Raw genomic sequence first — 144,179 nt, forward strand, 5'->3', positions numbered from 1 at the left:
AACTGAATAGCGGGGAGATTTTGCAAATGTTGCCAAAGAGCAAGAGAAAGTGAGAGCAGGAATAGAGAGAAATGGGGAAAAATAAAAGAATCAAAAGGACAAAAAGGCAGAGCAGAGAAAGAAACGTAGAGGATATAGCTCAACTTAAATTTAAAGTTTGAAGAAAACTGTGCAAGGCATGCACAGCACAGCCCATGCAGACAACATCCACATGGTCCAATATTCCCATTTAATATACATAAAAACCTAACAGCTGTAAGTTAGGAGGGAACATCCTGAGAGTCACTCAAGTTCTTCCACCTAGAAATATCCTCGCCTCTGCCTCCCAAGTCACAGCAAAGCCCCATCCTTGTTTTCACAGATGTCGTGCAGAACGTAGCACAGTTATTATTCCAGACAGGTACTATTTTGTTGCCTCAAGCCTTCTGGTTTGTACCTGCCATCTACCTTTCAATTTCCCAAAGGCATGCTGCATTGTCATCCTGCAGCTGCTTACACGGTGGTTAAACATTTCTTTTCTACAATGCAAATATCCAGCCAAAGGCTTCCTTATTAATGTTTTTAGAGAGTAGAGTGAGTCTCCAGGGATAAGAGGAGGAATGCTGATGCATCACATTGCTGGCTCTTCCTTCTGCCCAGTAATGCATATGGCCAGCTATGCAATAGTACACATGAGAAAATATTTCCTTCCTGACCCTTCTTGAGGTAGCAATCATTCTGTGCCCTGAAGCAAAATATTTCCTTTTACTTATGTATTTTCTAATTTCTCCCTTACTCATCACTGAAAACCAGCTAGATTTTCTGAAATATCTAGCACCTTATTTTCCACTGAAATATTAAATTACCATGTAGTTAAGAACAGTTTTCCAGCACACTGAGGAATCAAGCTGATCGAGCTGTAGATGTCCCTGTTCACTGAAGGGAAGTTGAACCAGATGACCTTTAAAGGCTCTTTCAAACTCAAACAATTCTGTGAAACACAATACGGTTTTTTCAATATCATTACAATGACTTGTAGAATGGAGATGTTTTTAGATATGCCAATTTGGCCATGAGGACCAGATGACAATATATAAACATTTACATTGAGATATAGGAAACCACAGATGGCATACCATATCTGGATTTCCAAGGTAATACACACACATCATCAGGAAAGGGTATTTGGATGTTCAGGAGCCAATCCCAGTCATTGTTGATTATGCCATGGTCCTGATCAAAGGGCTGGAGCATCACTCTTAGGAAGAAAAGTGGAGTCGGGCTTGTTTAGCTCGGAGAATAGAAGGCTCATGGGAGACCAGTACTTGAAGAGAGCATATAAGCAGGAGCGGAACCAAATTTTTACATGGTCTGGAAGAGATAGGACAGGGGGGAAAGGCTTTAAACTAAAAAATGGGAAAATTGGGTTAGATGTTAGGCAGAAAATTACTCAGGTGGTGGTGGTAAGGCGCTGACACAGGCTGCCCAGAGAAGCTGTGCATTCCCCACCCCTAGAGGCGTCAGGGTCAGGTTGGTTGGAGCCCTGGGCAGCTTGTCAGGCGGGTGGTAAACCTGCCCACAGCAGGGGGTTTGGAAAACTCAGTGTTCTTTAAGGTCCCATCAGACCTAAGCCATTCTACGATTCTACAATTCTCTCCCATCTCACCTCTCCACACACTTACTTGAAGATCCATACATTCCCAGTTTCTCTGTTGTCCTTAAAGATCTATTACAGATTTGGAAATGGCGCTGGCTTCTTGAAAAGAAGCAGCTAACAGACGGCATGAGAGGAGCCATGGGTCTCTGTTAGAGCTTAATTTTCAGCAGCAAGCTTTGGCTCTTTCTCCAACCAGGAGCTACAGGCATAATCCCACAGAGCGGAGCTCAGCCCGGCAGCAGCACAGACACTTGGCGAGAGCCACGCGCAGCTCAGACTCGCTCACATCGAAGCAGTGACCTGTCGAGAAGCAAAAGGCTGTTTGTTACAAAGCCTGTGTTTTGTGCCAATTATGAGGCAGTTACACTGAAAAATGTCGCTTTGATGTGAATCTCTTCAGGTAGTGAATGTTAAACACCGCACGCTGCTGGGTAGGTGTATGATTTTGCAGGATCGGAGCCCGCATCCAGGAGTAATTAGCAAGACTGTGCCAATCTCCAGCCCGTGCACTGAACTGCTGGGTCCGACGCAACGGCTCCACAGTGGGGTATCGTAATTAGCAGAGATGCAACACAGTGAATAATTGGAAAGACCAGGAAATGCCAATGAAGTTTATATAAGGAAAAAAAAATTCCTTAGATCTAGACAATCTCTCGTCACCATGAAGCTTCAGGCTCCTCTTTCGAGGGGGTGTGACGGAGCGCCGCTGTTAAAAGCAGCAATTTTCTCTTCGCTGGGACGAAGCTGAGGGGGGACTGAGCTTCTCCGCGGGGAGCGGAGCCGGAGGAGCCCAGCCGCACTCACAGCCCCGGGAGGCCGGGACAGACCCCGCCCCGCGCCGCGCCCGCAGGCCCCACCTCTGCTTTCGCTTTTCCTTTCGCTTCCGCCTGCCGGAGCTCAGCGCTAAGGCAAGCCCCGCTGCCGGTTCCCTGCCCCTCGGGTCCTTCAGGCTTCGCTCCCCTCCGCCCCTCTCCCTCCCGCCTCGCACCTCAGGGCGCTGGAAGCGGTCCGGCCATTCGCGTGGCTGCACAGCCGTTTCCTCGCGGGGGGCACGGGGCGTCGTTTGCAATCGGCGGCGCCGATTTCCTCCACCTGCACGGGTGGGACCGCTCCGCTGGGGCAGCTTCTCCTGCTGCCTGTGGCCTGCACGCTTTCCGTCCTCACTGTGTCACAACTGCGTTTCATTTCCAGGAAGCGCTTGTTCTTTCCTAAGGCCTGTACGCTGTTGAGACAGACAAAACAGAAGTTAAAAATTGAGATTCCATCCTTGGAAGATGGTAGAGTTTCTTTCAAGCCTATTTGCATGTATCACCTTTCTTCCCAACATGCTTCTTTCCAGATCATGAAAAATTTTCTGGCAACTAATTGTAAGATCTTAAATCATAAAATGATTTTCACTTCTGTTCTTACGTGCCGTGTTCAGAGCGGTGTTAGACAAGAGACTTTTAGGCATTCACCACAGGGCACAACAGTGATGGCCAGGCATGTACTGCATCACCAGAAATCTATAGGCGCACTTAGTTGGTGAAGGACCACACGGCATAACAAACTGGCAGTCCTACGTGCCCAGTTAGTGGTTTTGGTTAGGAAGTACTGAAATAACAGCGCTCACTGAGGGATGCTTACATTCTTGTACTTTTACTTGTAGATGTCAGGAGATCAGCATGCAGGCCGTTCCTCTGAAGAGAAAAGTAATGGAGACCAAGATGATATAGTCGATGCAAAGCCAGACAGAAGTAGCAGACTCTCACTTTTTGCCAAGTAAGTTACTACTTTCATTTCCATTTTTCTTTTTGCCAGCTATGATACTGCCTTTCTAATGGGATTGCAGTGTTCAGTTTGCCATGCCCAAGTGCCAAAGAGTGTCTGCTAGGCAGCCTATGCTGTATAAAGTCTGACATATTTAATCTGTACCCTACTGCTGAACAGCCTTCACACTGCTCTGACTTACAGAGACCTGTAATATCTCCCATCAGCTTACTTGGTAGTCGAGAGACCACTAAGTTCATTTCGCATCAGATGTAGCCCCTCATCTTAAACATTGCCCTTTTGTGGAGCTGGGAATTAAATATGCCATTAATTATCTATTTTACTGCATTCAGCTCTGCTAATCTCCTACATCATTGGAACCCCCTGCTGACTATTTAAGTTAGTTTAAAGCCTGGATGTGCCATCTAGACTGTAGCACAAAGAAGCCTCACTGAGTCTAGAGATGTAACCTATTACAGTATAAATTAAAAGCCTTTCATTTTAGCCCAGTAGACTCACCGAAGCATAATTTTACTTTCATTAAATGTACAGGCAGCAGGAATTATCTACTGTTTTACAGACAAGGAGCACATAAATGTGACCAAAAATGCAAAAGCTAAAAAAAAAAAAAAAAAAAAAGTGCAAAATTAACAAATGCTGTTGAATATCAGGAAATACTAATTAATGTGGTAAACATATTGTATTTATTACAGGAGTTTATTACAAATACTTGTATTTACAGAGGCTTAATTTTTTATTGTTCTTGGACATATCCACATTCAAATGAACAATATAATTCAAAGTACGTGAGGAATGTCATTTTATTTTTGTAGCATATTATATGAACATGATGGGTGTAACAAATCTGAGATGCAAGAGAAGTGAAGTTGCTTTCTTCTTAGATGACTTTTGATGTGCTGTTAAGCAAATCACTGAAGTTTTCTCTCATTTTCTCATTCCTCAAATGCATTTTAAGATGTATACACGTTAATTTCCACAAATGCACATTATACCAAATAGACAATTTAATGTTTGTTCCTAAAACTTCAAGTATTTTCCCAAGTTTTCTTTTAAAATTTCTAAAATGCGTGTTTTAAAGTATGACATCTTCTTTAGAAGAAGCGATATGCTAATATTGTTACTCAATTATGCAACTCAAAGTTAATCATTCCCAAAGGAAAAGCAAGAATCAGCACTTCTATCGCTTTTCTTTTTCATAAGAAATTTTCCAAGTAATTTGGCTATTCATCAGCTTGAGACATTCATCTTTTGGGAAATCCTTGAAGATACAAATTTGAAACATCTTTTGCTAGAAGTAAAAAGGAACTCATAAAATAAATGCCGAAGAAAAAAATATAAGAAGTTTGAGATGTTTCAGTATGGATTTTGTAGTAAAAAATTGAGTCTGGAATTATCTATCAGTGCTGCTTGGCAAAAGCGACGTTGGCCTGAAGAGGAATGAGCTGTTCTACAGAGAGGGTCTTAAAAATCCAAGTGCTCTGATAAGGTCATTGTCTTATAGATACTCTCTGGCCTGCAGGAACACAGAAAAGGAATGTGAGAGGATAAAGGAAGATGGTTTAATGACCAAAAAGAGCGGCAGTCACAAAGGAGAAAGTGAATAAAGAATGATTGATTGCTCATTGGCCTCACAAAAAAATTATAAGAGACATCCAATGAAAAGTTTGTAGAGTAAGATTAAAACAATCACTAAGATATATTTTTTCCATGGTACAGAGCAGAGTCATAAAATTTAAGCCACAAGATTCTCATCTAGATTCTTCTGAACTCATCTGAAATAGCAGCGTATGCACGTGTGGAAGAAAAATCTAGTGGAAATATTAATGTTAAAATCTTTGATATGAGATGCCCCTAAATCAGATTTCTGCAAGAATATATTCTGGACCAAATTTCTTTAGTTTGTTCTCTTAAAACTCATTAGTGGTCAATAACAGATACTGGGCTCAGTTTGCTTTTGACTGGATCCTGACCAGCTGTGATTTGATTGCCAAGGCTCCATTTTGGCAATGTAAACTTAGTATTTGTTTAAAAAAAAAAAAAAGTGTCTAGAAAGCTTTAGATTGACTACATTTTTTTGTTTTGCTGATCCAATTTCTACCACCTGTGCAGTACTTTCATGGAGAGTGGCTCTGGGCAGCCTGTTTTGGTGGTTGGACACCCTGCACATAGCAGGGGGATTGAAATCAGATGATCATTCTGGTCCTTTTCAACCCAGGCCATTTTATGATTCTATGGAAGTCAGCATACAGTTTCACTTATATAAAAAAATCAAAATGTATTTAAATATAAGCTTAAAAAAAAAGATAAGCTCAATGGGAAAACAAGTATTTTCTACTGTTAAACAACATGAATTGTAATGAGAAAGGAAACAGAACAGCAAGAAACTAAAATCAGAGCTATGCAGACAGAGCAACTACTTCCAGTACCTTCACAGATATCTGTCTCTGGACAGAAATGTAGATAGCCATCGCAGTAAACAGATAGGTGAGAATCTTCAACATTTCTCTAATAAGACCACGACCGTGGCTCACCAAGCAGGAAGCAGAGCTCAGAGCAAGCCACAGACAGGGCAGACTCTTCTGTGTGCACCACAGTTTGGGGGAATTCTCTTCTGCGTATCTCCTTTTCTTGGAAAGAGTGCTACAACTTCAATAATGGCAGAAAAGTGTTTGGGATCGTTAGGCGGTTGTTGGTATTTGTAGCCACTAGATGGCAGAAAGGCTTTACTTTTGTTTACCACAAAATTTGCAGAAGACTAACTTTGTGAGACCCGCAGTTGACCAAAAAAATTCCGTTTCAGAAGGCAGACACAGCAAGATGCACTACAGCAACCTTGAGCAAAACAAGATTTTAAAAGACATGATAGCAAATATTGAGTTAGGAATTGGGACACGTTTTTAATTTTTTTTTAAATGATAATTAAAAGCAAACAGAACTTTTCCCATATAAACTTTTCTGTGCTGTATGAGCTCACATCACCATCTTGGAGACCTTAGAAATAACCTCGCTTCTCCAAAAGATTATTTAGTTTCTTTATTTGGAATCTTCAGCTAGATAACTCTGTTAGGAGGATTGAGGAAACATAGCAGCCAAACCTATTTGAGCATCCAGGTAGCATAATTTAGCATGGAATAGAATTCAGGTCCCATTGTTAACTAGAGCTAGAATTTCTCTTACTTCTAATGTGTTTTGTCATTTGTTTGTTTAAAGCTGCATCTAAAAATTCCCAAGGTTTGGTAGACCAGCACTCACACGTTCAATAATCAGGACTGTGAACTTCAGTGAGGAGAAGGTAGTTGTTAGTAGTATACAGATACCAGTTTTATACTTGTTAATTTCGTAGAACCCTTTGTCCTTTGGTTACTTTTATTCACTGCAGCCCTGCTGTCTGATTTACAGTCCAAATTTCCCTTATTTGGAAAGGGAAGATGTTGTTTAAATATATATTTAAGAATTACAAACGCCTGTTTACCACTGAAACTGTGTGATTCAGTAGTTTCTTTAGAGTAAAACACATGAAATGTATTGTAACAAAATCTCCATGAGTCTGGTGGGGTACACCCATGTGTGCTCCCTAAGAGTCCTTCAGCTGTTTAAGACAGTAAAAGTTATTTATTTCTACTAAATCAGGCCACCATAAAGTTTGGGACTACATTCTAATTAATTTGGAAGCTTTCTATAAACATCAGTGCATATCTTACTGCAACAGTTCAAGAGTTACGATGCCTACCAATAAAACAGCCAAAGTTTGTAAACCCATGTAACAATCAGAAAGAGCAACACAGTGGAATGGTGATACAGGAGATGTAACAGCAAAGGCACTAGTGCAACAGAAAGGCATTACAAAGGAAAAGAAGCGCTCACCCATCTCTGAAGATCCAGGCTTACAGAAAAAACTCTACAAGAGGAGGATCTCCAACCAGAGATCCCACCCCAGCAGTAGTCAGCCCTTAAATGAGGTCTAAGAGAAGTGCAGTCAGGCTTCACCCTGTGCTCCCAGGGCTGACTCTGTCCTTTCCACAGGTGATCAATCAGTGGTTCAAGCCCTGACTCAACAGTTACCATACAACTAGTGTTTAGATTCAAAAGATACATAGGAATGTTGTCTTGTTTGTTTTTCATTCATATGGTGTTAATTTAGGCTACAGGACACAAAAATAAGGAAGCACAATGTTACTTAAGCTGTTTTAACTTCATGAGCTCTATCTCAGTATAGTCACATTTCTCAACATAAATAATCTTGTCCTTCAAAGAATAAATACTCGTTTTTGAGATTCAACTTCAGCTGAACCTCAGCTATGGAGCTCCAAAGGAGTGGAAAATTGTCTTTGTTTCAGTCTTGCCTTTTTGTTGTTCTTCCATTTTTTCAGGAGGTATTTTTACCCAGTTTTGATTATCAACAGTTTCTTTATATTTGGTTCATTGGAAGTTTTGCAGTTAGTACTTGACAAAGAACAGTTTCACATAGTTTATATTTTTTGCATCTCAAAGCTGTGTATCTTTTCCAGAGTTGTCCATTTTATATTTTTGGGCCTTTTGGAAACAGTGGACTTGAATGAACTGCTTAGAAAAATTACTGCTAACATCATATGTTTAAGAAGTAACTGTATTTGCTTCTACACCAGCTGTTTCTGCCTTGTAATTAATATGTTCACATTCAGATGATGCTTTGGGTGATATTTCCTCTTTTCAACATAACTTTTTGCACTTCTAAATTCTAAAATGCAGTTCTGTTATAGGTTTTCCAGACACAGAATATTACAAACCTTTCAAAAACAAATACTGCTTATCTCTTTTATCCTTACATTGTGTATAATAAGTAAGTTACTTACTGAGTAACAGCCGAACAATCATCCGAATTCACGCTCTGAGCTGAAACCAAACTGAGCTCCTGGTTTAGCCACAGGTTTCCTTTCTATTTCTAAGCAAATCACTGAATGCATTTTTTAATCCTATAAGTGAGTGATGATCTTTCCTTTTACTATCCTCACTCTGAAGTTCAGTGCAATTTCATTTTAATTTGTTTGGGGTTCTGCTTTTCCCAAGCTAAATACCAACATATGTCCTCCAAAGTGATGAACATATAGTTTCAGAAGTAATGGGTTCTACCAACTCTTGTCTGCTAATGTTAATTCCTACGAATACAGTGAAAGAGCTTTTAACAGACGTGATACAACAGAGGTGTTCCTTTTCGTTACTCATTCTTAAGCTGGAGGCTCATTTTCAGTTATGTTATGATCATTTTTGTTAGATCTAGCTCTCAATTTCTACCGAACACCACAGGCATACAAACAGTTATAATGCTGCACAGTGCTTGTACTTTCCCTTGGACGGTTACTGAATGTACCATGTAGGAAATGCCCAATATCTTGAAATAGCACCTGAAGTATAAGAAGTAACTAATTCAGTTAGCATTCGCTTCCAGTCTCTTTGGAGACTTCCTCAGGTGAAGCACAGCAAACACTGGATTGTTCCTGAACTCTATCTGGAGCAATTGCAACAGTGATCAAGTAGCCTAATTCCTTTTTATTGCAGTAATTTATTTCCTTCACTGTAATGAACTCTATGCTGTCAGCACTCAAAATGTGGAGGAAAGCTATAATATGTTTTAATATTTAACCTTTTAAAGGAACCACAATAAATTAAGCTGTATTTTTGAATAATCCAAAACTGCATAAGAGTAAATATGTGGGAAATAGTTCTGTGAATTAGAATACAAAAGAGGTCTTGTAAACTATCTATGTTGATGTTCATCATTTCCTTAGAAGCATTCATTGTGCAAATATTGTACTGATGGTTGGTTCCGGTTCTGCAAGAAGGTGTGGAGTTGTATTAAAAAGTAAAGCTTGCTGTGTCACCTCCATCTCAAGATCTGCTCTATTTTCCTACACTCTTATCTAGGAACAGTGACAGGATCAGAGTGTGTTTTCCACTTGTCAGCAAAGGTGGATCAGGCCTGCATGACCTCTGTTTGCAGGACGATAGCTGTGAGGGTTTGAATAGCCCCATAGAAAAGTCCAGTGTGACCCACTGCTGACACATGCAGATCTTTGGGCCTGAGCACAGGGCATCCTGTTTCATGCTCCAATCTAGCCCCGAGCATGGTGGGCTCCTAGCATTATCAAGAGGATTAGACTTGCTCTTGAGCACAAGTTGAAGTCAGATGCAGTGTGGAGTGCCATTTGATGATGAGCCAAGGTACTGTGGAAAGTTATTTACCTCCTTCCTTCCCTGCCACCTGTTTGGGAACCTCGTGAATGAGCACCCTAAGGGAGTTTAGTTGTGAATTATAATTCTTCTGGCATTTTGCAATTGGTAATCCTAGATAGAATGTTCTCCTAGATATGTTATTCAGGGGTTTTGCTTTGTTTTGAGTCATCTTCCAAGCAGCCTGTGTAGAAATATATATACCTGCTAACTGTTCATAGTAACTATGACAGATAAAAGAGGCTTTTTATTTTTCTTTTACTGCATACTTGTGAGTTGCCTGTGTACATTATTTAGGATATGATCATGCAACATTTCAGTTTCCAGAACACCCTTGGAAGGTGTATGTGCTCAGGTTTTCCAGAGATGAGCAGAAAGCCTTTCAGCAAGCAACATTGTTTTTGGAAAAATTCTACCTGTTGAATGGTATTTGAATATTATTCCTCCATACCATGCAGGAAATTAATCAGGAAGCTGAATTACAAATTGATCATTAAGAATCTAGAATTTACTCAGTTTTGGTCAACTGCAGGTGTCACACCACAGAATTGTCATGCAGGCTGTCAATCATCCACACAGTTTTAGGTGCCCAAAGATAAGGATGACAGTACCTCATTCTTTTTTTCCTTCTTTTTTCAACTGTTGAGAAATGTGGGCAGTATTAGACATAATAAACTGTGCTGAAACATTTTCATGAAGTGGAACTGGCTTAGCACCAGCGTGCTCCATCTTGTTCATGTATATGTAATGAATAAAATTGCAGCTCTGATTTTGATTTCGTTGTGTTAAGGCCATCAGTCACAGAATTAGAAGGATGGTGGGATATTTGGCACTAAGGGACATGATTTACTTCTGGGACTCAGTAGGTCAGATTGATGGTTGGCCTTGATGACCTTGAAGGACTTTTCCAACCTAGTTGATTCTATGACTCTATGATAAGTTTAGATATATTTTAGAAATCCAAGAATACCTGTAGTGTACAAAGGATGCCACAAGTTCTAGCCTGAAGCTTCTTCTTTCAAACAGCTCAACTCCTTTTCTTCACACTTAGTTTCTAGATGTTCTGAACTGGGTTTCTCTGCTTTCCAAGTTCCTAGAAAGATTTCCTCTTCTCTTAATAGGAGAAGAACCTGAAACTAAAATGGCACCAAAAAGCTACTAGGTTAGTTCAGGTTTTGAAAAATATCTGAGAGATTTAAAATGTGTTTTATTTCATTTTTCTAAAGTTGAAAGGTAATTTCCTTGGAACAAAGGTAAAATATATGGAATATAACATTAGGAGCTGGGAGGCACTGTCTGTAAGCAAAGAATTCATAAGTACATCCAACAGAGTGAACATTTACAGTAAGTAAAATCAGTTCAGCAGATCCCTCAAAGTGAGGCCAGCGTTTGAAACACTGCAACGTTGCAACATTTTATTTAGGCACATAAGATCTTTGAAAAAAGAGTTTTAAATCTAAGAGATGTTCTGCAGATTAACCAGAAGCTGCAGGTTTGTAGAAACTTCTGAACGAGATTTTCTGGTTTGTTTTGCAAGTGATCAAACGAGAAGCGTGCTCGCACACAGGTGAGTCAGCTACTGCAGTGAGCACGCTGGTCACACATTGATTTTGCTCGCCTCTGCAACTGTTGCTCTTGTGGAGCTTTGTGGTAGGTGAGGCCCTGCTGTGGATGAAGCGAATAGACTTTAGATTGCGGTTTACGGGATGTGGAACACAGTCTTTCCTATATTTCAGGGGAGTAATTGCAACCACATAAGCCATGTTAGATTCACTGTTAAGGTCCTGGCAGACTTTTGGGCTGTACTTTGAGGACTGCCATACTCTATGAACTGCAATCGTGTATTTTGCAGTTGACGTGAAACTGTTAATGCCTACATGTAATTATTCAGGGAAGCTAATGATCAGTATTTGCTTCTGGACTGAAATCCTCTGTATACCTCCATCGTGCACAGTAGGAATGCATTTGTTCTGAGCATTGTTTTCCACCAGGGACATGTACATGCCAGTACACTGCTTCACCTACTCTGGGTAAATTTGCAAGACTGTGCAAATATGTGGCTGCTAAACATAGAATCACAGAATCATAGAATGGTTTGGGTTGGAAGGGACCTTTAAGATCACGAATTTCCAACCCCCCCTGCTGTAGGCAGGGACACCTCCCACTAGACCAGGTTGCTCACAGACCCATCCAGCCTGGCCTTCAATGCTTCCAGGGAATGGGCATTCACAACTTCCCTGGGCAGCCTGTTCCAGTGTCTCACCATCCTCACAGGAAAGAATCTCTGCCCAGTATCTACTCTAAACCTACCCTCTACCAGTTCAAAACCATTTCCCCTTGTCCTGTCGCTATACATCTTAGTAAATGTTGCTTATGGCTCCTGTTCTGCTGTTGGAAGTGATATAACATGCTACAAGAAACTTAGAAAATGCCAGGGATTCGATTTGAAAAATGGAAACATTTTGTGGACTTTTTGCAAAATCTGTAACAGCACTGCTACGTATTTTGTAGTAGGAACCAAAGCAAGACTTTTGATATGACTGAAGGTATGAACCCAGACTCACCATGGGCAAACATGTCAATGAAAGCTTAGTTTGTTCCCAGCCCTATTAGTATCTCTGTAAGTCCAAGCAAATAATTCCATTGTTGACTTAACTCGTTTCTTTCAAGGAAAGAACTATTGCTACAACAATCTTGATTGCGTATTTATAGTTAGAAGGAGGATGTGGGGCACATTTTTTTGGTAAGAAACAAGAGATACTTTCTCTGTTAATTCCTCACATCAGATTCATTCAAAAAAAAAATCTTTTCCTCCGGTGATTTTAAATGATCTTTGTTCAGTCAGCTGGCAGTCTTGCTGAAAAGACATCCTCAAGAAGTCATAGAATCATACAATCATAGAATCACTAAGGTTGGAAAAGACCTAAAAGATCACCCAGTCCAACCGTTCACCTATTCCCAATAGCTCCTACTAAACCATGTCCCTCAACACAACATCCAGCCTTTCCTTGAACACCCCCAGGCTCGGTGATTCCACCACCTCCCTGGGCAGTCCATTCCAGTGCCTGACCACCCTTTCTGAAAGTAATACTTCCTCATGTCCAGCCTGAATCTCCCCTGCTGTAGCTTGAAACCATTCCCCCTGGTCCTATCACTAATGACACGAGAGAAGAGGCCGACCCCCAGCTCACCACAACCTCCCTTCAGGAAGTTATAGAGAGCAATGAGGTCTCCCCTGAGCCTCCTCTTCTCCAGGCTGAACATTCCCAGCTCCTTCAGCCTCTCCTCATATGGCCTGTGTTCCAGACCCCTCACCAGCTTTGTTGCCCTTCTTTGAACACGTTCCAGGGCCTCAATATCTTTCTTGCAGTGAGGGGCCCAAAACTGAACACAGTACTCGAGGTGCGGCCTCACTAGTGCTGAATATAGGGGAACAATCACCTCTCTGCTCCTGCTTGCAACACTGTTTCTGATGCAAGCCAGGATGCCATTGGCCTTCTTGGCCACCTGGGCACACTGTTGGCTCATGTTCAGCCGAGCATCAATCAATACCCCCAGGTCCATTTCCTCTACGCAGTCCTCCAGCCACACCGCCCCAAGCCTGTAGCGTCGCCTGGGGTTGTTGTGGCCGAAGTGCAGGACCTGGCATTTGGCCTTGTTGAAACTCATCCCATTGGCTCCAGCCCAGCTCTCCAGCCTGTCCAGATCCCTCTGTAGGGCCTCGCTACCCCCAGGCAGATCCACACTTCCAGGTTCATTCAAAAAAAAAATCTTTTCCTCCGGTGATTTTAAATGATCTTTGTTCAGTCAGCTGGCAGTCTTGCTGAAAAGACATCCTCAAGAAGTCATGAACTAATTACCAGCTTCAAATAAAGATGGAAGCTAAATATTTAGTATGGCTCTGATCTTGAGAAGGGTTACGAGCAGGTTTTCTTTTACTGTCTGACTAGTCCTATTGCTTTCAGTTTGTGTAAGCATGCTGGGCCATTTCCTGTCATTTTACCACTTCCTAAAAATGACTGTTCTGGCTTAGGAACTTTGGCAGAGTGTATATGAAGAAGAAAGCACCGATCAGACTTCATGTATCATTGATAAATATGAGCGTTAGACTCCAGTGCTATCTATTTGATCAGTTTCACCATAATTTAAAATTTCTTTAAGGCAGGAAACAGGGCTATTAGAGGCACTAGGAGCCTAGGACTTTTTTGTGTGTTTAAAAGTTACTTTTCTGTATTGTGTTGTTTAGATTTGCTATTGTTTTTGAAATTGTTAGGTAGGTTTTCATTCAGTTTGTGTAGTCTCCTTGCTATAGTAAACAATATAGGTGAAATGATGGATATCATTCAGATGCTTTTAGGTGAACTTCTACTTTTTAGGTGCTGTGTGTCTGAAAAATAGATGGAAATCACATATGCTACTGTAGTACTCAGGAGAAAAAGTCTGAGAGCCTACAGTGTGTGGCAGGCAGATTGGAAACAGAATGGAGTTCTGTCACAAGCCAATGTCACCAGCTGTGGCTCCTATTAGTATTTAAAGTGGATTTCACTTTGCATTCCAGCATGTAGCATTGTTAGTATATGACCCAGAATCACATAATCAGGCACAGTGCAATACAGTGTTAGTATTTGGACTAGCATTTATGGCTAATGCTTAGTCTTTGTCCCATATAATTTATGCTTTTTGGTTATTAACAGTAAAAGAATAATCATTTTATAAGAGATGCTTCAAATGGAGACACAATCATCTTGTCCAGAAATGTTGCAGTTCTGCCAACTTGATGCAGTAACAATGGGAAAAGTCAACAGGATAATCTATTATTTGCATGCAGCTCTAAATCTACTTGACATTTTACCTAAACAAATCTGACAAAGAACAAAGAGTCTGCCTTAAAGAACTTAAGACCTAAAAAGCTCTGGTCAGGTTTAACAAGTGTCTTGTGCTTGTTATTACCAATAGATTTCAAGAGAAAAATAAATTCAAAGAGGGGAGTGTGTACAGTAATTAGAGGTGTACTAAGTATGGTGAAATTAGACTGGATGAAAGTATTAAAGCTGCACAGAAGTATTAAAGCTGACAGTTTGGAGAGAAGGTTGTATAGGAGCAAGGCAAACCCACGAACATTCATCAGAAAGCAACAGACATGAGTAGACCACTGATTATTGAGACTAGAGTGAAAACAAAAGAATTAAATGCAGAACTTTGATTTGTCTAATTCATGCATTCTGTTTCTTGGTAACTTCCTCAGAAGGTAAAAATGATGAGGGGGCATCTAAGTGGTTAGCAGTAGAATAAAGAGCACTGAAGTTTTATGATATCTTCTGTCCCACAACATGCAGTGCATGAAAGTTCTGCAGGTATTTGATGGGTTACCTGAGAAGATCGGTACTGTGGACTTCATCAGTCTGCCACTGCCATAATCTTCTTGCCTGGACTCAAAAGCTGACTACCCTATAATAACAAGAATCAAGCTCTTCTCCAATGCCAAAAGGTCTGGGGATTTCAGAAGCAATCCTGAGACAACGCGTTCTGTAAAAGACAGCATGTTTTATAAGACAAATTTTCTTTTTATAGAAACCCGCTAACAAGGTATTAAAAAGCAATATACAACTACCCATCATCCTAATGGAGAATGTAAAGGAACTACAGGGAAAACAAACAGGAACCTCCTCCTATCCTATGAGAAGGAAGTGATTATCTTGAAATTTGTTTTATCCTTCTAATCCTCTGTCTGTTTGCCTATTTAAGTGACTGTTCTTTTCTGAAGAGCCTTGTTTCTGCCCTGGGTGTTTCTAGGTGTCACTGAATCGCTTGCTTTTAAGGCAGGGACACTCACATTTCCAGGAAAAAAACTGTTGTCTGTCAGTTTCTATCAGTCTCTTTTTAAATCACTTTTAATTTTCAGGTTCAGTAAATGGATTGGTGTAATAGTTTCTACCCTAGATATTGCCTCTTTTTCATGTCTTCCTTTAATCCACTCCTCTCTCTTGAGACTTTTACCTGTGTCATGCTGCTACTGTTCCAAGGGGAGTCCATATATTACAGCAGACAGGCATTTTAAAAAATGTTTTATGTTTACTAGCTTTTACACCTTGCACAAAGACGGACTTCATGGTTGGCATTAATTATGGAATGGAATGGAAGCTGAAGACCTCCACAGAAATATTGTGCTTTGATTGAAGTTAATTAGAAGTTAAGACATGACGAGAGACTGGAAGCTCTCCTGTTAAAGGATGCTATGTCATAATTCTCCATGGTAGCAAAGATAGTGCAGAGTGATGCTAGAAGAAGGGAAGCCAAAGGAGAGGAAATTGGGACTGCTCAGAGACACTGTTTTCAACAGAACTGTAAAGATTTCATTTTCTTGAAAATAATCTTTACGTATACTTAATAGTTAACAGGGGTGCTTTTATCCTTTAATTCTGATACCTTCACATATGGAAATCATGATTTACCAAAGCATAACAGAAAAAAGTTTGGTGTGATAACTGTCATTTCTTTAGGCAGTCAAGATCTGAGTTCCTACCAGTGCAAATGAAGGTATCTCCATTAACACTGACAGGATTTTAGTCAGTCATAATGATGAGAAATTTGGCCTTTGCTATTTAAAAGTTCAGTAACACAATGATAAATGCTATGGGAAACTTTCGTTTTGTATTTGAAATGTGAGAAGTTGATAATGATGTTTTTCCCAGGGTTGACGCTGAGTGTAGACTTGATGAAGTCACATTCCTAGGCATGCTGCTGTCAGGCCTAAGCCCTAGATTTAGAAACACTGCAAGAATAACTAGGAAAATGTGCAAGTTACTTGAGGGTGCCAGAGTGGACTTTTGATTTTTCTGAACTCTCAGCTGAAAGAAGAGAACGCGAAATATGTGAGAGCAGTGATAGAAGAATGTTTCTGTCTGAGGGAAAAGATCAGAGTAGTGGAGTGAGGAATTGAGGCACGGCTGTAGTTAAAAACTAAAAGCAGAGGAAACAGTTGTAAAATTCAAGTTTCTGTTTAGTCTGGGCAAGTTTGAATCCAGAAAGAGGGAAATTAAAGACGTTGGATATCAGAGAAGCAGAAAGAAATAAAACTAAGAGCAGATAGTTGACAACAGTTTATAAAAGCACATAATTAACCCGTGGAAATGCTCTCAGAAAATACTGTGATTAGAAAGCTTAGAGAACAACAGTGGTAAACATTTATGTTAATGTGTCCAGTTCAAAGCTTAAAAATCAAAATTTGTCTAGAAAGCTTTATGCTTTCAGTCATAAGACAGCCTGTCACTGACAAGGAATTTCCCTTTAGGACTGATTAGTACATATTTATAACATTATTAGTCATTATTACAAGGTATGATTTAACTTGTTTAAACTGAAGAGTGGAACCTTAAACAATCAGCTTAAGCCACTCAGGCAATTCCCAAATTGCCCTATTTTGGCGTAGCAAACAGAATCAAAAAAAAAAAAAAACAACAAAAAAAAGAATTCTCCTTGGATTGCAGTGTGGGATAAGTGTACAGCACAACCTTTGCTTTCTTATTCATTCAATTTGGACAGATACCAAAAGATTTCTGGAACTATTTTGTTGTCTGCCAGTAAAGGAACAACAGGCGTAACCCCACAAGATACGCTGTGGTTGCTTATGATCTGATTATCCTGTTAAGCTTGGAAGCAATCATTAGAACAAAAGCATAGTATCCTTTGTGAAAGAATGGGGAAATTAAACGATGGATTCATGCGGACTGTTACTCTGGCAAGACTTGTCTGTGACCTTTGATGTTGAACAGCATAGAGCTTCTGGCATGCTTTTGGGAATACCAGCAGTAGCTATATCTCTTAAAGTCCTGAGAATTTCTGCATGAATGAGTGCAAACTATTGAACTCGGAAGTTAAGTGGTTTCAGAGAAGTTGTGTGGCTGCTTTACTGTGCCACTTAACCCCAGCTTCTATTTTCAGAGAAGTTCTTTGTTGGGTAATGTGACCGCATGACTTCTTGTCTCAAATTAGATCGTTTCTAGCATTGGACAGTGTAAATATGATATTGCACCACATAGGTAGATCTATTCCAAGTGTTCAAAACTGTATGGATTGAACATCAACAGAAATTTGTGTAGAATACCCCTGAAAATATCTTAGTATATGTAACAGCCACTGCTAGTCGTACAGCATATTCAGGAAGTCAGTGAAGCTAGATAAATTTGTATAAACTTGAATAGGGCATGGGCTGAGGAAATTAGTCTCTTCATTGGCCTGAGTGCTTACTTCTTGTTTTGAATGTTCTTTTTCTCTTTTCTTTTTTCCAAAGAGTTGTCTTGTGATGTTGGACTAAGGGGAATTTTAGGCTAAAATAAGAATCCATGATCTCTTTGAAACCCAAATGTAACATTAACATCATGCAGCTGTGGATAATTCTTTAAAATGGTTAAAATCTTTTCTTGAGGCTAAGCATATTTAATTATTGCTCTCAGAGCCCTCAAGAAGCAGTATGTAGGGAGAATACCAATATTTGGGTTTGACAGAATAAAACCCTGTACTTTAAGAGTATCAAAGACAATCCTCAAGAAGGTAGAATTCAAAATCTTGTTTCACAGTTTCTAAAATAATTCTAAGAGAGGAGATGACAGTCAGATGATGAGTGAAAAAAGAGTGTAGAGAAAGCCTGCAAGATGCAACTATTTAATGTGGTCACTTATAACAGAGCATGAGGACACTCAAAGATAAGAAGAAACTGTTTTAAAATTGAATTGCCATGGCATTTGAACATAATGAATCATCTGGAGATGTTTTATTATGGTTTCCAGTTAGTCTTGCCCTTAAGTAATAAAAAATAGGACACTTGGAGACTCCAACAATTGCTAGAGACAACAATTGTTAAATCAGGAAGATAAGAAAGTACATTTCCTAAACATTTAATCAATCCACAGCAATCTCATCTCTCAAGACTATTAGTGAAGCAAATAGCTTGGGTAATTTTCTGGAAATATGTCAAAGTGAAAATACTGAAAGTACTTAATTGACATTATGGGACAAATCTAATTTTGTTTAAAAGAAATGGTATAGTACAGTTGGTTGTGCTGACAAAATAGGTTTGTTTTCCACTCAGACTGCAGCAGTAAGTACTACTGGAAGCAAGATGCTGATACTTTCTTCTGCCCTTTCCCAAGTATTGTCTCTAAGCAGGCCTGCTCCAAAGCTTGCTTATATTTCTAATGTTTCATCAGAGCCTTTGAAGGCTTTCCCTGGCTTCAGTTCTGCTTGTAGAGATCACATCAACATCAGAAGTCACTTGGCTGGACAAAAAAGTCCACCTCAAAAAGCAAGCATTACTGAGTTCCTCATGCTTGTATTTCAGGTGTGCGTGCAGGTTGCCATGGATTCAGTCTATAATATTTAATTTAGAATAAATTGGTGGGTAGAGTCCATGCTGTCTCTCAGCATCTTTTTCTAATTCAGTCTAAGACTCCATCGTATATCAGAAAGATCAGTGTACAGTTATATTAGTGGAGAATGTTTACAGGATAAATCGTATGTCTTCTCATCATCCTTGGAATAGTTATTAAGGAAGATCTGTCCTGGTTTACATGAATCACTTATAGTAAAATTAAAATAGCTCTTACATCCAGAACCATAGTTTGCAAAAGACTGCTGCCAGCCTGGTATTTGGTCAAGATCTGCATGTCTGCAATTCACTCAGGGGTGATTTTACCATCATCTGTATCCAAATACTGAATGGAAATCATGAGACTCAAGCAATGAGTTAATATCTCTACATCTCTGTGTGAAATATGAAGGAAGAGAAACATAAGAGAAATAAAAACATCAGGTAGTGCTGCCCCAGTGGCATGGCTTAAGATAAATAAGCACCTTGCTTGTGACTGGTCATTAACAGTTTTTTCATTTGATTCACACAGGAAAAAGAAGAATGGAGAAGAAGAACAGCCAAAGTCCTCTCTCAGTAACCAGTACCGAATTGTTACACCCACATTCCAGTATAATATGAACTACAAGAAAGTTGGCAAATGTGTCATTATAAACAACAAAAATTTTGAAGACAAAACAGGTAACATTCTTTGTCCTGCTTGAGAAGGGAGGACGAACCACATGACCTTCAGAGGTCCTTTCCAACCTGAGCCATTTTTGATTCTGTGATTCCATGACACTTATTACAGATTTTAGAATTTTCATATTTTCATTAATCAATAAACCTGTTATTTTTAGGGCATGGAATTGTAATGACCATATTCACTTTAAGTAGCTGTTCATACTATTTGTTCCTGTTCTTTAAAACTTACATTAGAGTAGTTCTTTGCGGCTCCTTTGCAGTAGGTGGTTCAAAAAGCACGTCAGCTTGTTCTGCCAACTTCCAACTAAACTTCTGCCCTAGAATTTAAGGCTGTACTGTTAAAACCTGAACTTTGGTATCTGCGGCCCATGTCATCACTTCTCTGTCTCTGAGCTGCTCCTAATAGCTATAGCTGCACTACAAAAGCTAATAGCCATAGCTGTGCTCTGTTCACAATCTGGTGTCGGCTGCACTTTCCAGATTGCGTGCAGTTTTGAAACAGATATTTGTGAAATAGCCAACTTTGTAGGCTTTTTTTTTCTCTACAAGTTAGGCAAACAAATTAAATGAAGTGCTTATTCCAAAGAATTTACGTCAATTTCCTTTAGGGGGTATCATGGGGAATCTTTTTTAACTATTGAAGAGCTTTGTGCATATGTTACTCTGCATAACCAAAAGGAGATAGAATTCTCCACAGAGGTCCCATGTTGCAAGATGCTGGAGATAAACCAGCATTTTTCAGCATAAAATACATGTTCACATTGGACCTTGCATTATTTTGCATTGAAACAAGACTCATAGTTTGTTCTGAATGCCAAGGATGTTGTTAGAGGATTGTTTTAAATTCATGTCACCATGACATTGTATATAAATTAAGAACATAAAGTTGCTTTTGGACATACAAATTATTTTAAATTGTGTAATGTGCAATCAACTGTACTATTTCTTTTCTGGTAGGAATGGGTACACGCAATGGCACTGACAAAGATGCTGGAGATCTCTCTAAGAGTTTCAGAAGCTTAGGTTTTGATGTTCACACATACAATGACCGAAGCTGTGAGGATATGAAAACACTACTGAAACAAGGTAAAAATTTAGAATTATAGAGTAATTTATTGTGTAAAGGACCTCTGGAGGTCACCTAAGTAATGCTCTGCACAGAGCAGGTCAGATTAGAGCAGAGTGCTTAGGCCCCACAAAGTGGAATTTTCTCTACAGAAAGATTTGATTTCTGAACAGATTAGCCTTAATTCTCCAGCTCCTCCAGTGTAAATTCAGAAATGCATAGTTTTGTTGTCATAGTAGATGACAAATCTACTAAAATAATTCCATATAGTTAAGAGTTCAGCCTGTTGAATCAAGTGGGCTGAACTCTATGTTCATTTATTCAAGTTATTCATCACATTCTTAAAAATTGGGCTGTGTTATCTTTACCTTCTCCTTTTTATGACTTCCAGTAGAGGCCCACTCTTCATTTAGTCTCAGAAAGACGTGTTTGATAAATATAATTTGTCGTTTAAAACGTTGCCTCCTTTTGGCTAACAAGTATTTGATTTGTAGCTGCTGAAGAGAATCACAGTGATGCTGCTTGTTTTGCCTGTATCCTTCTAAGCCATGGGGAAGAAGGTCTCATTTATGGCACTGATGGACCCATGGCTATCAAACACCTGACTGCACTCTTCAGAGGAGACAAATGTAAAAGCCTGATAGGCAAACCCAAATTGTTTTTCATTCAGGTAAATATTATATCCTTCTGCTGCAGTGGGGAAAACCTATTATGTCACTTGTCTTCTCGTGAAATGCTCTGAAAGTTATCTTGCTGAATTTGGTAGAGGTCTTGAGGAAAAAAACAGTGTGGAGAGAAGTCAAATACAGGTGACTTTTATCTTGTTTGCTTTCAAAAAGTGATTTACATGCAGGATTCTTAGATGTAAAGAACATATCGAAATATTCCTCATCCACTTTTTTGCACATGGATTCCTTTTGTGCTGGGTAATACATGAACTTCAGACCATAGAGATAACCTCCATCTTGTGCAGACAGTGCTGAGAAGAGTATGTGATTATCAATAGAAATAATTCTGTCCAAGTATGTTTGGATAAAGGCTGCATCTCCAAATTACTGCATTCTGCTAAATTCTTCAGTATCCCTGAGTAGCCTTGTTTTCTACTTTCTTGCCTCTTATACATACAAAGTACTGCCAAAACCTACATCCATTTAAAAATGTTAAAATAAAACAACATTATAAAATACCTCATTTCTCCTTACTGGTCAAGTTCTCTTCATCTTCACTGCTGTTTCAGGCATGCCGAGGCTCTGAGTTTGATGAAGGTATACAAACTGACTCTGGACCTGCAAATGACACTCTGGAAACAGATGCCAATCCTAGATACAAAATCCCAGTAGAAGCAGATTTTCTGTTTGCATATTCCACTGTGCCAGGTAAAAAAATAAAAAAAATTAAAAAAAAAATGGAGAGGGGTGGGGAGGGAATTTAGAGGCAAGAAGCCTAAAAATGTATCCTATCTTCAGTTGCCAATCAACATTTTTTATCTATAATAGTTACTCCAATAAAACGTGTTATTTTTACAGAACTGGCTTTTTCTCTGCCCTTATGCATCACAGCTTCAGTAACGATGGACAGAATGCTAAGACATGGTGTTTGGTTTGACCAGTGTGTTCCATTTACTACTTTTACAATGAGCTGAAACAGGAGGAAGCCCAAATCTGGCAGGTGACAAAGCACAGGCATTACAGATGGCAGAGGAAGGCAATACCAACCTTAGATAGGCTAGTTTAGTAACTATGTTGAATTTGCATGCAAGAAGAGGATGGGCTATAGCATGAACCTTTGCAAAAATATGCTTTATGAAAACATAGAGAATTGTACCTTAATATGCTGAAGGTTGGAGAGGTAATACACATTATTTTCCTTGTCTGTGAAACAAGATTTGTGACAGGAGTAATAAGAATTGAAGTTTTTGTGTGCAGTTACTGCTTATCCAGAATCTTTCACACAAACTGGTACATTTCTCTCTGATGTTCCACTCTTCAGCACAAAATCTTAAGAAGGCAGAGGGAAACAAGCACGCTTTTTTATCTCTTTTCTGTAAGGTTATTATTCTTGGAGGAATCCTGGAAGAGGCTCTTGGTTTGTGCAGTCTCTGTGCTCTGTGCTAAATGAACATGGAAAACAACTTGAGATCATGCAGATCCTCACACGGGTCAACTATGTGGTTGCCACGAATTTTGAATCACAGTCTGATGATCCACGCTTCAGTGAGAAGAAGCAGATTCCTTGCGTAGTCTCTATGCTTACTAAGGAACTTTACTTCTGAAAGCACATTTAATACAGCCAGTGATGTGAGATCGGGATAAATTTGGGGGTGAAGATTTGATTATAAATTGCAGTAACACAATTTTTAATAACAGAACTGTAATGACTCTAGATTTACATATTGTATAAGCTGGGGTACATGACAAATGGACAATAGGCAATATTTTAAAGACCACCTACATGCTGTGAATCAATCCTGTAGCTGATTTCTGATTTGTATTAGAATCGTAGGCTCCATGATTCTATTACAAATAGTTTTGATTTCTCTTAGTGTAGCTGTCTGAGAGTCAGTTACCTGACTCCAAAAAACAGATTGTAAAATCTGTAAAAAAACATATAAATGAAGCTCCATCTTTTCTTTCACTGCAATCTCATGGAATTGTAACTTCCTTGGAAATTTCCAAAGACCATCATACAATAAATATATGTCCAGAGATGAAACTGATTTTGTAGCTATTCAAAAGGGTGCTTCTTAGTCTAATAAATTTATTTCCATTTTAGAACACTCTTAAAGAGTAATGGATGCACTGTGCTTAATATGGATGTCGATTTAGTTATCATTCTAGCATAAGGTTAATTTTATTTGCAGATAATCCAGCTGAATGGTATGGAAATGTATCAAATAGAAAGATTTTCATTTTGGTTTTTCTAAAAGTAGGCAAACTAATTAGATAATACCTTAATAAAATACCATTATGAAGATTTTTGCAGATGACAATTAACTGAGAGAACAGCCTGACACAGTAGTCGTGCAGTTTCTCTGCTTGCAGAAATAAGAACACCTGCATGATGATTCATAAGTTTTGAACCCAGAAAAAGTTGATGTCTAGACTTTGTTATAAAACATTACGATTTAATGTTGAAACAACAGAATTATGTATTTCAGTAAGAAACGCACGTTTAGATTTAACTTCTATCTGTGAGGAATTTCACCAAGACCAGAAATACTTGAATCAGAAACCAGAAGTGCCTTTTTAGTTAATATACTGTCTTGATTTTGTACTTTGGAGTTATGTCAATGATGCTTATATTTCTAATTTTTATATTCTTTTTAAATATGATAGCTCAAAAAAGTAATTTTAATGGTTTGATTAGACTGATAAATGATAGGTTATTCACCCTTTTCCTAGTTATGGACTCTTACTTTTTTTAAATCTAAGAAAACAGGTGCATACCGAGTTATCTCTTTATTGAGTATATTTTCTTACAGGAAATGTAGCATAGCGAGGCATATCTTTTTCATAAGTCAAATTTACAATTGTTTGAATTAAATAAATTATTGTTTTGTGAAAGTCTTGAGCATAATATCAATAAAGACCTGTTTTTTTAATTTCCTATGAACATCTGCCTGTTGGTCATTTGATCTGGTGAAGTGAAAACCAACCAAAATATATCCCACAATTTTTCTCAGTCTTGAATGTTGCTCTTCTGCATCTTTATCAAGATGAGGTTTCCTGTGTCGGTTGGAAAGTAGTTTGGAAGTATAAGCTGGCATTTGATTGTTTGGGTTAAGTAGGACGGATCCTTTCATAGAGTAAACCAGAATTATTGAAAAGATTTTAATGGAAATCTCCTGATTTGCCAGCCCTTAATCTTGCCCAGTGCATAAAGTGTTTGTATACATTACACTGTACGGTGCTCTAGTGCTTCATATGAAAATGTTCTTATCAGTTCCTGCAAACAGCTCTATCTTAAACTGTTTTCTAGCACTGGAGAAATACCAGAAATGTTTTACCATGAGAAATGTACCAATTCAACATTTTCACTACTCTTACACTTTTACACAGCTCTTACACTTCACTGCACTTCACTGGTAGATTTTTACTAAGCTGGTTCTGCTAACAACGATATCCTGACACCAAAACCACCCTTTCATTGAGGGACGTTGTGGTTCTGAAGCCACAAAGCATTGGGAACAATAAGGGAGCAAGCATGGGTTCTGAAGCAGAGCACTTGAGGTTTATGAAATAATGCTAAGAAATGTAACAGTATAACAGTTAAGGAGCAGACTTCTTGTGCAGTTTATTCATAAAGGTTGTTTGAGAACAATCTTTAATCATTTAAAAAACTACTGCCAATCTGTCTTTGCTCAGAAGCACTGCAAAAATGTAGACTTTACCAACTTCTGTCAAGTGAAGCAAAAGGCCATCAGTGCCATTCAAAATTGCTTGCAATTAAGGTGGATCATTAAATACCTCTGTCCCGTTGCCAGGGTTTGTGTGCATCTCACCACTCTGTAGCTGCCTCACCAACAGTCCCTGATTCAGCTTGTGGCTGGTGAGGTTCCCAGTGAGTGGTGACGAGGAATAGAAGCAACTAGCATTGGTTAGTTTACTCTAGCAGTAGGAAAAGCTTCTTGCCCCATTTGACGTGATGTCTTAAAAAAAGGATGGACAGAGTGGGTCTCTACAGATCTTGTTGTACATTTACTCTTATGGACAGTAAATGCAGACAACTTGGGAATTTCCAACTAACAGGTGAAGCAGTAGCTGTCTCTCTAAGAAGAAAGGCAAAACACTAATGTTATCTGAAGCTCTCTAATGCGTCAAGCAAATAGGTATTATCAGGTTTTCAGAGATCTCTCCTGGTAGACCAAAGGTTTCCTGGAAAAAAATATGATAACATAGTGTAATAATAATATGATAGAACAAAGGAGCACAGCAATTCTATATGCTGATTTACAAAGAAGGGAAGAAATAAAGGCAGAATCTTAAGCAACCTCCAGGCTTGTCCAGTATATGAAGTATACAAAGATCAGACATAAAATACATGAAGATGCTGCCAGAGAGGAAAGCAACTTGGAAAGATAACTTTGAGAGAAAAACATAATTCCCTTGTATAGGGGCCCATGTCTCTGCTAGATGGAGCATTACTTTAGATCATGTCTAAGAAGCATTAATATTATTTAGCCTGCAGGAACATGTTCCCAGTAAGGAAGCCTGACCCTGTGACTGGAGCAATGCCATTTTAGTTTATTTCCCACTCAAAAATCTTTTTTGTCTAAAAGCATTTCTGATATTAGCAGGAATAGCTGAACAGCTGAAAATCATTATCATTAATGATATGCTGGATGTCTCTGGAGAGAATGCAGAAAGTCACCTATAACCAGGACAGACATTGACCCTGCAATAAAAGTACAGTTAGGACATAGGTAGGGTAAGAAAGCCCATTCCACTTCATGTTTGTTTTTTTTTATTTAGTAATCTAAGCTTGGTAACACTTTATGGCACTGCATGATCTTTTTATGGTTCTTAATGTTACTTTCTCTCCCAGTCACGAGTGAGTACAATCTCCCAGGCACAGCTCCAGGGAAAAGAAAGGGGCTATTTAGAAACCAGTTTAAAAAAATAAAAGGTACCTCCTCCAGGCTTTTTTCCTCCTGGGAGACATTCATGGCTGCCACAAACAGGTATTTTTTTAGTTGTTTGTAAGCGAATATTAATCTGGGTTTCCCCTTTCAGAACAGTCTTTAATTTGCTTCTCCAGGCAGAAACTGGAATTTCCTTGTGGGTCATATTTCAGGGTGTTTGTGTTCATACACCAGCTATAAGTCAGCAGTCAGTTCAGGGAGGACACTTCATCTTTTGCTGCAGAAAACAATACAGGAAATCTGGAAATGTTTGATGGTGCATTTCTCTAAGACCTTCTACGCTAGAAAGACATTCACCTGTAAGTATGAACACACTTTGTTTTCCTTATCTTGGCATTATATTTTTGAAGATTTATAATAGTGCACTTCTTACTCGTTTGCAGCACTTTATTTGCATTCTGACTGAAGTACCTTGTTGCTTTTCCAAAAGGTTGAAATCACCAGATCTTTGAATGTCAGGTATACAAAAAACTGATGGGGCATAATCACAGAATTGGCACTGTTTGTTCTGAATTAAACATAATGTGCTTAATAAGTTGCTTCCATTGAAGTGAAAAAATGATTAAACACAACTTCTTTTCCAAAATGCGGTGAGGCAGCAGTGATAAAAGCTTGCTGTAATCTCATCTTTCCACCTGGAAATGTTGACTTTTACTGAGACCTAGATGAGACTTTCATCCTGTTACAAGCTGTTGAAGGCTGCTTTGAGAGGTGCATCACTTGCAGTCAGAGTGACTTTGTCAGTCACACTGGCAGGAATATTACTGTGGCTTTCACTGCAACCCCAGATGTGTCCCTCTACTACTGACATTAAACATCTGACTTTTTGTGCAGCCGTTTTCAGTTTTGGAAATAATTTTTATCTTTTTTTTTTTTTTTTTTGTAAGCAATAGATGGAAAACCTAGGCATTAAATTTTGTAACAGTCTGTCTCAGCTGTTGTACAACCAACTGAAGAGTTGTACAAAGAGCTCTCCAAAAGAAGCAAAACTGTACTAATTTCCCTAAAAACAGCGTAAGCAGAAATGCTCCACAGAGTTCTACAGCAATGGTTGTTCCCTTTTACAGCAGGGTATTGCCTGAAAGCCCACAGTCTGAATCATGTCAAAGTAACTAAAGCCACATTTTACCTTCTGAAAGATGCACACCGCTGTGTTCTTGCACTTTCAGGGCACACAGAGCTTATCTTGCTGCCAAGGCAGTATCAGAAACAGGTGCGATGCAATGTTCCTAGGGTACAGCTGGGGAGGCTACTGCAATGAAAGGGGCAAAATGCAGTTCTGTTGGCAGGTCTCTTCACATCCTGAGCAAATCATCCCTCTAAATCGTGTAAGTTAATCAATTTTGTAGTGCATCATTTTATATTTATGATTTAAGAATAAAATACAACACTATAGCATATAACTTATAATCTTATATGATTTTATTATCGATAGTAATATATTTAAGTGAGTAACAACTATAGTCGTATCCGTAGTTTCTTAGGGAATTTTTCTGTTTAATCTCCTATAGTTTAACCATCACTATGAAAACAAACATTTCTGAGATATTTGTTATTTTCTCAGGCAACCATGCGCACAGTGAAATGTTGCTCAGCAAGAAAGAGTGAAAGGAATTAGCTTGAAGGTTTTTACTTCCCTGTCTCAGTAAAAAACTAATCAGGATGGCTTCAAGAACTGCAAATAACTCTGAAGGTACAAATTTTCATTTACTAAGATTTGTTAGCGGTAAGATTGAATCAGGTTGCAAAACATTCTTTTCAATATTTGATACTATTCTCTCTTGCCTCCAGCTGCCAAGTATTTTGTTTTAAATAGTGAAAACAGTGTATTGTGTAATTCTACTCCTCCGCTCCCTCTCTTACAGAATCTGTCCTAAATGCAGCATTTTCTGTTACAACAGAATCTTTCTTGTACCTGAAACAGATTGGACTGACATTTCTAAAAACATCAAAATCCATAAAAATTGACTGGGAACTGGAAGATGTGTCAGTAGCTCTATGACACTGACTATGAAGTCTTACCTCCCCTGAAGTCAGTAGTAAATGGGATCTCAGAACCAAGTGTTTCTCTCCACAGAGTTGGATGTTGATGTATTACAGTCTTTCCCAGAACTTGCACTAGACTGTTGGAGGTTGACTGCCCTTTCTTCAGTCACTGGATTCTTTAAAAGCATTAACATCTCCTAGTGGGCTTATGGCTTAAAAAATGGAATGAGATTGGTACTCCTTTCACCGGGTGTTAGTAAACTGAGCTGTTGATCAGAAATCCACCAGTGGTGAGAAAACCTGATTGTATGTAGGGTTGTGAACAAATATATTCATGTATTTTTAACCCTAAGCTTTTAGCTTATATTTACCCTGTGAGACTTCTTCCAGTTGCTGCATTGTGATCTGCAGTGTAAGATGATCTATCATTTGAGGTGTTTGCCTGTCCGTATTGAATGTCATCTACAGATTTCATTAGGGTGCCATTTACTGCCTTTCAGTTCACTAATGAGGAAGCTAAGTAAGACCAGACCCCAGAAGTTAAATAAGAACTTTAAATAAGACAGAGCTTCATGATATCTTCTGAGCCACCTCTCTCAACACAGTACATTACCTCTATCATTTGCTGACAGCTTTGGCCAGTTGTCAGCAGTAACAATGACATCAAGGATACGTGTTCAAAGGAGGGCAACAAAGCTGGTGAGGGGTCTGGAACACAGGCCCTATGAGGAGAGGCTGAAGGAGCTGGGAATGTTCAGCCTGGAGAAGAGGAGGCTCAGGGGAGACCTCATTGCTCTCTATAACTTCCTGAAGGGAGGTTGTAGTGAGCTGGGGGTCGGCCTCTTCTCTCGTGTCATTAGTGATAGGACCAGAGGGAATGGCTTCAAGCTACGGCAGGGGAGATTCAGGCTGGACATGAGGAAGTATTACTTTCAGAAAGGGTGGTCAGGCACTGGAATGGACTGCCCAGGGAGGTGGTGGAATCACCGAGCCTGGGGGTGTTCAAGGAAAGGCTGGATGTTGTGTTGAGGGACATGGTTTAGTGGGAGCTATTGGGAATAGGTGAACGGTTGGACTGGGTGATCTTTTAGGTCTTTTCCAACCTTAGTGATTCTATGATTCTATGATTCTAAGGAAGCAGGGCCTGGTCCTGTATTTTATAGCTTTGATTTGTGTTTCTCTTCTCTAATTGAATGTGCTTTATGGTCATTTAAGCTCAGAAACCAAGTGCTTAGCAACAATTTTCATTTCAAGGAGCTTCTTTTAAGAGATTAATCGGCAACTAATAGAGTAATGGTGCCGTTCATTTCTCGTTGATTAGTAGAAGCTCAAAACCCATTTTGCCCTGAAGGTGGAGTTTTCAAGCATGGTTTCTTCATCAAGTCACCACCGCATCATCTTATCAACTCCAAGGTACATGAACACAAATCAGTCATATTCCAGCAATCTCCCACCAAACGTCAGATACTTCTGCTATCCTAGGTTTTAACAAGAGACAAATGACTTCCTCTTTGGCAGAATTCGTGGAAAAGGCGCTTTTTCATCCTGTCCAAATCCAACAAGGGCGATTACATCCTGAAGTACCTAAAAGGAATGTCCATGAAAGGCTCCATAGCTGTTGATCAGTATGTAACTGAAATATATCATTTTTTAATTTAAATATTCTATTACCCATCTTAAATGACTACTAATTGCACAGGCACTTGTTCCTGATTGAGGTTCTTGACCAAATCCTACTGAAGACAATGAAAGAGTCCTTTGGGATCTTGTAGGCCTAAAGTACAACTTACAGTGTATGATTTACAGAGTTAAAATCGTAAATATTTTGATGAAATTTTATACATTCATTTGAGCAATTGTGGTGACACACCTACAAAGCAGACAGGTTGGTTCCATGATCCCAAAGGCTGTATTCCTACAGCAGATGATATTTTCTGTGAAGATAATGCTTTGCACACTTACACAAAAATAAGCATGGACTATGCCAGTTGTAACTGTGCAGACACACAAACTTTCTCACCTTACAGATGGCAGGGTACCTCTCACCCTGCAAAGAATAGTATGTTTGCATGCTGTATAATTGAATAATGTTTCATGTGGTTGTCTTAACAGGATCATAAGTGTAGAAATAGGCATAAGTAATTCTGAAACAATGGTGATGGTGAGGAAGATGTTCAGATGCTTTCCAGAAGAGGTGATATCCATCACTACTGAAAACAGATGTTACTACCTCATTGGGAAAAGCAGGTAGGTAGGCTGAGAGATGTGTGAATGCAGTGTGATATTGCAGATGAGCTAATGTAGCTCTAAGCTGCTGCCCTAAGGCATGATCCCACTACTTTGCAGCTCTGGCCAGCAGCTCCCACCTCTTCCTGTGTCTGAGCAACCCGGGCCAAAGTGGCTCAGATGAATGATCTGAAGGAAAGTTGCTCTCTTCTATTGCATTTTTCCCATGCCTGGGTTAATTTCCTGCAGTTGCAGACAGCTGAACCAGCTGGGAGAAGGCTGATCTCAAAAGGAGTAGCTGGGGGCATACCTACAAGCTGCTCTGCTCACTGCAATCCAGCCTGCAGCAGGGCAGTAATTGCTACAGCCTAGGTGGTCGGCTCAGTGAGGCAGGACATTTGGCACAGTGCTTCTCCACTGCAGCTTCCCACTTTTCGCTTTCCCAGCTACAGGCATAGTGGGGTTTTTCTGCCCTAGGGCAGAAGAGCACCTGATGTGTGAATTGCTGATAAGCACAGAAGCAAAACACATACCTGTGTGCCACTTGAGCGTTCCACTCCACGCCTTCGCCCAGGGCACTGCTATCACAGCCAGGCTCTATAGGAAGTGATGTAGAATTAATCCAATGAAACCCACTTGAAGCGCTGAACAGAACACATACTTTCAAGAGTTTCTCACCCTGCTTGCATTCCTGAGCCCTATTTTCAAGAGTCAGCAGAGCAGCACCACACATGGAGAATGAAGCAGAAAGCACTATTGCACCTCCCCTACAAAGCCTTGCCATACCTGGGCTGGGTCTACACATCTCTGAGGCCAGGTTTTTTCATCCATCCCCTAAAGGGATGGTGCAGATTTTCCCTGTTGGTTTCAAGAAGTGTTATTTTAGGCTCATAAGAGGAAGTAGGTGAGCAAATGGGTTTTCCCTGTGTTTTACCTAGGAATAGGTGTTAACTTCTATTGTTCTAACCCACAGGCTGGAAATAGAGGACTGGGTCACAGCCATATCTTCCATCAGGGAGGCCAAAAGAGGTGGATGCTGCCCGCAGGTGACATGTTACTATACTTGATTTTAGAAGGAAAGAAATTTGTAATCTTGTTAGAAAGCCATGCAAAAGCAAGGAATTTTTTGCTTTGGCCTTGTCACCTGTCTCTTGCCTTGGTTAATCAGAAATTATTTTTCCATGTAAATCCTGTACTCCAGGCTTACACATTAAGCAGGCATTGCATAGTCTGTTTGCATGGGGATTGTTCTTACACCAAAAGCATCTCTTTGAAGACTAAGACACATGGAAATTAGGAAGTGATTGACACTGTGCTACAATGAATTGTACCTTTGATGTGTCAGGATGAAAATGTGTGTGTAATTCTTACTGTGTGCTTTTTGGATCTATTTACATGCTGTTTTACAAAGTGATACACATCTAGTCTGACAGCGCTGCGAAACAGCTGGAGACCCTGCCAGCTCAAGCTCCAGCCCTTCAGGTGTCTGTCTAACCTTGCTGTTATCATTTCTCTAGAACCAAGATCTTGCAAATTCAGAAGTCAAAAGCCGGTCCTTCTCTATGCCACTGTTCTCGAATTCTACAGATATGACCGGTTCCCCGAGAAGGCAAAGCTACCTGAAGGTAAATGGATTACCCATCTCTAATAATGAGTTTGCTGCGAGGGGTGGCTGTGAAATTTGATTTATATAGTTGGTAGTTTTGATCAAAAGTTCTTCAGAGCTCATGCAGTGAGTGCCCACGTGGTCTGTATTGCTCTGTACTGGGGTTCCCAAGCAGGAACAGGATGTTAACATCATCAGAGAGCCCCCACAAATGTGTAACATGCCAAACAGTACTGGCATGTTGGTTTATAAGTCTGTCTGTAAGTAAAGACAGATAAAGAAGGGTCAGGAGCTGCTAGCCACACCCTTGCTGCTCTGTGCTTGTGCTGTTCTTTGTCTCTCGGAGCTCTAAACTCTAGTGGGGAAGTTCAACCCATTGCTGCCCACTGCAGCCCGCACTTCTTGCTGTCTGTGCCTTTCAGATATTCCCTCTCAGTATTTAAATAGAAAGTCTTAGTCCTTTGGTGGCAGAATGAATAGCTGCCAAAGAGGCGTTGGTTTCTGTACTCACAAAGTCATGCTCAAATAGCCTTGATGGAGGAAGCTGAATGCATGTGAAGCATCTCCAGTGTATCTTTAGGAGTCAACTTTTTTTTTTCTCTATACAGGATGATGGTGCCTCAGAAGATAAGAACAGGCCAAATTCAGATCCTGGCCCTCATCAGGCTCAGAGCAACTCGCCACAAGGAGTTCTACCAAGACTGGTGAGCACAATAAATAAAGCTGCTCTTGACTTGCTTAGCCTGGAGAAGTGACTACTGGCTCTCATGTCACCTGACTATCTATAGCCATAGATTATTCACCTATTTCCCAGCACACTGACCTGCTTTTTATTATATGGACTTCTTAAACGTAGCTAGTCAGTTGCCTCATTTAGCACTGAAAGTAACCTTCTGAGAACGTACTTTAAATACCCTTTATTTACCTTTTCTTGGGGGCAGTTCCTCAGAGTTTCCAAGCAGAGATTGCACCTTGAGACAGCTCTCCCGAGGTTGATAAAAGACTATTCTGAAGCAGCAGTGCTTGAGGATTTGTCCCTGCTGTCATATTTCTCAGCTGTGCCACACTCTTTTGGGCTTCCTTCTGCAGCCTCTGCAAGCAGCAGTTGAATCAGAGTAATCGAGCTACAAAACAAAATCAGACTGAAGTACACCTTAAAGCTGACATTGTATCATTATAAATATGGCTTCCAGTAATTGAGCTTCCATATCTGACAGGAATTATTTAAAAAGATAGAATGATGAGTGCTACCATGGATTATTAACAAAGCATTCTGACCTCTGTTCCCTGAACAAAAAGATCTGCAGCAGTTTCAGATACTTGTCAGCCACCCTCTACCCTGGGTTACTGCCTTTACAGCAGCTGACAGAACTGACAGCACAAGCACACCAGTTTGCAGTTAGGCAGTTGAATATAAATCTATCTTTATTGGCAGTTCATGCATTGGACTATGATCTGGAGGAGCTGAGGTACAGGGAAAGAATCTGTTCTGCTCTCACAGCTAACAGGACAGCGAATCACATGCTGCAATCACCATTTATTTGTACAGGCTGGCAGCAAGTATGATATAATACACTTTGATTTAGTGGACTGAAGTGAAAATAGCTGAAATTACATTGCAATGCCAAGAGTTGTTATAATAGTTCAGCTGAGGCACTGTAATTTGTGAAAGTGCAATCACTCAGCTTTGAGTCTGAGCTCTGAAATGAATTGTGTTAGCCCTTAGTTTGACTTGAGCTACCACTGCTCTTGGATGCACACCAAGGCTCTCCTTCTGCTTCTTTCCTATACGTGTCATTTCTGTCTTATTCATTAATCCTTTATACTCACAGTGACTCTGAGAGCACTATTGTATGTAGCTGGCCAGAGTAGGACAGGCTGACAAGGAGCATTCAAAGATAAGGAATTTGGATTTTCTTGTTCTCTTTAGCCTGAAGCAGAGGGAGTATCAGGAAGCTTATATTATTTCAGCATGTGTCATAATAAATAACCTTGCCATACAGCTAACAAGGAGCAAAAATGTTTCTGCATTTGATAAAAATATTACACTTGACTCATAAGTTTAACATCCGCTAACATCTCCGGATCTGTTCTCTGCTCAGTGATGTCCAGACAGCTGACTTCCAGATTAAGCCTTTGTATTTACTTCCTGTTGGAAGTATGACTCTTCATTTCTAGTGTATGATTAGTGTTGCTTTTTATTGGCAGTTCTGTCACCCAGGCCCTGATCTTGAAAACTGGTCAGAAGCCATTGTTCATGCAAACAGGCTTCTCGATGTCAGCTAAGTTTGGTCACACAGGCAGGGACCCAGCTACCCGGGAATGCTTTGAGAACCTGGTTCCTTTTCAACCCATGTTTTTGAGCTACCAAACTACATCTGACTCAGCAACTGAGTTCTAGCTATTTGCACATATCCAAATATCCAAAATATCCAATATCATCATTTAATATCCAAAATGCATCAAAATAAGGAATCCTAATTTGCATCACACTGTATGACAGGTCCTCAGACAAACTGGCCAAGAGCCTGGCACCAATACATGATGAACATGATTTTTTGAAAGAGAATTTCAGGGCAGCGTGTAACTTCTAGCCCTTTCCCCAAGGAGCCCAAAACTAGCAATTACCCAGATGATTTCCAGGTATCATTCACATTTTTTGCTGCAGCCAATTTCCCTCATAGCCCACTTTCTCTCTAACGCCAGTACACACTGTGGTTCAACACAGCCTTACTGAACTCATTTAGCTGTACAGTTGAGAATAATTTCAGACTGAAGTTAGCTAAACTTCCCTGGTTGTAAAACATTCAGAGGAACACAGATGTCATCAAATTTCTGTAGGAAAATGCAGTGATGCTGCTGTTTAACCTTTTCCACTGCCCTCGTAGTCTGTGATGATGATTTGGAGAGACAGTACACGCATTTGCCAAAAGTGGCCACTGTCAGCAATCAAAAGCTCCGTTTGGGAAGCTGATGAGTGCTGTCTACTCTGAGATTTCATAGGAGTTGGAGGATCTCAAGTCTTAATGTCACCTCCTCCTTCCCCTTTTCCCCAAGCATTAACATGCTTGATTGACCCAAAGCCCCCAGAGCATGACTAGGAAACTTGTTCATGACTTTAGATCATGACCACAGAGCTAGTCTTCATTCCCAAAGGAGTTTGGTTATGCACTTCTTGAAGGACCATTCGTTGGTTTGTTCTGACTGCTGCAGCGTGGGCTGCTTTTTATGTCATTTACACCAACAAAGAACAAAAATACATTCATCATCTTTAATTTCTATTCAATGTCAGTTTCTTCTCTTTACATCTAAGAGAGTAATTAGTTTAATTTACTTTACCTTGAAAACAGTAATATATGCTTGGCATATTTAGCAATTATTACAATGATTACCATGGAAACCAAGGATGTAAGTAGAAAGATGAAAAATGGTTGTATCACAAACATGGCATGGAGAATTGCATTGGGAGGCAGCAAAATACTAAGTACTATACTCTTCATTACAAGGAAACATAAAAATGAGTAATTTGTATTTAGAAAGGTTTGTGGAAAGATTATTTCTCCTTGACTCACCAAATAGCCGCAGACTTAATAATTGAGGTATTAATGAATATCGTTCAGGACACAAAGGATTCAGTATCAGATCTTCAGCCCCTGGACTATGAGAAAGAATAAGAAAACTCTAGAAATGAGAGTTAATAAACTTTTCATTAGTCAAGTGAAGTCCCAAATGCATTCTTTACTTGATAATATTTAAAAGCTGCTTAAAAGCGACAAATATCTCCCAATCCTCTTCCAAATTTCCCATAGATTTTTTCCTAGTGTAAAAACTTTAAGACAAATAAGAGTTTTGCCCACAAGCACATGAAAGCATGCAGAATCATACATACAGTATTCAGCCTACTTGATTTTTAAACAAAATAACAGTTTTGAACATGAAGTCAATTGCAACTGCCTAGTTACCACAAATCCATCCAGGAGAAATACTGATACTAGTGCCAATTTGTGCATGTGTTTCCTGCGGACATTCACTAGGAAATGGCAAAATCCATGTTAAACAATCCATATAAGTGAACCTGTTCAAATAAAAACATTTTTTTTGCAGGATAAAACTCTGGGAAAGACTGAGGAAAATCTGTCATCAGATTCAAACGAAGATCTCGAAAAGGAAGAAGAACCTTATTACCAAACTCCCAGCAGTCTTTTAGCAAAGGTAGTTTATTAGTTGTGAGTCCTGTTTTGTTAACAGCTCCAAGGAGACAGACACACATAAAGACCCAAAGAGGAAATGGTATGAGGAAGCAACTCATACCTTGCCACAGAAGTACGTAGATAAAGCAACTGGTAATAAAGCTTCAATGTGTACAAGAAAAATGCTGAATCCAAAGGGTCTTTCTGCTAAAAAGTGGCATTTTCACAAAACATACTGCTGATTTTGTTGACATTCCTCAAACTGACCGCTGTAAATGACTTTTGTCAATTGTATCGACGTTCGTTTTACCAACAATGAAAACTGCACTAACTGCACATCATCTTCAGTGTTACTTCAAATCAGTAGCATCAGTGAGTGGCATAAAGCCAAGCAGTAATTTTTAAATGCCAGGAAACATTTTGATGTGTGCGTTTCAGTGTGAAAGAAGGGAGCAGGAAGAATCATACTGGTAATCTTAAATAAATACTGGCACTGAATTTGGGAGGTTCATTTCTCACGGTTTCCCATGCAGTCAGTGGTCATGAGAAGCTCGTTAGGCCAGGCAGGCTTCTGCAGATGTCACTGCCTCTCTCCAAAGCCTGTACAGATAACTGAAGGGCATGAACAACTTAATTTTATCATATGATCTAAGTGCTTTAAATGAAATAAATTATACATATATAATCTTATTGAAAGACTTTCCTAAATTAATATTACCAAACTTTAAGTGGTCATATATGAAAATATAGCTGGTTATGTTCCAACTTAAAAGATAGTATCTATTATACCAGACAGGATGAATTTCTAAGTTTCAACCACATTTCTAGCTTGCAGTTTCTGGGAAGTGAATTACTTGAGGTAAACCAAGCTGTACTAACTAATGGTCTTAAACAGCACAAACACTGAACGAAACAAGGTAATTGAGATTCTTTTTTTCTGTAGACAGAGCAAGAATATTTATTTCTTAACATTGTTATGTGTTTCTAACAGTGCAATAGTGAAATATCGGAGATTGACCCTACAGCTGAGCCTGATATCCCTGTACAAGAGAAGCCGTGTCAAAGGCAGCCAGAGAAGGAGAATGCTTATGAGTCAATGGAGTCACTGTAAGTAACACAAAAACAGAATCATAGAATCACCAAAGTTGTAAAGACCTCCAAGATCATCAAGTCCAACTGTCCTTCTACCACCAATATTTCCCTAATAAACCACGTACCTCAGTACAGTACTTAAACCTTTCCTGAACACCTCCAGGGATGGTGACTCTGCCACCTCCCCAAGCAGCCTATTCCAGTGCCTGACCATTCTTTTGGAAAATCAAGTGTTTCGACCCTTCATTGAACATCTCCATTAAAGCTTTGCATGTTACAAGTAGCATAGCTAGAGCTGTTGTTCATAGTATTTATAGCACAGTACCTAAAGGCTGCATCTTGTTTGAATGAGTTTTTTCTTCAGTCTTGGTCCAGAAAGTTCAAGGCTTGTGGAAATACCAGAGTGAAGTTCAAACTCATCACAGTGAAATTTAAGCTCACATTTCAACTCACGCATTTAGACAGGCTCTGACAAGAGGCACAGCAAGTTCTGTTGACTGATACTTAATCTAGGCCTTAAGGACATAACAGCACACCACGGCACTTAGATACCTCAGCCAAGTCCCAGCAACAATTCAGATAGGCTCCCTGCAAAGAAAACTGTATTAGCTAGTTAAAAAAGGCAGGCCTAAAACTTGTGGCATTAGCTCCTAGTTTTTCCAGTAAGATGCAATGTTAGCCCTAGGAGGTCACCTCTCAACTCCTTCCTACCATTTCCCCAAAGTATAGGTCTGATGCTGTGTACTTTGAGGGTGTAGTAGTTGGTATGTCAGAAACAAAGACCTGAACATTGCTGTTGTGGTGTCACCAGGAAACTTTACAACCAGTATGATACAGCATGCTATAAAAAGAAGTGCCTACGTCATAACTGCATGACAGTGGTGAGCCAAAAGGCTCGTCCATAGCTGCTGGCTATGTCCTGCCACCTACAGACAGCCAGGTGTTATTTCACACAGTGGGAGGCAGTCAGAAATGCAGGCCCAGAAGACAGATTATTATTACAATAAATTTGTTCACCTGCGTTTTTAAGAGTCTTTTTGGAGTAGTTCACTATACAAAGATCACAAGTCTATGACATTGGACTCAATATGCTACTAACCCATACCTTGTTCAAGGTGAATAAGAGAGGTGACTACAGGCATTACAAGCCTTATCAAATAACCCAAGTATTCAAGCCTATCTGAGTCATTGTATCCCTCAGAGGACAGCGTTACATCCCCACAAAAGGTGGTAAAGCCAAGGGCAACAATCTGTACTCATTTCTTTCTAAAAGTATGTTGTTAGCTGGAATGTTTTGGGGCTATATAAATAGTCTTTAAATACTGAAAAGGTTTATTTTAGGATTTACGGCCCATTTTTAGAAGGACAGTTTATTTTACCTAGCCGTAATTTTGCCCACTGGATATTCTACAAGAACTTGTTATTCTTTTCTTCACTGACAGCTATTTGATCCGGCAGGAGTGTCTGGAATGGCTAAACCAGTTCACTTTTTATCACCATTCCTTTTTCAGTAGGCTAACATGTAGACATGACAGCCTCCATTCTCCTCCCAGAAGTGTGGAAAACAGTGCAAGTCCGAGCAGCTTGGAGGCAGACACAGATGTAAATCTCCCACAAAGCACCACACAGCAGTCTTTCCTCAAAAGAAGGCAAAACTCATCACCACTTTCAGTGGTTCAGTTGTCTATACTGCTCAGGTAAGTGCCTCCCCCTTTTCTTGTTGCTAAGAAGACAGAAGAAGACAAAGAAGTCTTTGGGTTCCACTTAAAGGTGGTAAAAGGGTACCTGATCTCGAATGTTTTCTCTCACAGTCAAGTTACAGATAAGACACAACTGCAAGAATTGGATATTTTGGTCCCCCTGGCAGATATTAACAGTTACCTAAAACTTACTGAAGCAGCAGGACAAATATGGTAAGTCCTGGATCTTGTGCAATGGTGACTGCCAAGTGTGAATGAGTGACAGTGTAGGGGTAGAAGCATACACATCCATATGCAGAGTTCTGCAGCATAAAGGTCCAGTCAGGAGAGCAACAGATCTCTGATCCTCGCAATTGTACCATAAATAAAACATAACAGCAAGTTTTAATTTCAGTCTCTTGAAATGCCTTGGAAAATTTTTTTTGGTCAAATATGCAGCACATACACAGACCTGCACCAAGTCTAGCCCCATTTTCAGGCTGGAATCCCCAGCTCTCTCTGGTGATGCTGCTAGCATCGGTCTCGCTACCAAGATCAAGAAGATGTAAAGTCATGCAGTCCATGTGTCATTTCCAGAGGGCGGAGCCATAAATGCAACCCTGTTTTCTGTTAACAGTAACTGGTAATTATAAATGCCTTATGACTCATTTGTTGTCTGTCCTCCATATATGTTAGTGTCTCACAGTGGACTGGTCCTTGCCGACTGGGATGCTTATTTAACCACGGAGACTGCATAGTGGCTGTGAATGGTCTGCACCCACAGAACATGGAGGAGGCTTCCTTGTTCATCAGCAGGTCCACACAAAAGGAGGTACACTTGGCTAACTTCAAAGTGACAGTTAAATGAATTGCACCAAATGAGAAAACAAGATGCTTCTTGCCTCTCAAATGGCTTTATTCAAACCAGTTCATCCTGTTTTGACTGTGGTATGAATAAACTGTACCAAACAGTCCCTCAGTATCACTCAGGGTAGCACTTCTTAGTCCTGTGCTACCTGGGGAATGGCAAGATCTGCATCACTGTGTTTGAGGTCTTGATCTGAAAGAGTCTGCATAACCCAAAATTTAAATTAAAGTTACCTGGTATTTTTTGGCTAAGGCTTGTGAACTGAAAACTTTGGCAAGCGAATCACCTAGATTCCCACCTCCAGTTTCTTATCAAGCAGTATACAAACTCACTGTCTGGTGCTTAACCACTTTTTTTTTGTTGTTGTTTGTAAGATTTCTAAGTGATACCTTAACACTGCAGTAATCTGTTACATGTAGATATCTATGTTTCTCTGAGATTTCAGATTTTCAGTATTTCAATACTGAAGTTCTTTGAACCATACAGGAATATCTTCATATTTAGTTTTGCTGAGAAACTTGAGGTCTACAAATGTTGTTGCCACCTAAAGAAAACTAAGCCAGTTTCAACAAGAAAAAAAAAACTATTAATCTCTCTAACCAGAATATTTTTTACTTAGTTACAACACAAGTCAGATGGCGGCACAAATATTTATCATTAGTAACAATCTATAAAGCAGCATCTCCTACCTTTTCTTTTTAAGGTGAAACTTACTGTATGTAGGATTCCACATTCAGATACCTTCCATGCTAAAGGCTGTTCATGTTCCTGAAAAAAGACGTCAATGATGAAGTAAGTGCCAAAGTTCAAGGCAAAGGATCAGGGAGAAGAATGGAAAATGTAGCATACAGAGATATTCTGTACGATAGACAGAAAAGATTCCATTTTATGTCTTAGTAGCTTGTTTTGGTGGAACGAATGGTTGTGTTTTTCCTCTGTATCTATTTCTGTTACACGAGCAAGGCTGAAGATAAATCATTTGTATAACCTTTGAAATCTATATTCCTTGTAATGCAGTAGGAAGTACAGTTTCATGTCTCTGCTTGCCTCTTTACAGCATTATATTGACTTACCTCTATCTCTTGAATCAGCTAGGAGTGTGGGAACAAAGTGAGTTTGGAACACCTTACTCTCAGCTTCAGAAAAGCAAAGGCAAACCGAGAATTGCGGTCTTGGAAGGCTGGTGGAGAGCTGTGTAGTGATTCAGGGGAGCTCCTCTGGTGTTATATCCCTCACGTTAAAACCACAAAAATGCATAGAGAAACAGAGTATATTCTACATGGATATGTGCACATTGGCATATATACGTGTATGTGTGTATTTACATACATAAATATATACAGTTAATACACATGGCAACGAACCACATAACCATTTTTGAGTATAGATCATTCTGTTTTGCCAGATAAACCAACGTAGCAATTGGGTTTAGCAGGCCTAGTTTTGCTGTTACTAACATACTGATGTAAGCTTTCATCAAGGTGAATTTGGCCGAATGAAGACATTTGTTTGGTTTCCAGCTAAGTTAGTCCAAATCAAGAAACTACACTTACTAAAATCAGAGTTGCTGCCACTTAACTCCACTTAACTCCAGTAGCAAATTTGACAAAGGTGATTTCTATACTGACATTAAAATCCAATCTGAAGTTTCATTTAAAAAAAAAAAAACACTTTATAAAAATATATTTAGCTTGAGATGCAAACAGCATCAGTAACTCGAAAGAAACAAAAATATTTGTATAACCAATTCAGACTCTGTTCCTATTCAAAATATTAATTTTCACAGAGTGTTTCCACAGCCCATCTCTGCTTTTGGGATAAGTGTGATATGTCGATTCCTTACGTTGGGAAAGGATCATGTTTTACTATTTGTTTCAGTTTTGTTCAAAGGCATAATTGTGCTGAATTCTGCATAAAGACAGAAGGAAATCTGGAATAACAGAGACTGAGAATGGAAGAAAAATAATTCCTTAGGAGCCCTGCTCCAAAGTTGCTACATTGGTTCCTTTGCTCCAGGCTGTTTTCCTGGGCCTAACAACTCCTCTTCTGCCCTAAGGAGTCCCTGCAGGGTGGGGTGGCCAGGGCATTACCACAAAGGGCTGCTTCCAGCTCCGTAACCATGTGCCTGTAGGCCAGAATCCTGAAATCACAGCTCATAGAGGTCAAAGTATCCACTGATGACTCTTACTGAACCTTCCCTGCCAGAGGTTTGCAGAAACTCTTCTTCTGAACGATAGAAAACTTGAAGCCCTCCTGTCTTGTTCCAAGACTTGTATCTCTGTGTGATTAGGATTTTTCTTGCTCTTTTCAATGGGAAAGGGGAATGCTTTATTTTCCACCACGCATTTTCTTTCAACTTTTTTTTTTTTTTTTTTAAACATTTCCCAAAAACATTCACATGACACTGATCAGCAAAACAAATACTTCCTTTTCCAGTCAGGAGCGAACAAAGAGGTGAGACAGCCTTAAAGCAACTTCCTGAAACTCTGTGGGAATCATGTCTAAGAAGAGATAAACAAAGAGGAGCTCCAAACCATATATGGTGGTGAGAAGAAAGAAGCCACCACCCTGGAACTCGCATGTAACATTGCTGCTGAAGCAGACTTTGAGTGACACACACAGCACCTCTCAGCATGGGAGAACGTTACTTTTGAAGAAGAATGGGCTATCAGTAGAGATATCAAACACAAAAGGGTTCCAGAATATTTCAGAAAACCTGAGAGTTATTTCTGTACTTCTATAAGCAGTTACTGAAGTGTTACATCAATTGATTATCAATTGATGATCATCAAGTGATGATCATCAATTATGTCAATTTGCACAACACTAAATGCAAATGATGAGTGTTTACACAATGTCTGATTCACGACACTTGCTAGACATGTGATATGAAAGTTAGATCCGTACAGTAAATTCTGCTAGGATGTCTGAAGCTGTCTGTGCATGTGTAATTAATAAATACGTCACCACTTTACAACACATACTGCATTCCCTAACTACCTCACTTTTCCCAATACGGTCCCTCCTCATCCACCAAAGACAATCTATAATTTCCCAGTAACTTCTAGATAGGCCACAAAACAAGTCATGTTAAAAACAAAACAAGCAAACAAACAAACTACCCTTCAAAAACAAGAACAACCTTCTGTAACATTTTTCCACAGTCTGAAAATTTTACCCTTCTCCAAATGATCAAATTCTGCTAATTCGCCTCTAGAAGCAATAACAAAGAGAAATACCTACATGCACAGCATCACCCAGCACTCATATTTAATTCCAGCAGACCTGAACAGACTGTCTTTAAGTCCATGCCAGCTGACGTGGATCTGCTAACCTTTTCAATCACCTGTAGCATATTATAGGTGCTATGTTAGACACCTAAAGAAGCAGGTATTGTCATGACTTCTTGCTGCAGTGTGATCTGTGCTGTTAAAAATGGCCTCAGCTTCTGGTCTGTGGAGGGTTCCTGGCACAGATGATTAAACGGTCATGAGCTGAAATTCAGTAAACATACAGACGAGCACATCTTTGTAAAGCACAGCCAGAAGGCTGCAAATCCTGAAGACATCTTGTACCATTGGCAACAAAAAGTTACAGGCATGGAAGAAGAGCTGCAATACCTGCAAGTTTGAATTGCTCTGTGCCTTCAAATTAAGCATGTAAGAGACAAAAACCAACAGCCTGCATCACAGGCTCCATGATCGATGTTTAGTGATTAACATGCTCCTCACCAGCTGTATTTTATTCCCGTGTATTTAGGCTCTTTCCCTGACTGTTAGTTCATGGCACGTTCCCATGCTGCACTCATTTATTACTGGCTGCTAATTTCCTCCTGAATTCCCAAATATGAATCATGCTCTTTCTGCATCTCTAGTACTTTCTCCAGTAGAAAAGTGGCAACCGTCCAGGAGAAAAGCGAGTCTTGGAGAGAAATTAACAGGAAGAGAAGTCTCAAAACTGATGCGATTAAGTTTGGTTGAGTTTTTTTTTTGTTGTTGTTTTTTGTTGTTTTTTTTTTAAAAAAGCCCATTATATAGAAAGCACAAGACACCACAAACCACACAGCCCCAGCATTTCCTCTGGAAGGCAACATGACTGAGAACCAGGGATGGGGCCTGATATACTGATCAGACAGCACGAGAACAGCAGCAGAATGGGTCCAGACAGGAAGGAGTTCTGTGCTACCTGCCTGCATCCATCGCAACCTGATATACAGACAAGCTCTCTCAGTGCACTGCCCAGCCACAGCAATGGTGTGATTTTCAGTCCCCTTGACCTGGAGTACCAAGCCAGGCATGTTTGGCGGGGCTGTGCTTTCAGCAAGTAGAAGCAATAAAGGAGAACTGCAATAGAGAACAGCAGTATTACCTTGTACAGAACAAAGACTAGATTAGTGGTGATATGAACACAGCAGGCACCAGACAGTGTTTTGTTCCCAGTATTCTGGGTGACCTGTGGCAGTAGAATCATAGAACAACTTAGGATCTTACAGATCATCCAGTTCCATCCTGCCTGCTGTGGGCAGGCTTGCCACTTCACCATATTAGGCTGCCCAGCACTCCAGCCAAACTGGCACTGAGAACCTCCAAAGACTGAGCATCCATCTCCAGGGACAGAGCGTGTAGCTTCTTACAATGACAGTGGTCTCCAGTATCACATCCAGTGCTGTCAACTGCTCTCACTTCCAGAATATCTCCTGGAGACACCTCCTTGAGACTGGAGACATGCACCATGGGGAGGTGGTGGGGTGCCCACTTGATTCTAATGGAGAAGCCAACTCTAGTGCCCAACAGGAACATGAGAGAGCACAGTCATGGGTGAACAAGAGCTGATGCTCCCACAGAGAGCTCAATGCTGTTGTGTGCAGCTCATGTAGAGTTGCAGCAAGCAAACAGAAATCCTTTAGGTTGGACAACTGGCCAATACTTCATGCCCCATTAAGGGGTATGATAATATTTATAAGGGTATTTCCTCTTTGATGTTCCTTTGGTCATTAGAAGGAGAGCACAAACTGAACCCTCAGCAGGAAGCCTTAACCACAGGCCCATCAGGAAGCTGATAATGTATTCTGAGTTGTACTGAGGGCTGTTTTGGTTTGCTTTTCAGGGACAGTCACCCCTCCCCAGTATACTCCTTTCCACAGGCAACCCCTTCCCTCCTGCAGGCTGGCCAGCAGGCTGCAAGGAACTTGGAGCATCTCAGGCCATTCCTAGAAATGCCACTGGAATTTCAAATGTTCCCTTTGGTGCCTTATCATTTTCTAATTTATTGCACCATTAAAAGAAAACGAGAGGGCAGCCAATGTTGATGTGAATCTTTCAATCAGCAAAAGCACCTGAAGAGAAATTGTATCTCTGTCTGACAGCAGTGAGGATGCTCAGCAGAAGTTTTCTTGATATTGTCTGACCCTTCCCACTGAAATGACAGCAGGATCAGCTCTTCTTCAGGCACAAAGCCACTGTTGTACAGCAGGACTGCATTTACGGTGGCAAGAGCCTGGTCATGTTGCGTTTTTCATCCTGGGCTGTCCAAGTTCAAGTCTATGCCTGAAAGCTGGTTTCCTTTCTAATCTGGCAAGAGAGAATAAAGAAGTTCAGATACAAGCAGGAGTACTAAGACACGGCTAGCAGTGGTGTTAACCTCATGGTTTAAAATGTCATGTCTGTTACTGTATTGTAAACATTGCTTCAAAGCCACAGGTTCCCAGAACAGGGTTTTCTTCCCCAAAGAGCTCCGCATCTCTTCCATCAAAGCAAAACATATGCATCAGTGCAGAGCTTATATCTGCAGGGTTCCCCAGACTCTCCTTGGTTTGATTCATTTCCAGACAAAATGGGGTTGAGAATATCTGCCTCTGTGTGTGCTCCAGCTAACCAAATCTACCTGAAAATCCAAAGCATCCACGTGAGCAGAGGATGCTGCTGCCTCTTCCTACTTTCTCCACATAGCAGAAGTTCCTCTGAAAAGCAAAATCCCCCCAAACACTTGCTCCAGAAGAGAAAAACAAGTCAATCTCAGTCTCCATCTCTTGTAATCCCTGAAGAAAATTGAGAAAGGAAAAAAAAATAAAGCTTGGAAGATTTAGAACATAGGCCTTGTGTGATGGATTATGAGCAGCATGCCTTGAAACAAACCCATTTGAAAAAGCCCCTCACACATTTGCATTTCTCAGACATGCCTGTTTCAACCTGGAAACATTGGTCTGGCAAACTGCAAGAATCTTGTACATTTGCCCAGGATTTCTGGGCTCTCCAAGTTCCCAAATCCATGCAGCACTGTGATGCACCCAGCCCAGCATGCCTGTGCTGCTAAGGTGGTCTCCACAGATTTATGTCCTTCCAAGCACTGTTCCAATATCACCAGCAGCAGCCATAAAGGTGGTACAACTTTTTCACCAAAGAGGATCTCCTATTTTCAAGTTATTTCTCCTTAGAAGCCTCAGCTGATCAGTGGCACATTCCACACCAGGACACGTTTTGCCAAAATAACCCCATTTACATGCTAAATGCCCTTGAACTTCCTCCTGCCCTCTGATTTGCCTCTTTTCACTTTTATTCCATATCCAAAGCCAGTGTCATTCTTCACAGATGTCAGCTTGCTTCCAAGCAAATGTTCTTGTGCTCCTTTTTCTAGGAACAAAGGTGAATGCTGGTAGAGTAACATTTCCGAGAAATCCCCAGCAAAGGAAGGGTAGATGGGGAGAAAGCACAGATAGAGAAAGGTTGTGAAGAGTCATGAAGAGTTGCTATAAACAGCAAGATGGTAGGAAAAAATAGAATCAAAGACGGTAAAAGTGGAATTCTCTGCTGTAAATACATCTGCTATATATGGTGATTTGAAAATAATCAGCTCACAGTGATTCCCAAGCTTCAGATGGCAGTACCCGTTCTTCAAGCCCAGCTAAAGTACTGGAATAACTCAGAGTAAAACTGCATCTAGTCTCTCTGGTAGCATGATGAAACATTGCTAAATTCAACAGCTCCATACTCCTGGCACCCAGAGCACTTCCATCCATTTGTACTTGTCCTGCTGATCAGAAGAGCAAGAGGCTACAGGGAGTGCAAGATTTTGGCATTGCAGCAAGACAGGAAGATTATGGAACACAACGTACCCCTGCAGAACAGAGCCAGTAAGCAACTATCTTGTCCAGGGGCTACTGAGCAACAAGCTGTTTAGTGCTTCTACAAACTCTTTAGTGCTACTTACACAGCTCCAGTGTGCACAGGGCTGTTCCTGCCCAGCCCAGCCCCCCTGCAGGGTGTACACCTCAGCCAGCCCTGGGCCACCTCAGTGCATCTTTGCTTGTACCCATGGCTAGCAATCAGTGTCTTTTCATGGTGTGCTTCTGCACCTCTGCTTGGTTGCGGTCTTTGGTATTCTCCTGGCACGGAACCGCTTGGTCCCAGGCCTGTGGCAATGTATTGTAACCTCTAAGAAGGGTAAAGGAAATAACAGATTGAGGGATACCTGGGGGCATGACCTGAGCCTTCGTCTCAGTGAGTGGCCATCCTGCCTGGCTGGCTCTTGTGAGCCTTCTCCTGATGCTCCTTCCTAAAACAGCCTGGGCTGCAGCCAAATCTGAGCAGACAGCAGTGCTTTCTGTCCCCAGTGGGCATCAGGCTGCTTGTTAGAATAAACATCCTGGGAGCAAACTAGAAAGAACAAAAGCAGGAAACAAGAGCTGTAACATCTGTCAGCTTCCACTGAGAAGACATTCATCATTCAGTTCCGTTGCTATGAAATCCCTGAAATTTCCCTAACTGATTCAGCATCACATTTCATTGGCTGGTGCAGCGTGCAGCTCTCTCAAATATTCATCCACTTTGGCAAGCCCCACCACTATTTATTTACTGCAGATGCACCCAAAGCCCTTCGGCTGCTTTTCCTGGACTCTCTCCTCAGCCACTGAGCATCTCCAGTTGACACCAGTACTCCTCAAGAGATTAAAATGGAGAGAGCATCTGGTGTGTAAGGCCACGGGCTCTCACAGGTGCTGCCAAGGCCCTGCAGCATCAGTTTCTCCATAGTATGGCAGCTCACAGCAGGTTCCTGCACTTACTGTCACAAGGCAGAAACCCAGAAACCCTGACACGCTCCTGGAGACCTCTGTGCAGCCCCAGCAGCAGCGATAGCCCTCAGTGCACCTCCCCACAGCCCAAGGCCTTGTTTCCATCCCCAAGACATCAGCCCCAGCAGTGCTGAGGGGTGCCCTGAGGATCAGCCCTGCTGGTGCTCTCCCTGCTGGGAGGAATTGCCTGTCCCAGGAGGGATCATGAAGGAGTTGCAGGAAAACTATGAGGGAAAGCAATGGTCTCACAGGAGGGGGGCGCAGGAGCTCATCACCAGCTCTTCCCGCCAAACTCAGCCCCATCGTCACCTTTGTTTACACTTGTGATCTCATATCACCTTTTCCTCACATGCAATATTTGTGTCTTTTTTCCCCTAAGACGGTGCCTTTTCCTCTTCAATCCATGACGATCAATGCAGCACACAGAAGGAAAGGTGAGTAAAGTTACTTTCAAACAGCAATTAGGCAAACTTAAACTGTTTTAAAAATCCTTATGCGAGCACTCGCTGGGAACTGGCACAAACAAGACACTATCTGCTCTGAGATAGCACAGCACATGTAAATGTGACCGAGTGGAAAAGCCTCTTCACTGCCAAAGTATTTGTTGGAGATTCGATAATGAGGTGCCACCACACGACAGTGGGTAAAGGTTCAGATGAACAAGCGGGAACAAGAGACATGTGGAGGACGCAGGGCTCTGCCTGCTAGGGCTCAGCACGCGGTCCTCCAGGCTTCCAGCAGCTCCACAGAGCAGTTTCACCCTAACAGCACCTAAGGGCTCTGTGTGAGAGAAAGGACAGGCTTGCTGTGGCTGTTTTCATTATCACAACCGGTCTGAACCTCGCTACCTGACTCAGCACATTCAGCAAGTTGCTTTCCTTCCCTTCCCTCTCCCCTCCCGCTGCCCTGTTCAAACAGTGCTGCTTTTAGCTCATTTATCTGCTATTGGGGAGATACGTAATCAGAGCGCAGATGGGAAATACAAAGCGGCTCTTTAGAGTGGTTGGCTTTGAAAACCATTCTGGGCACTGATTGTCACGTGTTACTGCTGCCCTTTTTGCTTTGCTTTCTGCCCCAAGTCTGTCAGCAACAGACAAACTGGAAGTGCTCACAAACCCATTCTGCTTTAGTGAAATCTGTAATTTACATTGACATGTGCCACTCATTGGACGTGGTGGTGAACACAGAGCCCGATTCCCCCATCCACCACACAGGGCACCCAGGTGCAGTCTGACTGTAACAAAACACAGACCAAAAATCCTCATTGACTGACTTTAAACAACAGTATCTTCAGTTGGAGCCAACAATTTTAACCAAAGGAAAGGGTTTTTTTCTCATGTATTTACAATTCCAGTGCTGCTAATAGACTGAAAATATTCACTCTGCCATTAGGAAAAGCAGTCACTTCTTAAGTCCTAATTAATTACACCAACTCTGAAATGAGGTTTATTGTATCAGTGCCCCTCAGAGGACTTAACCAGCTGTGATCAGAGAGCCTTCCCTAAGGAACAATCTCAGAAAGGAAAGAGAAAATATCCTGCTATAAATCTTTCCACAAAATTCTTAATTAAATGGTTTTCCACATCTGCTTATGTGTCCCTTGTGGCAATCTAAGAAATCGAATCCCATTATTAACCTTCTTCCTTTACAATATGGAGAAGAACAAAAAAAAAAAAAAAAAAAAAAACCAACAACAAACCCAAACAACCAAAACCTTTCTTACAAGTTGAGATTCTGATCTTTTTTCATTCCATATGAAGGAGGCTAAATATATGATAGCATGGACAACTCCTAATAAGAATATGGATGACAAATCTACCCTGACAAAAATAGATGAAGGTAGGTAGAGGTGCAAATACAATTGAGAAAGAGGGGATAAGAACACGCAGGAGGCTGACACATGAATAGCTACAGCAAAGCAGGCAACTGAAACCAGACCCCAGCACACACAGACAAAAAAGGAATTCAGTACAAATGCCACTCTTCTTCTGCTTTTGCTCTGTGAGTCTATGGGCATCTGTTCCAAGTCAGGACATTAACTGCATCAGCCCAGCGATGCCGATGCCAGCATCTTCCAGTACACATCATTTTTGTGGTTAGATGCAGAAATTGAAGTTTGCTTTTGAAAGTAAACAAAACCCAACCTTTGCTCTGGGTGGTAGCATAGAAACTGAGACCAGAAAGCAGAGCCTTGTGGGGGGACCAGCTGCCTCACACCTAGCAGCTGCAGTGAAAGCCACTTTACTTAGGTTCTGTTAGAATCTGCGTAAAGGCTAACTAATTGCATTGCAAGCCCATAAAAATGTCAGCATGTTCACAACCCACACACTTACTCATTCTCTGCAGGGATATTCATTCTTGAAACTGCAGCTATAAAAGCAAGAGGACGTCAGAGACATGACTACAGTTTTAACATCAGCATGCCCCTCATACTTTGTGCAAAATTAGGTAGGAAAAAGACACGAGAGCTGAAAATCATGAATAATTCCATAACAATTCAACTGTTAGAAGCACGTGCCTGCCAAACAGAATCCCCAGATCTGCCCTAACTTGTACAAGGCAGTAATTCAGGCTCAGCAAAAGCAAGCACTTCAACAGATAGTTTTTAACACACCTACACCAACAAGGAGTGGAATCCTAGGAATGGGTATGCCAAATCCAGGGCAGTGAACGGTTCTTGTGATAAGGAGAGCTAGCATAATATATGATGTAAAATAAAAACTTCAGATACTTTTAATTGCCTAGGTTAAACAGAACCATTTAACGATGTCATATTTCAGTGAGCGTACTGAAACAACTGTGAATCATGGCAAGCTTTTATACTAACAGTGACCATTAAATAAATGTTTTTCTGACAAAAAAGGCACTGAAGATTTCAGATTAGCTATACTAAGGAGTTGTAGGATGGCTTTTTGTGCATGATCACACACTTTGGAATGATTTCTATTAAAACACTTAAAATGACACCAACATGCCTGTGTGCAACCACATACTTGAGTACCATAAACACCAAGCAGATAAAGAAACAGCACCGAGGGAGAAAACACAAAGTGAAACTTACCTTGGTGCTGCTGACTTACTTTTTTCTAGAATTCAAGGGACAAAGCTGTACAAACAACCCTGCCAACACAAATGCGTTGCACCACATGGAGAAGCACCACTTGTGTTCTTTGGCTCTGTGTTGAGAATTTGCACTACAAGGGCACAGGCCTAACCTCACAAAAGCAAAATACATGGAACGTTCACTGGAAGTATAGAGAGGTTTCCCAGTAGGAATGAGCAATTATCATACTGAAATAAATGCACTTACATTTTAGAAAAAACTCACATGCTTCATGTACGTTCTTTATTTTTAAAAAATCTTGACCATAATATAATTAACAATGTCTTCTATAAAATTCATTCTTGCAAGCATGTATACTGCAGAAGCTACACCAATACACTCACATAGAGTAAACTTTGGAAAAGAAGTTTTAATTAACACTAATTCCAGCTTATGAAAAAATGAGCTCCTCTGAAGCCTGAGCTGGTAGCATGAGCATAATGCTGTTTCATTTATTACAGTAACTCATTTTCCAAGAAGATTAACCTGGAGGTGGCTTCTCCCCCAGCACTGTACGTCTGGGCATCTCCATGATCTGAAGAAAATTAAGAACAGGATAAAAAGAATAAGATAAGAATAAACTGAAATAGGCATTTGCAAACAAGTGATAGGGAAATATATTAGTAGGTAAATCAGAAAACAAGGTACCCTCCCACCAGTCCATTTTTCTCAGGAGAATGGCAGTGGTATCCTTCCCAAAGAGTTCCATGTAAAAAAGAGTCACAATTTCACAGGAACTCCAAATTTCCCATTCAGCTTCTCTTCTTTGAAATACACATTTTGCCTTACTTATGTCCACTGCCCTCAATCATCCAGTCTCTAAAATGCTTTTCCATCAAGCTTCTGGCTCTCCAGTCACCAACGTTTACAGTGGGGATAATTTTCTGTGGCTTCAACCACTGAACAAAACGTTTCATTTCCAAGTAGCTGCTGTGTTCACTGTAAGGAATCCCTGAAATGAAACAAATCAGAGAGATCTGTTACTCTATCTAACTTCTTGCCAAAACACCTTTGTAAGATTTCCAGCTCAGAAATTATTATTTTTTAATTCAAACTGGAGATCTAAAGTTTACAGCTAAATGAAAACAAACATCCAGATTTTATTTCTGGAAAGTTATTTTGCATTGTTACCAAATCAATTGTCAGTGCAAACTGAACAGTCTAACATTTGATTAAATTAATGTTAAAACTTTAAAAGATTCAATTTCATGTATTGATAAGAACTGACAGGGAGAGGAAGACCCACAGTTTTCTCTCTCCAGCATGAGAGTGAGGATGGAATAAAACCTTGGCTCAGGAACTGCACTGCCACCAGCATCAGTGGGCCAAGAATTCATCCCTGGAGTTACTGCAAATATCATAGAATCATAGAATGGCCTGGGTTGAAAAGGACCACAATGATCATCTGGTTCCAACCCCCCTGCTATGTGCAGGGTCACCAACCAGCAGACCAGGCTGCCCAGAGCCACATCCAGCCTGGCCTTGAATGCCTCCAGGGATGGGGCATCCACAACCTCCTTGGGCAACCTGTTCCATTGCATCACCACCCTCTGAGTGAAAACCTTCCTATTAATAACTGATGTAAACCTCCCCTGTCTCAGTTTAAAACCATCCCCCTTGTCCTATCACTATCCACCCTTGTAAACAGTCATTCCTCCTCCTGTTTATATGCTCCCTTCAAATATTAGAAGGCCACAATGAGGTCTCCCCAGAACCTTCTCTTCTCCAACCTAAACAAGCCCAGTATATCACATGACAATCTTTATTTGCAAGAAGAGTACAGGAGCAAGAAGTACGAAAAGAAGTCTTCATTTACAGTGTTCTCATGTTCTCAACTACTTTCTCCTGGAGAGATCCATCTGTTCAGTTTCTCAGCCAGAAACCAGAAAGCACTGGTAACAATAAACAGCAGGAGTTCCCAGAAAAAAAATAAAGAGACCGTTCACACAACTAAATGCAATGAATCTTTATCACACTTATACCATAAATGGTGATCTTTCCTCTTGTCTGCGGTTTGATATCCATCACAGAAAGGCATGAATCAGAGTAGGTCCACCCAGTAGGTTTGAAAGCCAGAACTTGATCAAAATTCTCAGAAAACTTATTCAGATGATCTTGCAACCCCTATTAAAAAAAATAGGACTTATGCTGAATGCCTTTAAATTGCTCATTAGTTGAAAGACTGGAGATTTCATGATAGAGACATCAAATTAAATTCTGTTCTCATGCTTTCATAAGAGCTTTTTCTTTTAAATACCACCTGCCTTCAAATCAATAATGATGAATATTTACATTTGCAGAGCACCTCGCACGTTAAGATCTTAACTGTTTCATCTAAATAAGCACATATTAATAGCTATGTATTACAAATCAGAACACATAAGGCATCATCACTTTTTTTTTAATTAAATCTTGCTCCCAAACAATTTGTTTCCTTCTCTGGGCTGGAGGTCAGCACTCTTGCAGCTGAGTGGTGATAAAAAAAAGGCAAAAGCCTGCTTGAGTGCAAAATCATCTGGTTAGCTTAAAGTGCCGTTGACGTTTTGGTATCTGCTTGTGGCCAGAAGGGGGGTGTGAGGGAGGAGAGATGGAGATCGAGAGCCTGTGACCAAACAACAATTGCTAACTTAACCTGTCAGACACTGGTAAGTTATTAAGTAGAGAAGTGGCAAGTAAGAATCATAGAATCACCAAGGTTGGAAAAGACTTAATCCACATTTGTCAGTACTAAGTGAGCTCCGTTCTTCTCTTTTTTTCAGACTGCCTTTAAAGTAGAGCCTGCTGCTTTGCCTTTCTGTATTTTGTGGACCATTTTAAAATGCTCTTCACCCCAGAAATGAGTCACCTTTCTTAGCTAAGAAATTCCCACAGAAGTCTCAACACCAAAAGTCTACTGGCTCAAATCTCAACTGAATGTGCTTTTATATTCATCTGCTGTGAAACGTCTTAATCATAAACTGGTTTATTTGCTTTGGCTAAAAAAATACAAATAATGATCATGTGGAAAAACTAAAGCATGTGCATGCAAAAAGCATCCTTCAATTCATTTGCTGTATTTGTTTATGCAGAAATTTTCTCTGAGTTTTAAATGATCCATATCCTCAAATATCCATATCCTTGTTCTTCAGCAGGAGAAATAATGTTTTTGCAGGTAAAAATATGATTACAAATCCTTGGAAGTTGAACTGAGAGGAACAGAAGAGAACCGTATCCCCTTTTTATGTCAAATACCAAACTGGAATTTAGCAATGTTCATGGGCTGAAGCTCATCTTCATGCAGAGCTGCATGCAGAAAATCCTACTCTGCTCCTACATCACATAAAGTAAAAGACAGGCTGAAAGCAGGAACTCAGTGTCAAAACATTAATTGCTAATAAGGTAGACCCTGCAGTCATTACAGAAATCCACTTCAAAAAGCCAGCACAGAGCAAGTCCTGGAACAAATCTCAGCTTATGCTGCACAAGCACCGTATTGAGGTGAAATTACGCTTTCTGTGTATCATGTTTGGAGACATTATTAATGTTTAATTGCATTTCATTTTCAATATAATGCTGTATGTCAAAACTTCACTAACTAAATATGATCTGACAAGAGGGTAATAAGCACCAAACACTGATGGGAAGAGCCAACAGTCAAGATTAGCCAGAAGGTTAAGCAGAGAATACTTCTAGAACTTACCTTAAAATTAATTTGCATCATGGGGAGAATGTGAAGCAAAGTACCATTCCAGTTTGTACTGATGAGGGAATTAACAGCTGCTGACTCCAAACACTGCAGTGTTTTATATTTGTCACGGGACATGCTTGCCTTGGAACCCAGAACTTCAGCAATTGCTTAAGGATTGATTGAGAGAAACGAATAAAACCAAACACAAACAAATCAAATAAATAGGAGTTATTTTGTTGCTTCCTGGGAGCCATTCCTAACCATTACCCTGGGTCAAGTTTACTATTGGGAAAAAAATACCTATATTCAACAAGATAATTTTAGAATGTGAAACTGTTTCAGAAGAGAAACCTGTGGTAGCTGTTGAAAAAAAAAAATCCCACACCAAAAAGCAACTACTCCAGCTCCAATGTTTTAGTCAGAATTACACTGGAAATCACAACTAGAAAGAAAAGGAGAAGAGAAGCACAGTGACAAGTTCAAAGTCTTATTTCTTTGGTAAAATCTTACTGGTAATCACTTGAAATAAGCTGGAAACATGCAGGGTTTTGGGACATACATAGAAAACAAGCTAGAGCAACTAAATGTTGGTGAAAAAGTTTTGTACTGATGACTTCAAATATACCTAAAAGCACAAGGAGCACCAGCAGGGCAGAGCTGCCTGCTCTGGAGCATACTCTAAAGCAATCACTTTGATTCCTAATGCTGTACCTGAGTGAAGCATAGCATACAAGATTTTCATTAGGACAGAAAAGTTGTGCTTTGGTTTGGGGAATGCTGTGTAAAAATTGATTTATTTAAAACTGATAAATAGGTGTATTTAGGAAACTACATTATAGGAAGCTTGAAGGAAAAACTGTTAGCAAAATAGAAGTTGAAGAATAATAACATCCCTCTGCTACTTTGGTAAAGTGAGATTACTAAAGCAAAAATACATCATTTACGTTTTAAAATGATCAGTGGCACATTTGTCACCACAATCAATTAAACAGGTTCATTCATTTAGTATCCAAGTATTCCTTCTGCATACTTGGGAGGGAGGTGTGTGTGTGTGTGTTGTTTTTTTTTTTTTACTTACCTAAAAAAACTTTTTCTTTTCCAATGGAATAGGTGCCACAGACAACTAGAGTGCGGGGGTTTAAAGTCACCATCTCAAAGGCTGTATTGACAGCAAACTGGACAACCTCTTGTTGAGAAGGAAAGGTATATTCAGGACTACAGTACCTGGGGCATGGAAACAAGACAGATCAGATGGAAGACATCTGAGTTTACTGAGGACCTCCAAACTGCATATAAGCAATAAGAAATGAAAAAGATGCTATCCTAAAATATAATTTCAGTTTGAGATCCCTTTATCAGAAACCATGAGGTGCCAAGATAAAACTGAATAAAAGTCACCCTATGCATGCCTTCTCCCTATGTCAGTTCAGTTGCCTCTCTATTCTGTAGTTTTTCCTCTATAAATACCAAGTGCACTTTCAAGCTAGACATTTGTAGCATATTCTAATTACATCCTGATGTCTATTTTTTATCATGCACACAAAACCATAACTTAAAGCATTATTCATTCACAGAAACATATGGAACAGAAATAAAGAACTGCAGCTGGACATTAGTCATCACAGAAAAACACTTACATACACAAGTCACAGAAAGGTCTAATGAAAACCTGGAAATCTGACTTATCCATTTGGCATTCTTTCAATCTTTCAATTCCCTCCCCCTGCTTTTTCATAACAGAGCTGAACACTCATAGAAACAACCAGAAGACTTCAGTTTTAAAGCTGAACAACTCACTGCACAAATTTTAACCCCAAGAACTTCATATCACTTACAAATCATAAAGCCATTTCAATGAATGCATCTTTTCCAGTATCCACTTTTCTTCCCTCCCGTTAACAGCACAGCAGATGAACAGGACAGACGTATAGGAACTTTGGCTTTTACATAACACTAAACAGAACTAATGAGTATTAAAACAGTGAGGTTATTTATACTTGCATGCAGTTGGTTCACAAAGTAATACAAAACTGCAACTATAGGTCATACTGAAAAAAAAGTGAACTCAACTTACGTGGTATCAAGGTAAAGGGTGTGGATTTTTTGGCCAATCAAAGCAGGGTAACGTTCCATAGAAGGATCTGCCCTGAAGTCTCCTGTGTGCAGAATAGCAGCTCCACCAGGCAGGTAAAAAAGGATCATTGCTGCACCTGGACAACTGGAAAGAAAATAGAAAAAACACCCACATGTAAATAATCTACAGAGATGTGGTGCTTTGAGACAAGTAATACGCCGCCCTCCAGTAGCAAGAAAGTGCACAACAGCACTGTAAATCACACCTACTGGGCTGCCTAATGTAGCTAGAAATTCCTAGCTTATAAAGGAATTTTAAAGCTATCCTTAAGGCTATAGAGAAGACAGACTTGAATTCTCAGCTGAGAAGGAGAGAAGAAAAAACACATCAACAGTAAAGTAATCAAGTATTAACTTCCTTTTTGGTTGCTCTTTTTTCATCAGGTACAACAAAGATGCTGCCTCAGTTGCAATCTCTGAGGTTCTATTAAACTTGGAGTTCACAAGGAAACAGCATACTATGAAAGAAGCAGCATTCTCATCTCTGAGGAGCACTGCATTATTGCAGGTCCTGGACTTAATGGAGCATTTGCTTTTAAACTCTATTTGCAGGTTTTAAATATCATCCAGCATGCAGAATTCACTGCAGAATTCACTGCTTGTAAGTACAATCCTTGGCCACAGTGAATCCACTGCACCTTCTGCAGCTCCTCACCAAAGCTGTCTGAAGGGCAAGCGCTCAGACAGGAAAATCAGAGTGAGACTATTTTGGACATGAGTCATATGGAAAGGGTAAATGAAACTTCAGAAAAGGATAAAAGTGGCATGAATCAGAGCTAAAATGAGAAAACTGGTAAACTCTCCAGCAAGTTAAACTTCGTACTTAAGGTTTATATGCCTTTCAAACTGAAACAGGGGTGCAGGGAAGCAAACAGGAAAAATGAGAAGTGTCCAAATTACATAACAAGGCTTCCTTCATTCCTAGAAAGGGTTCTCAAAGGACTTCATGGAATCTTATCTCTCCAACTATAAACAAATCCTAAGATAAGTAACATTCAAACCAGCTGTGACAGTGCTGCATTTCAATATATACTTTAGGGAAAGGACTTTTCTTCAAGCACATAGCCAAATAAGGTACCAAGAGACAGAACAGCAAGAGCACAGGGCTGTAAGTCAGGAGCTACTGAACCTAAAATCCAGCATAACCACACACTGGCAGTGCATCACACTGGGTAAGAATCTCACCCTTTTACCACTGAATGCACTACAAGTTACCTGTTGTGATGTTTGTGGGTTCTCTCAGGAACCAAAGTACCAGGTTTTTCTTCAGCTGAAGATTTCACTATCTTGAGTTGTAGCTACAAAAACCTAACAGATCTGATCATCAGTTCTAGGATGTTTCCAACCAGGCACAAAAACTGAAGTACCCAGAACCTAGAAAACCATGCAAACTCTCAAGTGTAAACACTAAGGAGATATGTGTGGATAACACTGAAGTGCTCACTACAAGCAAACAAAATAAAATTAAGGAGACATCACCAAAAAAGCCTAAGATCCATTTTAAAAAATAGCTCCCCTATTCCAAAAGCTAACATAAGCAATAAGCTTAGGCTTCTGCACTCCGAAGTCACTAATGAAATGAAAATCTATGTTAGCAAGTCAAGTCAGGGTACTGAAGAATTTCTTCCCTTCTTTTTTCAGATCCATGGAAACCCCAAAATTATGAAAACACTGGGTCTGTTCAGCCAATTATCTTTAATATTCTAAACAAACAAACACTGCATAACAAATGCAATGATACCTACTGATTGGCATCAAGCAACAACACTTTGATCCCATTCACCATACATTCTGTGTCCATTGGCAGCACATTGATGTACTGCTCTTTGACTCGAAGTTTGCTCTTCACCAGATTGCCAGTTATCTGCAACAAGAAAATGAACAAAATCTTTTAAAAGACTTTATTTTTTCTTAGAAACAAAGGCTCTCAAAGCCAAACTGTCTGGCTTAGAGAGAAACTGTGAGAACGTGAAGAGACCAACAAGAAGCAACATGATCAGTATTTGTCACTGATTGTCTATCAGGAAGAGAAGTTGTCAGTGCTTGCTTAAATAACTATAGAAGTTTCCAGGTCACTGGTGCTGAGTCTCATCGTAGGGTACTGTAGTCAACTCAGCAGCTGCTGGAAGGACAACATGGGAGGCATCCATTTCAGGGGACTTCCAGAGAACCTCATAGAGAAATTTTTGATGCAGACTCTGGATGGGCTTATTAGGGAAGGTGCCCTACCATGCTAGGAGTAGAGAAGTAGAGAAGACCTGGTTGGACAAAACACAGCCAGTGGCAGTCTTGGTCACTCGGAGACCTGAAGCACAGGACATGCAGGACCAGGCTAAAACAACTGCATTTACTTAACCTCGAGAAGAGGGTGCTTACAGGGAACTTAATTTCAAACTTCCCTCCCTTGATGAGGTCAATGGAGACTATGGAGCCCATATTATTCTCCATGACACATACAAAGAAAAAAAGCTGCAGTCATGAGTTGTAAAATGTGACATTTCAATTGCATGTAAAGAAACCAGAGTGGCTTAAGCACTGCAACAAGTTGCGTGGAGACACAGCAGAACCTGTCCTCTTCTATTGTCAAAATTTGAGCAGGCAAAGGCTGGGAACAATCTGATCTAACTTTGAAGTTAGCCCTGTACTGAGCAGAAAATTGAGCTATATGATCTCTAGAAATCCACTTAAACCTAAATTAATTCCTGGTAACTAAACAAGTAAGTTTCATTAATCTTCTTTAACAGCCAAACTAAGATAAGATTTCTTCCCAGATTCCCCTATACATATTATCCACTGTTCTGAATTGCCCCAGTAATGGAATCTCTGGTCCTGTATTAATTTTCATCATGATTATAGTTGTGTATGGACTTGATATATGAATTTGATAATATCTAGTTACCTTGAAAAACCTTACCTTATTACAGTACAGTGGAAATACAAAGTTTTTTGTCAACCCACAATAGTGATCAGAGTGAAAATGAGTGAGGAAATAGGCTGTGCAGCCTTCTATTTCTCCATACTGGAAAGCATCAACTGTAAAGCCAGTTCCTAAAGCAAAAAGGCAAGAGAAACCCGTCAGTAATCACAGACAGCTCAGAACAAGTTTCTAATGAGATTTCTCTTAGACTCTTATTTAATTTCTTTCTTCCAAATTAAAAACGGAATACAGTTCCATCATGCAAAGTGTCAGGGACCACTTAGTGAGGGACTCAGTTTGCAAATGAGTCAACAGTCACACACACAAAAATAATAATAAAAAGGTTTTTTCACATTAAAACAGTTTTAGCAATGCGTCCACACGCAGCTACGTTCACAGGTCTCCCATTTGTTGGTTGCTCAGCTGCCATCCTACACAGATGGCAGCTGGTTGAGCAACTCTGTATTTAACTGGCATTTCTCAAAGTTCGTGTTTAAAATCTTAGCACAAAATAAAACAGATAACAACAGCTTAACAATTGATTTGGCCATCAACCTGCAAAATCTCAATTAGTCTGTTTAACGTTCTCCACAAAGCATGCTACTGTACTGTTACTGAGTGAGCGATCTGGGATCTTCAGATATGTCTGCTGAGATAAAATGTGAATGATTTGCTGTTCCACGTGTTTAGTGAGGCGCTGTTTGTACAGAGCTATTGCATAAAGACAGCAGCACGGAAGCCAGCCCTCCTCCCTGCACATGTCATGTTTTAATGCAGACGAAATGACAAGTGGTCCTTTTACATTGGGTCATACTTTTGGAAAACCACCCATGATCCAATTCATTTGGGGACAATCAAATATTTTTCATTGTATGTTGTTGAGCTCTTCCAGAAGAACTACAAATAGCTCTGCTATAGCTAGAAATAGCTAGAATTTGTAACTGCATTAAAAAAAAAACAAACAGTTGTCTGCCAATAAAAAGCAAAATAAAACAGAAACTCCTCAAGTGAGGATCCACACATAGCATTATCAGCACAGAAAACACACTTCAGGTAAAGTAATTAAAACAAAAAGCACTACAGATTATAGCAAAACAACTTTAAATTTCTGTTGCAGGCACAGAACTCTGCTAGTCAAATTTATTATATAGGGGAAATGCTCTCAGTTCATGGAACCCATGATAGTGGTGTAATCTCATGAAGACTTATATGTCAATCTTCAAGAAGCACTCTGGCTCTCATAGTCACCAAAGTATTTCTATTTGGCTTCCTCAAATATTTATGTATAATTAAACCCTTCGGTGGTAAACAGAATCATGAAGCTTTTAAAGTTGCTGGTGTATCATCCCATATTTAGCATAATTGCTTGAGAAGACTGAGAAATTCCTGTGTCCTGAGCTACATTTTTCTGCTTCACTTTCATGTCTTTGCTTATAAAGTTGTAGCATTTAAGAACTTCATTTGCAAAATTATTTTTCTTTTTTTTTTTAATTAGCATAAAATAAGTGTAATTGACCAACCTATTTTCAGGGGCAAAAGATACAATGTAAAAGATTAAATAGAGGAATTAAAAGTGAACATTAACAAAGGAGATATTCAAAAACACTGTAGAAAGTAAATCAGCTCGTGTTTCTTATTCTGTCAAAAATAAGCAGAAGTCTGTCCTAGCAACTGTTTTCCTGAGGCAAACATTTCACTGTGCTTTATTGAGGAGGCCTCTGTGGGCTGTTGTCCCATGGTCAGATTCTTCTGAAGATCTGCACCCAGACATGTTTTTATTGACTGCTGGAAGAAGTCATTAAAGATTACAGTTTAAATTAATATGGGGAGTGAAGAATAACAAAGCCTAAAGTTAGAGGAAAAAATGCAGCACACAAGCCCAAATTAGTTAACCACTACACAGAGCAGTAGTTATCTCTCACCTGGTATTTTCTTGTAGAAAGGACACTGTTTATTCCTTGCTCCTTCATCTGGAGTAGATGATTCTCTAAATCTTTTTCTCCACTTCCTTTGGCCACCAGAAGTTACATCTGCAAAGCCTCCATCCTTATTTGAACTTTCTTTAACTGCTTCTAGATCCTCCACAGATCCTTCAGCTTTTCTTTTTTGCTGTCTGGGCTGCTTTCCACTGGGAGCTACTGAACTGAGTATCTGCTTTCCCACACTCAAACACGCCTCTCCTTTGCTTTCCTCTTTTACTTTAGGTTTTAACCCAAAGAAAACACCAATGTCCATTTGTTTGAGTCCTTTGGCAGGACTGGATTTGGCCTTCGTACTTGCTAAGGAACGAGATGAGACCGTTTTAGAGATGGGGCTGGGAAAGCACACACCAGTTGAATCGAGGTTTTCTTCTTTCTTCACCGCTGGCTGCAAACTCTCTTGGCAAGCTCCTTTTTCAATGGCATCAGCAGTCATTTTATCCGTATCAGTTAAAACAACACTTGGGCCTCTCAAAACCTTATTTTTTTGAGACAAAGGAGATCCAGCACCTTCTGTAAGCAGCTCTGGTTGTGTATGAATAAGACCTGAATACCCAGAATCCAAAGCACGAGCACCCTTGTCTTGTGACTCTTTATTACCTGTGTTAACTGCAGGGGAAATCAATCCTGGCTGTTGAAACTCCTCATTGCAATTAAGAGGAAAAGAGGATTCTGCTGATAGCATCACTTGCTGATTATCTACACATGGTGAATTACAGCATTTGCTGTCTACATAACTCTGAGAAGCACTTTTTCCACTATGATACAAACAGCTTGATGTATTTATTTCCTTTTTAAATTTAAGAACTTCAGCATCAGATTCATCACCTTCAAGATTCTGGACTTTGAGTAGTTTATTCTGTGATGTTTTTACTTCTGTCTCTTCCTCAACTTCACCCTCACTTTCCTCACAAGTACTCAGTGGAGAATATGAAATTTCCCAGTCACTGAAATCAGCTTTTGACTGTAGTAGGCTTGGCTGACTCGTATCTTTTTGACTACAAAGGTCTTCTCCCGGAACACTTTCTTGTGAAGGTGTAAAGTCATAAAATTCAAATTTACAGCTGTTATCTGTGGTTTGTGTGAGCTGAAATACTTGTTGAGGCTTTTGAACATCTGCAAAAGAGGAAGTGCTTTCACTGGTTATATTTAGAGAGTTCCTTTGTGCCGAATCCTCTATCTTTGATGTACACTCATTATTTGGGACATTTTTTAAGTTCTTAGATGTTTTCTCAGTCTGCGAGACTTCTACATGACTTGGAAAACAGCTGGACTTTGCAGTAGTAGAACATGTCATCTTCCTCTCCAAAGTGTTTGCTGTAGAGTTCACAAGATATTCTCCTGCTCTGCTTGCTGCAAGTAGAAAATGGCTATAGCGCTTGTAGTGGGATGGAATGGTAGATGTGCACAGTAAACCATCAGGACACTCTATGGAAAAGCAGTTCAACCAAAAAGTAACATTAATATCTTTGTAAATGTAGTTTGCATAATTATTACATCAAATAAAAATCTCATATGGCATACAGTTCTAAAGATTTTCTTATAAATGTAGTTATTGGAGGACAGAAGGCACAAGTACAAAGTAATGTCAGGCTGCCACATCTCCTGCCCCAAGCTGGTGCAAAATGAAAGGTTTTAGGTTTTCCAACCTGATATTAGCACAGCTCTGAGCCTGCATTAGTTCACCTTTCTAGCAAGATGAATATGTTACTCTGTTTCAGTACTGTACTTACTAATGTGCTACGTGGCTTCTAGTTTAGAATTGTCCCATGTACAAGGAAGGCTCAGATCAAAAGTGCCCTGAAAGGCTACGTGTTTCAAAACAAACCAAACCTAGGTTCTGAATCTACTTGAAATTCCATTTAAAATTGTCTGCTAGGTGACATTTTAAAAAGTAGTCAGGTATCTGCTTATGTAAGTACTGTAAAAAGGACTCAGGGTTCAGAAGCCAACAAAAGATCTGTCGCTGTTCCCTGAACACTTTTTGTTGACAGTTTGCTAACCTAACTTTTGAGAATTTTGACGGATGCAAATCAATTAGGACTTTTTTCCCCATTAATTATAGGAAGAAGAGATGGAAATGAAGTATAGAACATCTGCTTAAGGTAATACCACCATCAAAATTAGGATTAAAGGCTCAATTTTAATTGTTCTGAAGAAGAAACTTCAACAAAAGTAAAACAGATATGAAGAAATTCTGAATCAAAAGCTGCAAATCCTTAAATGAAGGATATTTCCCATTATTTTACAATGGTAAATATGTACCCTCGATTTCTTCCTTAATACAATGGAAGTAAAACTTGTTAAACAATCATGAATCTTTGTTAATGCTCCACATTTTTTGAGATTTTCATAGCAGATTTCCACATTCTTCACAAAGAACTGAAAATTCGATACGAGAACATTTTAACTACATGTGAAAACCAGAGCTTACAGCAGTTATCTGTTTAACATATTTTGCTGAAGACTTCTTCCTACCTTTTTCAACAGATCCTGGAGTATCCAAACATTCAGCAACATGCCAGCGAGGCGTCTGCACCAGCAGCAAGGAGAAGGGCATCTGACAGCTTGGGCAATATCCATCACAAACCAGCCTTGTGCTTGGTGAGCCCTGTTCTGTCAAGCTGCTCAGGCTTTCCTGAGTGTGCACACTGTTGTCATCTTTAGACGGATCCAGGTCCTCGCTTGGCCTCAATCTCTGCCCGCTTTTCTGAGGAGTACTACTTTTATCCACAGATTTCTTTTTGTTTCCATTTCCCTTTCTTTTTGGCCTGCATTTGCCTTTGGTTACTGTCTGCATGGACACAGAGGTACTGTTTGAGTTACTCTGTGGCTTTCGCTTCCTAATTGATTTGTATTCCCAAATGTCCTCTTCCAATAAAGCATCTTCAGACATGGCAACATACGAAATACTGTCCTTGCACTTAAGCAGCAGTTCACAAATCTAACTTTCCTACCATTGATAAGTTTTGTCTTCCAGCAGTGAACGGGAGATGGAAGAAAAGCAACCGAGCCCCATTCTACAAAAGCATCACTGTGCCCCAAACCAAACGGCAGCCCCTGATGGGACAGGAGCATGGTGGATCCGATCCTGAAAATAATTTAACAAGCGTCTCTTTGAGTATCTGCAACAGCTGTTAAACAAGAGCAGAATCTGTCAGGTACAGAAGGAATGGCTGACAGAGCCATTTCCTTCAGCCCTCCCCTCCGACCCCCAGCCCGGCCTGGGGTGCTGCTCTTCCCGCACCCCTGACCGCCCCCGAGAAGGATTTAAAAGAAAAAGTGACTTCAGCTCCGAGATCGCTGCCACGAGCCGCCACACAGTGAAGATCGAGGTGAGCACACCGCTCCGCTCCCACCGCCGAGCAGCCGCCTCGCTTCAAGCGCGCGCCGCCGGCCGGCCCTCACAGCCCCGTCGGCGTCCGCAGTTTCGTCACCTCCTCTATCATTACATCTCCTTCCGCTCCGAAAATTAAAAAAAAAAAAAAAACACAACAAACCTCAATCTTTGGTTCCGATACATCCCAGTTGTGACATATTTTACGCTTAAGAATAATTAAAAAAAAAAAAGCGTAATAAGCGGGGAAAAAAAAATAAGGCGGTGGTGCTGAATCTGCTGGATAGGAATCACCGCTCGGGGTTTGGCGCGCAGTTTCCCTCACGAATCTGCTTCTGCGAATTGCAAAAGCCGGGTCAAAAATGAGAAATGAATTTAAAAGCCCCTCCCTTTAGGAAAGACGAATCTCTGTGTGTTTGCATTTAGCGTTTTCATTGCTTGTTTTGCTTTGTTTTGATTACAGCTTTTCTATTCCAGGCCGAATGTGCGGCGGCGAAGCGGCAGGCCAGTAAACAGCGGCGGGCTCGGCCTGGAGGCGCCATGGCGGCGGAGGGCCTGGCGGGGCTCCTGCCCGCACAGACGCAGCTGGAGTACGCGCTGCTCGACGCCGACACCGCTCAGGAGAAGGAGAACCTGGTCTACCAGTACCTGAAGAAGATGGACGGCCGGGAGCGGGACCTGACAGTGCCCGAGCTCGGCGGAGGTGGGTGGAGGGGCCCGGCTGCGCCGCGGAACCACCGCCCCGTCGGCTGGTGTAGAAAAAGGCATTTTTGCTGGGCAGCGGGCTCGTGAAGGCACGGGAGCGAAGGAGAAAAGAACCTCTTTACGAGTGTGCCTCTTGCTACCCCTTGTAAAAACCCCTTCTTTAAAGCCTCGTTCTTAAACTTCCTATGCTTTGTTAACTTTTTTTTTTTTTTTTCCCCAAATAGGCGCTTTCGTTTTTTGCAGGGAGCTTTCTTCTGGTTCCTTTGGTTTTGCTGCAGCTCTTGCCCTTCCACTTCAGGCCTTTCTGAGCTCTTTCACCCCATGACCAATTTATGCTTGCTGATTTTCATGTTCCTGATAAAGTGTTTCGTGCTGGAGATGCCGTCCTGGTTCAGTGGTGCTCCTTTTTCCACTTCCCATATTCCTGTAACTTTTGTGCAAAGCATTCATCCTGCAATTCTTGCTCTTGTGGGTGCTTGTGGCCTCAGAGATGCTTGCTGGGGCTGTGAGAAATGAAGGATTGCAAGACAGAGACCCAAACAGATAAAATACAGGATTAACGTTATAGCATAGGAGTGAATTCTGACTTCTAACCATTGTGAATGCTTTCAGTGTCTGGATTTGGCCTCCTGAATTGAATCTTCACTGTCATTACCATTGTTTTGCTTTCTGTATTTTGTCAAAGCTTCTGTTCTTTTCTGGAGATGAGATCAAATAAGTAGCCAACTCTTTTTAATTCCAGTATGCTTTAAAGGAAGATATTTTAATTCTAGTGAAAAGTGGAGCGATGCCATTAAAGCAATCTGGTCTTCTTTCAAGAAGCAAAATGTAAAGCTTCACTCTTGTATTGCAGAAATACATGAACTGAAATTAATTGTCTCCAAGTCTGAATGTGCATACATTCATGTTGTATATATGAATATACATCAATATGTACTTTGTGTATAGAGGGAGGCCAAACTTCCTCATAGCAAAGCAGAAAACAAATCTGCTGACTCAGGTAGCAATAACTTCTGGAGCACTGAGCTTGCTGAAACTGATGGGGTGAAGGTTAAGATTATTCTGAGTACATTTCTGCTCTCCAAAAAATAGTCCTTTAAGAGCTGAGTTTGACTTCACAATGTATCACATCTGTTTTTTCCCCTTTTTTTCCCCCCAAAACTGTTGAGTGGCAAACGGTTATCTAGGACATTCAGATCTCAATGCCAGGATCAGAATAATATCAGTCACCAGTCAGAAAGCATTGCCTTCACGTTTCAAATCAAGTAATAAGAATGAGTGTCCAAGTATACTTCCACCTCCATCTGAAAGGGTTATAGTTCTGTCACCTGGGAAGTAATATTTCATGTCTGTCATTTTAGGTTGTTTAAAATGAAGGCCAAAACTAAAAAGGGAAAAATATTGAAGTCATCTCTGAAAATGTCATTTACAAAAATGTTGTAAAATGAAGAGTTTGAGTTCTATTCCATTTGCATTTATGAGTTTTTAAAGTCGTTATTAACACCTATGATGTTGTTAGGTGTTGAGTAATACAGGTTCTTTTAAAATATATGGAAATTGTTCTTCAGCTTGCATCTTCTGGCAATTAAAAGGTACCTTTTAACTATATAAGTTGTACTTTCAATGTTACATTAAATTCATTTAGTAATTTTGAATATTTGTGTAATATGAGGGTGAGTTTGATAAACATAAGACTTCTGTTTTGCTTTTCTACTTGGTAGAAAGAGATGGGGTTGTTTGCCTTAAGTGAAATGCCCTAGAAATGTTGTGTTAGCACACCAGTTAGGTACAAGTGTCTTCCTTTCCCTGCCCTTCCTCTAAGTGTTCCTCTGTTCTCTGTGCAGATCTACAGTGGTTAAACACTGAAGGTCCCATTTCTCTTCACAAAGACCTTCGTGGAAAAGTTGTGGTGTTGGATTTCTTCACTTACTGCTGCATCAATTGCTTGCACCTGCTGCCTGATCTCCATGAATTAGAGCACCAGTACTCTGATAAAGGTAAAAGAGCTTTGGCTTGCACAGAATAGAATTTCCTGGCAGCATTGCAGGTGGAGTAGCTGAGTCACTTCAGTTACTAAACAGCTGGCAGCATTTCAGGGATGCCTAAAAATGTCTCCTAATCTTTTAAGTATCCTGACAAAGGTTACTGGCTGTGCTCTCATCACATTTTTAGGTGGGGTTAAATATGGGGTTTCTTTAACTATACAGGCACAAAAGACATGATGTGTGTCTAAAGCCTGAATCTGATATCCTCATAGGACTGTTTGCAAAACGCATGGATGTAAGTTACAGGCACAAAGTTGCTGTATGCACACGTGCCTTACAAATCAACTCTGAGCAGGACATGGTTTAGTCTATTTTTTTTTCCCTTTCCAATTGAAATAAAAAAAACTTGGTTTAGGTTTTCTTTTCTCCCCCTCATCATCTTATTTTCAGTTAGTAGCCATCTACCCTGAGAGAGGGGATTAAGCTCTTAAAGATTTAAAGTTCACATCTGAAATAAAGCCCATCTCTCTCTGACCGAATGAAAATTCAGGGTAATTACTATTTAAGATTTAGTCTCTTGTCATTCTGATGACTTGTCAGAGAGAAGAAATGTTCTTACACACAAACATATCAGCAACTAAATTAACTTGTGTTTTAGCAGACTAACTAGTTAGATGAACTTTGTTACTTTCATTCAGTAAAATATTGTAAGGACTGACACAGTAAACATTACTTTAAGGTTTACATTTTTGATCCTACAGTAACGTTTCTGATCTGATTGTCATTCTGTCAGCATTTATTTTTGTGTTTCCTGTTTTTGTTAGAAAAACAGATGGCAATGTCATTGAAATTAAAAGTTCATTAAGTTAGTTCACATACATTGTAGGTATAAATAGTGCTTTACAAAAGATTGAAATAGAATAATTTACCTGCTTTGAAAAATTTGACTGTTTGCTTTGGAGAAGTTTGAGAACTGGTGTAATATTTTAGCTATGAGGAGCTTCATTAAAATAACACCTTCATAGCTTTTTTTTTTTGTGAAGGAGGCAGTTTTAAGTGGAAAGCAATGAAGAAACTAGGAAGGGATTGTTCTGAATGTCAGGCATGCTGGAAAGAAGGTCTGCTTCAGAAGATGGAATTTGTCATTGAATTGATAACATCTTTAAGCAACACACATTTTAAAATATATATATTTAATATATTTAAAATATATTATAAAATATATATATATAAAAATACAGCAGCCATCCCTGATTTAAAAAACAAACTAAGCTGTTAAATCTGTTGGGAACAAAAAGTTATTTTAACAACCTTGTACAAAGTACTTTGCTGACAGGGAACAAATGCTTTTTAGTTTTGAGATATACAGGAACTGCAGTTTGGAAAAAGATGCTTGGGCTGGAAGTAAAAAGAATAAGTAGAAAGAAATGACAGCAAGTGTATAGGAGATAAAAGTTACCAGTCAGCAAGAGATGAGAGGAAAGGCCAGCTTGAGACACTTGAGAAAAGTAAAGGCTGGAAGAATAAGACTGAAGTAGAAAGGATGATGGGCATACCAAAAATACTTTAAAACTACTAAGATAAGAACTTTTTTAGCATTCATCCTGATGCCAGAGTTTCATTCTATTTTAATCTGCTGCCTTCTTTAGCTAATGGAAGTCTGTTGTCCCTTCAGGATCTGGGGGACAGATTCACTTTCACTTGGGTTGGTTTCCCCATCGCTTACCTCAATTACAAAACCTACAGCATTTACACACACATTTCATTGACATTTAGCAGAAGAGTCCTGATCCAGCAGACAGTGTTATTCAGAGGGAAAAACAAATATTTTACTCTCACAGGTTATTTCACAGCACATTTGGGTCTTTAATCTGGTGTTAGAATAGCTAAAGGAGTGTTTCCTCCATATTTCTGCATAATTGAGAACAAACCTTAATGTTGATATAATTTGCAGCAGCATCTTTTTGTGCATAACTTTTCATGTTCTGATTTTTGTCCACATGGTTTAAACCCTGTCTTGCTGGAAGAATGTAGAAACTTCACTAATACAATCGTCACGTAAGACATCTAAACAAGAATCTGGAAGTTTTAGGATGATCCTAAGCCATTAAATGTATCTTTGTACACATGCACACAGTTCTATTGTCTGGAATTTGAGATTTGTCTCAAAGTAAAGGCTGCTTTCCATAGGATTAAATGTCACCTAGCATCTTTATCTGATCTGTTCTTGTTGCTATCTTCAGTGGAGCTATTTCTGTTTTTCAAGTGGCGTTCAAAAAGTTATTTTAAACCCCAGTGCATATCCAGTTCATGTTATCAGCAGTCCAGAAATTACTTCTATAAGAGGGAGTACTTTCTAATATTCAGAAATAGCTTGGCATAACTCCAGCGTTATGCTCTGCTATAATCCTTCAAATAGTGTTTTAAATGGTGTGCATTTTCTTGTATCAGTGTAGCATCTCTTTCCACAGAAGTTCGCTTCATGAGGGAGTATTATAATGTCTATTATCCTTCCAGCCTTAATGATATTTTTGATGGATGGATAAAGCACTGCTACTCATCTTATTATAGTGAAAACGTTCAAATTGCTCTTCAGAGTTTATCACTTTATGATACTAGAATTTGAGTTGTCTCCTATTGCAACATGCCATGCCTAATGGATTGGCAACAATACTATTTCTTTGGTTTCCTTGATTCTCTATCCTTGAACTTGTTTTATGCAGCTCCTGTGCAGAGCTTCACCTTTCCTTGTTTTCTTCCAGAAAACAAGAGTTGCTACTCCTCTAGTTGTGGTTCTTCCCTATTAATACTGTTTTACAGCTGAGGAGAAAAGCCAAAAAACAAAAATAAGTCTCAATTTCTTTGTAAGCTAATAAAAAGCAAGTCAAAGATTAAATTGGTTTCTTTGGTTGGTTTTTTTTTTTTTTTTTTGTAAGCAACAACCTCCTCTGAGCTCAATAATCCAACTGCTTAAGTCATGAAATAATAGCCTCTTACATTTCTGACACAAAATCATCAAAATAATTTACTTGAAATAAAAATTAAATACGAGTTGCACTGCCAGAACAATAACAGTGCTGTCAGCCCTCCATTTTTAGAGACCATTCATCAAGTGCTAGCAATGCAGTGTGCATTGCTGCAGAAAGTTTCTTTCCTGGAGCAGGTGTCAGGCAACCCTAATGTACAATAGGATGCTTATTCTCCTTTTGTAGAAGGGGATTATTTATGCTCTGGCTTTTATACACTGTAATATTTTTGCTGCATTATTTGCAGTAACACAGTCATTCAGTAATCATATTATTATATTGGTTTAATCTTTAAAGCCTCGAAAAACAAAACAACACAGAAAACCCCACCCAAACAACCAACCAAAACCAAGCAGTAATGCAGGCATTAGAAGCAAGGTATGGTAGAATTCTTTATGTCAGGAATGCTTTCCTAAAGTAGAATTTGGATTTCTACATTGTAGAATAGAGCAAGATAAACACACATTCCACAGCAGGTGTTTGTGGAGGCTTTCTTTGGGAAGAAAACATTGGTTTGTGGCATAGATAGGAGTATGTTACAAAGCTTTAGGGGAATGTAATGGCTTAATACCTGTTGATTTGTAGAGATCTTTAAGAGCATAAGGAGAAAAAGGTTTGACATCTTTGTGAAAAGTATATTTGAATAAAAGAGTATCCACTGAGCAATGCAGGAAGAGGAGATTTGCAGGTGTGCTTGTAGGTAAAAGGAAGAGCAGCCTAAAAGGAAGCAGCTGCTATCCTGAATTCAAACCAACTGGATTGTGGATAACTTGTAGGCCTTGAAGATTTGAAGTCCTCTTGGAAAAAAAAAAAGTAAAATATAGCAAATACCTGGAAGAAAGCAGTCCAAAATTTCTTACCTCAAAGAAGTTTGTGTAACAGAAAGTATTCTTCCTGTGCCAGCAAAGTTAAGGACTGTAACATTCAGAAGAATAACTCGCAGATTTAGACTAAATTAATTAAATTCAGCAGTGCTTGTGATGTGGAACTGATTCTTTAATGGGAGTGATTTGGCTTGCTTGAATCTAATGGCCTGTCTGATCAGAAGTCATTAGGATGACAGAACTTAGAGCAGCAGATACAGTGGGAGAGCTCTGTGAGAAAATGAGTAATAAATCTGCCAGAAGTATGATTGCAAACATGCAATTTTTTTCAGGTTAAATTTATGGGAACTGATGAAGGTTTCATTCTGTTGTAACAAATGATTATTTTCAAATAAGTGCAGAATAGTCTTTTAATTATCTGCCACTACAGATCACTGAACAGTTCATGCTCTGAAGTCTCACTGAAAATTTGTTAAGAAAACATTTGAGATTTGCCTTCCCCAGTTTAGTGACCTTTACCATTTTCAAGTCAGCATCAAATAAAGGCACTTAGTTCCTTAGGAATTCCCACTGCACATCTGCTTTTATCCTTTTAACCTCTAAATTGTATCCTTCTTATATAAGTTTAATAGCTGTTCAACCAAGCCTATTTTGCCTTTAGTAGTACAGCACACCATTTTTCACTGTAGTATTTGAAGAAGCACAAATTAATCCAAGATGGAACTTAAGATAAATGTCATTTAAGAACCTCATTAAGTCCTTGAGGACTCTGCACAGTTGTATATTAAAGTTTAAGCATCAACAGAACTGGATTTAAGTTGGATAATTTTTCATCCCTGACGCTCACAGCATCTCCCCATCTTCTCCTCTTTTATGACATTACTTGTATTGTATGATAAAAATATGGAATTCACTATAGACATCAGTAGCTAGGGGAAGGTAGGAAACTACAAATATTTGAATGTAAGCAATGAAAGAATCTATAAATGCTAAATATTTGCTTTGATATGACTGGAAAAGAGAAAGCATTTGTTGCTGTTAAAATATTTTTTAATTAAGTAAAATTAACTAAAAAGGATATCAACCATAAGGATATTCCCCCTTCCCCATTTAATTTAGCCTCTCTACTCAACCTAACACATAAGATAAAAGATTATAACTTTTTCCTTGGATAAAGTAGTAGAATAATTCCAGTTACCTGTGGTTATAAAAAGCTTGCAACATCCAGAAACACAGGTGATTTTTCAATGCATAGTAGGGTACAACACATGGTATGTACAGTAGTAACAGCAGAGCAGCAACATCCCAGGCTGTAACAAGTCAGGATCCTCTCAAATGGAACAGCAGCAGGCACAGGAATAAAAGAAAGAAGCTGCTTACCTTCAGAAAGCCTTAGGGGCAAAGTAATCTGCAGCAAGATAACATTGCTTCCCTGGCCAACCTTTAAATGAGGTCTAGGACACCGTGGATCCTGGCTACACCCCTTCCAATCATTCAGGGGCATTGCTTGCACCTGAGCTCCCCTGGGTTGGCTCTGCCTTCCTACCAGGTGCTCAATCACTGGTTCAAGCCGTCACTTAGTATTTCCACTACATAGGGTTAACATCTAAAGATTTCAATTAGATCAGCAGTTTGGGTTTAAAGTTATTAAAGTTTAAAATTATTGTACTGCAGTTTTCTACAACTACATGGTTGTGACTGTTGTTATCTTCCTGGCTTCAGTAACAAAAGATCTTCAGTATCTCATTCTTTTATGATGGCTGTGAGCAGCAGATTCTAGAAATGGAATGTTCTGAAATTTAATCAAATGTCATGGTTCAGATACTATCATTTATTTTACTTGCATCTCTGAATTTTAAAATAAAAATAACCCAGAACCCAAATCATCCCAGATTTGACAAGTTACTTTGACTGTAACAACATGACGTTTATGGCTAAGTATTCTTGAAGCAGAAAATGAAACAAAATAAGTTGTTGATGTCATGTACGTTGCTCATTTAATTTCCGAGAGATTATGCTAGAAAACATTATTTAAAGCACTGAAAAAGGATCCAGAGTTGTTTGTTGGAGTGTTTGAGGATTTTTCCTCCTAGGAAGTACTGAAAAATGACTTTACTAAAGCAAAGTTCTTCGTTCTTTTTCTGTTAAGTAGGTGGGGGGGGTGTAAAATTTGGGACTGCTGATGAAATTACTTACATGGAGTGGAAGTATATTTATTTTTTGCCATGCAGAGAAAAACTGATGAGTTCTGAACTGTAGATTTTCTGTCTGAGTTTCATTGAAGTGAGAAAATAAACAAGCAATTCAGTTGTGTGCTTTTTGATCAATTTATGGCTGATGTTGTCTATTCCACATATACAAGCTGAATTATATTACTTTGTGCTTATCCAGCACCTTCATAGAATCAGAGAGTCATAGAATGGCCCTGATTGGAAGGGACCCAAGGATCATCAAGTTCCAAACCCCTGGCACAGACCCTCCAGATCTAATACTAGACCAGGCTGCCCGGGTCCAACCTGGCCTTGAACACCTCCAGGGACAGGGCATTCACAGCCTCTCCTGGGCAGCTGTTCCAGCACTTCACCACTCTCAGTAACATCCAACCTAAATCTTCCCTCCTTCAACTTAAAACCATTTCCCCTTGTCCTGCAGTTATCTATCCTTTCAAAGAATTGATTCCCCTCCTGTTCATAGCTTCCCTTTAGGTACTGAAAGGCTGCAATGAGGTCACCCCGCAGCCTTCTTTTCTCCAGGCTGAACGAGCCCAGCTGTCTCAAGCCTGTCTTCTTAGGGGAGGTGCTCCAGTCCCCTGATCATCTTCATGGCTCTCCTCTGGACCCTCTCCAACAGCTCCCTGTCTTTCTTGTACTGGAGGCTCCTGACCTGGACACAGTATTCCAGATGGGGCCTCACAAGGGTGGAGTAGAAGGGAACAATCACCTCCCTGTCCTTGCTGGCCACCCCTCTTCTGATGGAGCCCAGGATATGTTTGCTTCCAAACTGCAAGAGCACACTGCTGGCTCATGTTCAGTTTTTCTTCCACCAAGACCCCCAGGTCCTTTTCCACAGGGCTACTCAAGGTGCACTTTTCCCAGTCTATATACTTATCTGGGGTTACTCTGACCCAAGTGCAAAACCTTGCACTTTGCTATGCTGAACCTCATTAGTTTGTCGAGGTCCCTCTGGATGGCACCACTTCCTTCTGATGTATCAACTGCACTGCTCAGCTTGGCATCATCAGCAAACTTGCTGAAGGTGCACTCGAACCCATCATCGATGTCAGTGATGAAAATATTGAAGAGAGCCTTCATGCTAGGATTTCAAGTGCAGTATCTCTATACTACTGATTATCTCTATTAAACAAATATAGATTTTTTGTTATGAACAGTAAGAGGGGTAAAAATTGAAGATTAAATTGACTTAATCCACTGTTTATTTCTTTTTTAAAGCAAGGAGTAGGGGCCTGGTATGTGATAGGCATTTTTTTTCATGGTTTCCGGCGCTGCCAGCTCTATGTGAAACACAGGGTACTGTTTTGATTTTAGGAGCCTGTACCATTCCTTTATTTTTTGAAGTTCCGTGTTATATTTATGATTCCTAGTTTACAGAAGAAAAGTATTAATTTTCTGTAAACACCACAGTTGTGTAAAGGAATCAGAAGTCAAAGAGGTGTGGTGAATACTTGAGAAAACACTGTATCAGTTGTACTGCTACAGCTTACCCATGATTATTTTCAAAGCATTTTCTGCAGAGTTTAAGAAATTAAGAGCTATTTATGACATATTATGCTTTTTACTTGTTCAACCCTCTTCATTCTGAAATGCACTTAGTTACGTTGGAGCACTGCTTCATTTTTACTTTTTTTTTGTTGAAATACAAATATATCTAAATGTAATAATTCACTTTTCCTTTCAGATGGTCTTGTTATTATTGGTGTTCATTCAGCGAAGTTTCCGAACGAAAAAGTTCTGGATAGCATTAAGAGTGCAGTTTTGAGGTACGATATTGTCCACCCTGTAGTGAACGATGCAGATGCAACACTGTGGCATGAACTAGAAGTGTCCTGCTGGCCAACTCTAGTCATTCTTGGGCCTCGTGGAAACATGCTGTTTTCGCTTGTTGGAGAAGGGCACAAAGAGAAGTTGTTTTTATTTACTTCAATAACACTGAAATTCTACAAGGAGAGAGGACAAATTAAAGATAACAATATTGGAATAAAGCTATACAAGGACTCCCTCCCGCCTTCTCCCCTGCTGTTTCCCGGCAAAGTGACAGTAGATAAATCAGGAGAAAGGCTGGTGATAGCAGACACTGGACATCACAGGATTTTGGTCACTCTGAAAAATGGGCAAATTCTACACACTGTTGGAGGTAAGGTTTTGTAAATTTTGTTGCAGACTTTTTCGTTTAGGGGGGACTGTGTTCTGTGGTGCTGCTTTGAGCTAGTAATTCAGAAGCACTGGGAGAATGTTTTTTCTCAAAAATCACTTTTACTGGACATGGGAGGGAAAAAGCATAGTACTATCAATGAGAAGCTCTTAGGCAAATGGTTGAGTTACCTCTAATTTTTTTCTTTGTTTAACTGAGTTCTGTATTTTTAAGTGACAGCCTATATGAATTACAAAAGTACAGTTTTTCTTTCTTCTGAAAGATCTTCAAATGCATTTAGATTTAAGTGATGTATATCCACATCTAGCAGCAAGATAGGGAAAAAAAGATACGAATGCTTCCCTTTCCAAGAGGAAAAAGAGAACATTGGATTGTGGTGGTGTGTGTTTCGGGGGTGCTTTTTGTTTGTTTGTTTTTGACTGAAGAGCACCTCTCAGTAGGATCATCAAACTCCCTATACCAGTGGCACAGACAGTGCACTGACTCATTATCCAAGTGAACCTTGCTCAAAGCATCAGTCTCAGTGCTCTTCTCCCACAAGAAATAGGGTTTATTATGACAAGAATCAGACAGTTTGGTTTCTGTTTTGTATATGAGCTGAAGTCTCTGCTGACAAAACACTCATCAGTGTTCTGGGATGTTCAGTAAAGAGCAGCTTGGAGGGATGTGTCCTAATCTCTGAATTGGTGCCTTTGGTCCTAGTCATAAAGGAACGACTGGAACCCAACACACTGGTACCTCAGTATTTCATGTCTGCTCAGGTCTGAATTGTATGCTGACAGTAAGTCATAAAAGTTTGTGTATTTTAGTGACTCAGTTAAATGATTCTGTGGGCAGAAAATAGTGTAATTGAGTTGATAATACAGTAATAAATGTGGGCATGCACAGAGGTTGAAATTGCTGTATTTGCATCATAAATCATGTTGCGCACGCACTCATGAATTTAAATGTCTTCTGCTGACACACAGTGCTGATGCACTTTAAATGTTACTCCATCTGAAATACCATGCTTACACTGATACTGCTTATCAAGGTCGCATTCCTCTCTGTTTCTTCGCTGTGCTATGCAGAAGGCTGTCACTCCATCATGCTCACTGTTCTCCCATGTAATTTGTTGCGTGTCATCTTTTTGCTAAGTTTTTATTAGTAATGAGAAAGTGCTGCTAATCAAACCCATTGTATTTACAGTAAAATCGAAACCACTGAAATGGAATTGAGGTTGGGATGTAAAATCTTTGCTGCTGACTTGCTCTGATGTAATTAGGAATACATTTTAAAAAAGAGTTTCTGATTGCTGTCTTCTGCAGTTACTTTTGCCTCTCAGGAAAATGGAACTGGAGCAACGTAGACCCCTACTAAGACTTTTCTGTGAAAGATAATCTTAAAGATGCAGAGAACTCATGAAGAACGAGTTCAAAACTTAGTGTGGGGCTACAGCCATTACACATCACAGTGACTAAAATGAGGCTCCGCAGAATGTACGTGATGTAACTCAGCAGGGCACTATGGGAGCATCTTTTAGAACATGTGATTATCTTACAGGTTTAAATAGACCGGCTATTTTTGAGTTTCTTTTTCTAAAATGAATCTTGAGTTTGCTTTGGTTCATTTATAGGTCCAAATAGTGGAAGAAAAGATGGAAGATTTTCAGAGGCAGCTTTCAACTCACCACAAGGCGTTGCTATAAAAAATAATGTTATTTACGTAGCTGATACAGAAAATCATCTAATTAGAAAGGTAATTTTTCCATAAGAAAATTTAATCTCTTGTGCCTTGCCCTACTTAGTTGAAAATGTGTATCAAGTGACTTATTCTACAGATACTCTCAACATCGAGAAAGAAATTTGGTCTAACAGCTTCCTAAAAAATGCCTTTGTATGGTGGTTTTTTAAAGGGCTGCATCTATCTTTTGTACTTCCTTGCAAATGAAGCTACGCACTACTTCTAGTGAGTCTTACCTTCCTGTTATAAGAAATAACTATTCTTAGTGCTGGAAGCAGAAGTTGTTTTTGTTTCGCTTCCAGTTGTGGCAGATTCTTATCAGAAGTTATTGTATTCTTATGGATTGGTGGATATCTAAATGTTTGGGTCTACAATCTACTTTAATCCATGTGGGGTTTTTTTTCTGTTTAACAAGTGCAAGTTCTTAGCACATAGAAACATTGCTGTTAATATTTAATTGGAATTGGATCTCAAGCCCAGTGAGGTCAAACTTAGAATAATGAGAAGTTTGCTGAAGCAATATCGTGTTACCTTGTTATTAAAAGAGAGATATCAGAAGTCACTTAGAATATAAACATAGGGGAAAAAAAAGATAAGTAGGTTTGGGCTGCAGAAATAGAAAATATTTTTTGCTTCAAGGCATGAAATGAATTGCAAAAATAATTTGCTTTGTATAGATTATTTTATCTAATGATGAGAAATAATTTACAGTATCTGAGCTCTTACAGCATATTCCCTCGGAAGTTTAAAGTAACCACATCCATCTGAAACACTTCTCCAGAAAATTTTAATGCTTTCTTCTAAAATTGCTGACCAAATCTGTGTTAAATTTTGGTGCATCTGGAAGAGAAATGCACTCAGTTGTTTTTCCTGCTGCCTTACCCTCCTACCACCAGCAGAAAGCATTATGGTAAAATTAATGATTTTTCTTCATAAGCAAATGCTTGAAATTTATTAGGATTTGAGTTTTACTTGCAAAGATACACCATTTATGACATAGATTGTCTCAGATTATCTGTATTACCTCTCTATTAACTATGCTTGCTGTTGTGTATTTAGTGTGTATAATTTTGCTTCTTACAGATTGACCTGGATTTAGAGATTGTGACCACTGTAGCAGGCATTGGGATACAAGGTGTTGATAAAGAAGGGGGAGCAAAAGGAGAAGAACAGCCTATCAGCTCTCCGTGGGATGTGGTCTTTGGAAATTCAGGTGCAATTTCAGTTGAGCTTTTAACAAAATCTCACATGCATGAGTGCTTGCTGAATGTTTTCCTGTTCTGGTAATAACCGAAAACATGAAATATTAAGACATACTTTACAATTGAGTCTAAAAACTGGTGGTTTCATCTGTATAAGTACCACTATTATTAGCTGAGTCTGTGTTTCTGATGTGAATCCTGAAAAAATGTGAGCTGTTAACCAACCTGAAGAAAAATTCTTCTGTGGAAAGTTACGTATTTACTCGGTCAAAATACAGAAGGAAATTGTGATTGCCTTTGCTAGCCCAGTGCTTTCTGCCAGGATGACTGAAGAAGCAGCTGCATTTTACAGGAAGTGGACATTGTCTGAAGTTCCTTTCCTTGGCTGTATGGACATCTCACCATTTGTAAATATTTGAGTTTAGGAAATAAATTTTATCTGATGACTTCTGCTTATTCCTGTTTAGACAACATGAGATTGTTAGCCTAATAGATCATGGTAGATTCAAACAGATAGAGGAAGAACACCTCAGAAAACACCTTCCAAGCCTCAGGGGATAATAATGAAGTCTTCGCAAGATAGTATGTAAAAAATATCTCCTGAGGATTTAAGTGGTTTTCTTTCCTGATCAACTTAACACAGTCCTGAGCCTGACATCACATAACTGCCATGATTTTAAATGTTACTAACTGGGAGTTAGTATCTTCCTTTCTTACGTTTCCATTTCAGTATGGTTTAGAGCTTGCAAGTGCAAGTTCCTTAATGACAGAAAAATGATTGTCTGTGGCACAAAACCCTTTGCATCAGGGAGAAAAAATTAGTTTAAGAGAACATGTAGCTAGTTCATGAATGCTGATTGTATGCTAGTCTTAGGATACAAATACATTGTTATTATATACAGTGTACAGCCAGCAGCCTTGACTACTAAAGTAAGCCATAGGCATCAATGTTACGTTTAACGCTGTCAGTGACCCTTACAGATTGAGAGTCCTACAGAGTCTTATTCAGGGAAAGCTGAAAGAGGATCTCACCAGATTTGGATTGCTGTTTATGATTTTTTCCCAATCTGATTTCACTCTTGTGATCCAGTAGACTGTTGTGTCTGAGTGCTACAGTTCTCATTTTATTGAACCACACTGAACCAGCAACCCAGTTGCCGTGGGATGTTGTTGCAGAGCCATTTACAGATCAGTAATGTAGAATTCCAACTCAGAAAGTACTGCCCCAGTGGATCAGAAACTTAATCCTCTTAACAGAACTATTCAAAATATACATTAATTATACTTTGCCATTTTCATAGTGCTTTTTTTCCTGCATCAACCGGTAGCTGAGTATCTGTTGATACTTTTATTTTTGAGAGCTCTGATGGTTAAGTAAAATGTTAAATGATATGATTGATATCAACATGAACACAGTAATCACTGAATTAGTCACCTGTAAAGAATTAGTCATCTGCACTGTTTAACATTGCTGAATTTTTATCAGTGTTTATATAAAAATCAGATTTTTTAAATGCACTGTTTTCAGAGCAGTGTAGAACTTTTTTGTATTCAGTCACATCCTACCAACCAGTTGGCTGCTTAGATCTCTAAAAAATATTATAAAACTTTGAATTTAAGAGGAGATTAAATCAATTTAATGTCCTCTTCTTTGAGAGAAGAATAGGATAGATAGGTAAAATGAGGGGGTTGCTTTTAGGATTTTTTAAGAGTTTTGATATGGTTTAGTGTGAGAAAAGCAAGGTAGGAAAAATGTAAATGATTGTAATATCTATGTGAATCTCTTCAGTAAACTGTAACTAGAGGGAGTTGTGGAAACATGAGGTTATGCTGAGTAGTACTTTAACAGCAATGTGTCCCATAGCCCAGTGTCATCAAAGTACAAAAGGCAGACAGTATGTTGATGGAAGCACAGTTTGAAAATGACTTTGATACAGCAAATCTGCTTGGAATGCTTTGTTAATATTTAGTAGGGGGCAATAGCACATACTGCCACATATTGTACATATGAAGAGAACAGTTGAATTACAGATGACCACAGTGTGAGAGCAATCTTGTTTTCTAAATGTTCCGCTGGGCAGGACAAAATTTGGCATAGAAAGGTTGGTAAAGTTGGTAAAACTTCCTACCTAACAAGACTGCGGAGTCTTTTTGGATGTATTGGAAAATGGGTTGATGGTTGGTCATGAGCTGTAGATGTGAGGTGGTACATAGCATCTCCTTGAAGAAGGGTAATGAACTAGATCACTTCCTGAAGCCTCTTTAAGTCAGTGTTACAGTGTGGAGGATTTGCTCTCTGTTCTCCTTGGAGTATGTGGTTGGCATTTATGATAACAGCGCTCAGAAAATGGCGTAAAACAAAACTGAAGACTCCCTTTCACCATCCCAGGCTGCAGTACTCCAGCCATGCTAACCTGCTTCAGCTTCCTCCTGCATTCCTTGGCTGAGCCTGTCCTGCAGATAGTTGCCTCAGTTCCTTCCCCTGCTGCTCCTGAAAGTCTCCTAAAACAGCCTTACATGTCAGAGCAGCAGCCTCAGGCTGGTCTTTTCAATGCAGCTTTCTTGAAGGGTGTTTCTGATACCTCGTGTCATGGTGTCACATTCATTTCATTAGGTTTGTTAAAAGACCTTCAAAACATGTAGCTGGGGTTGAACTCTGTGCAGCAGTCTCTATGTTTTAGATTTTAGGGGGTCTTTCTAGGGGGCTTAGCTTACTGGACTAAAATGAAATCTGTCAAAATGTAGACAGCACTGATGAGTGGTTGGTACAAGTGCTTACTTATTCTTGGTGCGTGTGCAGTATTTTTGGGAGCACCATAGAAATTGGAATGTTTTCAAGGGACCAAAATTGCAATTAAGTCACCGTTTTCAAGGAAAGTTGAAGAATCAGAGGAGTTTTGAACAAGTGAATGAGTGATGCTCACTGTAGTGCTGTCTTAAGATGAAGCACAAAAACAACCAGATTGTGCGCAAGGAGCCAGGACTGTGTTGTAGTTTGCACCACATATGCATTATGGCATGGATACAGTCATGAGCTGCAGTGAGTTTTTTTTTCTTTTGTTTTGTTTTCCTTAGGTTTGTTAACACTAAAAAACTCATTAGGTAGGGTTTGTCTTAATGCAAGTCGCTGGAACCTAGTAGGACATTCTCATAAGGTCCATTAGAATGCATATGTTATGTGGTAAACCCATATGAAGCTAATTCTATTGGAAGCCTCTACCACACAGAGAACTGTCTGTGAGCAGAAAGCCAGACTTCTGTTGGTGACTCTCACTGTGCTGTCTACAAGTTATCAAAACTATTTTGTCCGTATCTCTTAATGCATTTGGATGAATAAAGTTTCCCAAATGACTTTTGTTTGCATCTGGAGAGTAGTGCCCATTCCTGTAATGTAACTGCAAGCTGTGGGAGTCTATGCGTGTTTGAAAAACTTATGGTTCATTATTCCAAATTTTATAATTTATAATTCTGACTTTTGCCAGAACTGGAATGGCATATGGGAAATAGATTCATGCCTCTCTGTTTTCCATAGATCTATGTAATTTAAACTGTACAAGAAACATTTTTTTTCAGAATGTAGATTTATGGATATTACAGTTTTTAAACAAGTGATGGCCCAGAGCCATGCTAATCAAAACATGAGAGGAGTTAAGAAAAGAAAAGATGCAAGTGGTATTAAACAGCTTCTGCTGACCTTTCTCAGAGTGTCAGAGGGAAAGGTTACGTCTTGAGAGATGAATTTTTTGCCTCTATCAATCAGATCTCATCCAAGATTAATCCTCCTACATAAAGTTTAAAGTAAGTATTGATCAATTTAAAGACTGCATTGTTTGCTTCGTAAGTTTTTAATGTATTGTTTGTTGTGAGCTTAAATTCAGATCCTGGTCTAAATAAAAGGTGCCGTGCACAGAACTAAGAAAAGCCCTCAGTTAATCCTCCAACTCTGTGTTCAGAAGTCATTATCGCTTTGAGACAGTAGGCATAAAGGTGTGAAGTAAATACAAAGCTTAGTTGTAACATTTCAGTTGTCTCGTGGATCCCAGATGACATTTAGCCTGATTCAAAGCCCACTGAAGTCCTCAAATCTGTTGCTGACATCTGTTGTGGCGATACAGGAAATGGTTTCAGTGAATGACATTTTTTTGTGTTAATTCGCTTCTGAGAATACTTAAAAGAGTCAGACTTCTTAATTCCATATGCAGTTCAGTTCTGTGGTTTCTGATCATTTTTGAAAACCTGTATTCATAAGGATAAAGTTCTCATTTAATCAGATGAGCAAAACCAAAGACCTGAAAGGGTATAATGTCGTCCTTATGAAAACCAGATGTATCCCCGCTGGTAGACAGTTCTGTGTGATTAGAATTTGCTTTCTGTATATTTTGAAGATAAAAATGTTGAGAGGAAAAGTTAATGAAGGCATAGATAAGTTCATCTTCAGAGCAGATGCTACTATTATACTTTGAACCATCCTGACAGTACTTGTATGAGATAACAAGCTTCTGTTTTATACAGATGCTGAAACTTGAGGCAAAGAGGTTAAGTGACTGAAATACCTCTTAATAGGAAGGTGATAGAAATGTCTTTCTAAGGTAGGGGGGTTAAGACAAACATTGTGCTGGAATTCAGATAAACACTATTCTTCCTTGCCATCTTTAATTGAGGGTAAGCTTCAGTTTTGCCCTCCCCTTTTGAAAGTCTTGAATGAACTCCATGGATTAAATTCTGTTGTTGAAAGTGGTTCTGGAATTTGAATCGACTCAGATTATGCAAGAAGCAGACAATACAGGGGAAGGGCCAGCAGCTTAAAAATACATTATTAAATGACTGTGTGCTTTTTTAGCTTTCTCTGTTGTCCTCTTCTATTTTTATTCAGTGGGTGTTGAAAGCAAGTGATGCTTAAATGCACAGTTGATCTGAGTGTGAAATGTTCTTGATAGCTGCATTCTTGCTGGGAGGTAAAGGACAATGACCTGTGCTTGGTGACATAACTGTGTGTTTCACATTCCAAAATCCAGTCTTAAGTTGCATGATTGTATCCTATTTATAGATCCTCCCAAGCGCAGCGTTGGCTGTGCTTTCAGTAAACTAACTGGAAATTTTTAAGTCAGTGTGGTATTTACATTTTAAATAATATCTATTATTTAAGTGGAAGTCCCATACCTTATAAGACTGATACAATCTTTATAGCCCTTAAAGGGCAAAAGTATATACAGTTTTTTCCTGGTGTTTCCACTAGACAGTTATTTAGTACAAATGTCTTCCCAGGGAAATGCTCTTTGTTTTTTTTTCTGAATGATTCCTAGCAATTCTCCCCTAATTTTACAAACAAAAAAAGCAATAATCACTTCAGCTATAAGTAATTAACATTACATTGTGTGCCTGAACTATCTCTATCTTGGAAGCATGCTTTTCTGCATGTCAGTTTTCTTTTCCCTTTTAGTTCGGTCTCATTCTGGCATCCAGGCTCTAGCCTCCACTGTCTTGTGGAATTTTCCTTGGCTATGGAAATTAAAGGGCTCCTTCATCAGGCTTTAATTAGGAATCATTTCTTTTGATGACTCAAATTTGAATTGCTCTAAATGTATCTTGCATATATGATATGACTGCATGATGTATAAGTGAGGACTTAGCTGAAACACAGAAGGCCTTCTCATCTCTTCAGAGGTTTCCAGTGCAAAGTACCAGCTCAGAGATACCTATAGCCAGCTTTGGGCATCAGCTGCCCCTCTAGTCATGAACGACACAGAAAGTCACGTTAGAAACATTGCTGACATGAGACAGCTTTGTCAGTCTTCTCAAACCAGATCCTAAATCTCTTTGTGAATGGTTCTGAAGTGATTAAAGAGTTTATGGTACTGCTGAATAGTAACACCAATAGACTTCAATAGTATTTTACATATTCACTGTAGATTTAGGGCAAGAAAATAGATACTGGTATTAATATAACACGCCTTTGAGATGAACATAACATCTGAATGGGAGGTGTGACTGGATTTCCGCTGGTGATCCTATATAATTTACTTTGACAGACTTATTTTCTATTAAGACTTTTCTAAATCTTGACAAAATGGATAATGATGATTTTCAATAGCAAAAGAAACATTTGGTTTAGCAGATACCATCTGAACAGATAGCTCAGTAATATCTTCAGTTCCATGACTTTTCAGTGCCCTCTGTATATTTGTATATTATGATACTTGTACCTGTAATGTTGGTTATAAATTATGATATTTGTACCTGTAATGTTGGTTATACGGTTTCTTCCTTCCGCAGTGTGCAGGTCTTATTTGTGAATTAGAAAAATGTTAGAACTGTTGGTCAGATGCCTGAACACTCTTCGGCATTGGATACTGTTTCTGATGTTAAGTTCCAGCTGAAGATCTGCTGAAAATGAACATCCCTGACAAATCTTACAGAGGCTTTGATGAGCATGTTAGGTCAGGATGAGTGGCTTCTGAGCTTGCCTGCTTTGATGCTGAAAGCACTTTTCAATGTGGGAAGTTCATTGAGGGGGAATGCAGTACTGGCCTAAGCTTGAGTGTATGTGGTTGTTCTCTGACAAGAATGAATAAAACATGTAACCAATCTTAGCTTTTTCGTAGTTATGTTATTGTATCCATCAGTAGATAATCTAAATTAGTTTGTTGGTGTTAAAAATGCCGTCAGATCATAGCTGTTATTTTTAGTTCTCTTTTATCTCTCAAAGTTCAGCATCCACTTGCTATTCATGTGCATGGATTTCCCTTGATTAGAGGTTAGGAGTCGTTTACTGAGGAGGAAAATTCTAAATGCATTTTGTTTCATGAAAGATCATGCTGTTTGCATGATACAGAAGTATGTGAAAAAAAGCATGGAAAAAAGGAAAACTAATTTTTCCTCCTCCAAAAGGAATGATGTGTGTGTCCAGACTTAGAGTGCTAAGGCATTTGTTTCTGCGACTTGCTGTCTCTGTCTCACTGGAAAAAGAACAGTGATTCTCTAGCCGTTGTATTAGTCAGATTGGGATTTAGTGTGCTAAACTTCCACTGGCTTCAATGAGGACAAGACTTATATCCATATGCATGCAAATGCACCATGTGTGCCTGTAAGAGGAGGGGGCCATTGATCAGCCCTTGTTGCCTGTGGGGGTTTTGTGCCTGATGATCATACCAACAATCTTCTTGGTTACTGTTGCATTTTTAAAAGATAACATTAGTTGACGCAAATTATATTTTCAAACTTCAGTCTGTTTAGAAAATACCAGTGGTGCCAGCTGTGAGATGTGACTTTGATTTCCAGACTTTCGATTCCCAAACTGAAAGGAAGCAAGAAGTCCCCACAGGGGCAATTGGAAGTGTGTGGCAGGCCTGGGAATGGAATCTCTTCAAGTAGGTGTTGCCTGCTACAACAGACAGTCCGTTTGGTGTGTTCAGATTAGTGTCTTTAAAAGGTCAGCAGTATTCCTAAACTATTTAAAATTGAGTGTGTGTACATACAGGATTATGAGTTCTTAAAACACAGATATGTAGCACAGGCAGACTCAGGAACTAAAAAGCACTGAAATATCGTATACCACATCACACAAATGCATTCAGAGCTCTAGTTTATTAGGAGTGAATCTTTATAATGTAAGTATATCACTTTAGTAAGCCATACTCTGCTTTGATACAGGCAGCACTAAAGATAAGAAAGTACATACCCTAATAAGGAGAAACTACACTGGACTTTTAGAGCAGCTCGAGATAGTTTGGAATGTGCTTAATTGAATAAATGTAAAAGAGTTGCTTTGTTCTTTTATGTTGTTTTATAATAAATTCTTTAAAAGTAAATTCTTTCCAATCAAGGATGATAAGGAGTTATGGCAATGTTGGCATTATCATCACTTCAGCAAGCAGTTCTCCCCAGTTGCCTCCTCTTGTGAGAACAGTACAAGGATGACAGTGGTGCTGTGTCCCTAAAATGCTTAATCCTCAAAGAAGAGTCTGAGGTTTTTTTGATTGTTTGTTTCCATTTCATAACGTATAACATTGAACTCTGTAGTGTCAGGACCACCTTGTTTAAAAAAAAATGTTTTCTGTGTGGCCATTGGCATTGGTTTTGCTTTTCTGGTTTTCTGTAATTTTTATTCCTATTAAATCTCTGACATATTTTCCACAACTCGGTGTGTTTGTGCTGTTACTGTGCTTTATCCATTCCATTTGTTTTAACTACTGTCCAGAAGAAAATATTTGTTCCAGTGATTGCTTCTTGTTGTTCTTATTTACATTTCCTCTCTTGATCTCCAGATGAAGAAGGAATCCTATCTCTGTTGATCTTGCATATTCTGTAAAATTTGAAATTAATATTTATACTTTTTTTTCCTGCGTCTCATGTTTGATGAGCCTTTTGATGTGCAGAATTAGTGTAAGGCACTTTTTTATGTTTAAACCTTATAGCTGTCACAGGGGAGCAGCAGTGGGTGGAATTACAGAAATTGGATTTTATAGAATAGAATTTTCTGAAATGCTCATCTCTAGTCTTCCTCCTTCATTTAATTGTTGGGTGAAGTGAATATTAAGTAATGAATAAAGCTGTTTTCTACACCCCTCAGAATGCAGAGTGCAGCACAGCAAGATGTAAAGCTTGCTTTTGGAGTTGACCAGTGATTTTAGCATCCCTCTGGGGTCCTCAAAATTGTAGCACCTGAAAAGTGCAAACTGTACAGCGTAGACACAAAGTCCTGGAAGTAGATCATGCACTTTATAGGAAGTAGTAAAATGTTTCCTTAGTCATTTTCTCAATTCAATCTCTTAGAAACATGCTGGAACCAAAGGGGATTCTGTGTTTTGGGGAGTTTTGTTAGGTGTGTGGGGCAGGGCACTGTATTGCCAGTGCTTTGGTAAAAAGCATTTGTCTCTGATGAGTGACAAAATGTTTATTTCCAACTGATGTTGCAAACATTCCGTCTCATCGAAAAGCATTCAGGTATTTTGGAAGTCTGACTTTTATTCTTGGAACTTCGCTTTGAGTAAAAAACATGGAGCTATGTGGAAGTGCAGGAGAGAGTCAGCAGAGTTCCTTTGATCACCGTCTTGGAAACTTGTATCTTCATCCAATAGGAAAGGCTGAACCAAAACTGCATTGCAGTCGTACCAGTGCTACTCCTAAGAGAGCTCACAGTGAGCAGATTGATGCTGAAGATGGGGTGCTGTTTTCTTCTGCTTGCAGTCTGCATTGCAAAGAAAGATTTAGGATTGAAGGAACAGCAGCAGAATATCAATTGGGGCAATCGTGGCAATTTCATTTTAAAAGATTGCTTTGGACTAGCTTCACAGATCTAAGATGTTGGCAAGCATTTCACATATAATTGCCTTTGTTTTGGAACCTGGGCTGGTCCAAGAGGTTGTTTGCAGGAATAGCTGTGAGAAGGAGGTTGCTTTATAAGCTCATATGTGTTAAAAAGTATCTGTGAGCCTTTTAGAAGTGCTTTTCTGTTGATAAGGTAGTAGTTCATTTTAATTTTTAACCTGATGTTATTTCTTATGTAATGTGACATATTTTGAGCTAGAGAGCACTTGAATATTCTATTTCTGTTGTTTTATTTGTGATATTATCTAGGAGAGCTTTGTTTGATTTTATAGATATAGACTGGTGAATATTAGTGTTGGAAAAAATTAGATGCTTGATATATGCTTGATCAGAACATCACTGTTCCATAGCTCTGCATCTTTTATGTGCAATAATGTGTGTGTGCACAGGGAAAACAACTTGGAGACTGGACAGCGTCAGTTTGCGTTATGTTAAAAACACTGTGTACCCTGTCTTTACTGTCATTAGTGCTCCACTGGGTTCAGTGGGACTGTTAAGTGTAACACAGTGAGAATATCTGAACTTTCAGGATAACTGACCAGGAATTAACATGAGCATTTGATCTGAAAGGTGCTTTCCTTGTTATTCCTCTCAAGGCTTGTAAACAATGATGAATAGCTTTTGATTGTGTCTAATTTGGCCATTAGCTTAGTTTAAAACAAAACAAAAAAACCACCACCCTGAAATCCATGATCAGGAAAAACACATGTGTTAACATACAGTCCCAAAATGACAGGTGAAACATGGACCCAATAGCAGAACCTTCCAAAGAGCAAATCCCATTTGAAGTATTGTCCTTACCAGGTAGAGATATTAAAAACATAATTCTATATCCTTGGGAAGAGAATGTAAGAACAGTAGCAGATTTCTTGGTAAATGAAAGACATTCTCTTGCTCTCTTGCTCTGTGGCTTGTTTATTTGTTTTTTGTTTTTCCCTGTGGCAAACAGTGAGCTGGAACAATGGGGATGGCAGGATTGGTTTGTTGGCTTGTTTGTTTTATGATTCATTTACAAAGGGTGGTTTTTGTTTTTTGGTTCTTTTTCATCTGTTCTTATATATCCATTTTTTTTTAAGTTTCAGGGACCCAGGAGGACGATGTTTTATGGATAGCAATGGCAGGCATTCATCAGGTGTGGGCACTGATGTTGGAAGGTGGAAAACTTCCAAAGGGAAGGTAAGCAGTTGCAGTAGGAGACATGTGAAACTGCTGTTTGTCTGGATAACTAGCCTTCAAACCCTAAAGAGACAGATAAATTGATTAAATTAAAGTAATTTAGCTCAACCTGTAACTTAGCTTAAAGCTTGCTACTGCTGTTCAAAGTGAAAAGGCTTGTGTCCTTTAATGGCTGTGTGCTTTTACCCACATCTGTTAGAGGAAATGAAATACACTACCTTTGCTAAAAAGCTCTATGACAGTAAGGTACAGTTGTACATTTTAATGTTACTTTTCATTCCATTTGAATTATCTAGTGGTGAGTGATAAACCAAGTTGAATTAAAAGATAGCATAAAGCCTTTGAGTAATTCCTTATGCCGTCATAGTGGAGCTGTTTTTATAACTTACAAGTGCTCTTCCTGTATTTTGTGTTTCTGCATAACGTCTGAACTATGTCAGACTTGTTCCTGAAGATAAGTGCTATTTTTCTTCAGTGATTTAAAGAAAGGAGTCTGTCTTCGATTTGCTGGGAGTGGAAATGAAGAGAACAGAAACAATGCATACCCTCATAAGGCCGGCTTTGCACAGCCTTCTGGACTCTCTCTGGCTTCCGAAGAGCCGTGGAACTGCCTTTTTGTAGCAGACAGTGAGAGCAGCACTGTGCGAATGATCTCTCTGAAAGATGGAGCTGTGAAGCACCTTGTAGGAGGAGAGAGAGATCCATTGGTAATCACTTCAAACTTCCCCACACTGCCCTACTAATATTTCTCAAGCCTGACCTGGAGGAACCACTTTTGGGGTGAGAGGGTAAATTAGTTTCTGTGGCCGTCAGTTTCTTAACTTCACTGCTTGGAATGCAAATGTGTGCCAGTGGTGGTGCTCAGGTTATAGTGCAGACTGTTGCTCCTCAGATACAAAATCACTTGACTTGTTTGTAAGATAGTTGAACAGAAACTGCGTTGCGTGGTCGTTAAAGCCAGCTGGATTCATACTGATAATTTAAATGTGATAATTTCCATTTCCATCATTAGCATTCTTGCTTCCTCGTTTTCAGTATCCTTTTTTTGAAGTTGTCATGATATTTTTTTTTGTCAGTGAATTTCCATTTAATTCCAACAGTTTAAATTAATACCAGCATTGAATAATCAAATAATTTCATTTGATAACATCTTCAGAATTTGTTTGCCTTTGGTGATGTGGATGGAGCAGGCATAAATGCCAAGCTGCAGCATCCCCTAGGAATAACATGGGACAAGAAAAGAAAGCTGCTATATGTGGCGGATTCCTATAATCATAAGGTAAGCATGTAGTAGCTTGATAGGTACACAATTCACAATTCTTCACAATCTTTACTACTGTAAGAAATTATTTTCAGAACGTATGAAGATTGTGCTTGGTTGAGCTGAAGAAACAAACGATAAGAGTTCTTTTGTGGGTTCTTTTCCCTTCCTTCCTTCCTTTGTAAGTCCTCTTTACCCATTATGTTGTTGCCATACGCTGCTGTGTTGATATGGTGGCCCCTTGAGGAAGGTCAGTTTTGTGCCAAGTTACCATTCTAACTAAAGACTCATTCCTTATATCTTTCTAAAGATGGTGAACTACGGCAAAACAGCTAGGAGTGTTTATTCAGGGATACTGCAGGTTTGATAAAACTGGGAGAGCAAGAGGACTGGCTCTTTCCTCAGAAAAGCCACCCATGTTTTGAATTACCCCTTGGAATTCAGAGACGAGACATTGTTTTATATGACTGCTTTCACATGACATTGTAAGCTTTCATAAAGTTTCTAGCTGTACGTTGATTAATTGCATTAAAGGCAAGTAATTTGTTTTACCTGAAGACTAAGGTAGGTATCAGTAAACACTCATTAAGATTTCGGGTGCAGATGCGATTTTGTTTAAAGCATTATACGTGATTAACTTTTTTGCTATTACTTTAAATAAAAAAAAAGTAACTCGTCCATTTTTAGAAAAACATGTTTAAAAGTCTGCCTCCCAGTTTTGTTGTCTTACTGTTTTGCAAATGTTTTCACAACGGCAACAAATACTAGAAAAAAACAAGCTGTTCAGCGTATGCTTATACCAAAGGGATAGGTGCCTTAAGTGGAGAAAACTGAATGAAGTCCAGGAAGAAAGGAGGGAGATGTCTTTTGGTAAAGTATGATAACCTGTCTTCTAGGACACACGCTTGTTAGCTACGAGAAGCAAGTTTAGCACTGTCTCCTGAAGATGTGGGTTATAATATAATGCAGAATGTCTGAATTCTCGTGTTTCTTTTTCAGAAAGTGGAATTTTTTTCCTGATCTTTTTTTAAATCTTAGATTAAGGTTGTAGATCCCAAAATGAAGAACTGTGCTACCCTGGCAGGCACAGGAGAAGCAAGCAATGTTGTTGGCTCCAGCTTTACACAGTCGACTTTTAATGAACCAGGAGGTTTGTGCGTTGAAGAAAATGGCCGTTTGATGTATGTTGCAGACACAAATAATCACCAGATTAAAGTGCTGGATTTGGAAACAAAAATTCTGTCCATGGCAAGTAATATTTATTAAACAGCCTGAGAGTGGTGTTTCTTGGTGTGAATTACTATTCCAGGCTTTGGCAAATGGCATAAAAAACGTCTAGCTAATAAAGTTGTTGGTAACTTATTCACGTAATGCTTTGTGATGATCTGACAAACAAGCATCACCTGTTAGCATCTTTGTTCAAAGTGCTGGTCCTTGGAAAGCCATCTTTTGCATGAAAACAGTGATTATCCTCTATTAAGTAATAATAATGCTGAAATACGAGCTATTAAATAGTGTAGCCCAGTTTTTCAGTATGAAAATTTTGTAAGCAACAGCAATTCCATTAATAACGAGTGGAATTAAAATCAATGACCAGGTCCTCTAATTAAGGCATAAGGTGTGGTTTGTGGAGACCATTGACTTGAGGTGCGGTACATAGTCTGTCCCAAAGATAAGATGGCAATCTGAGGTGGCATTTTTGCCAAATTTCAGCTATTCTACATTTTCTACTGCATAAACTGTTGTACAGCAGAGCAAATCTCACCCTGTGTGCTTTGTGTATTTCTGTGTAGCTTACTGTGCTATAGCTTACTTTATAGCTTACTTTTCTTACTTACCACAGTGTTTGTAACAGATCCTACTTTGTTAACACTGTTGTCTCTACTTCTGCATCTGTGTTTCTGATATATAAATATACCCCAAAATTTGCACAGTGTTGAGAAAATAAAATACAGAAACAGTAACTTGCTGCAGCTATCTGGAGAGAAAAGTCAACAAACATTTCTGTAACATAACTGCTGTGGGGAGAGCAAGATTGTTGTTGTCACTCTCCTGTACTTCCAAAACTACAAGTCTGTAGATCCAAATTCTTCCAAGTTTGACAAAAATGCATTCTGTGATGTCTTAATTACTGCTTACTTAATGCTATGGTGCTGAACGTCCAAACTTACTTCAAGCATGAAGTTTTAGTGTATGCTGTGCAGAATTTCATGTCTTCCTTATTTGGGGCTTTCAAGTTGCCAAATGAAATCCACTTTCAAATCCAGCAGTGCTCGGTGTGCTTGTAAGCATGAAAGCAAAACAGATTTGCACTGCTGTCCATCTTATAATGGCACCAGGTTTTAATGTTCTCATAAATATATGATGTAGCTGTCCTGCTGTTTTCTTGTAAGTTTCTTGCACTTCACAGTATGCAATCTTAATGTATGTTTAAATTTTCATGCCATGTAACATCTAGGTTCATTTTCTTGGAAATTGCTGTTTACTTTGCTGTATAATCTGCAGAGTTAGATTCTTGGATTTTATTTCCAAAGGATACAGTTAGCACCCAATCAGCAGAAAATATCTCCAGATTTTATTTAAAATAACAATGGAAGGCAAATGCTAAAAATTTCAATTAAATAGTGGGTATGGTAAAACAGGTACGGATTTTGTGATTTTAATAGCAGACATTTTTCTAGGGATCAATCAGTTTCATCCTTTTAATTTAAGAAGTCATTTTGCCCTTCCTTTTCTCCACCTGTCACTGCAGTATTATTGCATCTATCAGACTCTCAGAGTGCAGTTGCTGTATTGTCATGTGTTAATTTTCCTAGTCTGTGTCAGCTGTGAAAGTGAGGCTGTGTTCTGAAAGCCTACTTGCTGTACCAATTCGAAGGAAAATTAATATTTTGATTTCTGCTGGTAGTTGCCTATCCTGAATCCAGAAACCTGCGATGTTACAGATCATCCGGCTGCACAAAAGGACCAAACTGCAAACCTTCCAAAACTGCCTAAATCTGCTCCAAACATTCAGCTTCCTTCGCTGAGTGCAGCTCCCGGTCAGACCATTCAGTTTCTATTGAAGTTGACTCTCCCTCCAGATTCAGAATTGAACGAAGAAGCACCTAATGCCTGGTTTATCACAGCAGAAGGTAAAGAGCTTACGTTGCTTTATCGGTTGAATGGGAGTAGATAAGAGAAGTAGATATTGTCTTTATGTGCATGTATATAATACGTGGGATCTCAGGCTGATGAACCAAAACGTCCCTCCCAGTCTGCTGTATTACTTACATCGTGATATGCTAAATGCCATTTAGAGTTGCTACGTTTGAAAATCGAAGTGGGAAGAATTAAACAAAAACCAACTAAGCAAAAAAAATAAAGCACTTGGTACAGCAGAAGCCCAGAAGGTTTTTGCTTGAGTTAACGCACGCTGCAGTAATTCTTGTAAAACTTCCTTGAAACAAGCAGCCAGTGAGGGCGTGCAGAGGTGCTGTTCCCAGAACAGTTCAGATTTTTCCTTCTCACATGCTTGCCCTCTTTACTCTCTCTGTGAATGGCTCATCTCAGCCTCACTGCCTGTCTGTGGCAGAAAGCTTCTCGAGAAGCTGAAACATATTCCAGAATAAAATTCCACTTTTTCCTTTTGTCTCTTCAGAAATGGAGGTACATTTGCACCTAACCATTTTGAACTGACTTTGTTGTAATTCCTGGTTGTTTATTTGTGCTTGAGTATTTCTATAACAAGGCACACCTTATATCAGAAATAAATTTTGGTATGTCAAGGAAGCAGAAATTACTGACATTTATTGGAGGTTCTTTCTGTGTGACTTTGGATGCACTGGAATTTCACATCTTGGTTACTATGAAATGGGAGTGCTGAGTCTAAATTAATCTCTCTCAATAAATATTTAAAGGAGCACATGGAACACGTTCATATTGCATGTGACTGAAATGGTTTAATTGTACCCATCATTACCATCCTTACTCTGGACTCTGCTTTGTCCATAGTTGTGACTGGTAACTAGAGTGTGTCAGCGTGTTCCCTGAAATTCCCTTTGGTACAAAAATAGTAAGGTTATCTGAAAAACCTTCTCGCAAAGGGTGACCATTAGTGAGTGCTTGGAGACAATGTTTTCCAGTGTTCCAGCTGCACTCGGAAGGGAATATCTGTCAGTGCCCTTGGAAGCCCCATTGCAAAGTAAAATCTTCCATGAAGTACCATTAGAACCAAGTACCATTTGAAAGACAACCATATGAAACAAAATAACCCGTGGTTTTTCACATTCTTTATATATTAACACCATTTTGCCTCGCTCTTGACTTATTCAGATACGGCTCATTTGCTTTAAGTCTGATGTGTTTAACTTATTCATCTCTCTGAAATACCTGTGTTTCTAAGCAGTATCTATAGTAGGTGTTGTGCGCTTAAGTAAGGCTGCCACCATGAGCTGGTGTTCTTGGAGTTGAAGGGATGACATTTACTGCTCAGATGATGTGATATGAACGCATTTGTTTTTACACTCTAGAAGTCAGTGATGTACAGAGAGCTGTTACCTCTTGGAGTAAGTTATTAAAATATCCACTAAGGCTTTATACTGTAGAACAAACCTTGCTAAACAGTTTAAAAGAACAAAAAGACCTAGAATAACTTTTTTTTTAGCTTCCTTGTCAAATTTTAGAAGCAATGAACAGAACATTTGTATTTCAGTTATTTTTGCCCATTTCACTGCATTGAAAAGTCATTTTTTTCTGAAATTCTGCTGAGTTTTAGCAACTGTTCTCAGCCTGAATTTATGTGCCTTGTTGGCTTTTACAATGATGAATACATATTAATAGTCATTACAGCTTGTAGATGCAATTAAAGTGATCTGAAACTAAACATCTCATTTTGTGACTCATGGTTTTTTGGCCAGCTTTCAAAGTGTCAGACTGTCCGTGTGATAGCTTAATTAAATTCATTGTTTGTAGAAGCATTCAACAAATACTGTACAGCAACCACAATCTGTGGATATACCTCATGAATTCAGGTAATTTCTCACCACAGTTTGTGCCTTTCGAGAACAAATAGAATATCTCCAGGACAGTCAGCAAACCTTTCTGCCTGCAGCATCTCTAGATATTGTCGAGGTGGGGATCTACATCAGATTAGTGATGGAGGATTTGTGAAACTGGAGGAAGTTGAGTGACTTCACCTCAATGAGAAGTCATTGCAAGCTTGTAACTTCCAGAGCAGCTTTGATGTGTTCTCTGAAAAATGCCAGAAGGAGCACTTCATGCGTCCCACTGCAGTCTGAAATGCAGAGAACAATGCAGTGACTGCTGATTGTAGAGCTGCTTTTTAAGTTCACACACTTTTCAATATTTAAATCAATGTGAAACTCCAGTTGTGTTGTAACTGTGTTGTGTTGGTAAATTTCAGCATAGCGCTCGTAAAGCCAGCGTTTCTGTTTGGAAATGTCATAAAGTACCTGCAGTTCTGTGCGTTCATGGCAGTTATCTTACCTGCAGTATTAGACCTCTGATGAAATCGTGTAACAGCCCACTAATTTAAGGAGTTTTGCTTGTGTATCTCAGAAAAAATTTATATCTTAATATCCTCTGAAGAGTCTATAGGACAAACTGCAGATCACTGTGTTTAACAAAGGTGTACTGTACATGTACCACAATAGGAAGAGTTTCCATAGCTGTGAAGCAAAGCTCTGGATCTTTCCATCCTTATAAAATTGTAAAGAAAGGCCATGTTGTCATACAGGTAAAACTAGCATTCTCTATTGCTTTCAGATATGGTGTTAAATATCCTAACGATAAAAGTTGTTCTTCTTTTGCAGGTAATAATACATGGCTGCTTCAAGGACAGTATCTGTCTGGAGAAATTAAGGATGTTTCCTGTCAAACTGTCATTCCCTTTCAGCTACCAAGAGTCTGTCTATCAGCCGAAGCTGTGCTGGCTATCAAAGCGTGCCTCTACTATTGCAGTAAAGATAGCAGTGCCTGCCTGATGAAAGGAATCTCATTCAATCAGCCTTTACAGATAGGAAGTACAAACCAAGGCGGTGTGACTCAAGTTGAACTAACACATTCGTTTATAACTAACTAGTGCTTGGTAAAATGAAGTAGAGTTTCTTAGTTTAATGGGAAAATTTGTAATCAGAACCTCATTTCCTTTCATTACAGTAGCAGCAATGATGGTGTAATGCTCTAGACTCTGTTGCCAATTGTGAATATATGGGATGTGCGCTGTTCTAAGGAATGAGCAACAGGTCATTTTGAAAGAGTTAAGACTGCTTTGTGATGTTACTGTAAGAAGTTCTTTGTGCTGTACATTGGATTACTTCAGACTAACAGTTACTGATTCCTTTTGTGCCCTTAAATTGTAAGAGAATGTCAAAACTCGAGGTTTCTTTCTTAAGGCTGCAAAAGAAGCATCTTGCTTGTTTTTCTGAACAGCATCTATGGCACGTGTGTTTTGAAAATAGATCTTAAATTAAGTGTAGCTCTAGTATTATTTAAGCTGATTGTTTTTCTTAGCTCTGTCTGATTGCCTTATATGAAGAGCACAGCTTCATGGAAAAATTCCTGTGACAGGAAGCGTTTAAGTTCCTCCAAAAAAAATCACACTCATTTCTAACAAAGAATGTGCCTCTCTGATGTATATGTATATTTGTAAAAAAAAATCATAAAACCATGCTGGAGTCTTTCTAATATGTACTGACTTACATTTTATGGTAAGTGATAAAAAACGTTTGATTATCTAAACTGCAAAAATTAAATGTCAACCATTTCAAGCAAGTGAATCACTTTCTCACTTTTAAAATTTCAATGTAAAACATTGACTGAAGACTTCTTTCTTGCAAACTTAAAATACTTAGAGTAATACTTCCTTCTTGAAGCCCAGTTCAGAGTTTTTCGAAGTCACTGTTTGTCCACACACTCATTTGTTACGGTGGCCTCTGAATCAGAGCTATGCACGTGACAATACCATGTCTAGAGCTTCTGACATTTTGCTAGAGAGCTGGTGATTTCATCTTCGAGCAAAATGCTTTGAAGCTGTGCTCCAGAACTCTGCTTTTGGTGCTTAAAAGTTCTGCAGAAAAAATTTGATCAATTTGCCATAGCGAGTACCAAGAATACAGGAGGATGTGTGAGGTGAGTGTCTGACCCAAATTGGAAGGGTTTCCACAGTGCCTAAGTGGCAGCTGGGCTGGGGTCAGTGCTTTGATTATGAGGATCAGTTCTGAGATGAATTTGTTGGTAAGTTGGAAGATAGTTATTTTTGCACATAGAATGAAGTGTGGTCATGGAACAATTTTTATGTGGTATTTTCTAAAGCAGTCATCATGGTTCCTGACTCCTGTCAGTAATTCCCCAGTATGATTTGTTGTTGATGTTTCTTAAAAGCTGACTGACATCTTGGTCATGAACTCGAGGGACTTTTGTTTTGGGGGACCATACAGGTTAATATGCTTTTTCCTTCTGTTGAAGTGCCAGCCTCTCTGAGTTCTGTGTAGTAGCAGAAATGGCGATTATCTCACCACCTGTCAGCAGGGCAAGGACTGAACTGTTACTTCTCTTGTGTTTCTTTTGTTTGCTTGCTTTTTTAAAGCCACATTTTGTAATTCAGTCTTTCAGTCCCTTTGGGTAAGCCTCACAGTCTCATATGCCATGCTGAAGAAGGATAGAGCTTTGCTACGTTGTTCAGAGGTTGCAAATGCCTTGGAAGGATGAAGCTAAAGAAATTGCTTGGTGCATTTAACATTTCTTACATTTTATTGCAACCCCTTCAGATTTCTTTTGGTGTTTATCTAACTTTGGATGGTAACCAGGAAACCTTAGCTCAGCTTCCAGCGACATCACAGCTTTTCTGCTGCTTACTAAAAAAGCCCAAGTGTTAGTTTCAGAAGTTCAGAATAACACATCGAACTCTTAAAAGTTACCTTGAGAATGTAACTCAGCAGATAGACCAATATAAAATAATTTTAATTGGAAATCAGAGAAAAAGAATGTCTTTCAGTTGAAAAGGATCATAAAATTCTGCCTTCTATTCTCAAACTCAGGAAAAAAAGCTGCACAAATGCAATCTAAATCACATTTTTTTTAATTAAAATATTACTATAGGGAAAGGCCATGTATTCTTAACTTTATTTAAGTTCAGTGTGTAATGCTGAAATACAGTATTGCAGATATGTTTTCTATCTAAACATGTATCTATCAAGTTGTGCTTAAGGGTCTTATGTTTTTTGTTTCCAGGATTCCCCTTGTAGTTACTGTACGTAGTAAGCACATTCAGAACCACTGTAAACTTAATGGAAGTGAGTGGTAGTAGATACTGGGAAAGCTGTTGCATACGATCCAGCTAACATCCAGGCTCAGAGTTCAAAGGACCTTTAAATATTTAGTCATAGCCAAATTTGAAGTAATTGTATTTCAAGGAAAACGGTAGGAATATGTGATTGATTATTTTATTGCTCTTTTAAGTCGATGTCTTGCAGCAGTTGAGTGGATCCTATATAAACAAGGAGGGTATCCAACACAAACTGGGGACATACCAAATTCCTGCCATTGTTAGTACATTCCCTGTTACTGCAGTGTAATGGCTGTGCTAAAAGAGGCAGAAGGTGTGTGAGACCATCTCAAAAATACATCTGTCTTGTTATTTAAAGAAAAGGTGGATGTCACAAAACGCTTTCCCCACCTGCATCCTGTAAGTCCTAACCCCCTTCAGAGTAAAAGGGAGACCTTCTTACCCTGATGCCTTCATGACTATCACACAGGGACACTGCTATAATAATTCTCCTTTGTTGTCTTAGGAGCAGCTGATTATCAGCATGCTCCAGCTCTCCCTGTTGAAGTTACTGGGGTTGTTCTGATCCTCCTCACTCTGCGTGTTCACTATGACTGGCATCTGTCGTATTAAGCCTGACACTATTTTGTTTGTCCAGGAAATAGCATACAAACTCACCGAGTCCCTACTTATGTTTCACTCACGGCATCAGCTGAACAGACATTTGAACACTCTATAATTAGCATAACACGCTTTTTAAGAGCTTATGTTGTTGACTTTTATCCTGCAAAAGGGATGCTGTTTCCATTGCTTTCTCCAGGGTACAGGGTGCTGTTACACTAAAGCAATAAGTGCTATGGATGTTACCAGACAGGGAAACAGTAGCTTGTACAAGCAGCAGAAATTTCAGTTCAGTTACCAGAAAGCATCCTTAAAATATTATTTTAAAAAATAGGATATTTGATTTCTGTCTCTAAATACTGAAAAATCAGATGGCTGCTATCTCTTTGTATGGCAATTTAGCTTGTAGTATTTCCTGATGTAAAAACTGTAAATTACCAGTAGTTTGATATGGCTCAGCACTCCCAGATTTTGAACTTCAAGTGACAGTATGTAATTCAGAGCCTCTTCACGTCGTGTTTTCTCACTGATTTTGATAGGTTTTGCATCAGACCTTAATAAATTTGTTAATTACTGTAGCAAATCTCTGAAGAATATTGGTCATGCTTGCATTCTACAATAGAAGCAAGTTCTGAGGCTTTTGCAGTTTTTAGTTCTAGGGTTTGCTTTCCTAGAACAGCTTTTGTTTGTGGATGAACATGTTAAAAGTTCCAGGAGATGTTTGTATTTAATTACAGTTTTAATTTCACTAGGAGAAAGAGAATGTCATTTCAAAGAAGAAGAGTAATGTCTTCTCGTAGCTTTTCACATTGTTTGAATTCAGTAACATCTCTCTGTAGTTTGTTCCCCTCCATTGAAAGAAGAGGAGGAATGCTGACTGCCTAAGCCTGGCATTGATGGACATGCATTTTATGTTCATTCTTTTTTATATTAGATTCTCTTATGCCTTTTTGGGTTTTTCTATTGGTGCACCTCTTCATAGTTCACATTTTGCCTCCCTCATGTCTTCCACTTGTAGGGCATTGTGCTTGTGTAATGCTGTGGTAATGTGATACAAAGCAAATCCAGACCAGCTGAGTAATACATCAGAGAGTAGTTTGCAGTGTCATGTGAATGCCTGATCTGCTCAGCTGAGAAAAGGTGCATGTCTATGTATTCTTAATCCACTTGTTTTATTCCAGTGAACAAATCTTGTCATTCAAACTATGGAAAAACTACATCTTGTGAGAGCATCACGAAATAACTTGTTCCTAATCCCTTGCTTCCAGGAGGGAGATGATCAGAATGAAGTGACAGGGGCATGCCTTTCTGCTCCTTCAATTATTGGCTATTAATTTAGTAAAGAGTGTTGTACTCTTGGCCACAGTTTCAAATTGTCTTGAATTTTCGATCCTAACAAGGTTTCCTACATACATGGAAGCTTAAATGTTTGACTTTGCAGAGTAATTAATCATATAACTAGTTTTAAATGGCTTACACTTCAGCAGAAAACAGCAGAGATTTATATACATCTGTATGGTCTGCAGTTTCTGAGAATTACTGTTGCTCTTTACCTCAGTGCCACCTTGCAGCTCCACTTACACAGAAGGGTGTTTATAAATTGTGTGTTGCAAGTCCAAAGTTTTCTTCTTTGTATAATTTATGGGAGATGCTGTAGCTGGTTGTGTGTGTTTATCATGTGTCCTCCAGGCTGCGATTGTTCTGACTGAGAAAAATGTACCACACGTAGCAGCTTATCACCCACCCTTCTTGATGGTGCACTGAAATCTACTGCATCAGTTACAGAATCTGTTCAGATCACTGATTTATGGTAGCAGAAATCTAGTAGTCAGAATTAATGATGATTTAAATTGTAAAAAGTTTATCAGAGATTTAATGAGCTTCTGTGTCCCTAGCTGGGAAGGTGTCACAGTGGTAATATACACAATCATTGCAGAAGTGAGCCCTGGTTATTTTTTTAAGTGGGCTGCCAAATTTGTCTTTGCATTGTATCATGAATTTAGAAATTATATTTCTAATATTTTACATTCCATTTTGCTCATATAACAAAGTTTGACTACTCCCATCCATCAGAACCAGCTGTTCCTATATGCTGCAGATGTTGTTGCATAAAATCATTTGCTCTTCTTAAGGATTACGATTCATTCTTACTGAGTATTTGGTACATCTAGGCATGACTTGAGTTTCTGGCTTATTTTACTTTCTTTTGTCACAATGTTATGGGAGGTATTCATTATGGTTTTTTGTGTCTGTCTTTTCCTCCAGTAGTTTCCCCAAGAATGAAACATAGCCAATATTTTGTTTCCATAGAGGGATCCAAGATAGATAATTCCCTTTCCCAACCCCTTGCCCCTCCCCTGCTCGTTCAGTGAACTGCTTTGTTGGTCCATTGCTTTCAGGCACACCAGAGAACGTATTGTCCAGCTGCAGTGCTTAGGGTGAAGCAAAAGAACTTGAAGAATTTTTCAAGTCTTGCCTCGTTCATCTGAAACATTGACAATTTTGAGCTGAGGAAATGATGCTTGTAGAAATGTGTTCATAACCTACCTGTGCTCAGTGCGATGTACTCAACGTGCCTCAGGAGAGCAATGTTCCACAGTGTGTATTTCTCCTTTTGACTAAATATTTAGAAACTCAGCCCATCTCATAGAATCACAGAATGGTTTGGGTTGGAAGGGACCTTTAAGATCATGCAGTTCCACTCCCCTGCTGTAGGCAGGGACCCCTCCCCCTAGAGCAGGCTGCTCACAGCCCCATCCAGCCTGGCCTTGAGTGCTTCCAGGGAGGCGGCATCCACAACCTCACTGGTCAACCTGTTGGTCAACCTATAGTCAGACAATAATATGGAATATAAGTATTCCTAATTGAGTTTTAAGTTTTGAAGAACAAAATCTTTTTTAAGCTTTTTGATGAAACTGAAATTCGTGTTCTAAAACCATCCATTCGAGGAATGTGTCCTGAATGTGTTGGTTGTTAGGAAAAGGTTCTTCAGCAGAGGGTGGTCAGGTTTGGAACCGACTCCCCAGGGCAGTGGGCACAAACCTGAGCTGCCAGAACTCAAGGAGCGTTTGGACTGTGCTCTCAGACTTGAGTTTGGATTTTGGGTGGTCCTGCATGGAGCCAGGATGATCCTTGGGGGTCACTTCCAACTTGGGATATTCTGTGATTCTGTAACAGAATTGCTGAATATTTTTATATTTTGAGTACTTAACTTCACATGTATCCAGTCTCACTTTTAGAGGAGAATAAGTGCATTTAAATCTTCTATATATGATGAGGTAGTTGGAAAACTGCAGCAAGGTGAAATTCAGGCTCCCCAAGGATAGCATCAAGTATCTCCTGGGACAGTAGGTCAGCCCAGTGTGACAGAAATGCTGGGCTTTCATTGCATCAGGATGACTGAAGGAAAAAATCAGTGCCTTGAATGAAAATACTTGAAAGTGTGTCGCCATAGAAATGCTGGAGTACTGAATGAAATAAGGTATTTATTTGACCTTCCCGATTTGTGAGTTTGGGTTTTGTTTTTTGTTGGTTTGTTTTTGAAGTCTGCCAATTCTGAAACTGTTAGGATTAGTTTTCCTCCACTTTGAATTGAGCTGCAGTGAAGGTGCTTTTTGCTCAAGCTACTCTTATGAAGTACTTCACTCTCAAGTCTTTTCCTCAATCTTGTGAACATACTTCTGAAACTGTTTTTAAGTGTACATGAGAGATAGGAGTAAACTTGGCAGGGTGATTTCAAACATCTTGCAGAAATTGCAAGTGAGATGGAGGGCAAAACTTTAAGTGGGCAAGGATGATATTTCTTGATATTTTAGGGGCAGGGTTTTGGTCTTTTGCTGTTCTCCCACCCCCTTACAGGTCAGCAAAGATAAGTTAAATGGCAGAGGTCTGTGTATAGAGACAGCTATGAACGGTCAGGTACTCTCACTGTGAAACCATATCACTTCATTTAGACTCTGATGTTGGGGTATCTTCACATTCCAGTGGTAGAACAGCAGCAGAGAAAGTCACAGTCGAGCACTGAACACCTTAATAAATGTCTCTGTGTTCTTTAGGTGGAAAGATGGGGATTGTATTATCTTCCTCGAGAACTTCAGTGTTGCTTTGAGGATGTGGGAGTATTTTTGTCTGCTCTTTGGGATACTAAACTTCTGTTTTTGCATTGTGTGTGTTGCAAAGCCTTTCAAATGTTTGGACGTTTAAAAGATATGTTTTGTATTTGTTACTGCAAAGTATGGGAAGAATTAAATCTGAAGGCACTTCATATACAGCTTATGTAGATTGTGGAGATTCTTCACATACAGCATTACCTGATTGAGTTCTTAACAATATTCATGGATGATGATCCTTTTTAAGCAAAAGGTAAAGGTCCTGTAATATTGGGAGAACAAATAAATACACCGTGGAGGAAATGCCAGCCTCAGATTTCAATGAGAAAATAAACAGCTACTGAAGAATGTATTCTTTCTCCTTTGAAACCTCTTTCTCTTTGTAAAGTATTTTTCACTGAAAAATAAACATTAAAAATTTTATCTTTCATGATCTGATTTGTTTGTCAGTTTTTACATCAACAGAGATGTGGAAGCAGTGAAATGTGTGTGCCATAAGGCATTACAACCGAGTTAAAATCTGTTAGCCAACAAGCACCATTCATTTCCCACTCCCTTTCCTGCAGGGCAGTGCAGCCACGAGTGTCAGCTGGCCATTTGTGGGCCTGGGCTAAAACTATGGAGTTGCAAAGACTCTCCAGCTTCAGATTGATTCAGCAACCTGGAAGACGAGATGTGGTTTCATTCCATTTCTGCACATAAGACAGATGAGAAATGTTGTGCTGCATGAGTCATAGGCTGTTGCACACTCAGTTTGCTGCAGAGATCCCAGGGGTTAGCTTAGCTGCTGCAGCGGGTCTTGCTGCAGATTCTGCTTTGGAGCCCTGTTAGCCATCTTAGTGTGTGTAGATGGTGGCATGGTTTGTGTGTGCGCCCGCAGACACAGCTGTTCTCCACACTGCGTGGCCCCTGGAAAGATTCTGTAGGCAATTGCTTGGTTTGACTTCACCCAGACCTTAATGTAAGGAATGAGAGAACACACCCTCCCCCATTTGTTGTTCATGTTGGGAGGTGAACATTTTGTTCTATTGACAATAACTACCATAGTAAAAATGTTTCACTGTGGCTGAGCCAGGCTTTAACAGCAGCTTCTACCAATTAGAATTGTTTTGTTACAGCCACTTCATTTAGATAACAATTTTACAGCTTTGACTAAGAACATATGGAGCCAGAGTACTTGTACAGGCTTGGTGCGCAGTCATTCAAGTGAGGAGCACTACCAACATACCTACAAATATAATCTGTTACTTACGCTTCCCCTCGTGATCTTACTGGTACAATGATTAATTGCTCATGAAGGCATTGCACGCCAAAAAATCTGGTTTGTTTACTATAGGTGAGTGCTAATGAGAGCAGGGCAGCTATGTTGATTCTTTTTCCTTGATAAATATCACTGCTCTTACCAGTTGAAATATTTAAAGCATTAATACATAATATATTACTGTACGTACAAACCTATGGATGGCACCATTAGGTATAATGACATCTCTGTGACTGAGCTGGGTGCATTTCGCCAGAGCCAAGGAAGGCACCACTCCTTTCTGTGGTCTCAAAGTGACTGCTCTAAGAATCACAGAACGATGGAATCATAGAATGGTTGGGTTGGAAGGGATCTCAAGGATCGCCGACCTCCAACCCCGCTGCCGCATGCAGGGCCACCGACCTTCATATCTAATACAGGACCAGGCTGCTCAGGGCCCCATCCAACCTGGCCTTGAACACTTCCAGGGATGGGGCATCCACAGCCTCTCTGGGCAGCTGTTCCAGCACCTCACCACTCTCCATGGATGAAGATATTTTCTTTCTGTTGCAGGGATTCTGCAATCTGCTGGCAAGACCCTATCCGGAGGGGAGGTAGATGGTGGCTTTGGAAGGCCTCTCCCTGCCCCGTCCTTCCGATCCGCAGTACACTTTCCTGTGGGTGTTCAAAGTCATGGTCCCGCTGTCTCATACAAGTTTTATCTTTTCTTCCTGTCAGCCTGGTATTTTGTGCGCAGTCCCAGCAGAAATTAAAAACAGTGTCTGATGGCTATTTTTATACTCTGCTGTGTGAAGCAAAATTCTACCCTCGCTTTACTAGGGTTTTCTAAGGCTGGTTTGTTCTCCTTGCCTTCTTCTTTACGTACAGAAGTGAAACCAGAGTGGGAGATGTCAGCCTTCAGCTCTGAAAGTAGCTTTCTAAAGTACTGCTGCAGCAATAGGTATTATTTCCTTCTTTTCTGGAAAAGCACGAGTACTTTGCAACCCTTGGTTAAATCTCTGTATTGTTCCTTTCTCAGGCAGTGCCTTAAGCAGAGTATGTGGGCTTATCAGTGCTCAGAGATCCTATCAGCAGGCTGTAAATAATACATATGCTTTCCAAAAGCTGAACAAAGCTGCAATGTAAAGAGTGGTGGTTCAGATATTAATGAAGAGGCTGAGTAAAACCAAATAGCCACAATTACCTCTGTGCTTTATTTTTGCTTGTAAGTTCATAATGTTGATCCGCAGTGTTATTTTTGATCTCTGATGCTAAAGCTGCAATTCTTGTCAATGAGAACTGGATATGTTCTAACATCATCTCTATATACTAATGAGAAGGCAGTACATCAGTCGAAACATCCTATTTCTACAGCAGGTTTGGGAAAGCACATCGCTTCCCCAGCAAAGGTCTGAGGCGACAGCACATCAGTGTGAGGTGCCTTAAGCAAAGCAAGGAGCAGTCAGCACTCTGTCAGCAGCAGGCGTGAGCAGCGGCTCAATCACAGGCTCAGCATTTCCCCTCTCTCTCCATACATGCTGACACACCGGTGGCTTGACTGAAGTTGTACGGAGATCATTAAGAATGAGAGATGGAGCTGTCTTTCAGCATCTTTAACGTATTGAGCCAACGGAATCACAAAGGAGAGAATGAAATCAAATGTGCCAAACAGCGCATAGGAGCGTCGGTGTCGGAATGGCAGTTAAATCCAAGGGAAATTTGCCGGGGGCTGGTGAGAAACATTTACATTTTTGTCTCGTTTATGCAGTTGAGTGAAGGAGAAGAGTTTAATTAGGATTTTTGCTGCTCGTTTAGCAGTGGAAGTGCTGTAAAGTTGTCATAGGCTTGAGTCAAAGGAGGCCTCTGTGGCAGAACTTGTCAGACTGTGCAGAAAGTGCAGAGGATATGCTGGGATGCTCTGAGATGGGGTCCCTAGCAAAGAGTGACAAAACTTGCCTCTTGGAACTGTAAACTGAAACACCGACTGACTCACAACGACGTAGTTAGGAAATGAAGCTTAGCAGGAGGCTAACATTTTTTATTTGCTTGAGGCTGCTGAAGAGCAATTCTCTTTATAGTAGGCTTAAATTACACGTATAAAATACAGGAGAAATAGCTTTACCAAGCGAAGACATGAAGTAGAATGAATGCTATTTTTATAGAGTTGCATAAGAACCTTGTTCTAAGACACAAAGAACTTGTTGATTCTAAAAATAAAGATTTTGAAATGTTAGTGGATGGAATCTCAGCGACTTTGTGACCTAGTTTGGGTTTACGTAAGCATACACCCTTCCACAAGGATAGCTAGTTTTCACAGACACTCAGTGCATCGTCTCCTCCTCTCGTATACCTTTCATATTCTGATTGCTAGGACTGTGCACATCACAGCTTTGGTCTTGGCAGTAGGAAAGACTGTCTCACTATAGGCACCTGACATCGGGCACCTGTTTGTTTGCAGAAAGCATTCTAGCTCTGATGAACCTGCGACGGTAATTGCTTTCCAACTTCTACTATGTAGAAGTGTGGAGTATAATTTTACAGCAACAAGCGAAAAGAGATCAGGATCCTTTTAGTGTTGAAGCTTCACACAACGCTGAAGGGAATGGATACTTATGATTAAAGCAGTCCAGTAGTGCTAATTTGCTACAGAAATTTTCAGAAAATGGGACCAAGGTATTCTGAGGCAATGCTGACCTGACAGGTGAACAATACACTTTGGGAACTATCTTAAGCCATGGTATCTGTGATCCTTTCATCGTTGTTGCTGTTAGCCAAAGAAATTAGTGAGGAAAATCCACTAGGCTTGTGTAGCAGTACCCCTCAGCATTAAAGCCTACTGAAATCTCTGAGTAGGATGAGGTTCAGATTCAGTAATAAGTTTAACTCAGAGATATAAAATGTGAAGGCTGAATCCTCTGGAGGAATTAATCAGTCATTCTCTTTAGCAATAACTCGTCACACCGTGGTTGCTCCTGAGCACATTCACTCCTTCACTGAGAAGGGTCACTGCAGCCCTGGTGTAACCCAGCAGTAAGGGGCAGGAGGACTGCAGCTGCCGTTGCCTCACAGCACACAGGAAGATGCTCGAGGTCCTCATGGATGTGCACCACGCCGGTGCCTCTCACCTCTTGGCTAAACCTTTCTCTCCACTCACATCTATTGTCAGCCTGTGTCTTCCTTTCAGATGTCCAGCTGATGAGGCCGAGTGTTTCACGTGGCTCTGTATGCAGAGATTGTCCTGCTTCAATCTGAGCAGTAGCGTCCATACATCTATCCCAGGCAGCAAATAGATGCATTTGCCACTGCTTTGCTTCAATCATCTCTTTAATCTCTGCTGAATCTCTTTTTAACGACTATCACTTGATCCTTTTCGCTCCACCATCACTGCCCTAATTAGTTCTCCCAAAACTCACAGCCCATTGACTATCCATTTGTAGCTCTTTTCACTAAAAAAAGAAAAGTAATTTAGCTCCTCTCATACTGGAAAGAATATTCCTAACCTGCACACCCCTTCCATTTTCTTTTTGCGCTTCTGAAATATTCTATTAACAAGAGCTCCAACTTCCTCTATTTCGAGTCTGTGTTCCATTCCCACTAATTTAGCTGTCTCCATGCTGACCACCGAAATTGCTCTCAGCAAGGTTTCTAATAACCTTTTGTTAGCCAGATCTCTTCAGGCTTCTTGACCCACTAGTTACTTTCAACACATAAACCTATCTTCTATTTCTAACATCTTTGTTTCTGTTTGCGTCTGTTCAACACTTGATCCTGGCTCTCTGCCTACTTTGGAAGCTGCTCCTTCATTGCCCTTGGCTGAACAGTCCTCGTCTTCCCAACCTTCAGTTTCCTGTGGGAATTCCCCTTTATTCTTCCTAGGCGTTTATGTATGTAGCTCCTAATGCAATGGAGTTCTTTCCTGAGAAGGACTCCAAGATGCTACGGTAATATAAATGATAATAACAGCTGATATGACAGGTTTATGTCCCTAGTAGTGTCTAGTCTTAGAAAAACAGCTCTAAAAATAGATTCAGAAACTGGAATAATAAGTGACTTCTATGAAATTTGTAATTATTCTTCCATCATACCAGAGACTTGTTCTTGCTTGTTTGTTTATGTACAAATCTCTCACTGCTTTTCCTCCTGAAGCTTCAGAAATGTGTAAGCAAATACACTCAGAAACTTTCCTGAACCAGAGGGATTAAGTCATTAGCACAGGAATTCTGGAAGGGCATATGGAGTTCAGCCAAACTAGACATCTCTCCAGGTTCAAGCCCTAAAGGGTCCAAAGATTTTTATCGAGATTTTTATATGGATGTTTGATCACATGCTGAAAAAATGTTGAAGTTGGCCAGAGATGCAAGTCTTCACATATTTATTAGCTCTTTTTGTTTGTTCTAGTTGCTAGAGAGATGATTGATTGAACAGATGAAAAGCAAAAGATGTTGAAGATGGGGTTTGATATGATACTGTGATATATCTGTCTTTCACCAAAATACAACTGATCCTACCTGTGTGAGTGATGGGCTGGCCCTTTCCATCGTAGGCCATTGCAAAGCTGCTCAATTCTTACCAGTGTCCACTAGATCTTAGCACAGTCTTCTCAACAAGAAGCAGCCTTGTCACACCAAGCAGCAGCTGCACGTTGAGGTTGTGGCAGATGAATGCAGTAGTAAACACAGTCTGAGACATGGCTGCTACAGAAGTACTGGCCAGCCATTGCAATCAAAATACCTCTTGGGCCTCCCTGTACTTACTTAGGGTTAGGATTAGAAGAATGCCACCGTAGAAGTGCATCCACAAACTGTGTTGTGCGACACAAGTTAGAGCTGATATCTCCAAACTGGAGCTGAGGCTGTGAGCTGACAATTACAGACTAGTTTAGGTGTGATTAGTGCAGTGCTCTGAAAGGATACTTTCCTGGTTTCTTTACGATAATGAGCATTATTATTTGAGTGTTAATTAACAAGTGGGAATCATCATCTGTGTTTCCATCTTTCTCGCATCTCGGGAAGAACTGGACTGCCAAGGATGAATTTGGGTTGTCTGTAGGAGGTCACATACTTGGCGATACTTAGTTTGTCTAGAAGTTTACTCTTTGGTTTTGAACAAGCCGCAGAGAAGTCTCCTGAACAGGTTGTTACCCTTACAATGGAAATCTGAGGGCCTGATCACTGCTCTTTTTCAGCAGCTGACTTTTGTATGTTTGGCATAGAAGAGTATGATTATTTTCATGGATTTTACTTGATATTTTGATTAGAGAGATTTATTTCCTCAGTCACAAGTTTTCTGCATAGCCTGCTGTCTCTACACTTCTCACTTCTGCTTACTTGGTGATGCAGTGGCACAGGCTGCCCAGGGAGGTGATGGAGTCACCGTCCCCAGAGGAATTCTAGAAGTGTGCAGATATGGCACCAGGGTCAGTGGGCATGGTGGTTGTGGGCTAGGGCTGGACTTGGCGCTCTTGATTGTCTTTTCCAACCTTAATGTTTCTATGATTCATGTTCTGCCTTGCATGGCTACAGTCCAGGCAGTGTAAGATATGTATAACACGCCAGCAGCCTGCCAGGACAGAAATCTCCAAGTCAACTGCATAAGGAAGAAGGCACTGCCCTGAGATGGTGCTGTGTGTGGCTCAGTGTCAGTGAGGAACCCAGGAGGGCTCCAGGTGCAATGTAAGTACCCAGACAGATAGGCAGCAAGCCTTTTATTGGGGGAACTTCTGCAGTCCTGCATAAATCTGCTAGCATGGCCTGGTTTATTTTTACCTTTAATCCTGAAGAATTCCTGTCTGATGTTCTAACCTTGCTTTCTCATGTTTTATTAAAACCAACTTACAAAGCCTCGTTCCAGCGCGCGTGGGTCCTGAGCTCAGCTTTCCACCAAGAGCTGCCTTTTAACTCTTTCAGACCTTCTCCTCAGCAATTCTCCTTTTAAGATGATGCAGTGTCTGAGGAAAATATTAAAAGGAAAAATACGTTAGTTTCTCTTCTCTGTAAATGACCTTGAAGCAAAGCATCTACCACATGATGTGAGCACTGGGAAATAAAGCATCTCAGACCACAAATTCAATAAAATTTTTAAGATACTACTTTAGGAATTTTTTCCCCCCAGATTCTCTAAGTTTGGTTTCTTTATTTTACAGCCCCAAGAGTCACACGGACGTACCTTTTAAGATTTAGAAATCCTACATTCAATGCAACTAATATTTTAGTCACTAATGTGAGGATGAACAGCCAAAGTTGCCATAAAAAAACAGAGCACAAGTGGGGCTTTTCCATTCTGACACAGGGAGTTGGATGCACTTGCTTCTCTCTGATTACTTATCAGCTTCCTAATTCCTTAAACCATAACTAAGCACCTTTCTCATTGGTACTGACTTAGTATGTTTTTGGCAATCTTTTCTGCCATCCTCTGCCGCCCATCTCTGTCCCCTACCACAGACAGACGCTGTATTTGAACTCATTCCCCATGTCACTATGGCTGCACCTACACTGGGATGCCTATTTTGGAAGACTGTGATCCTTTTAGGGTCTACTCCCAAGTCTGCATGCGTGCTTCATTGCCCAGGAGCACTGCTGCTGTCAGCAAAGAGCTCATTCACTGCAGTAAAGGACTGTTCATAAGCACACAGCTGCATCAGCACGCACACAGCTTTTTGTGTGCTGAGCACAGTGGGGCTCCAGCCCAGACTTGGGACTGCCATGTGCTGTTTCAATAGAAATAAAGGATGAAAATTGTAACTTGTTTCTTAGATACCTATTATGGCTTTTTAAAATATCCTACACTCTCACTTGTTCAGAAACATTGACTGCAAAGTGCTTCTTCTGCAAGAGAACTGACAGTGTCACAAGCAGGTCTGTGTGATGACAGATACTTGATTGCATTTAAAAAGCCCTGTCATAAAAGGCTTTTCCTACCTTGCTGTTTGCGCAACATTTGAATGCACGCATTGCATTTTCTGTGTTCTTAATGAAAACTTTCTGCAGTATGAAAAAAGGAGTAAAAAGCCCTGAGCTGAGCCTGTATAGATATACCTTATGTCATACAAAATAAACACACAAAATATAAAAAGCAAATCTATGAAAGTTTCTCATGGTGGCAAAAAAAATGCAGCAGTCAGATCAAAACACAGATGAATTAGAATTTCTGCCCAAAGAAAGGCTCATGATGCTGATCCCAGGGTCCTGCTGTTTGAACTCAGCAGCCTCAGAGCTGATAAGAGCATGCTATTATGCAAGCTATCAAAGTTTATTTACACAACACCTTAAAACAGATCCTTTTGATGGTATGGCCAGGTGGTTAACATCTATTGTCAGATTTCTTGTGCATGCCAAGTCAGTAGTACGCATTCTCCATCCTGCAAGCAAGATATTGTCCACCACGCAGTGCTGTCATCCTAAATCTGAGGGGCTCTCATCTTTAAGCCCTTGGAATCTTTGCTTTCCTTTAGTTTTGGAATCTGTAAGCACTTCCGCAGAGCACATCCTTCAGTAGATACAGTGCAATATCAAGCATCTTAAACAGCATTGAGTTGAGAATTGAATTATCTACCAGGCAGGAATCTGGCAACGTGGCATGAGTCTATCATTAAAGGCTTTCATCTTTGCAAGACCCAGAGCACTCCAGCATCCCCAAGTCATCAGGACAGTGTCTGTTCAGAATATTGTAGGTGGTTTAAATGTTACCTCAATTTGAGGACACCCAACTTAACGATCACTTAAATGGATCTAGTTTTTGAAGGACGGCTGCTCAATGCTTTCTGAACAGCAGGCTGCTTTTCTGCTGCTATCTATAAGCAATGGCAACAAAGATCACTCATCTCTTTTTTCCAAGGGCAGAACAATATTTAATGTATTTAATTTAACTGCACCAGCTATGAAATGTTGGGTTTCCTCCTGTGTTTAAGAGGCTTTGTTTCTGTACAAGACATAAATCAGAAGAGAATGCATCACTAAAAATGGGAAACAGAGACACCAAATTGTATACAAAAGAAATACTGGGGGATTTATTACCAGTGATTTGCTTAAATCTGCTTAAACACTGCACTGCCCACATTCTCCAGAATGGATATGACTGCAGCTTTTCATATCCGTAGCGCAGGAGTTGGTGGGGGATCCTTGGAGAGCTCAGATTAATGAGAAGTGACAGTAATGAAACAACATCGAGCAAGCTCCAAACTGCCACAGACTGCTGGAATCACCATCCCAGTTCTCCTGAGAGCTCTGGTGTCACACCTGAACCTGCTGAAGGTGTGAAGACGACAGCAGGAGCTTTCATGCGTGTTGACATCGCTGTCATGGGAATAGAGCTCTCAGAAGGGAGCTTTAACCTTGAGCCCTTGACACATCAGGTCAAGTGTGGAAATCATGACATGCCTGACTTTAGATCTGTGGCTGTTAACACATTGCAAACTCCCTTTATATTTGTATTCCATTAAAATTAACTGTACAGCTTGTATTTGTATGCCATTAAAGTTAACTTTGCAGCAGCACTGACTTCTCATGGGGTTACCTTGACCCCACAATGGTGTAATGCAGATGTCTGTGAGTATTTTCATCATCATGCCCAAAGTCTTTTCATTCTGTGTGCAATTTTCTAGCCTTGCAGCCCTTTGGAAACTAGACTAGTGATAGAATGACTTAAGCCTTTGGAAAAAAGTTAAAATCTTCCCACACCTTAAGTCAGAGCAGCACACTCTGATCTTTTTCAAGGCCAGGCTGGCTGTGGCTCTGGGCAGCCTGGTCTGGTGGTTGGTGATCCTGCACATAGCAGAGTGTTTGAAACTCGATCATTGCTGTCCTTTTCAACCCAGGCCATTCTGTGATTCTATGATTCCATTCTATGATCTTTGCTTCCAGGTGTCTGTGGAACAAGACCACACAGTGCCAAGGTGGCAGCAGTAACAGCGGCAAAGTCATCTGAATGCGATGGAAAATTTTCACCCAAGCCTAACTGAGAAACTGTAAGCAACTTGACTGTTGGGTTTTCATGTTTGCTTTTAAAAAGAATGTGCAAGAAGAATGCTGCTGCTTCTGAGACCTTGCACAGCGTAAATAGTTAAAAAACACTGCCACAACCTCGGAATCCAAAAATGATTTTCGCTTCCCTGTCTCTTTTGACACTGCTTCCTCTGACATCGGTGAGTGCCTCAAAACTGCGTATCACTTCTATCTAAAGCTCAACCTTCTCTCTTTTTTTTTTTCCTTAATAAGTAACACTGCTAAAATTATGCATCAGACCAAGAAACAAAATGAATCATCCGGCTGTGTAAGAATTACCTTGAAACTGTAGGAATATATATACATATATATGGGCATGTGGTTCTGAAGTTGATTAAACCATCACATTTGCAAATCCTTAGCCCTTACCTCACCATAACGTTCATTAAAATTCTGAGACAGACCTCAAGCTAAGTTTGCAGGAGAGCATGTAGCAGACACATACCTATAGGCATGAATTGTAAAGACATGATTTCTTGCAGATCAGGTGATGCTGATGAGGACTGAAGCACTCATAGCACATTGCAGCTTTCATTTATATAGATTGCATTTTCAGGTGGGTTACAAAAATATGCTCATTCAGCTGAGAAACCAGAACCTTCGTTGGCTGGAAGACTTCCAAGTAGGAAGCAAGGAAGAGCTGCTTACCTTATGCCTAGTTAAGATCAAGATTAGTGGCCTTGGTCTATTCTCAGTAGTCACATGGCCACCCTCTAAGAAAACACCATTATAGCTTACACATTTAGGCTGACTTTGTGGAAGGTTAAAATACTGAGAAAAGAGAAGAGCAGAAGTGCCTGTATGTCCTTCCAGATTTGATTTGAAGCAGTGTGCTGAAGAGACAGTAACAGCCATTTTCACACAGCACTTTTCATCTACAGGTGTGGTTAATATCTATTATCTGCTGCCAGGACCGGGCCTGTTCTGTGCATAAGAGGACTGCACTTCTCCATCTCAAACCAGAAAGAATGTGCAGAAAGCAAAGATACACAAGCTGAATCCAGCCAACACATTCATGACTTGTATTTATGTTGGGAAGGTGAAAGATAGAGCAGATTTTCTGGACTATTTTGGGAATTAGAACGATCTAACAATTGTGGCTGGGCAACACAGCATACAGACCTGAGGCTGCTCTGCCAGCTCATCTGAGCCATCAGCTGCAGCATCACTTGCTGGGTCGTTACTTAACGTTCTTGGGGTTGAGCACCTCAGTCATGCCAGAGGATCCCAAAACATTTCAGTTGGTTTTGCTTTTGTCATTTAATAAAACCAAGAAAACGTGTTCATGGAGATGTGAATAGATGACCATTTATACTCGTCTGTGCAGTCTGCTCCTGAAGTTGGACCAACTGCAGTGGTCATTGGGAGCTGCATAGTTCTGCAGCTCACGATAGTGCCAGCATGACATTTGAAGCTGAAAACATTGACTACTGCAAGAGAATGAGCAGGTAGCAACCCGGGATATTAATTTTCACTTGAGACATGCCACACAATTTACTGCAGAGCAGAGCAGGAAATTGTTGTCCATATGTGAAGTGTTTCTCCTACTCTTGGGGTCTGGAAACAACTCTGATACTGATACTGGCAATCAGGAGCTAAATGTTCAAGCTAAACTTTCATAATGACTGCTGCTCATCACGTAATGGGGTCTTTAACTTGGAGGTCAGTTTTAAGCAGATGCTAGCATCTGACCTTGTGTCGCAAACTCACTTTCACAAAGCCTTCCCTCATTCAGCTCTGCAGAAAGTTTGGCTTGAACATTCCAGCAGTCAGAGGTGGAGGTGGTGGGTAGGTTCTTTTGGGGTTGGGTGCACCTAGAGCATGAGCAATCCAAATTGCCTTCCAAGACAGGACTTACTGCCACCTGAGTAAGCAGTCTGAATTTCAAGCTTAGCTGCAAGTCCTTATTTCACTGTTGTCCAAAGCATATCTTAAGCTTTTAAATCCTTGCCTTTTGATAGCATACATGATTTAATAACCCTTTTAGAAAAATAATAAGAAAAAAGGAAAACCAAGGGCCCAAGTTTTGCACAGTAATGTCAAGTGCTCGGTTCCTTCTCCAAGCTGAGCTCATCACGCTTGGAAACTCAGGGCATAGCTGCATTGGTCCAGCTTTTCTTTAAAGAGTTTTAACCTGATGTCCAAAACAAAGCAGTAAATTAGATGAATCTGTCAGCTGAAATTCAAAATCCTTAGCTGAAACTTGGCATGTCGCTTTGCCAGCTCAGTTATAGATTTTCTTGATGACTACTTGGCTTTTTATTTCTCTCTGTGCCTTTTTAAAATTCCTCGCTCCTCTTTTCTGCCTTAAAATGTACTTTCCATTACAACAGTGGAGCACAGAAAAGCACCACCTTCCTCACGTCCCTACCGTAGCCATTTTTCTTAAATATTCTAGACTCCAGAGACCTTTTGTATTAAACCAACCCATTTCTTTATTGCTTACTGCCATTGCAACACGCCTCTAAATATGGATTGTTTTGTTTCAGATGTGCACAGAAATGAACTTAATGTGGAAATTCATTTTGCTCAAAGAAGGCAAAACAAACCATTAAGACAGGTACAAGAGCATATGAGCCTGAGAAACGCAGGGACGTTGAGTTCATTTCCATTGCTGAGATCTGTAATTCTAGGACCTATGAAATTAGTTTTCCCAGGTAGATCTCAGTTTAAACACTGAATAACAATGTGTTTTGAGGATTTAATTTTCACTTTTTTTTTTTTTTTTTATGGTTTTGGAGTTACTCCACCTGAAACTTAATATTGCACTGTTTGGAATTACTGGGGAAATTTTGGTACAGTTAGTTTGTTCCCTTTTCTTTCTCATTTGGAACTCACAGTGATTACACCCGCAATTTTAAAAAGCTCTTCTCTGCTTGCTTGTAGCACTTGATATATTATGTCCTTTATTTGCAGGTCGTTACCATCTTGAGAGCTGCCACCTATTTTCTATCCTTAGTTGACAGAGAGCAATGCTGACTGCCAAGGATTGCCAGAGGTGCTTAGAAATTCTAAAATTATTGCCCTTTCTCTGGCTTCTGGGCCCAATGTTGCTAGCAGTTCTAAAGAAGCCATGGTTCTCCAGCACTGAGAGCAATAGACACTCTCTTTTCTTGAACTTTGACCTTGAACCTTTGAACTTGAACTGGTTTCTTACCAAATTTTCATCAATATGAGTGAAGGAAGAAGAAATGAGCAAAAACACGTGAACTGAAAAACATATCAGGCGTTAAAATAAGCTCAGGTGGCTTTCTGAAGGAGGAGAAACTGGGCTGAGGAAAGATGGCTTTATTAAATTCTGCTTTAAGGTCTGACCTTAAGTTCTGCAGGGCACACAAATACCAGCTGCATTTCCATAGACACTTCTTGTATGTGTCTTATTGCTGGCTTACTTGTGTTCCTGATGAACCCCAAGGAGAATGACATCATACACTTTCCTGTGGCTACAGAGTTTGAATCCCATAGCATCACACATTTGAAAAGTTTCCTGCTCACAAAAAGGAAGAACGTAACAGAATTCAGAGCTTAATCCTCATCGTTTCAGCCCATGTTTCATTGTAAGAGCTCCTTTTTTAGGGTTTACAAATTACTTGAATCCATACAAAATGGATGAGTCCACATGAGAAAGAAGCTGCCCTTCCTGACTGCTTTCATGGATGGCAACTACTTGGGACTGGATTGTATGACTAAGAATCATCTCCAATCACACCAGCAAAGCGGATGCATCAGCAACAAGTGGAGCTTGAAAGGAGGAGGGAGAGCACTCTCTCTACTTTAGACCAAATAAAATTGGTTAAATTGAGCATTACTACATTATCACACACCAACCTAAGCCCTAGAAGTGCAGAATACTCATATGGTCTTCCTCCTCTCCTTCCATTAAAAGTCAAGACTCTCTATTACATGTTATTTTTATTCTGGCCTCATGTCTATAAAAGAGTTTTCAGTGGGAAGACTCATGCATCACCAGATGCACATATTTCTCTTCTCACAGCTTTTTCATTGTGTACCTTTCTTATTTGGTTAATCCAAAGTTTGAAAATGAGAAAGAATCTCTCGTTACACATCAACATTCCCATCAGGGAAAGTGAGAGAGAAAATGTCAAAGCACAGATAATGCACAGAGACTTAAAAATGGAAAACCAAAAGCTGAAGCTGAAAGCAAATTAAAAGGACACTTACTTTCATATAAACTAACCAGTAGTTCTCAGAAAGCCCAAAGCACTGTTATTTTCTTTGTGTTGATAATCCCATAGGCACTTTTTAGCAGTTCATACACAAATATGTCTTAGAGATTTTTAGCATTTTTATAAGACATTACATATCTTCTACATAAAAGTCTCTCCACAACTGCTACCTACCACTGTTTGGTAGCTTTAGTGTAGAACAAGACTAAAAGAAAAAGCTGACAGTTTAGTTCAATAACACAATTAGGAGATGGGTAAAGTTAAGTCCCCATTTTTCTGGAAACTCCACCTTTTCCTTTTCCTCTCCTTTCTACTCTTTCTATGGTTATGAAAACTTTCAGGTGAACAGAATTGTCTGGAGAAAATTACCTTAATGACGGTACCTTTTCCATAAATCAGTGATGTACATTAAAGATTCAGAACACACTTTAGAGCAACCTCAAATGTGGAAAATAGCAAGGTGCCAGGGTGATCCCCTCTAAATTACAGACCGAGCATTAGATCCAGCTCTCAGCCATGCAGTTGCAAGCCCATTAACTTCAGGTTTACCTTGCTGAGTGAACTTCAGGCTTAGGATAGGAAGCGGGGTGCTTTGCAATGCTCACTGCAATGCAAGTGCCTGATGCCCTGAGCTGTCCTACCAATCGCTCTCTTCTCCACCCTACTGAATCGTGACATGCAATGGGATACTGCAGGGCCAATTATGTTGTAGTGGGGTGTGTGGGGAACTGATGGATGTAGCTGTGGGTAACATGGGGGAATATTTAGGAATCTAGTTCAATTGCTCCTACCTAATGATCCATAGGTCCCAAAGGCTTGGCAGAACGTCATGTGAGGCACTTTGAAAGCATTAAGCCTAATGTTGCTCTGCTTCAGTTTGCCATAAACAGGTCTGTGCATCCATTGGAGAACATTTTACAGAAAGATAAATAGAAAGAAGATGTGAAACAGTCGTCTACTTCTCTTTTTCTGCATCACATTTGATTTCATTTTATTGAGATTTGTATTGGAAAGCCTTCCACTTAAATATTTGTATAAGCTTTGACATAGTTTTCAGCATTCCTGTTAGACCCCAAGGCAGCTGTTGATAGTTTTACAGTGCATGCTAACAACTCCAATCTGTTCTTAAAACCCCTTATGCTCCATCCTTGTGAATCAATTTAGAATGGGATTTTTTATTCTTTTTTAAGGGACAAAAGAATGACACATTTAAATTATGCATTACTGGTGGAGAAAGAGCTCTGACAGTTATTTGGACGGATCATCAGTGGAGGTGAACTGAAAAAACGATCAGAAGCCAACACTCCTGCCAAAGGTAGAATTAAGTCATATGCTCTCACGTCACATTTTAGAAGCTGAACGTGTAGGATAAAGGTGCATACTGTTGATACAATCATTTTCAGAAATATTGAAATCACAAAGAATTGGCAGGTTTTCTCTGCAGGAATAAAATGTGACAGTCAGAAAGAAAGATGAGGAGTCGTCTCTTTTTTTATTCTTTTTCATAATTTACAGCACTTTCTATCGTAAGCATTGGGACTGTTGAGGTGAGGTTGTAAATCCAGTTTTGCTCACTTCTGTCTCTGAGTTTTCAAGCAGGCTGAGGAATTTTCTGGCTTAAAACTTCTAAGCAAAGAAAAACCGTGCTGTTTCTGTTGTGTTATTCAGCTAGTCCCAGATGCCTTCATCCTCAGACAGCACAGTCTGTATTTGCAAAAAATTTAGATTTAGATAAATTTGTCTGAGTAACAAAATAACATAAAGATTAGGAATTGCCTATAAAATATGAGCTCTGGTAATAAACCAAAATGTGTGGGAGTTCTGCTCTAAGGCAGCAGCATGTCTCAAGACAAGCAGACTCAGAGAATAAAACCATTCCAGCATGGCATTAAAATCAAGTTCTCACTGATTTTGGCTTGGCTTCACATGTATGCACTAGATGAAAATACATTCATTTTCAATAGGCAGGAACGTTGCTCTAGTAATAGTGGAAATGACAATACATTAGAGGGCTTTGAGAAGGCAGAGGGGAAGAGCACAGGTCTGAGAGTCCTTTTGCATCCAAGAGTCCATCTGAGATGCTGCTGCCTCATCTTTCCCCAGGAAATTATGGGGATACGCAGCAGGAGGTGATGCACATGCTTTGAAATGTCCTGTCACAGCCTGCCCAAGGAAAAGAATGGAGTTCATGGAAATCAGTAGAAAAGACCATTAGAGCTCCTTCATCTTCATGCACAAAGGATTTTATGCTTCTGAGTCTTGTCCTTCTGGTATCAAAGAGGGAATTCCAGATAATATGATTTTGAGGGGGAAAAGATTTAAACAATTTGCTTTGGTATGCCAGAAACGGGCCTAATTACCCAGAGATTTGCTAGATATGCCTGTAAACCTTTTCAGGCTGAACTAAATCCCTTTGAAAAGCCATCTCTTATTCCCCATTCCTGTTCCTTACATCTGAGCACCCTGATGAGCTGTACAGAGTCATGTTAATTAGGCCAGTTTTCTGCCATCTCTTTGTTCTGTTTTTGTTTGGAGGACAGAGGCACAGTGACACAGAGCATCCCAGGAGACAAACCTCCTCACTCCTCCTTCCCAGCGAGTATCACCATGACTGTTCACAGCAGTCCCACGGCTGAGCAAAGGAAATCATAGTAAAGAAGTAATGGGCTCTTGAAAGATCTGCTGTCTTTTATCAAGGGATTCAGAGAGAAGCATAAGTGAGAGGGAGGTGAAATAGAAAGCACGCAGTGCCTGGGCTGTGGGTGATGAAGTACAAAGCAAGAGCTGTGTTACGTGGCAGTGCAATTCCACCCAAAGTTTTGTCCACCCGGCTGTGGAAGCTGACACCTCTCATGCACCCCCTGCACCTTCTCTTAAAACGGAGTTCAAACTTCTGTTTGGTAGTTTGTATTCACAGCATGTGCCTGTTGGATTGAAGTGATACTTCCCTACCAACGCTTCTCTGGTGATTCAGTGTGTTTCCAAAGAGTTTAATTGAACTAATTGTTCATGTCCTTTTGTTTTGCAAAAAAAAACCCAGAAAGCTAACAGAGAAGGTTCTTTCTCCCAAGCTCTTAGCTAGGCAGAAGCACTGAGGGGAGGGCCTGATATTGCGAAGAAGCAACATTCGAGAAGCATGGACTACCCAGTGCCATCTCAGTCAGGCACTGGTTCAAGAGTCTAAAACCCACCCTCACAGACATACAGGGATGGCCGTGGGTCTGTGGGGCCCCCTGCTTCCACACAGCCTCTGTAGGATGAAGGTTTGTGCAACTGAAGCTGGAGAATTCAGGGTCCTGGTCCCTGACATCTAATCTAAATTGCCCGTTTTAGCTTAAAACCATTCCCCTTGTCCTATCACAATCTACCCGCATAAAAGGTTGCCTTCCCTCTTGCTTATCAGCTCCCTGCCCCCTGCACTCCCTTGGCCAAGGGGCCGCCAGCTGCCCTGCAGGCTCAGGGCTCAGCAAGGTGCTGCCTGGCTGCAGGCTGGAAACGTTTCCTGTAGGTTCAGCTCCATGATTTAATGCTGTGCTAATATTATACCTCCACTGTAACATAGTGTTGATCTAAGCCAAGCAATAACTTAAGAATATGTATGTGGGAAAAAAAAAGGGGGGGAGAGGGCTTGTTTTTCTTCAATTTTAAAGCTGCAGACAGGATATAAAGATATAAAGTAGGGCTGGGAACAGCTTGTCTCTGAGGTCCCAGCAGTGACTTAGAAACAGCCTTTTACAGTGACAGATTATTTTGTGACACAGCTAGAGATCTGCAGGGACAGCAGCCCCACTCCACCTGCTTTGCTCTGTACCATGGATTCAATGGGAGCTGGACAGGACTGTCCAGATCACCCACCGCAGTTGCCATTAAATATCAGATACCTCTGCTGATTTAACACAACACCTCACGTTTCTACTGCTGAATAGAAATTCGGGGCATAAAGAAGACATATTTCAGAAGGTCATATGGCAGAACAAACTAATGTCAGAATGAACCCATGACCACCTCCCCATTTATATCCTCATTTATTTTCAAAGAGAGTCTCAGATCGGAAGAGGTAGGCTTTGTCTCATTTTCTGCTTCATTCCAGAAAGCATGTTGCAAAGCAAATCAACATAAGGATTCAGAAATCAGAATCAATCTGAATATCTTTTTGAAATCTCAGTTTGCTCCTGGATTTGTCTGCATGCATAAAGCTGCATTTAAATTCTTGGTTCCTTTTAAGCCTTTTAGAGAAAATCATGGGACTTCATGAGCTTTGGCACTAGTATGCTCTCAAATTGCTTGAGTTTGACAAATGGCAGAAGTGGGACCTACTCATGGATGTACAGATCTGAATTTGAGTCTAGTTTTACCTCAGCCACCTGCCAAACTTTGTGCTACTTGGTGGTCTGGTTCAGAGCTGTCTGGGATCCAAACAGTGAAAGTGAGCACATTCAGGAAATCAGTTAAAAGAGACTTCTTTGGTTTCTCTTGGAAAAAGCCATATTTTCAGGAAACCAACAACCATTCAACTCACTGTGATTTTATTTCTTTGCTCAGGAAAATATTTTAGAACTGTCTACTGTCCTACAGTAATGGATACTGGCCATACTCAATTCTTCATTCTAAACATGAGCTACTAATTATGGGATCATCCACATTAAAATTGATTTGGCCATAATCAACCTACCAGGCTAAAATCAACTGTTACCTGCAATGGTAATGCCAGAAATTAAAGCTTCTGATTTCCTGAGCCCCACTACATGGTTGTATATTAGGTGTCCAAGGAGTTAAGTGTTCACACACATAAACATCATGGAGTCATAGGACCATTTGCATTGGAAGGGACCCTTGAAGTTCATTGAAGTCCAACTCCCCTGCAGTGAACAGGGACATAATATTTGCAAAACCTTCAATTGAAGTCTATAAAATACTATATGAAGTTATTATTAAAACCACCATTCCCTTGACATTTTCCAGTGTTCATTTATATGTCTTATAGAGGTTCTTTCACAGTTTTCTAGAATAGTTTTCACATTGCTGTGAAAATTAAATGCAAATTATTCTGTGCACACGCTGATTTACCCTGTGCTTATATGCAGTAATAACAACTTATTCTGCAGATCAGTTAGTATGTTGTGATTTCTCCTTTGTGTTGTATTTGTCATCTACTTTAACAGTTGCTCAAGTAGACTATTGATACCCTGTCTGTAAAGGGAGGGCTCACGGAGCCGAGCACTTATTTTGCTTCACTTCTTTAGCAAAGAATCAACATCTCCCCTGAACATCATCTTATCCAGTTGCCAACTCCCTGATGCTTCAGTCAGCTCTCCTGAAGTTTTCCAGCTACCTTGTTTTATACCTCTTCTACTTTTAACTCAAAAGCAAAAACAGATTTATATCACAGCGCTGGGCACTACTTATTTGTCCTTTCTCCCTTCAAAAGCCTTTGCAAGCAGTGCATGTGCAATCTCAGAGCAAGAACCTGCCATCACGTAGCATGTCTCTTTGCCACCAGGGCTCAGCTGTGCAAATTCAGTGTCTCACACCCCCAGTGGGCTTCAGAGTGGGGAAGGAAATTGGTTGACCGCAGTTAGTGGAAGAGTGCTGCATTAACAGCCATGAAGACACGAGCCTTCCATCAACGGCCCCAGCTCAGCATGGTGTCACAAGAGTGACACTCAGCTGCCCGTAAGCCTGCCCGCTCAGGGGAGTGCTCACAGGAGGTGATGGAGCAATTCGCTTTTCATGCCCATTCTTCCTTCAGACTCTCCAGCAATAAAGAAATCTGCAAAACAGACAGATGGCAATTAAAAGCAACTGTAAATTCAACACGTTCCCAGAGACTGATTTGCTGCCTCAGAGGAAAACAACTGCTGACCATAAGGAAGCAGGATGGCATCCAAACTGCTGTCCTGACAGCACTGACTTTGGGCACTGCACATCTTGTTTTCCAAATGTAATGATTTCATGGCCACCAAATGCCTTCTTTTTGATATAACCAGAGTCGCTTTGCCTCACTGCTACTGAAGGGACAGGAAAAGGGCATCATGGCAAAAACTGCTCTGAGGTTCAGCAGTGCTGCCTCTTTGCTGCTGAGCAACTTCTGAGTTACAAACAACTTTTCTTTTTTCAGTTTGGCAACTACCTCAAAATGCAGATGAAAGCTGCTCACGTTAATCCCCTGTGATCAGCGCCCTGTGATGGGCGGCTCGGCACACAGATGCAGCACTGTTTTGGTATCTATCTCATTAAGAACCAGCTAGCTGCACAAGGTTGGCTTGAAATGCAAATTAGGTTGATGTGATTCACAGACATTAGTGATAGGTTTTTTTCCCAGCTCAGTCTTGGTCTTCCCACTCGCTCAGTTGAGGTGATTTTACTGCAAAGACACTCAGAGTGAGCTACTGACATTTGAAAACTTCAGAGCTAAAGGAAAGCTTTCCAGACACGTAATGCACAAAAGAAAGAGAAGAGCCAATGAGAACAGCACAAAAAAAAGGTCCAAGATATTTACCAACTAAAATGTTTTAACAAACAGATCCAGTGTTGGGCAAACAAGAAGATGGGACCAGGAAATAAAAGAACGAAAGGAGAGGCTATCAGGAGGAGACCATTTTTTTCTACATCACCTGGTTGTGTCACCCAGGTCACAGAACATTCAGAAATTTGCTATTTACTTTGCTAGAGGTAAAATAGCTATCTCATACCTGTCTTTGTTTGAAATTGCTAAGTTATGAAACCACAAGTTTCACTGGAGGTTCACAGATGAGTAGGCATTGCTATGGCCTCAAAGGTGTCATGTAGCGGCCAAGCAGAACAGAAACTCAACCCAGGTAAAGGAAATGAATGGCACAGCTATACAGAGCTATATCTTCATTGGAGAGTAGTAGCAGTGCTCTGGTAATAAAGCTAGGATGCAGAAAAAGGAAACAAACAACCACAAACAAAAACATATATAACTGTGAGAACCTGAGTATAGATTACATAAGTTGTTTTCTTCAGATCTTTTTTAGTTTCTTCAATTTTTGTGAATGAGTGAAGAGTTTTATCATGTAAGAGTTTCCTGATAATCTACTCAATGTTATCCCCCTCCTCCAGGATGCTGTTAGAGATGGATTGCTCACTGTTACAGTTCACTGGAATCTGTTGCTCCCACTGAGATTTCTGGCAGTTTTGCAATAATATAAGACCAGTGTGGAAGTTCAGCTAGCACAAGATAGGGAAATAGCAACTTTCAGCTGAGACAAGCTTGATAAAGTCATGTTTCAGAGCAATTGATCTTTCTATAACAAACTGCAGTCAGTCTTATCTAAAACTGTGAGCAAAGCACTTCTCTGGCAAGTCTTGCTGTAAACACTCAAGTAATTCATTGATGCTATTCTCGTCTCTTGATATGAGTCACCAAGCATATTGGTCATACCTCTGTACACAGACAAAGGCAAGGAGACAGAATACTGAATAGCATGTGTGTTCAAATTTAGTAAAATATTTTACCTTGAGCTGTTAGTCAGCTTGACCCCTTTGTTTTGACAGCAGTGCCAGGAGGTGTGTCTGATCTTTCATAGCCTGCTTCACAGGTGCAAAACAAGTGACCACACCTGTCAGTGCCACACTATAACTATATTCATCTTCTATTAATTGAGGCATGCAAGGAAGCACCTCATCTGCACCCATCTAGCACACGGATATGAGTATCTGCCTTAGGTGGTCTGTGGGAGATGGAACATCCTATATCTTACACCATGCAATGTTTTCACAGGGATTTGAAGGATTGGGTTCAGGCTAGCTGTCAGGGGTTTCCCATGCTCTTACTGCAGATTTCTTCCCCCCCATCCCAGAAGCCACCCACAGGTTCACCCATCCATTGGCAATAGTTGGGCTGAAATAAAAAAAAAATATTTGTCTGTTCTTCAAAGTCAGAGTTTATGGTTTGGCATAATGGTGATAGAGAGAACTGTGCCATGAATCTCAGTTCAGAAGAACTCAGTGCTCGAAGTCAGAGGTGAGAGCTGCACCTTTTCATCAGACTCTTGCAACTCTGATGTCCTTGTATAAACCCATGAAAAAGTCAAAGTAAAAAGCCAGCTCCAAAAAGATGTGGATCCACAAATGCAACAAAGAAACACTCTTTAAAATAAATCCTTAATGAAAACATTTCAGAGATCACTGAGATTCTGTCTCCCTGAATTTTTGTACAACAGAGCTCTTCAGACTACATAAGGTAAAGCAACTTTGACTTCCATCATCATCCCAGCAGCATTTTGAATGAAAATAAAAAGGAGGAATGGTGTTTGATTCTAACACCTTCTATGAATCAATGTCTTTAATACCTGCATTAACCACAAGACAGATGTCTGGGGACCTGCTACATCTCCATCTCACAAGACAGAGTTACTGCATTTTGCCTGGGTGAGAGGAGAGGTACCATTGCATCTCTTACAGAAACAAAGTTTTTGAGTCTCTGTAGACTGTTTGCCATTACTAAAGACAGGTATGAACAGCACTGATCCCTTTTAGAATATTTTAACTATAATCACTCTCTTCAGACCCTTCAGATTTTCTACCATTTCAAATAATAAAAATACTAATTTCCTTTTGTAGGCAGTAAGCATACAGACGTGTACATCTACACTAAAATCATAGATGCCCAATTGCCCAAACCTCAATAAACATTGTCCCTTTGCCCCCTGCGACAGTGATTACTTCACTAGCCCAAGAAATACAACCAAAATAAACCAGATGTACCTCAAGATTGTTCTGATTTTGGCTGGATTCTAAGCCTGTGGGATCCATTTTACTCTGAGAAATGTATGATATTCTTTCTGTTTGCAAAACTAGCGATAACTTGCTGCACAGAGGACAAAAGCCTTACGCTGAACTTGATTTCAAAACATGGTTTAATCTCAGGGCACTATCTCACACGGTTTCTCTTTCAGCTGAGGTTCAAGTTCATGTCCCTTTGATGCTGCATATGGAACACACCAGGCTCGCTGACGCAGTGTAAAACGTACTGTGTGCTTTTATAAGAACAAATTAGCAAATTATCTGAGGGTTAATGTGCTCTGCTTTACGTGCTGAAAATTCAAAGGTAATGACTTTATGTGCTGGTTTGTGTTATCTTTCCCAGCCTAGAGCTTCATTCATTCATGTTGTCAGAGTTGTTTGTTCTGATCTAGACTATCCGGTTATCTCTGTGAAGTTTGTACACAAGCGGACCACAGAGTTCAAGTCAGAAAGGATGCAAATCCTCCTCCCAGCATGGATCCCCATAGTAGCAATTCACATAGGAATTAAGTGCCTGTGGTCCTGGGCAACTTACTCTAGGTGAATCTGCTCGAGCAGGGATTTGGACAAGAGGATCTCCAGAGATTCCTTTCCATATCCAACCATTCTGTGACTGTGAAGTCCATCTTTCCTCAAAAATTAAAGCCTCGAGTCTGATCTAGAACAACTGCTCTTTTCTGCCTAGAGTCTTATCCTTACCGTATTTTTACATGGCATCCCTCCCCAGTAAAGGAGAAAGAATGAGAAATCACTCTGTTCACTGCCTGTGTCAGTACAACCATGGCATGATTACATCCCCAGGGCCAGTCAAGCAGATAAGAGTTGTTCAGCATGGGACTCTCTGTTCCAAGCCAATTGCTTTGATATGTGCTTTTCTCTTCCTCCAAAGCTTTCTGCACTGTTACTTTAGAGCTCTTTGGTTCTGTTTCTTCTCACAGATCATCTTTGGAGTTGTACATGTTGTCCTCATCCAGGAAATACAGCACTGCACACGCGTGAGAAACATCTGAAATACTTTATACATGCTTATTTGCAATAGGTAATTCTTCAGGAATTCTCTTTTCCAACATCCAAATCATTGCAGCAACATGCAAGAAATCGCATCAAACATGAAGATGTTGAATTTCCAGCTGCCAGTTAATTGCCGTGTGATCTTTTCTCCATGCTTCTAATGCTAAGAAGCGAAGTACTTCCCAAGTATTACAGCTGGTTGCTGAAAATAGAATCACAGGCTGAGGCACATACGTTGAAAAGATCTAGACAGCAACGTAAATACATGGGCAGAGCCATCAGAGATGAGAATCCTGCCTTTTCCTTCCAAGACAAGTCATTTAGGTGATTTGTGGTGGACTGCTTATGGATTTCATTGCTGCATCATAAGAAAAGTTGTCGCCGCCCCCCCCCCCCCCAAAAAAAAAAAAAAGAGTAATACACAGATCAGAGAACTGAATGATGAACTGTGGGCTCCATTCCCACCCCCTACCTGTATTCCTAGAGTAATCTGGAGCAGTAAAGTCATTCCCTATGTCTTAACTGTCCTTGAAAGAGAAAGAGCTATTCCTTGTCTGACAAGGATCAAGAATAACTAGGAGGTACTCAGGTTTATAACAGAAAGTCTAGCTAATCACCTGGAGGAAAGATGTATTCACAAAACTTTAAAGGACCAAGCTCAGCTGTAGCCCTCAGAAAGACCATAAGCAGATAATTCCATTATGATTCAAACAGCCACTTACATACCACAGAAAGCTTCAGCCTCTGGTTCTTTGTATTCTGGAGTCAAAAGCAATGCTTGAAGTATAACACCTATAGTTCTAAGGGTGTGTTTCTGTTCTCTGTACCAGTGTACTTTTTTTTATTAAGAGTTAATGAGACCAGAGAGCAGGTTTTCTTAAAGTATTCTGAGCAATACAGATAGTATTTACTTGTGATTATTTTATCTTTTTTCCCTTCATGCTTAAGATCTAGCGTTGATCTTCACAGCAAGCCGCTACCAACTTCAGTTTCTACTCTTTCCCTTCTTAAGCTCAGACTGACAAACCAGAAAACACAATCAACTCAGCAGATACAACATCACCCGTGTTGCTTCAGAGCTGGGAACGTGCCCTGGTAGGATTAAGCTAGCTGCTTGGCTTGACTAGTCTGACAGCCTGTTTGACAAATTATTTTTCTTCCATCTAGTTAGAGGTTCTTGCCTTTTAAAACCGTAGATGGAGAACTGTGCCTTTATTGCCATACGAGGAATTGTAAGTGAGATGGTGAAGGAACTGGGATAGTAGTCTTAGAGCTGTTCTGATAACACCTATTTCTCTTCTGCTCTGCCATTTGCTATATAAAATTCTCTCATCAGCCACAGACCAAATAGGATAGAGAAAGGAAGAAATCTCAGACAAGAAATACTGAGCAAATCCTACTGTCTAGTATTCATCTGAAGTAACTTGGATTCTGGTACCTCAGACTATCCAAGATTTATAGCAAGAAGCAGGAGGATTTGGATATTTGCTCCTGGGATTTGTTTGTATTAAGTAATATACAACTATTTGTGTGTTTCTTTAAACTGAAGTCTTAAGTAGCATAGTCTGACTTTAGTACTAATCTTTCCATAGCACAGAATTTACTAGGGAAAACTGCTTCCAGTAAGGTGGCTGACATAATGCAGAGAAATTAATGTTGTAAAAATATTCACAACCTTAAAAGGAATAAATTCACAGCTGAGTAGGCAGGGGTTTGTGGTTCCTCTTCTGCCCTTGAGATGCTCTGGTCTTTCTGTCTGAGTGACTTCTACACCTCACAGACATTATTCATCCACAGGATTTCTATCAGGGCCTGGGGAAGCATGGATCACACCACATGAGTACCATTTGCAACCTAGCAAATGGACATCAGGTCATACACAGTGGCTTTTGAACAGTGTGGATCAAATACCATTCTCAAGGCACTGAAGAAAGGCACAAAATCCAGGAAAAAAAAAAAAAAAACAACACAAACCCCTGTTATGAGTATTGCTTAATCGGTGGTGTCTGACTGCATAGGCTTCAAGAGGAAAATCAGATGTTTAAGGATCATGATTTACAGGAGTTTGAATAACTTCAGCAGTTCACATTTATTTTGTGCTTGCATTAGGATGCTGTAATGCTGTAAAGCAGTGCAAAGCACAACAATAATAGCGAAGTAGCAAAGTCTTAGGCTGCAGACAGTGAGGATAAGCCCAAATACAACAGCCATGTACATGGCAACAAAGAAAATATCTACTTACCCTTGGGAAGCCTCAGGTAAGCAGGGATCTCCACAAGATACCCTTACCTCCACTGCCAACCCTTAAATGAGGTCTCAGAAGGGGTGGATCCTGTCACCTTGCATGCATTTGAGCTCCCTTGAGTTGGCTCTGCCTTCCACCAGGTGCTCGATCACTGTTTCAAGCCATAAATTAGCATTTCTATAATTAAAGATTGCATCTGTAGCAAAGTTACATCATATGTTCTTTCCACAAGAATCCTTTCCCTAGGGTGGAAGACAACCATGGTAGTGGTAGACATATCAGAAGTCTTGCAGTCTATTGGCAACGTTTAGGAAGAAGGCATGACCACACTCACACAGCTCACACCAAAAAGATCTTAAAACAATTCAGCTAAGAGCATGACAAGTTTCTTTGGCTAGATCAGCAATTTTAGGGAGATAGGTGATCTAGATGATATTAGTGGTATTTTTCCAACCTTACTGATTCTATGAAATCCGCAAGAAGGACTGATGAGCAGCAAGGGTTCATTGAGCAAGGGAAGCTGCAGGATGGTAGTCAACATAGTCATTAATTATGTCTGTTTACAAACAGTAAGACAATACAAACAATACAACAAACAATAAAACAAAGGTGTAAGAAATCCACAAACAAGATGATATTGCTTAAAGTTATTGTCTGGTTCATTATCTGGATGACCTTATAGCACGCAATATTTCCTCTTACATCTTGGGATTGTGCAGGATTGGTGTAACCACAGGTGAATCCGGTCAGAGTTTGACTCCCACCCTCAGCTAAAATTACAGCCTCTAGTGAACGTACTAAATGCATCAGAAATGTGCAAAAAAATTTATGTTGAAGTTGCTTTGAGAGCAGAAGTCATCCAACACAAGATCCACAGTGGTAAATGCAGTTGGTGGACAAACAGTCAGGAGCTTTGTAGACTGAAAAGGTTGAGCTGTGTGCCCACACACCCTTTTACGTGTTACTGTGACTAAAGACAAAGTGAAGCCAACCAGAACTAAATGCTGGGAATGAAAGAGAAGAGTGTCTCTATGCTGCAAATGAGAGGAAAACAAATACTTTGGATATCAGGTAACCCGGGGTGAGAACAAATTGCTCTGTTGAATGCACGTGATGTAAGTGGGTGAATACAAACACTTTTTCCTCATGTATTTTATCATGCATTCACGACCTTCTTTTCTAAGCTTTAATTGGGATACATTCAGAAAGGACTGAAGTGGCTTCATATCACCGTCCTGTGACATTTAATGCTGCACAGCAAGCTCTGTGTGTTAGCCAGCTCTCAATACCACAGACGCCTGGATTAGGTGTATGTAGTAATTAATGACAAGCTAATGAAAAGAAGAACTGCCAATTAACTTTATTGTTTTGCTGTAGGAGAAGAGGTAAAGACCAGCAGAGACTTCCTGCTACTTCATGGGCTTTCCCGCTTTGCTTTGTCTTTCTGTACTCTCAGACTTCAGCCAATTTGAAGAAGATACATTGGCAACAAAGGTCCTAATTAAGGCTTATCAATTATGTTCAGATTATTCCAGCCTCACAAGAGTGGAATTTAGCTCTGTAGACTAACTGCAGCAGGGTTCCAACAACTCAGAATCCTCAGGCCTGGAATCAATCCTGCACCTCTTACCAGGCTATCCTCACAAGTTCTAGGAAATTTGTTTTCTTCTGGCACTTCTTTTGAGTCAACAAAAAATAAATGGCCAGAAGTTTCCCCTCTCTGCCTTCATACTCATCTGTTCCCCAGGGTGGAACTGAACAGATGCAGTTTCTGGCTCACAGCATCTCTGCAAATTGGCAGGATTGCATTGAGCTGCTGTTCGCAACTTGTGGGGCAGCACAAGGTACACAGACTTCCCTTTTCACCAGCATCTGTGGATGTTCATAAATAGAATGGGATAGGAGACACTGCCTTTCAAAGAGCACACTGGTTCATTCCACTATGAATGGAAGATACATAGTTGGCTGCGCACACGCCAACTATGCCAAGAAGTGTAGGACTTCTGTATAGGAAGACCAGAAGGTTATCTAACATGCTTCTCTACCAAGTCCTGCTTTTAAAACTTATTCACTTCTTTGTAAAGAACTAAAATTTCTGGAGATACAATATTGATTTGGATAATTGTTGTTCTTGAAAGAAATTGAAGTCTTAATTTATATGAAAATAATCTTCAAGATACCAGCAACAGAAACAGCATAAGAGGAATGTGTGGCTTGGATATTTGGTGCTAATGAAAGTGTCACTAACCACATAATCATTAATAAAACCACACATCTATGCTTACATAGAGCACTGTCAAACTATAGAGTGCAGCTGGAGGTGAGATAGCTCTTTGTCAGTAAGTTACTCCTGCAATTTATTCAGTGTCAGTAATGCACAGCCTCCAGCTAGCACTCATGATCCTATTCTTCTAGATTGTATGAATACCTTTTGAAATGGAAAGAGCTTTCCAGTGCACTAAAATTTACTACTAGGTAGCTCTGACCAGTGTTCAGGAAGAACACAAAGCCAACTCCCTAATTGAATGGGCACCAAAAACAGGTTAATATCACCGTGGCCCTTAGAAGAGAATGGAATCAGCATTTTGATCTCTTGGCAATGTTGTTAACAGAAGTTTTTTTCTAAATAGTAGCAGAAGATTAACATACTCCACACAACATTAAAAAACCCACAAGTCTCTGAAAGCATATACACAGCATCTTTCAGAGTAAGGTTGCCTATTCCTGATCACTTGGGTTAGTCAGACTTACAGTCCTTTCCTTAAAGAAGAATAACAAATATAACTTAAGTGCTATTGCTGTAAGTATTAAAAAGATATCAATATCTTTCTTCCTGAGCCCAGTGAACATAGATTAGAATCTCCTGTGCAAAGCCATGATTACTTCTCTCCATGAGGTCTCTGCAGCCACACTCCCACCCTGTGCAGGTCACTTCAGGGCAGAGATTATTTCCCAGCTGTGCATGAGCAAAAATAGTTTCTGCTCTATGAGAGAACTGCATGGCCAGTGTTCCTCTGCTTACTCATCAACTGAATTATTCCTGGCTTATTATTAGTGAAGGGTAAGGTAAGATGGAGCAGCTTTGACAGCTGGAAGGCAGTGCTGGTGGACAGGTCTGTGCTAAGCAGGAACAAAAGCAAGGTGACATGGTAACAGCCTTGGTAAGATTCTGCAGAGTCCCAATTTGCGCACAAAGCATCTTGACTAAACCCAAGAATTTGGCCCTTCACTTACAAAGCATGACAATAACAATGGCACCTTAGACACAGAGCAAATCATCAGATCATTAATACCTTTCACACCATGGGTGAAAAAGCCAAACAGAGCTTGGGGCAAAGTTCAGTCTGGCAATAGCTGTGGGAACACTGGCCAGGAACGTCCACAGAGCTTAAACCCAAACTCCAGCGAATTCTGTTTATCTGTGTTATTACCCAAAATGGTCAGAGATAGAAAACAGCAGTAAGGCAGCACTGTGGGTTAGATCTCCCTCTTTTGACTTCCTACTGCATTTGAATAAATAAACCACAGAGGACAAGTGTCCCGCAAACACAAATGGGCGCTGCTCTAGGCATGCCAGGGGAGCCTCCTCCTTTTGGACAAGTATTTGGCACCATGAGGGCATGTGTGTGCATTGCAAAATGCGAACAGTAGCAACATTTAGCTCCTCATGTTCTGTTCCCTGCAAACACCATGGTAACCCTCCTGTGATGCCGCAGTCCTGCGTCCTCAAAGTACACTACAAGATGCTATAAACAGCTACAAAGAGCAAACATATAATAGATAAGTAGCTAATAGTTATAAATAGCTGACATTTTTCCTCAGCAAGGCAAGGAGACAGTTTTATGGAATTTTACTATCTGTCAAGTCACAAGCATCTGCTAACAGTGGCTAAATACTTTCCCCCACTCAAATATCCAAATTAATAAAATTCTTATAAGTGCTGTGATGTTTCTGTGAAAAAGTGAATCAGGTTCTTTTAGTTAACTTATCTAAGACACTGCTTTTAAATTCAGATCACTACAAAAATGCTAAAACAAATACAGGACACTGAGAGTTGAATCCCACCCAAGAAAACTGAAGGCATTTTGAATTCCTAGGAGAGGTGCACTAGCTACTGAAGATCTACAGCCACAGCTCCATCAGCAGGGCTCTTGGCTTCTGCTGCTACTGAGCCACAGATAGCAACGTGGGCAGCCAGTGCCAGCTGGGGAGGGGTGGCTTAAGCAAACTGTCCTGGCAGGCAATGCACAGGAGGAACTCCTTATGGTGGAGTCAGCAGAGTGTCAGGAGGTCTGCCAGAAACATAAATGTTTGGGGAATTCGTCTCCGTTTTGCTTAACTGTCCATGAATAACAAACCACAATAGATGGTGAAAGCTGAAATTTTTTACGTTGGCAATTCCAGCCAGAACATTCAATTTCCAGTTGGAAATGGCTCTTTGTTCCACTTTATTGGAGAAGATAGATGTTAGAACACCATGCAATGCTCAAATCAGAAATAAAATGTTTTCTTTGCATTGAGTTCCAGAAACTTGTGGAATAGGGAGCTGAATAGATTTTTTTTTTTTTTTTAAATAAACAAAACTATCAATCATTCAAAAGCTTTTCTTCCTGGCTCTGTCTGTGACTACTGGTGGGATTTAGGGTCTCTCAGTGCATTTACTAAGCTGTTGTGTTGCCAGCTTCACTTGGATCTGCAGCTCTCCCTGTTTGTGTTCTAGAAGTGTTTCTGACCTCAGCTGGGCTCTGCTCCAGCAACTACTGCAATCCTCCTGGTAGCTGCAACACCACGCAAGAAGTTATCCTTCCCTCTTTCTATGTCACGTGTCACAGATCCCCTTCTCACATTTTGTCCTTCCAAGGTCTCCAAACTTTGTCAGCTTCCTGGCCTCCCGAAAACCATAGACAAGCCACAGATTCGGGCTTACTTGTCCTCAGACACCACACACCTTTTGCCTCATCCTTTCCTCAATTCATTGCTGCTTCTTACACAAGGCTGAACCACTCTTGGGATGATATTCCCTGCACTGATGGCTCAAGTGCTACCTCAGAGCATCGCAATTACAAGTGAGCCAGCCCTGACAGATAGCACAGAGCTGCCCCCATCCACATCTCATGATAACCAGTGCAAGATGAGCCAAGACAGATTGGTCTCAGTGACAGACTAACTTCTGCTATTCTCCAGTGCCAGCAATTACTTTAGCCAGAGTATGACCATAGTCACACACAAGATTAGCCTTTTCCATGAATACCAGTACAGCTTCCCCTGTAATCCTCTCATTTCTTTCTCCATGAGAGTCCTAAGAAAACTCCTGCTGGCAGAAATTATCCTGACTCTACAGAAACCAGCAGAGTTCTGACCATTTTTACTCCAAGTCAGGTTCTCCTTTCACTTGGCAAGGAGGCCCATATGGCATTAGAGTAACCTGATAGGGGAACTCAGTTCTTTGTCCCCGCTATTGAGCCTGCTTTACTAAGAGGGAAAGTAAAATTGAGGGAGGGAGAGTGAAAGGGCAGTGTGTTGTTTAACAGGAATGAACGCCATCTTAATATCATCATCTGCAGTTATGGTAGATCTATCTTAATGGCAGTGAGCTTGGAGTCAGGGCTGCATTGACTCAGTTTTCATGACCTCAAGAAAATTTTCATTCAATCTCTGCTTGCTTTGAGTAAAAACAGTCAGGAAGCAAATAGAATACCACTTTACTTCATTGAGTGTTTGAGAAGTGATTGATGGCCTAGATGGATGGTGTTATTGTCTGTGCTCTCACAAAGAATCTCTGTGCATGATAGAAAAATGCTTTGCATTGCACAAAGCCTTGGCAGAGTAATAGTAAAGAGTGGCATTGAATTATTTTAAGAGCAAAATCAAGATCAGTACTGATAAGGATAGAAATGCTTGGAAGTTATTTTCTTTATATTTGAGTATTAATCTGCCTTTTCCAGAAGCATCTGCACACATAAGAAACACTTCATTTCCCTGCAACAGTATCCAAAAGCGCATTACTGAGTATTCTTTCCTGATCACATACAAATGGGGTTTGTACGTATGCTAAAATTGTAATACCTACACTGGAACAGGAGTGAAAACAGGAAAACAAAAGGCCTGAAAGCCTTCAGCCAGCCTGTCCCTACCCTGGGCTTCTCCAATCTGCTCTAATACAACTTTGCTGAAGCTTTATTTACTGGGAACATTTAAATTCCATTAGGCATCTCTACTAGCTTTGAGTCAGGCCACAATTGTTTCTATTCCTTGATATTAATGCAGGCTACTAAAACAAAAAACAAACTACCAACCGATAGCCCTTAAGTTTGGGAAGAGCTGGACAGCCCTTGGTTCAGCCACAGGGCTTAAGCAAAAGCAACAGATGAAACCACTAATTCTGTGCCTCTCGGGAAGTGTAGATGTCATTTATACATGTATCTGTTTATCACATCATGCTTGCTATGAATGCCTTCATTTTTCCTCATCATCTACAGGACTCTATGATACACATACACAGGAGGGAAGGACTTGGTAGAAGTCAGGCTGGGGTGACTTACAAGGAAAGAGAGCTGAACAAGATGTGCCAAAGGGCTTAACAGCTGTACCATTCCTACAGGGCATTGTTTCGTCCTTCATATTTAATAGGGAGACACCCAAAAGTGTTTCTACTTTCACTGTGAAAGCAGAAAATTTTTAATTGAAATCTTTTAAATTTTTAAATTAAAAGCTTAACCTACTTTGTTTTCTCTTCACGCAGAAGAGACATCAGTTGCAGAGAGGGAGGATCCACAAGTCTTGGCACCCAAATGTTCTCACCAGGCTGAGGGACAGAGCTGGACAGATTTGTGAGGATGATATCCAAGTGCCTGGGGTAGGGGAACAAATTAGGTCATGCACCAGCAAGGTAGGAACTTGGGAAGTCTCAACACTGGTAACTACACTAAGCCAGATTCTGCTGTCATTTATAGATAATGCCAGAGAATGTGGATAGCAAGAGATCTGGCCCACCTGTCTGCAGTCTTTCTCCCTGAAGAGCCAACGCACCTTGAGGTTATGAGAGTAAGTGAGAGCAGCCCTGGGACTGGCTACTGATTTTGCACTCCAGGATCCTCCCTGAGCCCAGCACCTGAGGCTTACTTTAAAGATTTAGATTTTAAAAAATTAGCACTGTCACTGATTAATAACCCCCAGTGGATCAGGCCGGAGAAAGGAAATTCCAGCTAATGTACCAGCCAGATACTGTGTGGCACTTCTCGTTTGTTAAGGGAGGAAAGGGTTTTCAGTCCCTTTGATTAGCCATCTAGTAACATAAGTCTTCATGTTATGTTCTGGTAATGTAGAAAACTCTCCCACTACCATGATCTGCCTGGAAGGAAGTTCAGATTCTTTTCTCAGGGAAAATTCAGCTTCCAGTTACATGTATAAACACCTTAACATCACCAAGGGTGGTATGCTCAAGTGCTAATTTGCTACGGCACTGCAAATACTGAGAGAAGCACTAGTTCTATTAAGAGAAAAACTGCGAGAGAGGAAATTTCCAGGCAGTTAGCATAGGTAAAATCCCTGCAGTGACCCTGGGAAACTTTGTAAGATCAAGGTAGTCTCTAAAGTATTTTAAATAATTTTTTCCATGAAATTTTTCGCCAACTCAAATGTTATTGAAATTGAGGTACTCTTCAAATAAATCATTGTTGAGGTTCAAATATCTCTGTGGGCTCTTCTTGCAGAAGATGAGTAACCAAAGCCAATTAGAAGCAAATTAATATTTGCCATTTTCATAAGTTTCCCAGCCAGGTATTGACTTCCCAGTGAAATCTTGTGGTTAGCTTGTAAAAGCTGTAAGTGCTACCTAAAAGCCATTGGGACTGTCATATTTATTAAGAGTTGTTTCTATCATTTAGATGAGGTCTTCAGCACTCAGAGGGAGAGCAGCCAGAAAATATAGCACTAGCTATGATCCCATTATCAGAAGACATATTTGTCCATTGGAATGTGATCTCTGGCTCAGACAGCACAGTAAGGTAGGCCAAAATTGCCTCCTCAGCTACACATGGAGAAACTGAGGTTGACAGAGAAACAAATTACCCAGAAAACAGGATTCCCTCGTCCATAAAACTGTAGCATCTTGCAGCAAGAGGACAGCTGAGACAAGATAAATTGTCTAAACACACAGTCATGTTTATGCATCCAAAGTGAAAGGAGGATGGGGGGATTAGCCCTATATATCAGTGCAATGACATTAGAAACTGAAGCTGGCATAAGCTCTGGGAATAACTCAGATCAGAACAAAGATGTAAGGTACTGGGGCTCATGGAGCTGAACTACAGCAATGTTGTTTCCTCAGCTTTAGAGGCTATAAAATGGCAAACAACAAAGCACAGATCTGTTGTCATGACAATGAGTACGTTAAAAAGAGAGGGGTTTTGCTCTTTATGGTTAATGCTTTGAAAGAAAGGTAACCAGGAAAGCAATAAACACTTGATAGATTTCACTGTGCTGGAGAGCAAAGCAGCATGGTGTTCAAAACCTAATTACATCAGAAACAAGTTATTTGTTATCAATAAAATGATTCAGATTTTCCTATTCGTACTGATGGACACTAGTGTTCTAGTGGGCACAAGATAGAAGAACCAAGTCACAGAAAAGGCTCTGTGTGGGCAGTTTCCATGGCCCAGCTTAGTCCTCACAGACTAATCTAAAGTCCTCCTAAATTAGTAGAGTCTCTACCGAAAGAGAAAATCCATTCTACAGGCTCAACTATAGCCCACAGAATGTAGTATGAAGGTTATTGTGTCACCACACATAGCCCCACCCACAGAATGGATTACTGAGCTTCAGAAGAAGCCCTTGGATGAGAGTGGCGAATTGAAGTATCATCCACCTAGGCTTCAATATCAAGCAGGTATGTGTTTTTCCAGTGGTAAGAGAAGCTGTAACAGCCAGACCCGATACCTGCAAACTGACTTTTCTGCAAGGCTATGGGAAGGAAAGGTACAAGAAGTCTATGCATCAGTCCATACAACTCTAATGTGTTAAGACTGGAAAAGAGGTGGAGAACTGAGAGGAGAACTCAGAAACAGTGCTGAGAAACACGAGTGTGTTTCACACGTTGTGAGGCTCTACACAGTAAGCCCAACATCTCATGTAAGCCCACTGCATCATCACTGCTGAACCAGGTTTTCTTTGTAACCTCTTCTTTCTCCCTTCTGTCTGGGCAGGTTGAAATCGAAGGCAAAATGCTCAAGTCCAACCACCCCAACATGATGAGCTTAGATGCCAGCTACTGCAAGATAGCAGCGCCTACAAAAAATTCTGCACTGATTCCCCTTTTGAACTATTTTCCTGGTTAATCAGAGAAACACCAACAACACACCAAGCTGTCTCCAAATGGACAGTTCCCCGGATGGAGGATTCTTTTTTACAACTTTTCTTCTCTGCCCATGAACTATTCACCTCTGAACCTAAGGAAGCAGGTGATGGTTCATTTTGATCAAAGCAAAGTTGAGAGCAACGGACCTCTTAGGTCAGAGGAGGGTTTTCTTTGTTTTCAAGTCAAAATCTACTTGGCTCAGCTGTCTTGAATTTCTGGATGTGGTTCTTGAGCAAGGTTTTAAAACTACATCCAGCATTGTGTAATTGATGAAGATCATGTTTTTGAGCAGTACAGGGAAGACAAACAATCAAGATTATGGAGGCCAGCTACTATATTTAATAAAATGAGTGGATCAACCTTTCCATTAGGGCTTTTTTTTTAAAAAAAAAAAAAAACAAAAAAAAATCTTAGCTAACCTCTTGTGATTTCAGGGCTTTCTCTGAAAAGTAGAAAACTTGTGCTATGTTGAATTTCACAAAATAAGAATAGCCCATATCTTTTTGTCTGAGTTCTGTTCTGCTTCATAATTATAAGGATTTCTGCTGCTTCTTTGAAACTATTCCACAGCCAACTAGATAACACTAGCAGGATTTTCTGCTTGAAGAAATCCTCCTTCTTTATCTGGCCAAGATATGCTAAGATGTCTTACTCAAATCCATTCTTCAGGATATGTCCCTTTGTGTTACCAACCACGCTACACTTCAGACAACTATCAACGATCACAGTGTTTACTTGAAGAAATCAGAAGGCACTGTGTCATTTTGAAGAAGGACCTAGGAAACAAGGCTGGCTTCTGGAGGGAGAAAGCAAAGCTGATGTGTTATAAGCACCTCCCATAAATTGACCATCTCAGTTTCACTCACCACAATGTCAAAAGTAGGTAACTGAGCTAGAAAACTATAGATTTATTCACGTTTCCTCTAGCAAAAAGAGATGGTGTATATCTTTGTCATTAAACTATATTGTGTCTTACTTAGCTCTTACCACCAGTTTCCTGGTATTAAGGGGAAAGAACAACAAAAACAAAAGAATAAACAACCCCACAATCTTGAACTTAAAACATCCCATTTATTAGCACTGCAAAGAAAAACTACTATTTCTCCCTTCTCTAACACGCAAGTAAGGAAATCTCTAGGAAGGTCTTTTCTCATCTCTTTTAAGATGAGAGTAAAGCATGTTTCCCATTTGTCTGGTGTGTACAGAATTTTAGCAGCTCACTATTTCCAGACAGCAGGCCACGGCTCTCACATACAACTTCACTGGTCAGAGAAGTGACACAAGGTTTAAGTGATTTGGCCAAGGCTGAGAGCATATAACCAAGCGGGAGTTGTAACTGAGGGACAACCAGGCTCCCTTCCTGTGCAGTCACACTGCTGTCTGGGCTGCAATGATTTCATTCACCAAAACATAGTCATGGACAAACAACGGGCCCTGCAAAAACAGCTCCCTATCTGCTCCTTGCCTGCCTCTCGTCCAAGTCATGTGTGATTAGTTTACTGTCACAAACACCTCTCCAGAGCCAAAGCAGCTGCAGGAAAAGGCTATGCTCTGATACAGCTCATACCTTTGCAGCAGCGTAGCAGCAGTAGCAGCTCAGTCCAGGAGCTTTGGAGTTTATAGAGTTGGCAGAAAAAAAACAAAGCGGCTCAATTATAAGGTAACAAGTAGACCTGACTGAGCTGGCAATTAAACAAAAAGTAAACCTTGCTTTGTAAAGATAATTGCTGTATGAGATAAAGATCAGGGAACAAATGCTTCACTCTAATAGACCTTGAAAATCATCATCTTTAAGATCTCTTGTCCTCTATCAACTTTGGTTAAAATTTGCCAACGGGTAGGAAGACAAATATCTGCATCACAGACAGCTGAATTAATAAGTCATGCCTCCCAGGCTAACGACTTCAGCCTGCTTTGCCTTCATCCTAGTAGCATTTATTCCTGCCATTAGGAAGGACCATGGAAATGCCCTTCCTGTTGTTGGCTGCAGCATACAGCCACACCACTGACAAGTCCCACCACCCAGACAGAAGCTGTAGCAGCTTTTTCAATTCAGTTTTTCTGCATTATTTTAGATTTCAAGTGCTTATTTTTTTGAAGTCTCAGATCCAGTGATGTCATATCATGCCCTTATCTTCTACTTCTTTGTGGGCATACAGCATAAGAAACAAAGCAAGCACGCCCCAAAGGCTCCAAGAAAACATCACCACCACAAACAACAGATCACATTTAAAACAGACCTCAGATTTACTATATATGCACACGGTTACAGGAGCTTCAGGCCAGTATGGTTCTTTTAGAAGGAAGATCTTTGCTCTGCTGCAAAACAGTGCTGTTAACTAGCATAAGACAGTTCCCCAAAATTGCCTTAGCACAGTGATGGGGCAACAGACAAACATCCTTTCAAAATGCCACAACTCCTGATTTGGTAAGGCCATCAGACTATTAGGACACTACCATGGTATTTTTTTTTCCCCCCAGACTTGCTCATGTGTAGCAATTATCCTTAAAAACTGACTAAATATATCCTTAAAAATAGACTAAAATCTATTTCCATTTATGTGATATTTTAACACACTAGAATACGATCCATCATGTAAAACGTTATTCCTTATCAATTGTTTTAAACCAGAAATTATTTAGATGATGCAGCCTTCCAAATCAAATTTGTATATATAAAGACAATTCATGAAACAGTTCAATGCAGTAAACAAACCATTAACCTTCTTGAACAACAGGAAGTGTGTGTTATGCTAAGGCTGTTCAAACTTCCGTAAAGCAAAGACTCACTGCTGAACACAGCAAGTAAACTGAAAAGCAATGATGAAAGCAAGAAACTGGAGACCATGACACAGGACCCCTGGGTGTAATGATATGTAATAGAGGCCCAGATCCATCCAACTAACTTTGGCCACTGACATGAATTGACTAAAGCAGGAAAATGGGCTCCCTTACTAATCAAAGCAATGGAAAGCATTACCAGAATTACCAACATCCTTTACTACATGTAATAGAAGCCTTAACTCTAACATTCAATAATGTTCCCGAACTGGAGAGCTTGTTTAAGTACTCGAATTTACTCCCAGGCAATCCAGTATGGAATCCATCAGCGACTGTTGCAACCAAGATCTCTCTTCCTGCAATGTATTTCCATTCCTTCTTTTCCAGCATCCAATAGGGAACAGTTTATTCTTCTCTTCAAGAAGATTTTATGTGTCATCAATGGCCTCTTTGCAATCTCTTTGTAGTAAGTAAACCCACTTCTTTCAGTCTTCTCACTTGGGCCACAGTGTCAGCATCCTGGCCATTCTCAGTATTTTCTTTTGTGATCATTCTGCTATGCTCACATTTTCAGATGTTGGCACCCAAGTCTGGACACAAACATTGCCAGCACAGTAACATCCTACATTTATTTTACAACCTGCTTGTGTTTCTGTGGTTATCACTCCTCACTGACCTTAAAGCATGCAAGGCTGATTGGACTTGTTTTACCTGGAGAAAAGCAGACTCATCACTCTCTAAACTGTACTCCCACAGGAAAGCCTTTTCACGGTATAGTAAACAGTACCAAGTGCAACAAGCACCATAAGCAAATATAAAGAGGAAAACTTTTTTGGAATCAGCAGGCAGTACTCAACACATCAAGCTAAATAACCCTTAAGGGCCTTTCCAAGTCAAGCATATGGCAAAAAGGAGGCAACGACAGTTCCTTCTAATGAGGTACAACCACTGCAGAGCAATTGCAGCAATAAAGAAGAAAAAGTGGCTCACCATTCCAACAACCAGCAGCAGCTCAAGAGAAGTGCAGCCTCTACCTAGAAAAATACTGCTTCCTCAGCTGCTAACCCTTAAAGAAGGGTGAGGAGGGGTGGATCCTGGCTTCTGGTTACTCAAGTGCATTGCTTGCACCTGAGCTCCCTGGGTTAGCTATGCTGTCTCACCTGGTGCTTAACCACTGGTTCAGGCCATGACCTGGTAATTCCAATGCATTCAGGCACAGCTGAAGCTGTGTGTCTAGTCCTACCATATAGTACCTTCTGGGTGCTAATGAGAAAGCTATTTAAGCTACCCATCCCTTTGGTTTCTCTCTAAGCTACCTAACTTGGTTTAGTCTGTTGGAGGGTGCTTACTTTACTCCTATCTCACTTGAACTGCTGACTTCCACTGCAATATAACCTACACTAGCAACTGAAATAAAATTGAGCAAGCAACGTCACCTGTTCTCCAAATATAGTCATAGAATCACCGAAGTTGGAAAAGACCTCCAAGATCTTCCAGTCCAACTGTCTACCTTCTATCAGTATTTCCTCACTAAGCCATGTTCCTTAGTACAGCATCTAAACATTTATTGAATACTACATGATAATGAATATGTGATTTCAGAACCAGGTGAATGGGAGCTGCAGAGACCTGGGAAATAGGAAGGTACCCAGATGTTCATGTCAGAAGTCTTCCTGCGCCTTCCAAAAATGCCTCCCCTGGGTCTGAGCCCCATCAGCTGGAGAACAAAGCAATTCCATCTGATAGAGTGCAGAGACCCT

At 40.1% G+C, this 144,179-nt stretch overlaps 4 protein-coding genes and 1 long non-coding RNA gene across 11 annotated transcripts; 3 read left to right on the forward strand and 2 right to left on the reverse strand.

The window, feature by feature from the left end:
* The first annotated feature begins 2,510 nt into the window (after positions 1-2,510).
* Positions 2,511-24,335, forward strand: CASP7 (caspase 7). Of its 2 annotated transcripts, none has more exons than XM_042863720.1 (7): positions 2,511-2,544; positions 3,285-3,397; positions 19,510-19,658; positions 20,619-20,747; positions 21,222-21,397; positions 21,965-22,103; positions 22,776-24,335. In XM_042863720.1, exons 2-7 carry the CDS (start codon positions 3,285-3,287, stop codon positions 22,997-22,999), a joined length of 930 nt encoding a protein of 309 aa, XP_042719654.1. In that variant the 5' UTR covers positions 2,511-2,544; the 3' UTR covers positions 23,000-24,335. The 2 variants fall into 2 exon arrangements, with proteins under 2 accessions (XP_042719654.1, XP_042719653.1); XM_042863719.1 differs by lacking the exon at positions 2,511-2,544 and adding an exon at positions 2,705-2,913.
* On the reverse strand, positions 5,859-7,321 carry LOC122175780. The gene is made up of 3 exons (XR_006177505.1): positions 7,271-7,321; positions 6,167-6,238; positions 5,859-6,052 (listed from the first exon to the last, which is right to left on the reverse strand). It is a non-coding gene; the product is annotated as an uncharacterized LOC122175780 (long non-coding RNA).
* Positions 24,336-26,348: 2,013 nt separating the features above from the next.
* PLEKHS1 (pleckstrin homology domain containing S1) lies at positions 26,349-43,184 on the forward strand. 6 transcript variants are annotated; one of them, XM_042863936.1, is made up of 17 exons: positions 26,349-26,407; positions 26,485-26,667; positions 27,538-27,696; positions 27,933-28,061; positions 29,676-29,767; positions 29,873-29,979; positions 30,467-30,601; positions 31,554-31,626; positions 32,098-32,205; positions 32,795-32,890; positions 36,291-36,398; positions 37,368-37,483; positions 38,983-39,165; positions 39,280-39,381; positions 39,844-39,979; positions 40,719-40,807; positions 42,452-43,184. In XM_042863936.1, exons 4-16 carry the CDS (start codon positions 28,031-28,033, stop codon positions 40,785-40,787), a joined length of 1,356 nt encoding a protein of 451 aa, XP_042719870.1. In that variant the 5' UTR covers positions 26,349-26,407; positions 26,485-26,667; positions 27,538-27,696; positions 27,933-28,030; the 3' UTR covers positions 40,788-40,807; positions 42,452-43,184. The 6 variants fall into 6 exon arrangements, with proteins under 6 accessions (XP_042719870.1, XP_042719871.1, XP_042719865.1 ...); XM_042863937.1 differs by having other exon boundaries at positions 29,679-29,767; positions 38,980-39,165; XM_042863931.1 differs by having other exon boundaries at positions 26,350-26,407; positions 38,980-39,165.
* An 8,226-nt stretch (positions 43,185-51,410) lies between these two features.
* DCLRE1A (DNA cross-link repair 1A) lies at positions 51,411-65,276 on the reverse strand. Its single transcript, XM_042863907.1, has 9 exons — positions 64,361-65,276; positions 61,826-63,310; positions 59,901-60,034; positions 58,732-58,850; positions 56,928-57,071; positions 55,932-56,077; positions 54,866-55,020; positions 53,169-53,310; positions 51,411-52,138 (listed from the first exon to the last, which is right to left on the reverse strand). Exons 1-9 carry the CDS (start codon positions 64,776-64,778, stop codon positions 51,972-51,974), a joined length of 2,910 nt encoding a protein of 969 aa, XP_042719841.1. The 5' UTR covers positions 64,779-65,276; the 3' UTR covers positions 51,411-51,971.
* A 234-nt stretch (positions 65,277-65,510) lies between these two features.
* On the forward strand, positions 65,511-100,311 carry NHLRC2 (NHL repeat containing 2). Its single transcript, XM_042863673.1, has 11 exons — positions 65,511-65,922; positions 67,769-67,921; positions 75,675-76,130; positions 77,764-77,885; positions 78,954-79,083; positions 89,476-89,575; positions 90,051-90,282; positions 90,732-90,854; positions 91,875-92,084; positions 93,745-93,970; positions 96,650-100,311. Exons 1-11 carry the CDS (start codon positions 65,760-65,762, stop codon positions 96,916-96,918), a joined length of 2,184 nt encoding a protein of 727 aa, XP_042719607.1. The 5' UTR covers positions 65,511-65,759; the 3' UTR covers positions 96,919-100,311.
* The last annotated feature ends 43,868 nt before the right edge of the window (positions 100,312-144,179 follow it).

The sequence above is a fragment of the Lagopus leucura genome, unplaced genomic scaffold (assembly GCF_019238085.1).
Source record: "Lagopus leucura isolate 7727_CA_CO unplaced genomic scaffold, USGS_WTPT01 Super-Scaffold_741, whole genome shotgun sequence".
Taxonomy (NCBI): domain Eukaryota; kingdom Metazoa; phylum Chordata; class Aves; order Galliformes; family Phasianidae; genus Lagopus; species Lagopus leucura.

Coding starts and splice junctions, on each gene's coding strand:
- CASP7 (XM_042863719.1), top strand. Junction 3,398..19,509: donor AGACTCTCACTTTTTGCCAA/GTAAGTTACTAC, acceptor TGATTCACACAG/GAAAAAGAAGAATGGAGAAG. Junction 20,748..21,221: donor GAAAACACTACTGAAACAAG/GTAAAAATTTAG, acceptor TTTGATTTGTAG/CTGCTGAAGAGAATCACAGT.
- PLEKHS1 (XM_042863931.1), top strand. CDS start 28,031: ATGGCTTCAAGAACTGCAAATAACTCTGAAG. Junction 30,602..31,553: donor TACCTCATTGGGAAAAGCAG/GTAGGTAGGCTG, acceptor TCTAACCCACAG/GCTGGAAATAGAGGACTGGG. Junction 31,627..32,097: donor GAGGTGGATGCTGCCCGCAG/GTGACATGTTAC, acceptor TCATTTCTCTAG/AACCAAGATCTTGCAAATTC.
- DCLRE1A (XM_042863907.1), bottom strand. CDS start 64,778: ATGTCTGAAGATGCTTTATTGGAAGAGGACATTTGGGAATACAAATCA. Junction 56,078..56,927: donor ACCCTTTACCTTGATACCAC/GTAAGTTGAGTT, acceptor TCCATGCCCCAG/GTACTGTAGTCCTGAATATA. Junction 55,021..55,931: donor AAAAGAAAAAGTTTTTTTAG/GTAAGTAAAAAA, acceptor TCAATCCTTAAG/CAATTGCTGAAGTTCTGGGT.
- NHLRC2 (XM_042863673.1), top strand. CDS start 65,760: ATGGCGGCGGAGGGCCTGGCGGGGCTCCTGCCCGCACAGACGCAGCTG. Junction 67,922..75,674: donor GCACCAGTACTCTGATAAAG/GTAAAAGAGCTT, acceptor TTTTCCTTTCAG/ATGGTCTTGTTATTATTGGT. Junction 90,855..91,874: donor CGGATTCCTATAATCATAAG/GTAAGCATGTAG, acceptor TTTAAATCTTAG/ATTAAGGTTGTAGATCCCAA.